General features: G+C 46.2%; 6 protein-coding genes and 1 pseudogene across 11 annotated transcripts; 6 read left to right on the top strand and 1 right to left on the bottom strand.

Moving 5' to 3' along the window:
- Positions 1-1,942: 1,942 nt before the first annotated feature.
- LOC127461662 (ubiquitin carboxyl-terminal hydrolase 42-like) lies at positions 1,943-23,023 on the top strand. Of its 5 annotated transcripts, none has more exons than XM_051769672.1 (12): positions 1,943-2,418; positions 3,002-3,202; positions 3,589-3,699; positions 3,775-3,877; positions 4,004-4,071; positions 4,232-4,302; positions 4,842-4,924; positions 5,229-5,340; positions 20,032-20,172; positions 20,381-20,481; positions 21,241-21,379; positions 21,682-23,023. In XM_051769672.1, the coding sequence occupies exons 1-12, from the start codon at positions 2,394-2,396 to the stop codon at positions 22,525-22,527; spliced, it is 2,001 nt and encodes a 666-aa protein (XP_051625632.1). In that variant the 5' UTR covers positions 1,943-2,393; the 3' UTR covers positions 22,528-23,023. The 5 variants fall into 5 exon arrangements, with proteins under 5 accessions (XP_051625632.1, XP_051625635.1, XP_051625631.1 ...); XM_051769675.1 differs by lacking the exon at positions 20,032-20,172 and adding an exon at positions 5,674-5,814; XM_051769671.1 differs by lacking the exons at positions 20,032-20,172; positions 20,381-20,481 and adding exons at positions 5,674-5,814; positions 6,023-6,123.
- Positions 23,024-30,369: 7,346 nt separating this feature from the next.
- LOC127461774 (ubiquitin carboxyl-terminal hydrolase 42-like) lies at positions 30,370-36,876 on the top strand. Its single transcript, XM_051769815.1, has 13 exons — positions 30,370-30,436; positions 31,016-31,125; positions 31,709-31,909; positions 32,296-32,406; positions 32,482-32,584; positions 32,711-32,778; positions 32,939-33,009; positions 33,549-33,631; positions 33,936-34,047; positions 34,381-34,521; positions 34,730-34,830; positions 35,590-35,728; positions 36,031-36,876. The coding sequence occupies exons 2-13, from the start codon at positions 31,101-31,103 to the stop codon at positions 36,874-36,876; spliced, it is 2,001 nt and encodes a 666-aa protein (XP_051625775.1). The 5' UTR covers positions 30,370-30,436; positions 31,016-31,100.
- A 7,849-nt stretch (positions 36,877-44,725) lies between these two features.
- LOC127461773 (ubiquitin carboxyl-terminal hydrolase 42-like) lies at positions 44,726-63,260 on the top strand. The gene is made up of 11 exons (XM_051769814.1): positions 44,726-44,792; positions 45,372-45,481; positions 46,065-46,265; positions 46,652-46,762; positions 46,838-46,940; positions 47,067-47,134; positions 47,295-47,365; positions 47,905-47,987; positions 48,292-48,403; positions 62,807-62,947; positions 63,156-63,260. Exons 2-11 carry the CDS (start codon positions 45,457-45,459, stop codon positions 63,258-63,260), a joined length of 1,020 nt encoding a protein of 339 aa, XP_051625774.1. The 5' UTR covers positions 44,726-44,792; positions 45,372-45,456.
- Positions 63,261-73,049: 9,789 nt separating this feature from the next.
- On the top strand, positions 73,050-79,608 carry LOC127461663 (ubiquitin carboxyl-terminal hydrolase 42-like). Of its 2 annotated transcripts, XM_051769678.1 has the most exons (13): positions 73,050-73,211; positions 73,791-73,900; positions 74,484-74,684; positions 75,071-75,181; positions 75,257-75,359; positions 75,486-75,553; positions 75,714-75,784; positions 76,333-76,415; positions 76,732-76,843; positions 77,177-77,317; positions 77,526-77,626; positions 78,386-78,524; positions 78,827-79,608. In XM_051769678.1, the coding sequence occupies exons 2-13, from the start codon at positions 73,876-73,878 to the stop codon at positions 79,532-79,534; spliced, it is 1,863 nt and encodes a 620-aa protein (XP_051625638.1). In that variant the 5' UTR covers positions 73,050-73,211; positions 73,791-73,875; the 3' UTR covers positions 79,535-79,608. The 2 variants fall into 2 exon arrangements, with proteins under 2 accessions (XP_051625638.1, XP_051625637.1); XM_051769677.1 differs by lacking the exon at positions 73,050-73,211 and having other exon boundaries at positions 73,423-73,900.
- A 2,285-nt stretch (positions 79,609-81,893) lies between these two features.
- Positions 81,894-87,712, bottom strand: LOC127461772 (olfactory receptor 4N5-like; annotated as a pseudogene).
- A 1,739-nt stretch (positions 87,713-89,451) lies between these two features.
- On the top strand, positions 89,452-92,800 carry LOC127461771 (olfactory receptor 10C1-like). The gene is made up of 2 exons (XM_051769812.1): positions 89,452-89,478; positions 91,874-92,800. Exons 1-2 carry the CDS (start codon positions 89,452-89,454, stop codon positions 92,798-92,800), a joined length of 954 nt encoding a protein of 317 aa, XP_051625772.1.
- Positions 92,801-121,411: 28,611 nt separating this feature from the next.
- Positions 121,412-124,954, top strand: LOC127461666 (uncharacterized). The gene is made up of 2 exons (XM_051769681.1): positions 121,412-122,658; positions 123,424-124,954. Exon 2 carries the CDS (start codon positions 123,552-123,554, stop codon positions 124,626-124,628), a length of 1,077 nt encoding a protein of 358 aa, XP_051625641.1. The 5' UTR covers positions 121,412-122,658; positions 123,424-123,551; the 3' UTR covers positions 124,629-124,954.
- The last annotated feature ends 16,390 nt before the right edge of the window (positions 124,955-141,344 follow it).

Genomic DNA, 141,344 nt, shown 5'->3' with positions numbered 1-141,344 from the left:
AGAAGGTCCTTGTAGTCCATAAATCTTGTGTTCCAGATCTCCTCCTTCAACAGGACATCTTTCTCTGGCAGGCTTTCTCCACTGAAGCATAACAGGGTTAACTTCAACAAAACTTACAGTTTTAGTACTTTTCCCAGGCTGTGTTCTCACAAAGGAGCTTATGACAATTTTTACTCCATGCTGGCTAAAGTTGATTTAAGGCTGAACGCACCGCCTATGATGTGTGTTAAAAACAACTAATCAAAAAGTTAATCAGGAACACTAAAAAAATTAGAAAAGTTTTATGATTTCCAACAAGCCCAAAACAACATAGGCCAAGTGCAGCACGGACAAAACTGTCTCTATCCATTGATGCCAGGAAAAGGCAACAGCAGTAAAACTCAATAGCCACAGGTGCTATTAAGCTGGTATTTGTTTATTTCGGCGCCGGACGTGCGGGGGATAGCTCCGCCTAACACGCGCGTGCCCTCGCCCATCATAGCTTCCGTTTTATACAATTAGGTCATACAGATTCATTGCACATTTTTACATCTTCATGAACTACCCGAGAGTGGACAGTGTTCTATGTAAATCTCGGGACACGCCTCCTGGAGCCTGCGCGCTTCTCTCTGGTGGTTGTCTCGGGTGGTCGTAAGGGATGAAGGCTCAAAGTCTTCCTCTCTCTGAACTTCTCACCTCACTCAGTCCCTCAGCATCTTCCCCTGGCAACGGTTCCTCATGGGCTGCCCGTCCACTCGGTGTCCCATTGGTTGTCTACGGGTTACCCTTTGCTACACTGCACACTTTCCCACTGGCTGCCCCTTCGCACCATCACACAGCTTTCCCATTGGCTGCCTCTGGGTAACTCCCCATTGGCTGCTCACCAGCACATGGCTGCTGTCTTAGCGACAGCACACGAACCTTAAAATTTCACTTATTGGACTGTGCAGCTTAAAATTTTCCCTTATCAATAGCAGCGTAACATTTTCTCAATAGCAACTTAACATTTTCCCTTATCACCATCCAGAGTGGGAGTCTGGCTAAAGTTGCGGCTGATCAAAACCTAACCAACCCGAGCGGCAGGAGTAAATGTGAAGCTGCTAAAAAGCCATCCAGGAACGTTTTCAGAGCTTGAGGACAAGACAGCAGCTGGGTGGGGGCCAGCAGCCAGCCAAGGTCCTCCCAGTGCAGCCTCTGAAGGGTTCCTTTGGCAGTCCCAGTTCAGGGTCAGCCCACGGTTGTACCCTGGGGGCAGATGAAATTAATTGGAAATGAACCCATAAGAGTCCAGGTGCTTTGCTAAGAGTCTCACTGATAGAAGTGGAAGTGAAACCCTCAGCGTCTTGGGGGCCAGGAAAGCTGTGACCTGGCTCAGTTACAGCCCTGAGCAGGCTTTTACTCATCAGGCCGTGTGGCTCAGGGAAGGTGTGGGAGCTCTGTCAGAGGATGACTAGCCCTTTGCCACCAGCATGGGGGGAGGTCCAGTGGCTTGCACCTGGCAGACGTGCCATGTGGGCTCCTGTGCCCAAGAACCATGTGGTTCCATGTGGTTCCATGGGACCCCATGTCACAAAGGGGCAGAGATGTGGCACCCATCCGGTATCCTGAGGAGCGCACCAACGAAAATCAGTTGGACAGAGTTGGCCTTCGGGATAACTCAGCTCCTTCCTTTGCTACTTGTGTGCCTGCCTTTTTTGGGTGGTTTATTGTTTACTGACCATTTCTCCTCAACTTTCATCCTCTTTCAAAGGTAATGCTTTGACTTTTGGCACAGATCATAGAGCAGGGTATATGGGATAAAAGTATAGGCTGATTTATACCTTCCTAGCTGTAGGTTGAGCTATAAACGACTTTTATAGGCTGGCCAGGTATGACCTAGGTTAGAATTCCAGTTTGCTGATTCTTGGTTTTTTCCATAGCCTAGGATAGGTAAACAGGGAGGTGACTGTAGTCTGAGGGGATGGGCTCAGCCCACCTTGATTGCTGTGGGAGGGAGGGAGGCAGAAAAAGGAGAGCAGCAAAGGCAGCAGTTAAAGTAGTGGCTGAAAGATGGTCACTCCTAGGAGGTGGGAAAGCCAGAGGGCTCTGCTGCTGAAGCAGTGTCAGGAGAGCAGCAGGGCCTCTTCAGAGAAGGTAACATACATTGGAGCATTTCAAAAGGGCCTTTGAACCTGCTGTGAGTTGGTGCCCCGCGACTGATCATAAGGGCGTGAGCTGCAGCTCAGCAGCAGTTACAGGCACCACTGAAAGACTTGGTGGTGGATGCCGTTCTGCGTTTATTTAGAGTTTTTATACTTTCGGTGAGCTACAGTAATTTCTTTGCAATTAGGTGACGGGATTGGTGCTGTTCTCTTTCTGGAGAGAAAGACATCCTTGGTCATCTAAAGCATTGCACTCTCTTCCTGAGAGAGGCAATGGCCACAGCAGGGAACGACTCCTGTGAGTAATAGCTTCACCAGCAGGTTTGGACTTTGTGAACTGCCACAGACAAGTGACATGGCTGGTGGTCAAATCCCAGAATGATGTGCTCACAACCTAGAGTGATCTCTGGGATGTTTCCTGAGAGCAGTCAAACTGACCCCCGTGTTTACAATTAGACCCAGGAAAACACCTTTTGTCACTCCTCTGACACTAGGTACAAGACTTTGAAAGCTGCCATTGCTCGTAGAGAGGTCTGCCATCCTTTGGGTTACCTTCCGTGCTCAGTATTTACTTGTTTTCAACAAGTTACAATCAGGAAAAGGGATGGCTTCACTGATAATCCACTCTAGAACTCTACTGAGAAAGGAAGGTAGCCTGCGGCCCAGAAATCAGATTGCGGGTTTGTTGGACTCTCAGCAACGTAAACAGGGGAATGGATTTTTCCAAAACAGTAAATTTAAATGGCACAGTTTAAGCTTCCCCCGATGTTGTTGGGTTGGCAGTTAAAGCAGATGGTCCTGAGTGCTCCTGTAGAGACCTCACTGTTTAAATATGCCTTTGTGCCTCATTTCATCTCTTTTCAAATGGAATTTCCCTGCAGTCATTGCCGAGGGAATGACTCCGCCACAAAGGATCCTCTTTCCCCCAGAGAAGATTTGCATGGTCTGGCAGCAAAGACAGAGTGCTGGAGCAGGACTCCGCAATGTGGGCAACACATGCTTCCTTAATGCTGTCCTGCAATGCCTGACATACACCCCGCCGCTGGCCAACTATCTGCTCTCCCGGGAGCACAGCCAGGCCTGTGAGTACTCTTAGGGACATCTCCTTGTAAATCTGTTAATCAAATCCCAAGGATTCCCAGAACCTGAAATTTGATTTAGGAGAAAAGCAGCCTTTTGCCAGCCCCAGAACTTGTGTTCTTTGTACACTCTGGAGCCACCTGTCCTATCCAGCTGTCTTATTCTTCATGAAGGCACATCTTTCTAGCTCTGGGTCTCTATTCCTGCAAGTTAAAACCTCAGTTTAGCATTCCTCTGAAGAACATTTTCTATGCACTAAAACGTCCCGTGCTTGTTGAAACACTGGGAGGAGTGGCATATTGCACTGGAGTGGGAGTGGAAGAAGAGGAGTATTCCACCACTAGGGATATTTTGCTCACCAGAGGACCTTCTCTCCCTCCCTCCTCAGGTCGCCAACAAGGCTTCTGCATGATGTGCATCATGGAAGCGCATGTTAACAAGGTCCTGCATTCCTCAGTCAGTACCATCCTGCCTTTGGCTGTTCTCCGGGGTTTCAGATGTATGTGATTTCAGGTTCTTTGACAGGTTTTCTTCCCTTCCTGTATGAGACAACTACTAACTTCCTGTTTCTTAGTCATAGGAGAACATTTTCAGCTTGGCAGGGAGGAAGATGCCCATGACTTCTTATGCTGTACTGTCAATGCCATGCAGAGAGCTTGTCTGAGTGCAAGCAACGAGTAAGCACAAGCAAGTTACCTTTACAAAGTTCTGAGCCCTTTGGACTCCTTGATGTGGCCTCATCAAGGAAAACCTACAGCCGGGGCTTGGAGGAAGTAATGCTCTGTCTTACTACTTGTTTCCAGCTTGGACATATCATCTCAATCTACTACCATTGTCCATCAAATATTTGGAGGCTTTCTGAGATCCAGAGGTATGTTTCTACAACTACTGCTCTCCTTGGCACTGCCTGTGCCCTTCTGTCTGCCTGTGCCCAACAGCTGGTCCTGGGACTAGCAGGACAGGTACAATGAACACAGAGCAGTACCATCGTTCAACTCACCATTGCTCGGCATTTTGATTTTTCCTTCCAGTCATCTGCTTCAGCTGCAAAGCCATTTCTGATTCCTATGAGGCCTTCCTGGATGTCCCTTTGGATATCAAAGTAAGAGGTTTTGCAGTTGTGCTTCAAGACATCGCAAGGCTTTTCACATTTGCCCCGAAAGCATATACTGCGAACACCAGAGGTCTTGGTCGTGGATGGGAAGGGGAACGGATGTTGTCCTCCTGCAGAGGCCATGGCACTGGTCTCTCTGTAGGTGCTGGCTTGAAGCTGGACAAGCACCCATTATGCGCTCTGCACCCTTGACATATCCTCATCCTTCTTCCCTTTGCCCTCCTTCAACACCTGTCTGGCTTCCAGGCTGATGGGTTGGATTGTTTTCGCTGCTGGTGACCCTACATAACATCAGTAGCTCAATGGGAGGTGGTACAGAGAGGGAGCTCTTGATTGTCCCTGAGAACCTCTGGGACAGGGGAAATGTTCAGCACCACACTCTCTTTCTGGCTCCTTCTGGATACAGCTTGCAGATTCATGGCGGGTCTCCTCAGCATCAGCTACAGGGGTTTTCTTGTCAGCTCCTGGAAAATGTTTGGGCGAGGGCATTTCCTGTAGCTCAGTGCACCGGTTTCTCAATTCTCCAGGCAGCCTCATCCCTCACTGCAGCTCTGGAGGACTTTGTAAGACCTGAGCGCCTGGATGGTGAAAACTGCTTTAAATGTAGCAAGTAAGATGATTACTATCAACATATTAACACTAGACTCTGTGTGAGGGGGCTACAAGTCATTGAGCAGAAGTCATCTTCTCGTGGAAGTTTACTGCACACTGATGAGACACAGTTTTGTTTGTCTGGGTTTTTTTTTGGGGGGGGGGGGGGTTGGGGTGGGGTTTTTTGTTTGTTTGTTTGTTTTAAATATGGCACCAAATTGCCTTAAAATAGCATAAGGATGCACGAGACAAGAAAGGTTGTCTGACTGCCTTGGTGGAAGATAGGGTGCATTTCAGCGCTGTGCTCTGTGCTTGGTTTCAAGGTGTGAGAAGAATGTTGCCGCCACTAAGAGGTTCACTGTCCACTGTGCACCCAAGGTTCTCACTGTGTGTCTGAAGAGGTTTGACTGCTTCACTGGTGGGAAGATCAGCAAGGTTTGTACACTATTGGTGTGCAGCTTTCTCTTCAAGAAGCAGATTTCCTAAAGCAGGATGCTTGTCACAAGCTGCTTGTGTTGGGTTTTTTGTGGTCCCTTCTGGGGAGTGGAAAGTTCCTGTGGGAAGACAGGCAAGCACTGTGCTCTGATAGGGCTGCTTTGACTGAGAACGGTTTCCTGCCACCCAAACGATTATATGCTGCTTTATGGAAAACCAAGTGCTCATGAGCCCCAGAGATGTATTGATACACCTGGACTGGCCCCCGCACTTGGTAGGCTATTTCATGTCACAGACCAGGGTCATTTCTGAGCCCTCTTGGTCTCTCCATAGGTTGTAGAGTATCCGGAGTACTTGGATCTTCGCCCATACATGTCTCAGGCAGATGGAGAACCCCTCCTCTACTCCTTATATGCTGTCCTGGTGCACAGTGGTGTCAGCTGTCATGGAGGACACTATTTCTGCTACACAAAGGTAAAAGAGCAACTTCCTTCCCAATGGGGAAAAATGTGTGCTGGGGAAGATAAACTTTCCTGTCAGTGTTACTGACAGCCAAAGTTTTGGGGCAGAAGGCCTCCTTAGTGGCTGGACTGCATTTGTTTTGACATGCTCTCGGTTTGGCAGTTTTCTACCTGTGTTTTTGGAGAGAAACCATGGAGAGATCCTTGCCTTTTTTTTACAGGCCAGCAATGGATTGTGGTACCGGATGGACGATGAATCTGTGGAGCTGCGTTCCATTGACACAGTTCTCAGGCAGCAAGCCTACCTGCTGTTCTATGCCAGGTAATAACCAGGATTCAAATATGTTCAGAATACATTTCCTTTTCCTCATTTGCAGTTGTGCTTCTCACCTTCCTGAGTGTTTTTCTCATCAAATGAAATTACTACCTGCATCATTCAGTGCTGTCAAATCTGAACTACTCCGTGTCTGTCCTTTACTGGGCTTCAGGCTGCGGCCCGGATGTAATCTGCTACTTGCCTGGTCTCTGATGTTGACTCTTGTAGATAAGAGGACTTAAAGAGGACCTCCAGGAAAGATGGGGAGGCACCATTTGTCAGGGAATGTAGTGACAGGATGAAGGCTATCAGTTTTCAGCTAACAGAGGGCAGGTTTACATTAGATATTGGGAAGGAATTCTTTGCTGTAAGGGTGCTGAGACACTGGCACAGGTTGCCACAGCATCTGTGGGTGCCCCACCCCTGGAAGTGTTCAAGGTCAGGTTGGACAGGGCTTGGAGAAACCTTGGAATAGTGGAGGGTGTTCCTGCCCACCACAGCGGGGTGGAACAAGATAAAGATAAAGGTCCCTTGCAACCCAAACAAATCTGTGAATTTATGAAATGGAGGCTGTGGGAGGTATAGAGATGAGGTTTTTGTTGGGACAGAGGCAAACTTGGTGGGAAGACCCTAGCTGAGTTTCCCATTAGTGTCCTTGGTTAAGTCTTCTCTCTGTCATAGAAACCTCTCTGAGAAAATGACTGAACCCCAGAGGAGGTTGCAACAACAGCTCTAAACTGAGATCACTCTTTTGTTTTTCTCCAGATGCTCTGATCTGAGAATTGGAGAAAGGGCTTCTTCCTCACTGGCACCATCACATGCCCCTTCCTTCCTCAGTCAGTGTGTGGCCAGCAGCAAGCAGGCGGGCTCTGTTGGACCACAGGGTCTGACTGGTAGGACTAAGGTAACTTTGGGGTCGTGGGTCAGGGCATCAGAGGAATAGTGGATTTCTTTCTGGGATCTCAGCATTTCTCTTTTGTCCCTCACACACCGCACCTTTCTTCACAGCCACAACGCTGCTCCCTCTCAAAGCATCCCACCTGGATCCATCCCTTTTGTGCGCCTCTGGCCTTTTGGTCTTAGTAGCCCTCCAAAAGAGCCTTTTGGAGGCCCCAAACTGTCCCGTCCCAGAACTTGTAGGGGTTCCCCACTGCTCTGATCCTTTCAGGAGAAAAGGGCAGGAACTCTCCACAGCTCTCTTTGCAGGGCATGAAGTACACTGGCCGGAAGCGGTGCCGGAGCAGATCCCCTCTGTGGGGCAGGGATCTGCGCAGCTGGTCTGTGGACACCACAGACTATGATGACTCTTCAGAGAGAAGAACTGGTCCTCCAAGTCGTGACCGTGGTCCTAGGGATAGCACAGCTGCAAGGCCTTCCAAGAGGATCTGCCGGTGGGCTCCCGCTCCCGGGGCTGTTCAGGAGCAAACCTTGCTGAGGCAGAGGGAGCCAAGCAGATCTGTGCGGGGAACTTACAACCTTCGCATGAAGTACACTGGCCGGGAGCGGTCCCGGAGCAGATCCCCTCTGTGGGGCAGGGATCTGCGCAGCTGGTCTGTGGACACCACAGACTATGATGACTATAATGACTCTTCAGAGAGAAGAACTGGTCCTCCAAGTCGTGACCGTGGTCCTAGGGATAGCACAGCTGCAAGGCCTTCCAAGAGGATCTGCCGGTGGGCTCCCGCTCCCGGGGCTGCTCAGGAGCAAACCTTGTTGAGGCAGAGGGAGCCAAGCAGATCTGTGCGGGGAACTTACAACCTTCGCAGCCGGTTTGTGCAGGACACAGACTATGACGGCTCACTGAGGAAGAGAAAGAGGGAGAGAACAAGTCCTCCACGTTGTGACCAAGTCTTAGTGAATACTGCAGTTCCAGGGCCCTCCAAAGCCAGCTCCAAGCAGGCTCTCATGCTCCAGGCTGCTCGGGAGCAAACCCGACAGAGGCAGAGAGAGCAGAGAAGATCAACATGGCGGGGCTATGATTGCCACAGCCGGTTTGTGCAGTACACAGACTACCACCCTTCAGAGAAGAAGAGGAGGGTTTCCATGCCCTAGAGATTCACGTCAGACAAGCATTCAGGGCACTCTGGCAATGATGGCGTTGGATTATGGCCCTGGCTCAAGCAGAACGGAAGACTAGCACTGCGTTTATTAGCGAAGGCATCCTTGTTTTCGACACGCCTTCTCAGACCTGAGTGAATGATTTATCTAAGTAGATGATAGTTATAATAATATAGAAATATTATTAGAAATATAGAAATATATATGGAAATATAGAATATATATAGAGAGAAGTATATATAGAAATATAGAAGTATATATAGAAATATAGAATATATAGAGAGAGAAATATATATAGAAATATAGAAATATATATAGAAATATAATATAGAAATATATATAGAAGTAATATTTTATAATACATTATTACATGTTATATATATTCAGCAATAGATAGTAATGTTATAATAAATGTTATTAAAATAATAAAATAATAAATACTAAAATACTGTAATCAGAATTATTTATTCCACGTTGTAGACAATTATAGCTACAAACATCTCAGCCTCGGCCATATCAATCAACATAACTGGTCTACTCTGGCCTCAAATCGGGAGGCCTGGAGACACACCATCTATAACGCTGCTGTTTCCTTTGAGAACGCACGCAGAATCACTCTCGAGGAGAAAAGACAAGGGAGAAAGAATCACGTCTTGCAGAATATACCACCTAGGGAGTCTTTCTGCTGTGCCTTTTGCAATCGGATATGTCTATCTCGCATTGGCCTCATAAGCCACCAGCCTGCTTGTAACAAATGTGGATAGAGCCTTCTTAAATCTTCGTTTGCGAAGCCTAGCCACGATGATGTGTTTAAGACGGGTGTTCCATAATTTAGTGTTCTCACTGAAACCATGCAAATCGTGCGCCACTCGCTCACTTCCCACTCCTCCTTCCCTTCCCACTCCCCCTCCATCCTGAGGCAGGCTGGACAGGAGAATTGCAGGCACAAAAGGTAAAGATCGCAGGCTGAGATAAGAACAATTTACTGGAAACGGCAATGAAAAAAGAAAACAGTACAGCAACAGAACAGTAACAGAAACAATACTAATAACAGAGTGTACAAGGGAGGCAAATGACTCACACATGATTGCTCACCAGTTGGTGCCCAACTTTGCCCCCACGCACACAACCTGGAAGAGACCCCTTCCCCCATCCTTGACAAAATGAGGAATAACCTCTATGTCCTGGCTGTGCCCCCTCCTGGATACTGCAAAAATTAACACTGTCCTGACCAGAAGCAGGACAATCACCTTCAGGATCTGCAGCACAGCTTTCGGGTCTGCACCGGAGGCACTGGATCCCTCCATGCCAGGGAGGGGAGACATCAGAGATGAGCAGACTTTGGAAATCCCTCACCTCTCACTCCGGCCCATTTTTGCGCATTTTATGGGATGGAAGAATACATACCCAAGAATACATACCCCTCCCAGTGTCCTTCTCACTGGAAATCCCCTGAGCTTTGATTCCTTTGCTGACATGCTGCTTCCTCTGGGAAAAGCAGCCAGAAAACCCAAGGCCATTGCTTTGAGTGAAGGTCTTTCTTAGAACACTTTTCCTGAAGTGCACCCAGGAAGGCTGGGCTGCAGCAGCACGTGGCCCCCATGGCTTTGCTTCATCTCATCCAGAACACCTGGAAGCCCTTCTCTCACCATCCAGCCGCTCCCCTGCCGTCTTCCCCACCCCACAGGGATGCTGCAGAGGAGTTAACAAACTTCACAGTTCAATCCTGATATCCCACTGCTGACTGGGATGGGGTGAGACCAGGGGCAGTTTTGGCCCCCATCAGCACCAGCTCTTGGGACAGCCAGGCTCTCTCCTGACATGGGGGCTCATCTCTGCAGCTTTGCTGTCCTCCACAGGGCGTTTGCTGAAAAAAACCGTCTTCTAGAAAAGATATAGACACGAGCCCGGGGGTCAGCAGCACCACACGAGAGCTTGGCAAGATGCCCTGAGGACAGCCAGGCCAGGCAGAGAGAGGTGGAAGGACCACAGGGGCTCTCTGAAGCAGCCACATTGTACAACATAGACAATGAGGCTAAATGAACACTGGGATGAAAGATGATAGTGCTCTTACAAGGGAAATTTACAGCTGCTGTATAGGCCTGGGGCTCTTGCCGGAAAGCTTCAGTCTCTGGGCTCCCGGTGCCCAAAGGTATTGCAGATAACTCCTTCACAAGCAATAGCAGGGAGCAGGGTGGAGAAGTCAAGGATGAGGCAGATCAGAAAGACTGGGGCAGCACAGAGAGATCTACAAGGGAGAGAGGCAGCATCTGAAAGGCACTCCTTGCTGACCTATGAGCTGGTGCCGTGGGCTCTACAACTGCTGCCTGCAGTCAGCTTGGAAGCTCTGGCAGTTTTAACAGGAGGTTTGTCTGCAAACAAGATGGAGAGACATTACGATGATGGATGCGGGTATATTCCTGACCTAGGCTCTCCAGAGGGAGATTTGCTGTCTCCTCATGGGCCATAGAGGCTTTTAATATGGGATGAACCTCACTTTGTCTCCCCAAGCTCATGTCCAACCTGTTCCATGGCCTCTGACTGCGATCTGCTGTCCACCTAGCTTCATCCCCCCTCACAACCCTGGGGACTCCCTGGAGATAAATGGCTGCTGTGCCAGCACCTACTGCTCCAGGAAGGGAGTGCAAGGTGAAGATGCTACACTCGCAGGTGCAAAGAAGGTTCGTTTTGCCATGGGATCCCAGGAGGTCACCATGCACATCGTCAATGGGGTCTGAAAAAAGAAAACTTACAGATGTTGAGGCAGCTGAGCTCATCAAGCACATGTAGAAAAGCTCCTGATTTCAGTATGGCTGGCTCTTTTGAAATGCCCCAGGAAGGAAGATTTGGTTTCAGGCCTCATCAGCCTCATTGGCCAGTCTAGAGAGAACTGCCTGGACTTGAATCAGAAGTTTGTGGATAAGAGATTTAGCTTCATTTAGCTAGAAATCTCTCTCCAGTGAGCCAGCTGCTTGCCATTCCGTTAGTCCCTGACCACAAGCAGCACTGAATCTGTGATCTCTCCCCCTCCAGTTTCTCAGAGTCACTGGGTAACCCTGAAAGCACTGCTTCAGTATCAGGTTCTGCAAGAGGCCTTCAAAAAAGCAGCTAGGGGATTAGGTGAGGGGAAGAACCAGAAGGTCGCACACATTCTTCCCTGGATTCGTGAAAGACAATAAGAAAGGAATACAAGACCCCCAAAAGCAAGTCCACTTGATGGGAGCGGCAGGTGAGCATCTCTGGTTCAGTAGTGATACGATGCACTCAACTGCAGCTTGCAGACAAGAATCCTGAAACATTCCTGTAGCCAAGATTGCCACCTGATCCCAAGGTCCCCTGTCCTCTGCCCCATGCATTTCCACGGGACCAAAGCCCCTATGCACAGCAAAAGGAAAGTATGTGAATGTACACACATGGTAACTTGCTCCTGGCTTTTTCAGCCTATGGAGGAAGACAACTTCCCTCATTAGAAAATGAAGCAGGTCTGACCTGGACTTTCTCAAAACACTCTAAAGCCAGAGGCCGGTTTCTCCCATAAGCGACAGCAAAGCCCTCCTCCTGCCCATGTTGTTTGGGAAATGGCACAAGAACCAGGAGAATCACAGAGAGATTCACACCTTCAGAGACACCAGTGAGTGCAGCCCCTCCTGACATCATCTGGGCAGAAGCCTCCAGCCCTTGGGATGACTTTGCCTCCTAACAGAGGTGCCAGAGCATCTGATCTGGATTTACCAGGCCTGCCTTAGTACCATGCCACAATAATTGTTGCAGCATCCCAGCCTTTCCTTGCTCGAGCCAGCCTGTTTATAGGTTGTTTGGATCTCCACCTCCACATTGCAGGGGGATTGAACACCACTGATCACATCCACTTCTACCTCTGACCTGAAGGGAGAGGAAGATTTCCCCGTTTGCTGTTGTGGCAAGTGGCGCCTCTCTGCAAGAGATTTCATCTCCTGCTCGGGGCCCCTCTGCACTGGCCAGGCTCACTCCATGCTGCTGGACCTCTCCCAGCCCCTCTAAGCAGGGCTCTGGTCAAGTCTTTGTAACAACTCCCCATTCCTCAAAACAGCTTGGCACTCCTGCAGCAGTTTGGGTGGGGAATGCCAAACTCACACCAACGAATGGCTCTGTCCAATCCCCTGAGGAGTAGCAGGTACCACCCAGTGCGGAGGTCGGCGCTTGAATAAAGACCTCCACAACTTTTCTGGGTGCAGCTGGTAAGGCGATTTTATTATAAAAGTAGCAGGGCAACTGAACTGCTTAAAGGGAGGAACAAAAGGGCACAAAAAGCACTGCGCAAAATGGCTCCAGCCTTAAATGAGGTGCAGAAAGCATACCTTCCTCCCCCATAGACACAGTTTCCCCTCAGATCAGGGGGATCACACCAAATCTCTGGTGGGAGCTGTTTTATTAAGCTTGTCAGACCTTGAACATCAGGGGAGCTGTGTACAGCTCGTGGCAGCAGGTGCTGGGGCCTTGGTCAGTGTCACCCGGAAGGGGAAAGGAGGAAAGGGGACCAGCACGGATCCCTGCTGCCCTGCATATCCCCTGAGCCAAGGGACACTTATGGACAGTTGTTCTGCACCTCCCCCTGTCCCCTTTTGGTCAGGGCTATCACCTGACACTGCGGTGACAGACGGGTTCATGAGGATAGCCTTGGCAGAATGATGATGGCACTGAGTCATAGTTACAATTAAAGCTTCATTTTTTTTAACGTCATGTTATGATCACTATAGCCCAGAATACCATGATTGGAGTAGCACAAGATTTCTATAAGCAGCACCAGCATAGCAAGATTTTGTAAGCCCTTTAGCACCGAATTGTAGAGCACAGCTCAGCTTATGATGCCTGATCACCTGGACCTGATCACTCTGCAGGCCAGGGCACATCCTAATCCTTGGTTTGTCATGTCAATATAACAATCTTAATCTAGCCTTGAAACACGTTAACAGAACATGAGTGGCCCTTTCAGGGGAGAAGAGTCTGTTTGGTATTAAGATGGGGCTCTGTGTGCTGCTGTGCTGCCCTGTGCTGCTGTGAGGCCATCACAACCTGGCAGGCAGGTGCCTGTGACCTGCAAGGCCTGTGAGGAGCAAAGGAGTCGGCCTGGTGCCTGGAAATGTGAAGGCTGATAGGGAGGGGGAGAAGGGGTCTTCCCGGCGCACTGGACCTTCAGGGACTGACGATGAGGGCAAAGGGGACTCATGTAGGACCCGCTTGGTCACAGAGCACAGCTGTTTACGTCCTAAAATGCCCCCATATGAGCAGGAGGCAGGAGCAGAGGCACTGTTCACGAGTGCCATTGTTGACTGTCTTCATCAGAGAGCTCCTGAAGTGCTGCTGGGAGGACGGTAACACAGGACCTAGACATCAGGTTAGGGCAGGGGCATAAAACGTCACCTGAGAGGTGTAATGCAGGAGTAAATGCAGATACTTTGTCTGGGTAAGGGATACAAGGAGCCTCCCCAAGGATGACAGGGATAAAACCAGCGGCTGCAAGACGTGATGAAAAAAGCCATCCAAGCAAAGTCATGCCCTAGCTGGATGCCCCAAGTAGAAAAGAAGAAACACCTCGGAGTGCAGCAGGAGCCATATGAACTGTGCTGAGCTGGGCAGGAGTAAAACCACCTGTCCTGAGAAGAACTGAGTAAAACTGGATGCCCCATTCCAGGCAGGGGCCAAACCAGCCAGTTCAAGTGGTGTTAAATAACAACCAGCTGCATCCTTGGAGCATGAGAAACACTATCTGCCTGCTGAGCAGAGGTTACACCAGGTGTCCAGAGGACTGCCTGTTGCTAAACACCTCTGAAACTGTCAGGATAAATAGGACCCTCTAACAAATTGGCTTTTTAGTGTTAGAAAGCAAGTGATTACTTTTATTTGCAGCCCTGGGTGTGCATGTGGCTGACAAAAATCCTGCCTCCATACTGACAGCAAGACACTGCTTTTCACCTATTTATACAGATTTGGCAAACAAAGAAATTAATGTTCATTGCTTCCAAATTACATCACTCACTCCCTTTCATTAATTAGTATTCTATGTGGTATTGGTTATTAATTTCTCACTTTCTACTGTAATAACTTCATATCTTTAATCTTTTTTGTATATTTTCCCTCCCCTAGGCATTTTCTGACACAAATGCTGAGCCTTTGTTAGTCTTCTTCTTTATCTGCTGGCTTCTGCAGAAGGTCCTTGTAGTCCATAAATCTTGTGTTCCAGATCTCCTCCTTCAACAGGACATCTTTCTCTGGCAGGCTTTCTCCACTGAAGCATAACAGGGTTAACTTCAACAAAACTTACAGTTTTAGTACTTTTCCCAGGCTGTGTTCTCACAAAGGAGCTTATGACAATTTTTACTCCATGCTGGCTAAAGTTGATTTAAGGCTGAACGCACCGCCTATGATGTGTGTTAAAAACAACTAATCAAAAAGTTAATCAGGAACACTAAAAAAATTAGAAAAGTTTTATGATTTCCAACAAGCCCAAAACAACATAGGCCAAGTGCAGCACGGACAAAACTGTCTCTATCCATTGATGCCAGGAAAAGGCAACAGCAGTAAAACTCAATAGCCACAGGTGCTATTAAGCTGGTATTTGTTTATTTCGGCGCCGGACGTGCGGGGGATAGCTCCGCCTAACACGCGCGTGCCCTCGCCCATCATAGCTTCCGTTTTATACAATTAGGTCATACAGATTCATTGCACATTTTTACATCTTCATGAACTACCCGAGAGTGGACAGTGTTCTATGTAAATCTCGGGACACGCCTCCTGGAGCCTGCGCGCTTCTCTCTGGTGGTTGTCTCGGGTGGTCGTAAGGGATGAAGGCTCAAAGTCTTCCTCTCTCTGAACTTCTCACCTCACTCAGTCCCTCAGCATCTTCCCCTGGCAACGGTTCCTCATGGGCTGCCCGTCCACTCGGTGTCCCATTGGTTGTCTACGGGTTACCCTTTGCTACACTGCACACTTTCCCACTGGCTGCCCCTTCGCACCATCACACAGCTTTCCCATTGGCTGCCTCTGGGTAACTCCCCATTGGCTGCTCACCAGCACATGGCTGCTGTCTTAGCGACAGCACACGAACCTTAAAATTTCACTTATTGGACTGTGCAGCTTAAAATTTTCCCTTATCAATAGCAGCGTAACATTTTCTCAATAGCAACTTAACATTTTCCCTTATCACCATCCAGAGTGGGAGTCTGGCTAAAGTTGCGGCTGATCAAAACCTAACCAACCCGAGCGGCAGGAGTAAATGTGAAGCTGCTAAAAAGCCATCCAGGAACGTTTTCAGAGCTTGAGGACAAGACAGCAGCTGGGTGGGGGCCAGCAGCCAGCCAAGGTCCTCCCAGTGCAGCCTCTGAAGGGTTCCTTTGGCAGTCCCAGTTCAGGGTCAGCCCACGGTTGTACCCTGGGGGCAGATGAAATTAATTGGAAATGAACCCATAAGAGTCCAGGTGCTTTGCTAAGAGTCTCACTGATAGAAGTGGAAGTGAAACCCTCAGCGTCTTGGGGGCCAGGAAAGCTGTGACCTGGCTCAGTTACAACCCTGAGCAGGCTTTTACTCATCAGGCCGTGTGGCTCAGGGAAGGTGTGGGAGCTCTGTCAGAGGATGACTAGCCCTTTGCCACCAGCATGGGGGGAGGTCCAGTGGCTTGCACCTGGCAGACGTGCCATGTGGGCTCCTGTGCCCAAGAACCATGTGGTTCCATGTGGTTCCATGGGACCCCATGTCACAAAGGGGCAGAGATGTGGCACCCATCCGGTATCCTGAGGAGCGCACCAACGAAAATCAGTTGGACAGAGTTGGCCTTCGGGATAACTCAGCTCCTTTCTTTGCTACTTGTGTGCCTGCCTTTTTTGGGTGGTTTATTGTTTACTGACCATTTCTCCTCAACTTTCATCCTCTTTCAAAGGTAATGCTTTGACTTTTGGCACAGATCATAGAGCAGGGTATATGGGATAAAAGTATAGGCTGATTTATACCTTCCTAGCTGTAGGTTGAGCTATAAACGACTTTTATAGGCTGGCCAGGTATGACCTAGGTTAGAATTCCAGTTTGCTGATTCTTGGTTTTTTCCATAGCCTAGGATAGGTAAACAGGGAGGTGACTGTAGTCTGAGGGGATGGGCTCAGCCCACCTTGATTGCTGTGGGAGGGAGGGAGGCAGAAAAAGGAGAGCAGCAAAGGCAGCAGTTAAAGTAGTGGCTGAAAGATGGTCACTCCTAGGAGGTGGGAAAGCCAGAGGGCTCTGCTGCTGAAGCAGTGTCAGGAGAGCAGCAGGGCCTCTTCAGAGAAGGTAACATACATTGGAGCATTTCAAAAGGGCCTTTGAACCTGCTGTGAGTTGGTGCCCCGCGACTGATCATAAGGGCGTGAGCTGCAGCTCAGCAGCAGTTACAGGCACCACTGAAAGACTTGGTGGTGGATGCCGTTCTGCGTTTATTTAGAGTTTTTATACTTTCGGTGAGCTACAGTAATTTCTTTGCAATTAGGTGACGGGATTGGTGCTGTTCTCTTTCTGGAGAGAAAGACATCCTTGGTCATCTAAAGCATTGCACTCTCTTCCTGAGAGAGGCAATGGCCACAGCAGGGAACGACTCCTGTGAGTAATAGCTTCACCAGCAGGTTTGGACTTTGTGAACTGCCACAGACAAGTGACATGGCTGGTGGTCAAATCCCAGAATGATGTGCTCACAACCTAGAGTGATCTCTGGGATGTTTCCTGAGAGCAGTCAAACTGACCCCCGTGTTTACAATTAGACCCAGGAAAACACCTTTTGTCACTCCTCTGACACTAGGTACAAGACTTTGAAAGCTGCCATTGCTCGTAGAGAGGTCTGCCATCCTTTGGGTTACCTTCCGTGCTCAGTATTTACTTGTTTTCAACAAGTTACAATCAGGAAAAGGGATGGCTTCACTGATAATCCACTCTAGAACTCTACTGAGAAAGGAAGGTAGCCTGCGGCCCAGAAATCAGATTGCGGGTTTGTTGGACTCTCAGCAACGTAAACAGGGGAATGGATTTTTCCAAAACAGTAAATTTAAATGGCACAGTTTAAGCTTCCCCCGATGTTGTTGGGTTGGCAGTTAAAGCAGATGGTCCTGAGTGCTCCTGTAGAGACCTCACTGTTTAAATATGCCTTTGTGCCTCATTTCATCTCTTTTCAAATGGAATTTCCCTGCAGTCATTGCCGAGGGAATGACTCCGCCACAAAGGATCCTCTTTCCCCCAGAGAAGATTTGCATGGTCTGGCAGCAAAGACAGAGTGCTGGAGCAGGACTCCGCAATGTGGGCAACACATGCTTCCTTAATGCTGTCCTGCAATGCCTGACATACACCCCGCCGCTGGCCAACTATCTGCTCTCCCGGGAGCACAGCCAGGCCTGTGAGTACTCTTAGGGACATCTCCTTGTAAATCTGTTAATCAAATCCCAAGGATTCCCAGAACCTGAAATTTGATTTAGGAGAAAAGCAGCCTTTTGCCAGCCCCAGAACTTGTGTTCTTTGTACACTCTGGAGCCACCTGTCCTATCCAGCTGTCTTATTCTTCATGAAGGCACATCTTTCTAGCTCTGGGTCTCTATTCCTGCAAGTTAAAACCTCAGTTTAGCATTCCTCTGAAGAACATTTTCTATGCACTAAAACGTCCCGTGCTTGTTGAAACACTGGGAGGAGTGGCATATTGCACTGGAGTGGGAGTGGAAGAAGAGGAGTATTCCACCACTAGGGATATTTTGCTCACCAGAGGACCTTCTCTCCCTCCCTCCTCAGGTCGCCAACAAGGCTTCTGCATGATGTGCATCATGGAAGCGCATGTTAACAAGGTCCTGCATTCCTCAGTCAGTACCATCCTGCCTTTGGCTGTTCTCCGGGGTTTCAGATGTATGTGATTTCAGGTTCTTTGACAGGTTTTCTTCCCTTCCTGTATGAGACAACTACTAACTTCCTGTTTCTTAGTCATAGGAGAACATTTTCAGCTTGGCAGGGAGGAAGATGCCCATGACTTCTTATGCTGTACTGTCAATGCCATGCAGAGAGCTTGTCTGAGTGCAAGCAACGAGTAAGCACAAGCAAGTTACCTTTACAAAGTTCTGAGCCCTTTGGACTCCTTGATGTGGCCTCATCAAGGAAAACCTACAGCCGGGGCTTGGAGGAAGTAATGCTCTGTCTTACTACTTGTTTCCAGCTTGGACATATCATCTCAATCTACTACCATTGTCCATCAAATATTTGGAGGCTTTCTGAGATCCAGAGGTATGTTTCTACAACTACTGCTCTCCTTGGCACTGCCTGTGCCCTTCTGTCTGCCTGTGCCCAACAGCTGGTCCTGGGACTAGCAGGACAGGTACAATGAACACAGAGCAGTACCATCGTTCAACTCACCATTGCTCGGCATTTTGATTTTTCCTTCCAGTCATCTGCTTCAGCTGCAAAGCCATTTCTGATTCCTATGAGGCCTTCCTGGATGTCCCTTTGGATATCAAAGTAAGAGGTTTTGCAGTTGTGCTTCAAGACATCGCAAGGCTTTTCACATTTGCCCCGAAAGCATATACTGCGAACACCAGAGGTCTTGGTCGTGGATGGGAAGGGGAACGGATGTTGTCCTCCTGCAGAGGCCATGGCACTGGTCTCTCTGTAGGTGCTGGCTTGAAGCTGGACAAGCACCCATTATGTGCTCTGCACCCTTGACATATCCTCATCCTTCTTCCCTTTGCCCTCCTTCAACACCTGTCTGGCTTCCAGGCTGATGGGTTGGATTGTTTTCGCTGCTGGTGACCCTACATAACATCAGTAGCTCAATGGGAGGTGGTACAGAGAGGGAGCTCTTGATTGTCCCTGAGAACCTCTGGGACAGGGGAAATGTTCAGCACCACACTCTCTTTCTGGCTCCTTCTGGATACAGCTTGCAGATTCATGGCGGGTCTCCTCAGCATCAGCTACAGGGGTTTTCTTGTCAGCTCCTGGAAAATGTTTGGGCGAGGGCATTTCCTGTAGCTCAGTGCACCGGTTTCTCAATTCTCCAGGCAGCCTCATCCCTCACTGCAGCTCTGGAGGACTTTGTAAGACCTGAGCGCCTGGATGGTGAAAACTGCTTTAAATGTAGCAAGTAAGATGATTACTATCAACATATTAACACTAGACTCTGTGTGAGGGGGCTACAAGTCATTGAGCAGAAGTCATCTTCTCGTGGAAGTTTACTGCACACTGATGAGACACAGTTTTGTTTGTCTGGGTTTTTTTGGGGGGGGGGGGGGGTTGGGGTGGGGTTTTTTGTTTGTTTGTTTGTTTTAAATATGGCACCAAATTGCCTTAAAATAGCATAAGGATGCACGAGACAAGAAAGGTTGTCTGACTGCCTTGGTGGAAGATAGGGTGCATTTCAGCGCTGTGCTCTGTGCTTGGTTTCAAGGTGCGAGAAGAATGTTGCCGCCACTAAGAGGTTCACTGTCCACTGTGCACCCAAGGTTCTCACTGTGTGTCTGAAGAGGTTTGACTGCTTCACTGGTGGGAAGATCAGCAAGGTTTGTACACTATTGGTGTGCAGCTTTCTCTTCAAGAAGCAGATTTCCTAAAGCAGGATGCTTGTCACAAGCTGCTTGTGTTGGGTTTTTTGTGGTCCCTTCTGGGGAGTGGAAAGTTCCTGTGGGAAGACAGGCAAGCACTGTGCTCTGATAGGGCTGCTTTGACTGAGAACGGTTTCCTGCCACCCAAACGATTATATGTTGCTTTATGAAAAACCAAGTGCTCATGAGCCCCAGAGATGTATTGATACACCTGGACTGGCCCCCGCACTTGGTAGGCTATTTCATGTCACAGACCAGGGTCATTTCTGAGCCCTCTTGGTCTCTCCATAGGTTGTAGAGTATCCGGAGTACTTGGATCTTCGCCCATACATGTCTCAGGCAGATGGAGAACCCCTCCTCTACTCCTTATATGCTGTCCTGGTGCACAGTGGTGTCAGCTGTCATGGAGGACACTATTTCTGCTACACAAAGGTAAAAGAGCAACTTCCTTCCCAATGGGGAAAAATGTGTGCTGGGGAAGATAAACTTTCCTGTCAGTGTTACTGACAGCCAAAGTTTTGGGGCAGAAGGCCTCCTTAGTGGCTGGACTGCATTTGTTTTGACATGCTCTCGGTTTGGCAGTTTTCTACCTGTGTTTTTGGAGAGAAACCATGGAGAGATCCTTGCCTTTTTTTTACAGGCCAGCAATGGATTGTGGTACCGGATGGACGATGAATCTGTGGAGCTGCGTTCCATTGACACAGTTCTCAGGCAGCAAGCCTACCTGCTGTTCTATGCCAGGTAATAACCAGGATTCAAATATGTTCAGAATACATTTCCTTTTCCTCATTTGCAGTTGTGCTTCTCACCTTCCTGAGTGTTTTTCTCATCAAATGAAATTACTACCTGCATCATTCAGTGCTGTCAAATCTGAACTACTCCGTGTCTGTCCTTTACTGGGCTTCAGGCTGCGGCCCGGATGTAATCTGCTACTTGCCTGGTCTCTGATGTTGACTCTTGTAGATAAGAGGACTTAAAGAGGACCTCCAGGAAAGATGGGGAGGCACCATTTGTCAGGGAATGTAGTGACAGGATGAAGGCTATCAGTTTTCAGCTAACAGAGGGCAGGTTTACATTAGATATTGGGAAGGAATTCTTTGCTGTAAGGGTGCTGAGACACTGGCACAGGTTGCCACAGCATCTGTGGGTGCCCCACCCCTGGAAGTGTTCAAGGTCAGGTTGGACAGGGCTTGGAGAAACCTTGGAATAGTGGAGGGTGTTCCTGCCCACCACAGCGGGGTGGAACAAGATAAAGATAAAGGTCCCTTGCAACCCAAACAAATCTGTGAATTTATGAAATGGAGGCTGTGGGAGGTATAGAGATGAGGTTTTTGTTGGGACAGAGGCAAACTTGGTGGGAAGACCCTAGCTGAGTTTCCCATTAGTGTCCTTGGTTAAGTCTTCTCTCTGTCATAGAAACCTCTCTGAGAAAATGACTGAACCCCAGAGGAGGTTGCAACAACAGCTCTAAACTGAGATCACTCTTTTGTTTTTCTCCAGATGCTCTGATCTGAGAATTGGAGAAAGGGCTTCTTCCTCACTGGCACCATCACATGCCCCTTCCTTCCTCAGTCAGTGTGTGGCCAGCAGCAAGCAGGCGGGCTCTGTTGGACCACAGGGTCTGACTGGTAGGACTAAGGTAACTTTGGGGTCGTGGGTCAGGGCATCAGAGGAATAGTGGATTTCTTTCTGGGATCTCAGCATTTCTCTTTTGTCCCTCACACACCGCACCTTTCTTCACAGCCACAACGCTGCTCCCTCTCAAAGCATCCCACCTGGATCCATCCCTTTTGTGCGCCTCTGGCCTTTTGGTCTTAGTAGCCCTCCAAAAGAGCCTTTTGGAGGCCCCAAACTGTCCCGTCCCAGAACTTGTAGGGGTTCCCCACTGCTCTGATCCTTTCAGGAGAAAAGGGCAGGAACTCTCCACAGCTCTCTTTGCAGGGCATGAAGTACACTGGCCGGAAGCGGTGCCGGAGCAGATCCCCTCTGTGGGGCAGGGATCTGCGCAGCTGGTCTGTGGACACCACAGACTATGATGACTCTTCAGAGAGAAGAACTGGTCCTCCAAGTCGTGACCGTGGTCCTAGGGATAGCACAGCTGCAAGGCCTTCCAAGAGGATCTGCCGGTGGGCTCCCGCTCCCGGGGCTGTTCAGGAGCAAACCTTGCTGAGGCAGAGGGAGCCAAGCAGATCTGTGCGGGGAACTTACAACCTTCGCATGAAGTACACTGGCCGGGAGCGGTCCCGGAGCAGATCCCCTCTGTGGGGCAGGGATCTGCGCAGCTGGTCTGTGGACACCACAGACTATGATGACTATAATGACTCTTCAGAGAGAAGAACTGGTCCTCCAAGTCGTGACCGTGGTCCTAGGGATAGCACAGCTGCAAGGCCTTCCAAGAGGATCTGCCGGTGGGCTCCCGCTCCCGGGGCTGCTCAGGAGCAAACCTTGTTGAGGCAGAGGGAGCCAAGCAGATCTGTGCGGGGAACTTACAACCTTCGCAGCCGGTTTGTGCAGGACACAGACTATGACCGCTCACTGAGGAAGAGAAAGAGGGAGAGAACAAGTCCTCCACGTTGTGACCAAGTCTTAGTGAATACTGCAGTTCCAGGGCCCTCCAAAGCCAGCTCCAAGCAGGCTCTCCTGCTCCAGGCTGCTCGGGAGCAAACCCGACAGAGGCAGAGAGAGCAGAGAAGATCAACATGGCGGGGCTATGATTGCCACAGCCGGTTTGTGCAGTACACAGACTACCACCCTTCAGAGAAGAAGAGGAGGGTTTCCATGCCCTAGAGATTCACGTCAGACAAGCATTCAGGGCACTCTGGCAATGATGGCGTTGGATTATGGCCCTGGCTCAAGCAGAACGGAAGACTAGCACTGCGTTTATTAGCGAAGGCATCCTTGTTTTCGACACGCCTTCTCAGACCTGAGTGAATGATTTATCTAAGTAGATGATAGTTATAATAATATAGAAATATTATTAGAAATATAGAAATATATATGGAAATATAGAATATATATAGAGAGAAGTATATATAGAAATATAGAAGTATATATAGAAATATAGAATATATAGAGAGAGAAATATATATAGAAATATAGAAATATATATAGAAATATAATATAGAAATATATATAGAAGTAATATTTTATAATACATTATTACATGTTATATATATTCAGCAATAGATAGTAATGTTATAATAAATATTATTAAAATAAAAAAATAAATACTAAAATACTGTAATCAGAATTATTTATTCCACGTTGTAGACAATTATAGCTACAAACATCTCAGCCTCGGCCATATCAATCAACATAACTGGTCTACTCTGGCCTCAAATCGGGAGGCCTGGAGACACACCATCTATAACGCTGCTGTTTCCTTTGAGAACGCACGCAGAATCACTCTCGAGGAGAAAAGACAAGGGAGAAAGAATCACGTCTTGCAGAATATACCACCTAGGGAGTCTTTCTGCTGTGCCTTTTGCAATCGGATATGTCTATCTCGCATTGGCCTCATAAGCCACCAGCCTGCTTGTAACAAATGTGGATAGAGCCTTCTTAAATCTTCGTTTGCGAAGCCTAGCCACGATGATGTGTTTAAGACGGGTGTTCCATAATTTAGTGTTCTCACTGAAACCATGCAAATCGTGCGCCACTCGCTCACTTCCCACTCCTCCTTCCCTTCCCACTCCCCCTCCATCCTGAGGCAGGCTGGACAGGAGAATTGCAGGCACAAAAGGTAAAGATCGCAGGCTGAGATAAGAACAATTTACTGGAAACGGCAATGAAAAAAGAAAACAGTACAGCAACAGAACAGTAACAGAAACAATACTAATAACAGAGTGTACAAGGGAGGCAAATGACTCACACATGATTGCTCACCAGTTGGTGCCCAACTTTGCCCCCACGCACACAACCTGGAAGAGACCCCTTCCCCCATCCTTGACAAAATGAGGAATAACCTCTATGTCCTGGCTGTGCCCCCTCCTGGATACTGCAAAAATTAACACTGTCCTGACCAGAAGCAGGACAATCACCTTCAGGATCTGCAGCACAGCTTTCGGGTCTGCACCGGAGGCACTGGATCCCTCCATGCCAGGGAGGGGAGACATCAGAGATGAGCAGACTTTGGAAATCCCTCACCTCTCACTCCGGCCCATTTTTGCGCATTTTATGGGATGGAAGAATACATACCCAAGAATACATACCCCTCCCAGTGTCCTTCTCACTGGAAATCCCCTGAGCTTTGATTCCTTTGCTGACATGCTGCTTCCTCTGGGAAAAGCAGCCAGAAAACCCAAGGCCATTGCTTTGAGTGAAGGTCTTTCTTAGAACACTTTTCCTGAAGTGCACCCAGGAAGGCTGGGCTGCAGCAGCACGTGGCCCCCATGGCTTTGCTTCATCTCATCCAGAACACCTGGAAGCCCTTCTCTCACCATCCAGCCGCTCCCCTGCCGTCTTCCCCACCCCACAGGGATGCTGCAGAGGAGTTAACAAACTTCACAGTTCAATCCTGATATCCCACTGCTGACTGGGATGGGGTGAGACCAGGGGCAGTTTTGGCCCCCATCAGCACCAGCTCTTGGGACAGCCAGGCTCTCTCCTGACATGGGGGCTCATCTCTGCAGCTTTGCTGTCCTCCACAGGGCGTTTGCTGAAAAAAACCGTCTTCTAGAAAAGATATAGACACGAGCCCGGGGGTCAGCAGCACCACACGAGAGCTTGGCAAGATGCCCTGAGGACAGCCAGGCCAGGCAGAGAGAGGTGGAAGGACCACAGGGGCTCTCTGAAGCAGCCACATTGTACAACATAGACAATGAGGCTAAATGAACACTGGGATGAAAGATGATAGTGCTCTTACAAGGGAAATTTACAGCTGCTGTATAGGCCTGGGGCTCTTGCCGGAAAGCTTCAGTCTCTGGGCTCCCGGTGCCCAAAGGTATTGCAGATAACTCCTTCACAAGCAATAGCAGGGAGCAGGGTGGAGAAGTCAAGGATGAGGCAGATCAGAAAGACTGGGGCAGCACAGAGAGATCTACAAGGGAGAGAGGCAGCATCTGAAAGGCACTCCTTGCTGACCTATGAGCTGGTGCCGTGGGCTCTACAACTGCTGCCTGCAGTCAGCTTGGAAGCTCTGGCAGTTTTAACAGGAGGTTTGTCTGCAAACAAGATGGAGAGACATTACGATGATGGATGCGGGTATATTCCTGACCTAGGCTCTCCAGAGGGAGATTTGCTGTCTCCTCATGGGCCATAGAGGCTTTTAATATGGGATGAACCTCACTTTGTCTCCCCAAGCTCATGTCCAACCTGTTCCATGGCCTCTGACTGCGATCTGCTGTCCACCTAGCTTCATCCCCCCTCACAACCCTGGGGACTCCCTGGAGATGAATGGCTGCTGTGCCAGCACCTACTGCTCCAGGAAGGGAGTGCAAGGTGAAGATGCTACACTCGCAGGTGCAAAGAAGGTTCGTTTTGCCATGGGATCCCAGGAGGTCACCATGCACATCGTCAATGGGGTCTGAAAAAAGAAAACTTACAGATGTTGAGGCAGCTGAGCTCATCAAGCACATGTAGAAAAGCTCCTGATTTCAGTATGGCTGGCTCTTTTGAAATGCCCCAGGAAGGAAGATTTGGTTTCAGGCCTCATCAGCCTCATTGGCCAGTCTAGAGAGAACTGCCTGGACTTGAATCAGAAGTTTGTGGATAAGAGATTTAGCTTCATTTAGCTAGAAATCTCTCTCCAGTGAGCCAGCTGCTTGCCATTCCGTTAGTCCCTGACCACAAGCAGCACTGAATCTGTGATCTCTCCCCCTCCAGTTTCTCAGAGTCACTGGGTAACCCTGAAAGCACTGCTTCAGTATCAGGTTCTGCAAGAGGCCTTCAAAAAAGCAGCTAGGGGATTAGGTGAGGGGAAGAACCAGAAGGTCGCACACATTCTTCCCTGGATTTGTGAAAGACAATAAGAAAGGAATACAAGACCCCCAAAAGCAAGTCCACTTGATGGGAGCGGCAGGTGAGCATCTCTGGTTCAGTAGTGATACGATGCACTCAACTGCAGCTTGCAGACAAGAATCCTGAAACATTCCTGTAGCCAAGATTGCCACCTGATCCCAAGGTCCCCTGTCCTCTGCCCCATGCATTTCCACGGGACCAAAGCCCCTATGCACAGCAAAAGGAAAGTATGTGAATGTACACACATGGTAACTTGCTTTTTCAGCCTATGGAGGAAGACAACTTCCCTCATTAGAAAATGAAGCAGGTCTGACCTGGACTTTCTCAAAACACTCTAAAGCCAGAGGCCGGTTTCTCCCATAAGCGACAGCAAAGCCCTCCTCCTGCCCATGTTGTTTGGGAAATGGCACAAGAACCAGGAGAATCACAGAGAGATTCACACCTTCAGAGACACCAGTGAGTGCAGCCCCTCCTGACATCATCTGGGCAGAAGCCTCCAGCCCTTGGGATGACTTTGCCTCCTAACAGAGGTGCCAGAGCATCTGATCTGGATTTACCAGGCCTGCCTTAGTACCATGCCACAATAATTGTTGCAGCATCCCAGCCTTTCCTTGCTCGAGCCAGCCTGTTTATAGGTTGTTTGGATCTCCACCTCCACATTGCAGGGGGATTGAACACCACTGATCACATCCACTTCTACCTCTGACCTGAAGGGAGAGGAAGATTTCCCCGTTTGCTGTTGTGGCAAGTGGCGCCTCTCTGCAAGAGATTTCATCTCCTGCTCGGGGCCCCTCTGCACTGGCCAGGCTCACTCCATGCTGCTGGACCTCTCCCAGCCCCTCTAAGCAGGGCTCTGGTCAAGTCTTTGTAACAACTCCCCATTCCTCAAAATAGCTTGGCACTCCTGCAGCAGTTTGGGTGGGGAATGCCAAACTCACACCAACGAATGGCTCTGTCCAATCCCCTGAGGAGTAGCAGGTACCACCCAGTGCGGAGGTCGGCGCTTGAATAAAGACCTCCACAACTTTTCTGGGTGCAGCTGGTAAGGCGATTTTATTATAAAAGTAGCGGGGCAACTGAACTGCTTAAAGGGAGGAACAAAAGGGCACAAAAAGCACTGCGCAAAATGGCTCCAGCCTTAAATGAGGTGCAGAAAGCATACCTTCCTCCCCCATAGACACAGTTTCCCCTCAGATCAGGGGGATCACACCAAATCTCTGGTGGGAGCTGTTTTATTAAGCTTGTCAGACCTTGAACATCAGGGGAGCTGTGTACAGCTCGTGGCAGCAGGTGCTGGGGCCTTGGTCAGTGTCACCCGGAAGGGGAAAGGAGGAAAGGGGACCAGCACGGATCCCTGCTGCCCTGCATATCCCCTGAGCCAAGGGACACTTATGGACAGTTGTTCTGCACCTCCCCCTGTCCCCTTTTGGTCAGGGCTATCACCTGACACTGCGGTGACAGACGGGTTCATGAGGATAGCCTTGGCAGAATGATGATGGCACTGAGTCATAGTTACAATTAAAGCTTCATTTTTTTTAACGTCATGTTATGATCACTATAGCCCAGAATACCATGATTGGAGTAGCACAAGATTTCTATAAGCAGCACCAGCATAGCAAGATTTTGTAAGCCCTTTAGCACCGAATTGTAGAGCACAGCTCAGCTTATGATGCCTGATCACCTGGACCTGATCACTCTGCAGGCCAGGGCACATCCTAATCCTTGGTTTGTCATGTCAATATAACAATCTTAATCTAGCCTTGAAACACGTTAACAGAACATGAGTGGCCCTTTCAGGGGAGAAGAGTCTGTTTGGTATTAAGATGGGGCTCTGTGTGCTGCTGTGCTGCCCTGTGCTGCTGTGAGGCCATCACAACCTGGCAGGCAGGTGCCTGTGACCTGCAAGGCCTGTGAGGAGCAAAGGAGTCGGCCTGGTGCCTGGAAATGTGAAGGCTGATAGGGAGGGGGAGAAGGGGTCTTCCCGGCGCACTGGACCTTCAGGGACTGACGATGAGGGCAAAGGGGACTCATGTAGGACCCGCTTGGTCACAGAGCACAGCTGTTTACGTCCTAAAATGCCCCCATATGAGCAGGAGGCAGGAGCAGAGGCACTGTTCACGAGTGCCATTGTTGACTGTCTTCATCAGAGAGCTCCTGAAGTGCTGCTGGGAGGACGGTAACACAGGACCTAGACATCAGGTTAGGGCAGGGGCATAAAACGTCACCTGAGAGGTGTAATGCAGGAGTAAATGCAGATACTTTGTCTGGGTAAGGGATACAAGGAGCCTCCCCAAGGATGACAGGGATAAAACCAGCGGCTGCAAGACGTGATGAAAAAAGCCATCCAAGCAAAGTCATGCCCTAGCTGGATGCCCCAAGTAGAAAAGAAGAAACACCTCGGAGTGCAGCAGGAGCCATATGAACTGTGCTGAGCTGGGCAGGAGTAAAACCACCTGTCCTGAGAAGAACTGAGTAAAACTGGATGCCCCATTCCAGGCAGGGGCCAAACCAGCCAGTTCAAGTGGTGTTAAATAACAACCAGCTGCATCCTTGGAGCATGAGAAACACTATCTGCCTGCTGAGCAGAGGTTACACCAGGTGTCCAGAGGACTGCCTGTTGCTAAACACCTCTGAAACTGTCAGGATAAATAGGACCCTCTAACAAATTGGCTTTTTAGTGTTAGAAAGCAAGTGATTACTTTTATTTGCAGCCCTGGGTGTGCATGTGGCTGACAAAAATCCTGCCTCCATACTGACAGCAAGACACTGCTTTTCACCTATTTATACAGATTTGGCAAACAAAGAAATTAATGTTCATTGCTTCCAAATTACATCACTCACTCCCTTTCATTAATTAGTATTCTATGTGGTATTGGTTATTAATTTCTCACTTTCTACTGTAATAACTTCATATCTTTAATCTTTTTTGTATATTTTCCCTCCCCTAGGCATTTTCTGACACAAATGCTGAGCCTTTGTTAGTCTTCTTCTTTATCTGCTGGCTTCTGCAGAAGGTCCTTGTAGTCCATAAATCTTGTGTTCCAGATCTCCTCCTTCAACAGGACATCTTTCTCTGGCAGGCTTTCTCCACTGAAGCATAACAGGGTTAACTTCAACAAAACTTACAGTTTTAGTACTTTTCCCAGGCTGTGTTCTCACAAAGGAGCTTATGACAATTTTTACTCCATGCTGGCTAAAGTTGATTTAAGGCTGAACGCACCGCCTATGATGTGTGTTAAAAACAACTAATCAAAAAGTTAATCAGGAACACTAAAAAAATTAGAAAAGTTTTATGATTTCCAACAAGCCCAAAACAACATAGGCCAAGTGCAGCACGGACAAAACTGTCTCTATCCATTGATGCCAGGAAAAGGCAACAGCAGTAAAACTCAATAGCCACAGGTGCTATTAAGCTGGTATTTGTTTATTTCGGCGCCGGACGTGCGGGGGATAGCTCCACCTAACACGCGCGTGCCCTCGCCCATCATAGCTTCCGTTTTATACAATTAGGTCATACAGATTCATTGCACATTTTTACATCTTCATGAACTACCCGAGAGTGGACAGTGTTCTATGTAAATCTCGGGACACGCCTCCTGGAGCCTGCGCGCTTCTCTCTGGTGGTTGTCTCGGGTGGTCGTAAGGGATGAAGGCTCAAAGTCTTCCTCTCTCTGAACTTCTCACCTCACTCAGTCCCTCAGCATCTTCCCCTGGCAACGGTTCCTCATGGGCTGCCCGTCCACTCGGTGTCCCATTGGTTGTCTACGGGTTACCCTTTGCTACACTGCACACTTTCCCACTGGCTGCCCCTTCGCACCATCACACAGCTTTCCCATTGGCTGCCTCTGGGTAACTCCCCATTGGCTGCTCACCAGCACATGGCTGCTGTCTTAGCGACAGCACACGAACCTTAAAATTTCACTTATTGGACTGTGCAGCTTAAAATTTTCCCTTATCAATAGCAGCGTAACATTTTCTCAATAGCAACTTAACATTTTCCCTTATCACCATCCAGAGTGGGAGTCTGGCTAAAGTTGCGGCTGATCAAAACCTAACCAACCCGAGCGGCAGGAGTAAATGTGAAGCTGCTAAAAAGCCATCCAGGAACGTTTTCAGAGCTTGAGGACAAGACAGCAGCTGGGTGGGGGCCAGCAGCCAGTCAAGGTCCTCCCAGTGCAGCCTCTGAAGGGTTCCTTTGGCAGTCCCAGTTCAGGGTCAGCCCACGGTTGTACCCTGGGGGCAGATGAAATTAATTGGAAATGAACCCATAAGAGTCCAGGTGTTTTGCTAAGAGTCTCACTGATAGAAGTGGAAGTGAAACCCTCAGCGTCTTGGGGGCCAGGAAAGCTGTGACCTGGCTCAGTTACAACCCTGAGCAGGCTTTTACTCATCAGGCCGTGTGGCTCAGGGAAGGTGTGGGAGCTCTGTCAGAGGATGACTAGCCCTTTGCCACCAGCATGGGGGGAGGTCCAGTGGCTTGCACCTGGCGGACGTGCCATGTGGGCTCCTGTGCCCAAGAACCATGTGGTTCCATGTGGTTCCATGGGACCCCATGTCACAAAGGGGCAGAGATGTGGCACCCATCCGGTATCCTGAGGAGCGCACCAACGAAAATCAGTTGGACAGAGTTGGCCTTCGGGATAACTCAGCTCCTTCCTTTGCTACTTGTGTGCCTGCCTTTTTTGGGTGGTTTATTGTTTACTGACCATTTCTCCTCAACTTTCATCCTCTTTCAAAGGTAATGCTTTGACTTTTGGCACAGATCATAGAGCAGGGTATATGGGATAAAAGTATAGGCTGATTTATACCTTCCTAGCTGTAGGTTGAGCTATAAACGACTTTTATAGGCTGGCCAGGTATGACCTAGGTTAGAATTCCAGTTTGCTGATTCTTGGTTTTTTCCATAGCCTAGGATAGGTAAACAGGGAGGTGACTGTAGTCTGAGGGGATGGGCTCAGCCCACCTTGATTGCTGTGGGAGGGAGGGAGGCAGAAAAAGGAGAGCAGCAAAGGCAGCAGTTAAAGTAGTGGCTGAAAGATGGTCACTCCTAGGAGGTGGGAAAGCCAGAGGGCTCTGCTGCTGAAGCAGTGTCAGGAGAGCAGCAGGGCCTCTTCAGAGAAGGTAACATACATTGGAGCATTTCAAAAGGGCCTTTGAACCTGCTGTGAGTTGGTGCCCCGCGACTGATCATAAGGGCGTGAGCTGCAGCTCAGCAGCAGTTACAGGCACCACTGAAAGACTTGGTGGTGGATGCCGTTCTGCGTTTATTTAGAGTTTTTATACTTTCGGTGAGCTACAGTAATTTCTTTGCAATTAGGTGACGGGATTGGTGCTGTTCTCTTTCTGGAGAGAAAGACATCCTTGGTCATCTAAAGCATTGCACTCTCTTCCTGAGAGAGGCAATGGCCACAGCAGGGAACGACTCCTGTGAGTAATAGCTTCACCAGCAGGTTTGGACTTTGTGAACTGCCACAGACAAGTGACATGGCTGGTGGTCAAATCCCAGAATGATGTGCTCACAACCTAGAGTGATCTCTTGGATGTTTCCTGAGAGCAGTCAAACTGACCCCCGTGTTTACAATTAGACCCAGGAAAACACCTTTTGTCACTCCTCTGACACTAGGTACAAGACTTTGAAAGCTGCCATTGCTCGTAGAGAGGTCTGCCATCCTTTGGGTTACCTTCCGTGCTCAGTATTTACTTGTTTTCAACAAGTTACAATCAGGAAAAGGGATGGCTTCACTGATAATCCAGGTTAGAACTCTACTGAGAAAGGAAGGTAGCCTGCGGCCCAGAAATCAGATTGCGGGTTTCTTGGACTCTCAGCAACGTAAACAGGGGAATGGATTTTTCCAAAACAGTAAATTTAAATGGCACAGTTTAAGCTTCCCCCGATGTTGTTGGGTTGGCAGTTAAAGCAGATGGTCCTGAGTGCTCCTGTAGAGACCTCACTGTTTAAATATGCCTTTGTGCCTCATTTCATCTCTTTTCAAATGGAATTTCCCTGCAGTCATTGCCGAGGGAATGACTCCGCCACAAAGGATCCTCTTTCCCCCAGAGAAGATTTGCATGGTCTGGCAGCAAAGACAGAGTGCTGGAGCAGGACTCCGCAATGTGGGCAACACATGCTTCCTTAATGCTGTCCTGCAATGCCTGACATACACCCCGCCGCTGGCCAACTATCTGCTCTCCCGGGAGCACAGCCAGGCCTGTGAGTACTCTTAGGGACATCTCCTTGTAAATCTGTTAATCAAATCCCAAGGATTCCCAGAACCTGAAATTTGATTTAGGAGAAAAGCAGCCTTTTGCCAGCCCCAGAACTTGTGTTCTTTGTACACTCTGGAGCCACCTGTCCTATCCAGCTGTCTTATTCTTCATGAAGGCACATCTTTCTAGCTCTGGGTCTCTATTCCTGCAAGTTAAAACCTCAGTTTAGCATTCCTCTGAAGAACATTTTCTATGCACTAAAACGTCCCGTGCTTGTTGAAACACTGGGAGGAGTGGCATATTGCACTGGAGTGGGAGTGGAAGAAGAGGAGTATTCCACCACTAGGGATATTTTGCTCACCAGAGGACCTTCTCTCCCTCCCTCCTCAGGTCGCCAACAAGGCTTCTGCATGATGTGCATCATGGAAGCGCATGTTAACAAGGTCCTGCATTCCTCAGTCAGTACCATCCTGCCTTTGGCTGTTCTCCGGGGTTTCAGATGTATGTGATTTCAGGTTCTTTGACAGGTTTTCTTCCCTTCCTGTATGAGACAACTACTAACTTCCTGTTTCTTAGTCATAGGAGAACATTTTCAGCTTGGCAGGGAGGAAGATGCCCATGACTTCTTATGCTGTACTGTCAATGCCATGCAGAGAGCTTGTCTGAGTGCAAGCAACGAGTAAGCACAAGCAAGTTACCTTTACAAAGTTCTGAGCCCTTTGGACTCCTTGATGTGGCCTCATCAAGGAAAACCTACAGCCGGGGCTTGGAGGAAGTAATGCTCTGTCTTACTACTTGTTTCCAGCTTGGACATATCATCTCAATCTACTACCATTGTCCATCAAATATTTGGAGGCTTTCTGAGATCCAGAGGTATGTTTCTACAACTACTGCTCTCCTTGGCACTGCCTGTGCCCTTCTGTCTGCCTGTGCCCAACAGCTGGTCCTGGGACTAGCAGGACAGGTACAATGAACACAGAGCAGTACCATCGTTCAACTCACCATTGCTCGGCATTTTGATTTTTCCTTCCAGTCATCTGCTTCAGCTGCAAAGCCATTTCTGATTCCTATGAGGCCTTCCTGGATGTCCCTTTGGATATCAAAGTAAGAGGTTTTGCAGTTGTGCTTCAAGACATCGCAAGGCTTTTCACATTTGCCCCGAAAGCATATACTGCGAACACCAGAGGTCTTGGTCGTGGATGGGAAGGGGAACGGATGTTGTCCTCCTGCAGAGGCCATGGCACTGGTCTCTCTGTAGGTGCTGGCTTGAAGCTGGACAAGCACCCATTATGCGCTCTGCACCCTTGACATATCCTCATCCTTCTTCCCTTTGCCCTCCTTCAACACCTGTCTGGCTTCCAGGCTGATGGGTTGGATTGTTTTCGCTGCTGGTGACCCTACATAACATCAGTAGCTCAATGGGAGGTGGTACAGAGAGGGAGCTCTTGATTGTCCCTGAGAACCTCTGGGACAGGGGAAATGTTCAGCACCACACTCTCTTTCTGGCTCCTTCTGGATACAGCTTGCAGATTCATGGCGGGTCTCCTCAGCATCAGCTACAGGGGTTTTCTTGTCAGCTCCTGGAAAATGTTTGGGCGAGGGCATTTCCTGTAGCTCAGTGCACCGGTTTCTCAATTCTCCAGGCAGCCTCATCCCTCACTGCAGCTCTGGAGGACTTTGTAAGACCTGAGCGCCTGGATGGTGAAAACTGCTTTAAATGTAGCAAGTAAGATGATTACTATCAACATATTAACACTAGACTCTGTGTGAGGGGGCTACAAGTCATTGAGCAGAAGTCATCTTCTCGTGGAAGTTTACTGCACACTGATGAGACACGGTTTTGTTTGTCTGGGTTTTTTTTTTTGGGGGGGGGTTGGGGTTTTTCCTTTGTTTGTTTGTTTGTTTGTTTTAAATATGGCACCAAATTGCCTTAAAATAGCATAAGGATGCACGAGACAAGAAAGGTTGTCTGACTGCCTTGGTGGAAGATAGGGTGCATTTCAGCGCTGTGCTCTGTGCTTGGTTTCAAGGTGTGAGAAGAATGTTGCCGCCACTAAGAGGTTCACTGTCCACTGTGCACCCAAGGTTCTCACTGTGTGTCTGAAGAGGTTTGACTGCTTCACTGGTGGGAAGATCAGCAAGGTTTGTACACTATTGGTGTGCAGCTTTCTCTTCAAGAAGCAGATTTCCTAAAGCAGGATGCTTGTCACAAGCTGCTTGTGTTGGGTTTTTTGTGGTCCCTTCTGGGGAGTGGAAAGTTCCTGTGGGAAGACAGGCAAGCACTGTGCTCTGATAGGGCTGCTTTGACTGAGAACGGTTTCCTGCCACCCAAACGATTATATGCTGCTTTATGGAAAACCAAGTGCTCATGAGCCCCAGAGATGTATTGATACACCTGGACTGGCCCCCGCACTTGGTAGGCTATTTCATGTCACAGACCAGGGTCATTTCTGAGCCCTCTTGGTCTCTCCATAGGTTGTAGAGTATCCGGAGTACTTGGATCTTTGCCCATACATGTCTCAGGCAGATGGAGAACCCCTCCTCTACTCCTTATATGCTGTCCTGGTGCACAGTGGTGTCAGCTGTCATGGAGGACACTATTTCTGCTACACAAAGGTAAAAGAGCAACTTCCTTCCCAATGGGGAAAAATGTGTGCTGGGGAAGATAAACTTTCCTGTCAGTGTTACTGACAGCCAAAGTTTTGGGGCAGAAGGCCTCCTTAGTGGCTGGACTGCATTTGTTTTGACATGCTCTCGGTTTGGCAGTTTTCTACCTGTGTTTTTGGAGAGAAACCATGGAGAGATCCTTGCCTTTTTTTTACAGGCCAGCAATGGATTGTGGTACCGGATGGACGATGAATCTGTGGAGCTGCGTTCCATTGACACAGTTCTCAGGCAGCAAGCCTACCTGCTGTTCTATGCCAGGTAATAACCAGGATTCAAATATGTTCAGAATACATTTCCTTTTCCTCATTTGCAGTTGTGCTTCTCACCTTCCTGAGTGTTTTTCTCATCAAATGAAATTACTACCTGCATCATTCAGTGCTGTCAAATCTGAACTACTCCGTGTCTGTCCTTTACTGGGCTTCAGGCTGCGGCCCGGATGTAATCTGCTACTTGCCTGGTCTCTGATGTTGACTCTTGTAGATAAGAGGACTTAAAGAGGACCTCCAGGAAAGATGGGGAGGCACCATTTGTCAGGGAATGTAGTGACAGGATGAAGGCTATCAGTTTTCAGCTAACAGAGGGCAGGTTTACATTAGATATTGGGAAGGAATTCTTTGCTGTAAGGGTGCTGAGACACTGGCACAGGTTGCCACAGCATCTGTGGGTGCCCCACCCCTGGAAGTGTTCAAGGTCAGGTTGGACAGGGCTTGGAGAAACCTTGGAATAGTGGAGGGTGTTCCTGCCCACCACAGCGGGGTGGAACAAGATAAAGATAAAGGTCCCTTGCAACCCAAACAAATCTGTGAATTTATGAAATGGAGGCTGTGGGAGGTATAGAGATGAGGTTTTTGTTGGGACAGAGGCAAACTTGGTGGGAAGACCCTAGCTGAGTTTCCCATTAGTGTCCTTGGTTAAGTCTTCTCTCTGTCATAGAAACCTCTCTGAGAAAATGACTGAACCCCAGAGGAGGTTGCAACAACAGCTCTAAACTGAGATCACTCTTTTGTTTTTCTCCAGATGCTCTGATCTGAGAATTGGAGAAAGGGCTTCTTCCTCACTGGCACCATCACATGCCCCTTCCTTCCTCAGTCAGTGTGTGGCCAGCAGCAAGCAGGCGGGCTCTGTTGGACCACAGGGTCTGACTGGTAGGACTAAGGTAACTTTGGGGTCGTGGGTCAGGGCATCAGAGGAATAGTGGATTTCTTTCTGGGATCTCAGCATTTCTCTTTTGTCCCTCACACACCGCACCTTTCTTCACAGCCACAACGCTGCTCCCTCTCAAAGCATCCCACCTGGATCCATCCCTTTTGTGCGCCTCTGGCCTTTTGGTCTTAGTAGCCCTCCAAAAGAGCCTTTTGGAGGCCCCAAACTGTCCCGTCCCAGAACTTGTAGGGGTTCCCCACTGCTCTGATCCTTTCAGGAGAAAAGGGCAGGAACTCTCCACAGCTCTCTTTGCAGGGCATGAAGTACACTGGCCGGAAGCGGTGCCGGAGCAGATCCCCTCTGTGGGGCAGGGATCTGCGCAGCTGGTCTGTGGACACCACAGACTATGATGACTCTTCAGAGAGAAGAACTGGTCCTCCAAGTCGTGACCGTGGTCCTAGGGATAGCACAGCTGCAAGGCCTTCCAAGAGGATCTGCCGGTGGGCTCCCGCTCCCGGGGCTGTTCAGGAGCAAACCTTGCTGAGGCAGAGGGAGCCAAGCAGATCTGTGCGGGGAACTTACAACCTTCGCATGAAGTACACTGGCCGGGAGCGGTCCCGGAGCAGATCCCCTCTGTGGGGCAGGGATCTGCGCAGCTGGTCTGTGGACACCACAGACTATGATGACTATAATGACTCTTCAGAGAGAAGAACTGGTCCTCCAAGTCGTGACCGTGGTCCTAGGGATAGCACAGCTGCAAGGCCTTCCAAGAGGATCTGCCGGTGGGCTCCCGCTCCCGGGGCTGCTCAGGAGCAAACCTTGTTGAGGCAGAGGGAGCCAAGCAGATCTGTGCGGGGAACTTACAACCTTCGCAGCCGGTTTGTGCAGGACACAGACTATGACCGCTCACTGAGGAAGAGAAAGAGGGAGAGAACAAGTCCTCCACGTTGTGACCAAGTCTTAGTGAATACTGCAGTTCCAGGGCCCTCCAAAGCCAGCTCCAAGCAGGCTCTCCTGCTCCAGGCTGCTCGGGAGCAAACCCGACAGAGGCAGAGAGAGCAGAGAAGATCAACATGGCGGGGCTATGATTGCCACAGCCGGTTTGTGCAGTACACAGACTACCACCCTTCAGAGAAGAAGAGGAGGGTTTCCATGCCCTAGAGATTCACGTCAGACAAGCATTCAGGGCACTCTGGCAATGATGGCGTTGGATTATGGCCCTGGCTCAAGCAGAACGGAAGACTAGCACTGCGTTTATTAGCGAAGGCATCCTTGTTTTCGACACGCCTTCTCAGACCTGAGTGAATGATTTATCTAAGTAGATGATAGTTATAATAATATAGAAATATTATTAGAAATATAGAAATATATATGGAAATATAGAATATATATAGAGAGAAGTATATATAGAAATATAGAAGTATATATAGAAATATAGAATATATAGAGAGAGAAATATATATAGAAATATAGAAATATATATAGAAATATAATATAGAAATATATATAGAAGTAATATTTTATAATACATTATTACATGTTATATATATTCAGCAATAGATAGTAATGTTATAATAAATATTATTAAAATAAAAAAATAAATACTAAAATACTGTAATCAGAATTATTTATTCCACGTTGTAGACAATTATAGCTACAAACATCTCAGCCTCGGCCATATCAATCAACATAACTGGTCTACTCTGGCCTCAAATCGGGAGGCCTGGAGACACACCATCTATAACGCTGCTGTTTCCTTTGAGAACGCACGCAGAATCACTCTCGAGGAGAAAAGACAAGGGAGAAAGAATCACGTCTTGCAGAATATACCACCTAGGGAGTCTTTCTGCTGTGCCTTTTGCAATCGGATATGTCTATCTCGCATTGGCCTCATAAGCCACCAGCCTGCTTGTAACAAATGTGGATAGAGCCTTCTTAAATCTTCGTTTGCGAAGCCTAGCCACGATGATGTGTTTAAGACGGGTGTTCCATAATTTAGTGTTCTCACTGAAACCATGCAAATCGTGCGCCACTCGCTCACTTCCCACTCCTCCTTCCCTTCCCACTCCCCCTCCATCCTGAGGCAGGCTGGACAGGAGAATTGCAGGCACAAAAGGTAAAGATCGCAGGCTGAGATAAGAACAATTTACTGGAAACGGCAATGAAAAAAGAAAACAGTACAGCAACAGAACAGTAACAGAAACAATACTAATAACAGAGTGTACAAGGGAGGCAAATGACTCACACATGATTGCTCACCAGTTGGTGCCCAACTTTGCCCCCACGCACACAACCTGGAAGAGACCCCTTCCCCCATCCTTGACAAAATGAGGAATAACCTCTATGTCCTGGCTGTGCCCCCTCCTGGATACTGCAAAAATTAACACTGTCCTGACCAGAAGCAGGACAATCACCTTCAGGATCTGCAGCACAGCTTTCGGGTCTGCACCGGAGGCACTGGATCCCTCCATGCCAGGGAGGGGAGACATCAGAGATGAGCAGACTTTGGAAATCCCTCACCTCTCACTCCGGCCCATTTTTGCGCATTTTATGGGATGGAAGAATACATACCCAAGAATACATACCCCTCCCAGTGTCCTTCTCACTGGAAATCCCCTGAGCTTTGATTCCTTTGCTGACATGCTGCTTCCTCTGGGAAAAGCAGCCAGAAAACCCAAGGCCATTGCTTTGAGTGAAGGTCTTTCTTAGAACACTTTTCCTGAAGTGCACCCAGGAAGGCTGGGCTGCAGCAGCACGTGGCCCCCATGGCTTTGCTTCATCTCATCCAGAACACCTGGAAGCCCTTCTCTCACCATCCAGCCGCTCCCCTGCCGTCTTCCCCACCCCACAGGGATGCTGCAGAGGAGTTAACAAACTTCACAGTTCAATCCTGATATCCCACTGCTGACTGGGATGGGGTGAGACCAGGGGCAGTTTTGGCCCCCATCAGCACCAGCTCTTGGGACAGCCAGGCTCTCTCCTGACATGGGGGCTCATCTCTGCAGCTTTGCTGTCCTCCACAGGGCGTTTGCTGAAAAAAACCGTCTTCTAGAAAAGATATAGACACGAGCCCGGGGGTCAGCAGCACCACACGAGAGCTTGGCAAGATGCCCTGAGGACAGCCAGGCCAGGCAGAGAGAGGTGGAAGGACCACAGGGGCTCTCTGAAGCAGCCACATTGTACAACATAGACAATGAGGCTAAATGAACACTGGGATGAAAGATGATAGTGCTCTTACAAGGGAAATTTACAGCTGCTGTATAGGCCTGGGGCTCTTGCCGGAAAGCTTCAGTCTCTGGGCTCCCGGTGCCCAAAGGTATTGCAGATAACTCCTTCACAAGCAATAGCAGGGAGCAGGGTGGAGAAGTCAAGGATGAGGCAGATCAGAAAGACTGGGGCAGCACAGAGAGATCTACAAGGGAGAGAGGCAGCATCTGAAAGGCACTCCTTGCTGACCTATGAGCTGGTGCCGTGGGCTCTACAACTGCTGCCTGCAGTCAGCTTGGAAGCTCTGGCAGTTTTAACAGGAGGTTTGTCTGCAAACAAGATGGAGAGACATTACGATGATGGATGCGGGTATATTCCTGACCTAGGCTCTCCAGAGGGAGATTTGCTGTCTCCTCATGGGCCATAGAGGCTTTTAATATGGGATGAACCTCACTTTGTCTCCCCAAGCTCATGTCCAACCTGTTCCATGGCCTCTGACTGCGATCTGCTGTCCACCTAGCTTCATCCCCCCTCACAACCCTGGGGACTCCCTGGAGATAAATGGCTGCTGTGCCAGCACCTACTGCTCCAGGAAGGGAGTGCAAGGTGAAGATGCTACACTCGCAGGTGCAAAGAAGGTTCGTTTTGCCATGGGATCCCAGGAGGTCACCATGCACATCGTCAATGGGGTCTGAAAAAAGAAAACTTACAGATGTTGAGGCAGCTGAGCTCATCAAGCACATGTAGAAAAGCTCCTGATTTCAGTATGGCTGGCTCTTTTGAAATGCCCCAGGAAGGAAGATTTGGTTTCAGGCCTCATCAGCCTCATTGGCCAGTCTAGAGAGAACTGCCTGGACTTGAATCAGAAGTTTGTGGATAAGAGATTTAGCTTCATTTAGCTAGAAATCTCTCTCCAGTGAGCCAGCTGCTTGCCATTCCGTTAGTCCCTGACCACAAGCAGCACTGAATCTGTGATCTCTCCCCCTCCAGTTTCTCAGAGTCACTGGGTAACCCTGAAAGCACTGCTTCAGTATCAGGTTCTGCAAGAGGCCTTCAAAAAAGCAGCTAGGGGATTAGGTGAGGGGAAGAACCAGAAGGTCGCACACATTCTTCCCTGGATTCGTGAAAGACAATAAGAAAGGAATACAAGACCCCCAAAAGCAAGTCCACTTGATGGGAGCGGCAGGTGAGCATCTCTGGTTCAGTAGTGATACGATGCACTCAACTGCAGCTTGCAGACAAGAATCCTGAAACATTCCTGTAGCCAAGATTGCCACCTGATCCCAAGGTCCCCTGTCCTCTGCCCCATGCATTTCCACGGGACCAAAGCCCCTATGCACAGCAAAAGGAAAGTATGTGAATGTACACACATGGTAACTTGCTCCTGGCTTTTTCAGCCTATGGAGGAAGACAACTTCCCTCATTAGAAAATGAAGCAGGTCTGACCTGGACTTTCTCAAAACACTCTAAAGCCAGAGGCCGGTTTCTCCCATAAGCGACAGCAAAGCCCTCCTCCTGCCCATGTTGTTTGGGAAATGGCACAAGAACCAGGAGAATCACAGAGAGATTCACACCTTCAGAGACACCAGTGAGTGCAGCCCCTCCTGACATCATCTGGGCAGAAGCCTCCAGCCCTTGGGATGACTTTGCCTCCTAACAGAGGTGCCAGAGCATCTGATCTGGATTTACCAGGCCTGCCTTAGTACCATGCCACAATAATTGTTGCAGCATCCCAGCCTTTCCTTGCTCGAGCCAGCCTGTTTATAGGTTGTTTGGATCTCCACCTCCACATTGCAGGGGGATTGAACACCACTGATCACATCCACTTCTACCTCTGACCTGAAGGGAGAGGAAGATTTCCCCGTTTGCTGTTGTGGCAAGTGGCGCCTCTCTGCAAGAGATTTCATCTCCTGCTCGGGGCCCCTCTGCACTGGCCAGGCTCACTCCATGCTGCTGGACCTCTCCCAGCCCCTCTAAGCAGGGCTCTGGTCAAGTCTTTGTAACAACTCCCCATTCCTCAAAATAGCTTGGCACTCCTGCAGCAGTTTGGGTGGGGAATGCCAAACTCACACCAACGAATGGCTCTGTCCAATCCCCTGAGGAGTAGCAGGTACCACCCAGTGCGGAGGTCGGCGCTTGAATAAAGACCTCCACAACTTTTCTGGGTGCAGCTGGTAAGGCGATTTTATTATAAAAGTAGCAGGGCAACTGAACTGCTTAAAGGGAGGAACAAAAGGGCACAAAAAGCACTGCGCAAAATGGCTCCAGCCTTAAATGAGGTGCAGAAAGCATACCTTCCTCCCCCATAGACACAGTTTCCCCTCAGATCAGGGGGATCACACCAAATCTCTGGTGGGAGCTGTTTTATTAAGCTTGTCAGACCTTGAACATCAGGGGAGCTGTGTACAGCTCGTGGCAGCAGGTGCTGGGGCCTTGGTCAGTGTCACCCGGAAGGGGAAAGGAGGAAAGGGGACCAGCACGGATCCCTGCTGCCCTGCATATCCCCTGAGCCAAGGGACACTTATGGACAGTTGTTCTGCACCTCCCCCTGTCCCCTTTTGGTCAGGGCTATCACCTGACACTGCGGTGACAGACGGGTTCATGAGGATAGCCTTGGCAGAATGATGATGGCACTGAGTCATAGTTACAATTAAAGCTTCATTTTTTTTAACGTCATGTTATGATCACTATAGCCCAGAATACCATGATTGGAGTAGCACAAGATTTCTATAAGCAGCACCAGCATAGCAAGATTTTGTAAGCCCTTTAGCACCGAATTGTAGAGCACAGCTCAGCTTATGATGCCTGATCACCTGGACCTGATCACTCTGCAGGCCAGGGCACATCCTAATCCTTGGTTTGTCATGTCAATATAACAATCTTAATCTAGCCTTGAAACACGTTAACAGAACATGAGTGGCCCTTTCAGGGGAGAAGAGTCTGTTTGGTATTAAGATGGGGCTCTGTGTGCTGCTGTGCTGCCCTGTGCTGCTGTGAGGCCATCACAACCTGGCAGGCAGGTGCCTGTGACCTGCAAGGCCTGTGAGGAGCAAAGGAGTCGGCCTGGTGCCTGGAAATGTGAAGGCTGATAGGGAGGGGGAGAAGGGGTCTTCCCGGCGCACTGGACCTTCAGGGACTGACGATGAGGGCAAAGGGGACTCATGTAGGACCCGCTTGGTCACAGAGCACAGCTGTTTACGTCCTAAAATGCCCCCATATGAGCAGGAGGCAGGAGCAGAGGCACTGTTCACGAGTGCCATTGTTGACTGTCTTCATCAGAGAGCTCCTGAAGTGCTGCTGGGAGGACGGTAACACAGGACCTAGACATCAGGTTAGGGCAGGGGCATAAAACGTCACCTGAGAGGTGTAATGCAGGAGTAAATGCAGATACTTTGTCTGGGTAAGGGATACAAGGAGCCTCCCCAAGGATGACAGGGATAAAACCAGCGGCTGCAAGACGTGATGAAAAAAGCCATCCAAGCAAAGTCATGCCCTAGCTGGATGCCCCAAGTAGAAAAGAAGAAACACCTCGGAGTGCAGCAGGAGCCATATGAACTGTGCTGAGCTGGGCAGGAGTAAAACCACCTGTCCTGAGAAGAACTGAGTAAAACTGGATGCCCCATTCCAGGCAGGGGCCAAACCAGCCAGTTCAAGTGGTGTTAAATAACAACCAGCTGCATCCTTGGAGCATGAGAAACACTATCTGCCTGCTGAGCAGAGGTTACACCAGGTGTCCAGAGGACTGCCTGTTGCTAAACACCTCTGAAACTGTCAGGATAAATAGGACCCTCTAACAAATTGGCTTTTTAGTGTTAGAAAGCAAGTGATTACTTTTATTTGCAGCCCTGGGTGTGCATGTGGCTGACAAAAATCCTGCCTCCATACTGACAGCAAGACACTGCTTTTCACCTATTTATACAGATTTGGCAAACAAAGAAATTAATGTTCATTGCTTCCAAATTACATCACTCACTCCCTTTCATTAATTAGTATTCTATGTGGTATTGGTTATTAATTTCTCACTTTCTACTGTAATAACTTCATATCTTTAATCTTTTTTGTATATTTTCCCTCCCCTAGGCATTTTCTGACACAAATGCTGAGCCTTTGTTAGTCTTCTTCTTTATCTGCTGGCTTCTGCAGAAGGTCCTTGTAGTCCATAAATCTTGTGTTCCAGATCTCCTCCTTCAACAGGACATCTTTCTCTGGCAGGCTTTCTCCACTGAAGCATAACAGGGTTAACTTCAACAAAACTTACAGTTTTAGTACTTTTCCCAGGCTGTGTTCTCACAAAGGAGCTTATGACAATTTTTACTCCATGCTGGCTAAAGTTGATTTAAGGCTGAACGCACCGCCTATGATGTGTGTTAAAAACAACTAATCAAAAAGTTAATCAGGAACACTAAAAAAATTAGAAAAGTTTTATGATTTCCAACAAGCCCAAAACAACATAGGCCAAGTGCAGCACGGACAAAACTGTCTCTATCCATTGATGCCAGGAAAAGGCAACAGCAGTAAAACTCAATAGCCACAGGTGCTATTAAGCTGGTATTTGTTTATTTCGGCGCCGGACGTGCGGGGGATAGCTCCGCCTAACACGCGCGTGCCCTCGCCCATCATAGCTTCCGTTTTATACAATTAGGTCATACAGATTCATTGCACATTTTTACATCTTCATGAACTACCCGAGAGTGGACAGTGTTCTATGTAAATCTCGGGACACGCCTCCTGGAGCCTGCGCGCTTCTCTCTGGTGGTTGTCTCGGGTGGTCGTAAGGGATGAAGGCTCAAAGTCTTCCTCTCTCTGAACTTCTCACCTCACTCAGTCCCTCAGCATCTTCCCCTGGCAACGGTTCCTCATGGGCTGCCCGTCCACTCGGTGTCCCATTGGTTGTCTACGGGTTACCCTTTGCTACACTGCACACTTTCCCACTGGCTGCCCCTTCGCACCATCACACAGCTTTCCCATTGGCTGCCTCTGGGTAACTCCCCATTGGCTGCTCACCAGCACATGGCTGCTGTCTTAGCGACAGCACACGAACCTTAAAATTTCACTTATTGGACTGTGCAGCTTAAAATTTTCCCTTATCAATAGCAGCGTAACATTTTCTCAATAGCAACTTAACATTTTCCCTTATCACCATCCAGAGTGGGAGTCTGGCTAAAGTTGCGGCTGATCAAAACCTAACCAACCCGAGCGGCAGGAGTAAATGTGAAGCTGCTAAAAAGCCATCCAGGAACGTTTTCAGAGCTTGAGGACAAGACAGCAGCTGGGTGGGGGCCAGCAGCCAGTCAAGGTCCTCCCAGTGCAGCCTCTGAAGGGTTCCTTTGGCAGTCCCAGTTCAGGGTCAGCCCACGGTTGTACCCTGGGGGCAGATGAAATTAATTGGAAATGAACCCATAAGAGTCCAGGTGTTTTGCTAAGAGTCTCACTGATAGAAGTGGAAGTGAAACCCTCAGCGTCTTGGGGGCCAGGAAAGCTGTGACCTGGCTCAGTTACAACCCTGAGCAGGCTTTTACTCATCAGGCCGTGTGGCTCAGGGAAGGTGTGGGAGCTCTGTCAGAGGATGACTAGCCCTTTGCCACCAGCATGGGGGGAGGTCCAGTGGCTTGCACCTGGCGGACGTGCCATGTGGGCTCCTGTGCCCAAGAACCATGTGGTTCCATGTGGTTCCATGGGACCCCATGTCACAAAGGGGCAGAGATGTGGCACCCATCCGGTATCCTGAGGAGCGCACCAACGAAAATCAGTTGGACAGAGTTGGCCTTCGGGATAACTCAGCTCCTTCCTTTGCTACTTGTGTGCCTGCCTTTTTTGGGTGGTTTATTGTTTACTGACCATTTCTCCTCAACTTTCATCCTCTTTCAAAGGTAATGCTTTGACTTTTGGCACAGATCATAGAGCAGGGTATATGGGATAAAAGTATAGGCTGATTTATACCTTCCTAGCTGTAGGTTGAGCTATAAACGACTTTTATAGGCTGGCCAGGTATGACCTAGGTTAGAATTCCAGTTTGCTGATTCTTGGTTTTTTCCATAGCCTAGGATAGGTAAACAGGGAGGTGACTGTAGTCTGAGGGGATGGGCTCAGCCCACCTTGATTGCTGTGGGAGGGAGGGAGGCAGAAAAAGGAGAGCAGCAAAGGCAGCAGTTAAAGTAGTGGCTGAAAGATGGTCACTCCTAGGAGGTGGGAAAGCCAGAGGGCTCTGCTGCTGAAGCAGTGTCAGGAGAGCAGCAGGGCCTCTTCAGAGAAGGTAACATACATTGGAGCATTTCAAAAGGGCCTTTGAACCTGCTGTGAGTTGGTGCCCCGCGACTGATCATAAGGGCGTGAGCTGCAGCTCAGCAGCAGTTACAGGCACCACTGAAAGACTTGGTGGTGGATGCCGTTCTGCGTTTATTTAGAGTTTTTATACTTTCGGTGAGCTACAGTAATTTCTTTGCAATTAGGTGACGGGATTGGTGCTGTTCTCTTTCTGGAGAGAAAGACATCCTTGGTCATCTAAAGCATTGCACTCTCTTCCTGAGAGAGGCAATGGCCACAGCAGGGAACGACTCCTGTGAGTAATAGCTTCACCAGCAGGTTTGGACTTTGTGAACTGCCACAGACAAGTGACATGGCTGGTGGTCAAATCCCAGAATGATGTGCTCACAACCTAGAGTGATCTCTTGGATGTTTCCTGAGAGCAGTCAAACTGACCCCCGTGTTTACAATTAGACCCAGGAAAACACCTTTTGTCACTCCTCTGACACTAGGTACAAGACTTTGAAAGCTGCCATTGCTCGTAGAGAGGTCTGCCATCCTTTGGGTTACCTTCCGTGCTCAGTATTTACTTGTTTTCAACAAGTTACAATCAGGAAAAGGGATGGCTTCACTGATAATCCAGGTTAGAACTCTACTGAGAAAGGAAGGTAGCCTGCGGCCCAGAAATCAGATTGCGGGTTTCTTGGACTCTCAGCAACGTAAACAGGGGAATGGATTTTTCCAAAACAGTAAATTTAAATGGCACAGTTTAAGCTTCCCCCGATGTTGTTGGGTTGGCAGTTAAAGCAGATGGTCCTGAGTGCTCCTGTAGAGACCTCACTGTTTAAATATGCCTTTGTGCCTCATTTCATCTCTTTTCAAATGGAATTTCCCTGCAGTCATTGCCGAGGGAATGACTCCGCCACAAAGGATCCTCTTTCCCCCAGAGAAGATTTGCATGGTCTGGCAGCAAAGACAGAGTGCTGGAGCAGGACTCCGCAATGTGGGCAACACATGCTTCCTTAATGCTGTCCTGCAATGCCTGACATACACCCCGCCGCTGGCCAACTATCTGCTCTCCCGGGAGCACAGCCAGGCCTGTGAGTACTCTTAGGGACATCTCCTTGTAAATCTGTTAATCAAATCCCAAGGATTCCCAGAACCTGAAATTTGATTTAGGAGAAAAGCAGCCTTTTGCCAGCCCCAGAACTTGTGTTCTTTGTACACTCTGGAGCCACCTGTCCTATCCAGCTGTCTTATTCTTCATGAAGGCACATCTTTCTAGCTCTGGGTCTCTATTCCTGCAAGTTAAAACCTCAGTTTAGCATTCCTCTGAAGAACATTTTCTATGCACTAAAACGTCCCGTGCTTGTTGAAACACTGGGAGGAGTGGCATATTGCACTGGAGTGGGAGTGGAAGAAGAGGAGTATTCCACCACTAGGGATATTTTGCTCACCAGAGGACCTTCTCTCCCTCCCTCCTCAGGTCGCCAACAAGGCTTCTGCATGATGTGCATCATGGAAGCGCATGTTAACAAGGTCCTGCATTCCTCAGTCAGTACCATCCTGCCTTTGGCTGTTCTCCGGGGTTTCAGATGTATGTGATTTCAGGTTCTTTGACAGGTTTTCTTCCCTTCCTGTATGAGACAACTACTAACTTCCTGTTTCTTAGTCATAGGAGAACATTTTCAGCTTGGCAGGGAGGAAGATGCCCATGACTTCTTATGCTGTACTGTCAATGCCATGCAGAGAGCTTGTCTGAGTGCAAGCAACGAGTAAGCACAAGCAAGTTACCTTTACAAAGTTCTGAGCCCTTTGGACTCCTTGATGTGGCCTCATCAAGGAAAACCTACAGCCGGGGCTTGGAGGAAGTAATGCTCTGTCTTACTACTTGTTTCCAGCTTGGACATATCATCTCAATCTACTACCATTGTCCATCAAATATTTGGAGGCTTTCTGAGATCCAGAGGTATGTTTCTACAACTACTGCTCTCCTTGGCACTGCCTGTGCCCTTCTGTCTGCCTGTGCCCAACAGCTGGTCCTGGGACTAGCAGGACAGGTACAATGAACACAGAGCAGTACCATCGTTCAACTCACCATTGCTCGGCATTTTGATTTTTCCTTCCAGTCATCTGCTTCAGCTGCAAAGCCATTTCTGATTCCTATGAGGCCTTCCTGGATGTCCCTTTGGATATCAAAGTAAGAGGTTTTGCAGTTGTGCTTCAAGACATCGCAAGGCTTTTCACATTTGCCCCGAAAGCATATACTGCGAACACCAGAGGTCTTGGTCGTGGATGGGAAGGGGAACGGATGTTGTCCTCCTGCAGAGGCCATGGCACTGGTCTCTCTGTAGGTGCTGGCTTGAAGCTGGACAAGCACCCATTATGCGCTCTGCACCCTTGACATATCCTCATCCTTCTTCCCTTTGCCCTCCTTCAACACCTGTCTGGCTTCCAGGCTGATGGGTTGGATTGTTTTCGCTGCTGGTGACCCTACATAACATCAGTAGCTCAATGGGAGGTGGTACAGAGAGGGAGCTCTTGATTGTCCCTGAGAACCTCTGGGACAGGGGAAATGTTCAGCACCACACTCTCTTTCTGGCTCCTTCTGGATACAGCTTGCAGATTCATGGCGGGTCTCCTCAGCATCAGCTACAGGGGTTTTCTTGTCAGCTCCTGGAAAATGTTTGGGCGAGGGCATTTCCTGTAGCTCAGTGCACCGGTTTCTCAATTCTCCAGGCAGCCTCATCCCTCACTGCAGCTCTGGAGGACTTTGTAAGACCTGAGCGCCTGGATGGTGAAAACTGCTTTAAATGTAGCAAGTAAGATGATTACTATCAACATATTAACACTAGACTCTGTGTGAGGGGGCTACAAGTCATTGAGCAGAAGTCATCTTCTCGTGGAAGTTTACTGCACACTGATGAGACACGGTTTTGTTTGTCTGGGTTTTTTTTTTTGGGGGGGGGTTGGGGTTTTTCCTTTGTTTGTTTGTTTGTTTGTTTTAAATATGGCACCAAATTGCCTTAAAATAGCATAAGGATGCACGAGACAAGAAAGGTTGTCTGACTGCCTTGGTGGAAGATAGGGTGCATTTCAGCGCTGTGCTCTGTGCTTGGTTTCAAGGTGTGAGAAGAATGTTGCCGCCACTAAGAGGTTCACTGTCCACTGTGCACCCAAGGTTCTCACTGTGTGTCTGAAGAGGTTTGACTGCTTCACTGGTGGGAAGATCAGCAAGGTTTGTACACTATTGGTGTGCAGCTTTCTCTTCAAGAAGCAGATTTCCTAAAGCAGGATGCTTGTCACAAGCTGCTTGTGTTGGGTTTTTTGTGGTCCCTTCTGGGGAGTGGAAAGTTCCTGTGGGAAGACAGGCAAGCACTGTGCTCTGATAGGGCTGCTTTGACTGAGAACGGTTTCCTGCCACCCAAACGATTATATGCTGCTTTATGGAAAACCAAGTGCTCATGAGCCCCAGAGATGTATTGATACACCTGGACTGGCCCCCGCACTTGGTAGGCTATTTCATGTCACAGACCAGGGTCATTTCTGAGCCCTCTTGGTCTCTCCATAGGTTGTAGAGTATCCGGAGTACTTGGATCTTTGCCCATACATGTCTCAGGCAGATGGAGAACCCCTCCTCTACTCCTTATATGCTGTCCTGGTGCACAGTGGTGTCAGCTGTCATGGAGGACACTATTTCTGCTACACAAAGGTAAAAGAGCAACTTCCTTCCCAATGGGGAAAAATGTGTGCTGGGGAAGATAAACTTTCCTGTCAGTGTTACTGACAGCCAAAGTTTTGGGGCAGAAGGCCTCCTTAGTGGCTGGACTGCATTTGTTTTGACATGCTCTCGGTTTGGCAGTTTTCTACCTGTGTTTTTGGAGAGAAACCATGGAGAGATCCTTGCCTTTTTTTTACAGGCCAGCAATGGATTGTGGTACCGGATGGACGATGAATCTGTGGAGCTGCGTTCCATTGACACAGTTCTCAGGCAGCAAGCCTACCTGCTGTTCTATGCCAGGTAATAACCAGGATTCAAATATGTTCAGAATACATTTCCTTTTCCTCATTTGCAGTTGTGCTTCTCACCTTCCTGAGTGTTTTTCTCATCAAATGAAATTACTACCTGCATCATTCAGTGCTGTCAAATCTGAACTACTCCGTGTCTGTCCTTTACTGGGCTTCAGGCTGCGGCCCGGATGTAATCTGCTACTTGCCTGGTCTCTGATGTTGACTCTTGTAGATAAGAGGACTTAAAGAGGACCTCCAGGAAAGATGGGGAGGCACCATTTGTCAGGGAATGTAGTGACAGGATGAAGGCTATCAGTTTTCAGCTAACAGAGGGCAGGTTTACATTAGATATTGGGAAGGAATTCTTTGCTGTAAGGGTGCTGAGACACTGGCACAGGTTGCCACAGCATCTGTGGGTGCCCCACCCCTGGAAGTGTTCAAGGTCAGGTTGGACAGGGCTTGGAGAAACCTTGGAATAGTGGAGGGTGTTCCTGCCCACCACAGCGGGGTGGAACAAGATAAAGATAAAGGTCCCTTGCAACCCAAACAAATCTGTGAATTTATGAAATGGAGGCTGTGGGAGGTATAGAGATGAGGTTTTTGTTGGGACAGAGGCAAACTTGGTGGGAAGACCCTAGCTGAGTTTCCCATTAGTGTCCTTGGTTAAGTCTTCTCTCTGTCATAGAAACCTCTCTGAGAAAATGACTGAACCCCAGAGGAGGTTGCAACAACAGCTCTAAACTGAGATCACTCTTTTGTTTTTCTCCAGATGCTCTGATCTGAGAATTGGAGAAAGGGCTTCTTCCTCACTGGCACCATCACATGCCCCTTCCTTCCTCAGTCAGTGTGTGGCCAGCAGCAAGCAGGCGGGCTCTGTTGGACCACAGGGTCTGACTGGTAGGACTAAGGTAACTTTGGGGTCGTGGGTCAGGGCATCAGAGGAATAGTGGATTTCTTTCTGGGATCTCAGCATTTCTCTTTTGTCCCTCACACACCGCACCTTTCTTCACAGCCACAACGCTGCTCCCTCTCAAAGCATCCCACCTGGATCCATCCCTTTTGTGCGCCTCTGGCCTTTTGGTCTTAGTAGCCCTCCAAAAGAGCCTTTTGGAGGCCCCAAACTGTCCCGTCCCAGAACTTGTAGGGGTTCCCCACTGCTCTGATCCTTTCAGGAGAAAAGGGCAGGAACTCTCCACAGCTCTCTTTGCAGGGCATGAAGTACACTGGCCGGAAGCGGTGCCGGAGCAGATCCCCTCTGTGGGGCAGGGATCTGCGCAGCTGGTCTGTGGACACCACAGACTATGATGACTCTTCAGAGAGAAGAACTGGTCCTCCAAGTCGTGACCGTGGTCCTAGGGATAGCACAGCTGCAAGGCCTTCCAAGAGGATCTGCCGGTGGGCTCCCGCTCCCGGGGCTGCTCAGGAGCAAACCTTGTTGAGGCAGAGGGAGCCAAGCAGATCTGTGCGGGGAACTTACAACCTTCGCAGCCGGTTTGTGCAGGACACAGACTATGACCGCTCACTGAGGAAGAGAAAGAGGGAGAGAACAAGTCCTCCACGTTGTGACCAAGTCTTAGTGAATACTGCAGTTCCAGGGCCCTCCAAAGCCAGCTCCAAGCAGGCTCTCATGCTCCAGGCTGCTCGGGAGCAAACCCGACAGAGGCAGAGAGAGCAGAGAAGATCAACATGGCGGGGCTATGATTGCCACAGCCGGTTTGTGCAGTACACAGACTACCACCCTTCAGAGAAGAAGAGGAGGGTTTCCATGCCCTAGAGATTCACGTCAGACAAGCATTCAGGGCACTCTGGCAATGATGGCGTTGGATTATGGCCCTGGCTCAAGCAGAACGGAAGACTAGCACTGCGTTTATTAGCGAAGGCATCCTTGTTTTCGACACGCCTTCTCAGACCTGAGTGAATGATTTATCTAAGTAGATGATAGTTATAATAATATAGAAATATTATTAGAAATATAGAAATATATATGGAAATATAGAATATATATAGAGAGAAGTATATATAGAAATATAGAAGTATATATAGAAATATAGAATATATAGAGAGAGAAATATATATAGAAATATAGAAATATATATAGAAATATAATATAGAAATATATATAGAAGTAATATTTTATAATACATTATTACATGTTATATATATTCAGCAATAGATAGTAATGTTATAATAAATGTTATTAAAATAATAAAATAATAAATACTAAAATACTGTAATCAGAATTATTTATTCCACGTTGTAGACAATTATAGCTACAAACATCTCAGCCTCGGCCATATCAATCAACATAACTGGTCTACTCTGGCCTCAAATCGGGAGGCCTGGAGACACACCATCTATAACGCTGCTGTTTCCTTTGAGAACGCACGCAGAATCACTCTCGAGGAGAAAAGACAAGGGAGAAAGAATCACGTCTTGCAGAATATACCACCTAGGGAGTCTTTCTGCTGTGCCTTTTGCAATCGGATATGTCTATCTCGCATTGGCCTCATAAGCCACCAGCCTGCTTGTAACAAATGTGGATAGAGCCTTCTTAAATCTTCGTTTGCGAAGCCTAGCCACGATGATGTGTTTAAGACGGGTGTTCCATAATTTAGTGTTCTCACTGAAACCATGCAAATCGTGCGCCACTCGCTCACTTCCCACTCCTCCTTCCCTTCCCACTCCCCCTCCATCCTGAGGCAGGCTGGACAGGAGAATTGCAGGCACAAAAGGTAAAGATCGCAGGCTGAGATAAGAACAATTTACTGGAAACGGCAATGAAAAAAGAAAACAGTACAGCAACAGAACAGTAACAGAAACAATACTAATAACAGAGTGTACAAGGGAGGCAAATGACTCACACATGATTGCTCACCAGTTGGTGCCCAACTTTGCCCCCACGCACACAACCTGGAAGAGACCCCTTCCCCCATCCTTGACAAAATGAGGAATAACCTCTATGTCCTGGCTGTGCCCCCTCCTGGATACTGCAAAAATTAACACTGTCCTGACCAGAAGCAGGACAATCACCTTCAGGATCTGCAGCACAGCTTTCGGGTCTGCACCGGAGGCACTGGATCCCTCCATGCCAGGGAGGGGAGACATCAGAGATGAGCAGACTTTGGAAATCCCTCACCTCTCACTCCGGCCCATTTTTGCGCATTTTATGGGATGGAAGAATACATACCCAAGAATACATACCCCTCCCAGTGTCCTTCTCACTGGAAATCCCCTGAGCTTTGATTCCTTTGCTGACATGCTGCTTCCTCTGGGAAAAGCAGCCAGAAAACCCAAGGCCATTGCTTTGAGTGAAGGTCTTTCTTAGAACACTTTTCCTGAAGTGCACCCAGGAAGGCTGGGCTGCAGCAGCACGTGGCCCCCATGGCTTTGCTTCATCTCATCCAGAACACCTGGAAGCCCTTCTCTCACCATCCAGCCGCTCCCCTGCCGTCTTCCCCACCCCACAGGGATGCTGCAGAGGAGTTAACAAACTTCACAGTTCAATCCTGATATCCCACTGCTGACTGGGATGGGGTGAGACCAGGGGCAGTTTTGGCCCCCATCAGCACCAGCTCTTGGGACAGCCAGGCTCTCTCCTGACATGGGGGCTCATCTCTGCAGCTTTGCTGTCCTCCACAGGGCGTTTGCTGAAAAAAACCGTCTTCTAGAAAAGATATAGACACGAGCCCGGGGGTCAGCAGCACCACACGAGAGCTTGGCAAGATGCCCTGAGGACAGCCAGGCCAGGCAGAGAGAGGTGGAAGGACCACAGGGGCTCTCTGAAGCAGCCACATTGTACAACATAGACAATGAGGCTAAATGAACACTGGGATGAAAGATGATAGTGCTCTTACAAGGGAAATTTACAGCTGCTGTATAGGCCTGGGGCTCTTGCCGGAAAGCTTCAGTCTCTGGGCTCCCGGTGCCCAAAGGTATTGCAGATAACTCCTTCACAAGCAATAGCAGGGAGCAGGGTGGAGAAGTCAAGGATGAGGCAGATCAGAAAGACTGGGGCAGCACAGAGAGATCTACAAGGGAGAGAGGCAGCATCTGAAAGGCACTCCTTGCTGACCTATGAGCTGGTGCCGTGGGCTCTACAACTGCTGCCTGCAGTCAGCTTGGAAGCTCTGGCAGTTTTAACAGGAGGTTTGTCTGCAAACAAGATGGAGAGACATTACGATGATGGATGCGGGTATATTCCTGACCTAGGCTCTCCAGAGGGAGATTTGCTGTCTCCTCATGGGCCATAGAGGCTTTTAATATGGGATGAACCTCACTTTGTCTCCCCAAGCTCATGTCCAACCTGTTCCATGGCCTCTGACTGCGATCTGCTGTCCACCTAGCTTCATCCCCCCTCACAACCCTGGGGACTCCCTGGAGATAAATGGCTGCTGTGCCAGCACCTACTGCTCCAGGAAGGGAGTGCAAGGTGAAGATGCTACACTCGCAGGTGCAAAGAAGGTTCGTTTTGCCATGGGATCCCAGGAGGTCACCATGCACATCGTCAATGGGGTCTGAAAAAAGAAAACTTACAGATGTTGAGGCAGCTGAGCTCATCAAGCACATGTAGAAAAGCTCCTGATTTCAGTATGGCTGGCTCTTTTGAAATGCCCCAGGAAGGAAGATTTGGTTTCAGGCCTCATCAGCCTCATTGGCCAGTCTAGAGAGAACTGCCTGGACTTGAATCAGAAGTTTGTGGATAAGAGATTTAGCTTCATTTAGCTAGAAATCTCTCTCCAGTGAGCCAGCTGCTTGCCATTCCGTTAGTCCCTGACCACAAGCAGCACTGAATCTGTGATCTCTCCCCCTCCAGTTTCTCAGAGTCACTGGGTAACCCTGAAAGCACTGCTTCAGTATCAGGTTCTGCAAGAGGCCTTCAAAAAAGCAGCTAGGGGATTAGGTGAGGGGAAGAACCAGAAGGTCGCACACATTCTTCCCTGGATTCGTGAAAGACAATAAGAAAGGAATACAAGACCCCCAAAAGCAAGTCCACTTGATGGGAGCGGCAGGTGAGCATCTCTGGTTCAGTAGTGATACGATGCACTCAACTGCAGCTTGCAGACAAGAATCCTGAAACATTCCTGTAGCCAAGATTGCCACCTGATCCCAAGGTCCCCTGTCCTCTGCCCCATGCATTTCCACGGGACCAAAGCCCCTATGCACAGCAAAAGGAAAGTATGTGAATGTACACACATGGTAACTTGCTTTTTCAGCCTATGGAGGAAGACAACTTCCCTCATTAGAAAATGAAGCAGGTCTGACCTGGACTTTCTCAAAACACTCTAAAGCCAGAGGCCGGTTTCTCCCATAAGCGACAGCAAAGCCCTCCTCCTGCCCATGTTGTTTGGGAAATGGCACAAGAACCAGGAGAATCACAGAGAGATTCACACCTTCAGAGACACCAGTGAGTGCAGCCCCTCCTGACATCATCTGGGCAGAAGCCTCCAGCCCTTGGGATGACTTTGCCTCCTAACAGAGGTGCCAGAGCATCTGATCTGGATTTACCAGGCCTGCCTTAGTACCATGCCACAATAATTGTTGCAGCATCCCAGCCTTTCCTTGCTCGAGCCAGCCTGTTTATAGGTTGTTTGGATCTCCACCTCCACATTGCAGGGGGATTGAACACCACTGATCACATCCACTTCTACCTCTGACCTGAAGGGAGAGGAAGATTTCCCCGTTTGCTGTTGTGGCAAGTGGCGCCTCTCTGCAAGAGATTTCATCTCCTGCTCGGGGCCCCTCTGCACTGGCCAGGCTCACTCCATGCTGCTGGACCTCTCCCAGCCCCTCTAAGCAGGGCTCTGGTCAAGTCTTTGTAACAACTCCCCATTCCTCAAAATAGCTTGGCACTCCTGCAGCAGTTTGGGTGGGGAATGCCAAACTCACACCAACGAATGGCTCTGTCCAATCCCCTGAGGAGTAGCAGGTACCACCCAGTGCGGAGGTCGGCGCTTGAATAAAGACCTCCACAACTTTTCTGGGTGCAGCTGGTAAGGCGATTTTATTATAAAAGTAGCAGGGCAACTGAACTGCTTAAAGGGAGGAACAAAAGGGCACAAAAAGCACTGCGCAAAATGGCTCCAGCCTTAAATGAGGTGCAGAAAGCATACCTTCCTCCCCCATAGACACAGTTTCCCCTCAGATCAGGGGGATCACACCAAATCTCTGGTGGGAGCTGTTTTATTAAGCTTGTCAGACCTTGAACATCAGGGGAGCTGTGTACAGCTCGTGGCAGCAGGTGCTGGGGCCTTGGTCAGTGTCACCCGGAAGGGGAAAGGAGGAAAGGGGACCAGCACGGATCCCTGCTGCCCTGCATATCCCCTGAGCCAAGGGACACTTATGGACAGTTGTTCTGCACCTCCCCCTGTCCCCTTTTGGTCAGGGCTATCACCTGACACTGCGGTGACAGACGGGTTCATGAGGATAGCCTTGGCAGAATGATGATGGCACTGAGTCATAGTTACAATTAAAGCTTCATTTTTTTTAACGTCATGTTATGATCACTATAGCCCAGAATACCATGATTGGAGTAGCACAAGATTTCTATAAGCAGCACCAGCATAGCAAGATTTTGTAAGCCCTTTAGCACCGAATTGTAGAGCACAGCTCAGCTTATGATGCCTGATCACCTGGACCTGATCACTCTGCAGGCCAGGGCACATCCTAATCCTTGGTTTGTCATGTCAATATAACAATCTTAATCTAGCCTTGAAACACGTTAACAGAACATGAGTGGCCCTTTCAGGGGAGAAGAGTCTGTTTGGTATTAAGATGGGGCTCTGTGTGCTGCTGTGCTGCCCTGTGCTGCTGTGAGGCCATCACAACCTGGCAGGCAGGTGCCTGTGACCTGCAAGGCCTGTGAGGAGCAAAGGAGTCGGCCTGGTGCCTGGAAATGTGAAGGCTGATAGGGAGGGGGAGAAGGGGTCTTCCCGGCGCACTGGACCTTCAGGGACTGACGATGAGGGCAAAGGGGACTCATGTAGGACCCGCTTGGTCACAGAGCACAGCTGTTTACGTCCTAAAATGCCCCCATATGAGCAGGAGGCAGGAGCAGAGGCACTGTTCACGAGTGCCATTGTTGACTGTCTTCATCAGAGAGCTCCTGAAGTGCTGCTGGGAGGACGGTAACACAGGACCTAGACATCAGGTTAGGGCAGGGGCATAAAACGTCACCTGAGAGGTGTAATGCAGGAGTAAATGCAGATACTTTGTCTGGGTAAGGGATACAAGGAGCCTCCCCAAGGATGACAGGGATAAAACCAGCGGCTGCAAGACGTGATGAAAAAAGCCATCCAAGCAAAGTCATGCCCTAGCTGGATGCCCCAAGTAGAAAAGAAGAAACACCTCGGAGTGCAGCAGGAGCCATATGAACTGTGCTGAGCTGGGCAGGAGTAAAACCACCTGTCCTGAGAAGAACTGAGTAAAACTGGATGCCCCATTCCAGGCAGGGGCCAAACCAGCCAGTTCAAGTGGTGTTAAATAACAACCAGCTGCATCCTTGGAGCATGAGAAACACTATCTGCCTGCTGAGCAGAGGTTACACCAGGTGTCCAGAGGACTGCCTGTTGCTAAACACCTCTGAAACTGTCAGGATAAATAGGACCCTCTAACAAATTGGCTTTTTAGTGTTAGAAAGCAAGTGATTACTTTTATTTGCAGCCCTGGGTGTGCATGTGGCTGACAAAAATCCTGCCTCCATACTGACAGCAAGACACTGCTTTTCACCTATTTATACAGATTTGGCAAACAAAGAAATTAATGTTCATTGCTTCCAAATTACATCACTCACTCCCTTTCATTAATTAGTATTCTATGTGGTATTGGTTATTAATTTCTCACTTTCTACTGTAATAACTTCATATCTTTAATCTTTTTTGTATATTTTCCCTCCCCTAGGCATTTTCTGACACAAATGCTGAGCCTTTGTTAGTCTTCTTCTTTATCTGCTGGCTTCTGCAGAAGGTCCTTGTAGTCCATAAATCTTGTGTTCCAGATCTCCTCCTTCAACAGGACATCTTTCTCTGGCAGGCTTTCTCCACTGAAGCATAACAGGGTTAACTTCAACAAAACTTACAGTTTTAGTACTTTTCCCAGGCTGTGTTCTCACAAAGGAGCTTATGACAATTTTTACTCCATGCTGGCTAAAGTTGATTTAAGGCTGAACGCACCGCCTATGATGTGTGTTAAAAACAACTAATCAAAAAGTTAATCAGGAACACTAAAAAAATTAGAAAAGTTTTATGATTTCCAACAAGCCCAAAACAACATAGGCCAAGTGCAGCACGGACAAAACTGTCTCTATCCATTGATGCCAGGAAAAGGCAACAGCAGTAAAACTCAATAGCCACAGGTGCTATTAAGCTGGTATTTGTTTATTTCGGCGCCGGACGTGCGGGGGATAGCTCCGCCTAACACGCGCGTGCCCTCGCCCATCATAGCTTCCGTTTTATACAATTAGGTCATACAGATTCATTGCACATTTTTACATCTTCATGAACTACCCGAGAGTGGACAGTGTTCTATGTAAATCTCGGGACACGCCTCCTGGAGCCTGCGCGCTTCTCTCTGGTGGTTGTCTCGGGTGGTCGTAAGGGATGAAGGCTCAAAGTCTTCCTCTCTCTGAACTTCTCACCTCACTCAGTCCCTCAGCATCTTCCCCTGGCAACGGTTCCTCATGGGCTGCCCGTCCACTCGGTGTCCCATTGGTTGTCTACGGGTTACCCTTTGCTACACTGCACACTTTCCCACTGGCTGCCCCTTCGCACCATCACACAGCTTTCCCATTGGCTGCCTCTGGGTAACTCCCCATTGGCTGCTCACCAGCACATGGCTGCTGTCTTAGCGACAGCACACGAACCTTAAAATTTCACTTATTGGACTGTGCAGCTTAAAATTTTCCCTTATCAATAGCAGCGTAACATTTTCTCAATAGCAACTTAACATTTTCCCTTATCACCATCCAGAGTGGGAGTCTGGCTAAAGTTGCGGCTGATCAAAACCTAACCAACCCGAGCGGCAGGAGTAAATGTGAAGCTGCTAAAAAGCCATCCAGGAACGTTTTCAGAGCTTGAGGACAAGACAGCAGCTGGGTGGGGGCCAGCAGCCAGTCAAGGTCCTCCCAGTGCAGCCTCTGAAGGGTTCCTTTGGCAGTCCCAGTTCAGGGTCAGCCCACGGTTGTACCCTGGGGGCAGATGAAATTAATTGGAAATGAACCCATAAGAGTCCAGGTGTTTTGCTAAGAGTCTCACTGATAGAAGTGGAAGTGAAACCCTCAGCGTCTTGGGGGCCAGGAAAGCTGTGACCTGGCTCAGTTACAACCCTGAGCAGGCTTTTACTCATCAGGCCGTGTGGCTCAGGGAAGGTGTGGGAGCTCTGTCAGAGGATGACTAGCCCTTTGCCACCAGCATGGGGGGAGGTCCAGTGGCTTGCACCTGGCGGACGTGCCATGTGGGCTCCTGTGCCCAAGAACCATGTGGTTCCATGTGGTTCCATGGGACCCCATGTCACAAAGGGGCAGAGATGTGGCACCCATCCGGTATCCTGAGGAGCGCACCAACGAAAATCAGTTGGACAGAGTTGGCCTTCGGGATAACTCAGCTCCTTCCTTTGCTACTTGTGTGCCTGCCTTTTTTGGGTGGTTTATTGTTTACTGACCATTTCTCCTCAACTTTCATCCTCTTTCAAAGGTAATGCTTTGACTTTTGGCACAGATCATAGAGCAGGGTATATGGGATAAAAGTATAGGCTGATTTATACCTTCCTAGCTGTAGGTTGAGCTATAAACGACTTTTATAGGCTGGCCAGGTATGACCTAGGTTAGAATTCCAGTTTGCTGATTCTTGGTTTTTTCCATAGCCTAGGATAGGTAAACAGGGAGGTGACTGTAGTCTGAGGGGATGGGCTCAGCCCACCTTGATTGCTGTGGGAGGGAGGGAGGCAGAAAAAGGAGAGCAGCAAAGGCAGCAGTTAAAGTAGTGGCTGAAAGATGGTCACTCCTAGGAGGTGGGAAAGCCAGAGGGCTCTGCTGCTGAAGCAGTGTCAGGAGAGCAGCAGGGCCTCTTCAGAGAAGGTAACATACATTGGAGCATTTCAAAAGGGCCTTTGAACCTGCTGTGAGTTGGTGCCCCGCGACTGATCATAAGGGCGTGAGCTGCAGCTCAGCAGCAGTTACAGGCACCACTGAAAGACTTGGTGGTGGATGCCGTTCTGCGTTTATTTAGAGTTTTTATACTTTCGGTGAGCTACAGTAATTTCTTTGCAATTAGGTGACGGGATTGGTGCTGTTCTCTTTCTGGAGAGAAAGACATCCTTGGTCATCTAAAGCATTGCACTCTCTTCCTGAGAGAGGCAATGGCCACAGCAGGGAACGACTCCTGTGAGTAATAGCTTCACCAGCAGGTTTGGACTTTGTGAACTGCCACAGACAAGTGACATGGCTGGTGGTCAAATCCCAGAATGATGTGCTCACAACCTAGAGTGATCTCTTGGATGTTTCCTGAGAGCAGTCAAACTGACCCCCGTGTTTACAATTAGACCCAGGAAAACACCTTTTGTCACTCCTCTGACACTAGGTACAAGACTTTGAAAGCTGCCATTGCTCGTAGAGAGGTCTGCCATCCTTTGGGTTACCTTCCGTGCTCAGTATTTACTTGTTTTCAACAAGTTACAATCAGGAAAAGGGATGGCTTCACTGATAATCCAGGTTAGAACTCTACTGAGAAAGGAAGGTAGCCTGCGGCCCAGAAATCAGATTGCGGGTTTCTTGGACTCTCAGCAACGTAAACAGGGGAATGGATTTTTCCAAAACAGTAAATTTAAATGGCACAGTTTAAGCTTCCCCCGATGTTGTTGGGTTGGCAGTTAAAGCAGATGGTCCTGAGTGCTCCTGTAGAGACCTCACTGTTTAAATATGCCTTTGTGCCTCATTTCATCTCTTTTCAAATGGAATTTCCCTGCAGTCATTGCCGAGGGAATGACTCCGCCACAAAGGATCCTCTTTCCCCCAGAGAAGATTTGCATGGTCTGGCAGCAAAGACAGAGTGCTGGAGCAGGACTCCGCAATGTGGGCAACACATGCTTCCTTAATGCTGTCCTGCAATGCCTGACATACACCCCGCCGCTGGCCAACTATCTGCTCTCCCGGGAGCACAGCCAGGCCTGTGAGTACTCTTAGGGACATCTCCTTGTAAATCTGTTAATCAAATCCCAAGGATTCCCAGAACCTGAAATTTGATTTAGGAGAAAAGCAGCCTTTTGCCAGCCCCAGAACTTGTGTTCTTTGTACACTCTGGAGCCACCTGTCCTATCCAGCTGTCTTATTCTTCATGAAGGCACATCTTTCTAGCTCTGGGTCTCTATTCCTGCAAGTTAAAACCTCAGTTTAGCATTCCTCTGAAGAACATTTTCTATGCACTAAAACGTCCCGTGCTTGTTGAAACACTGGGAGGAGTGGCATATTGCACTGGAGTGGGAGTGGAAGAAGAGGAGTATTCCACCACTAGGGATATTTTGCTCACCAGAGGACCTTCTCTCCCTCCCTCCTCAGGTCGCCAACAAGGCTTCTGCATGATGTGCATCATGGAAGCGCATGTTAACAAGGTCCTGCATTCCTCAGTCAGTACCATCCTGCCTTTGGCTGTTCTCCGGGGTTTCAGATGTATGTGATTTCAGGTTCTTTGACAGGTTTTCTTCCCTTCCTGTATGAGACAACTACTAACTTCCTGTTTCTTAGTCATAGGAGAACATTTTCAGCTTGGCAGGGAGGAAGATGCCCATGACTTCTTATGCTGTACTGTCAATGCCATGCAGAGAGCTTGTCTGAGTGCAAGCAACGAGTAAGCACAAGCAAGTTACCTTTACAAAGTTCTGAGCCCTTTGGACTCCTTGATGTGGCCTCATCAAGGAAAACCTACAGCCGGGGCTTGGAGGAAGTAATGCTCTGTCTTACTACTTGTTTCCAGCTTGGACATATCATCTCAATCTACTACCATTGTCCATCAAATATTTGGAGGCTTTCTGAGATCCAGAGGTATGTTTCTACAACTACTGCTCTCCTTGGCACTGCCTGTGCCCTTCTGTCTGCCTGTGCCCAACAGCTGGTCCTGGGACTAGCAGGACAGGTACAATGAACACAGAGCAGTACCATCGTTCAACTCACCATTGCTCGGCATTTTGATTTTTCCTTCCAGTCATCTGCTTCAGCTGCAAAGCCATTTCTGATTCCTATGAGGCCTTCCTGGATGTCCCTTTGGATATCAAAGTAAGAGGTTTTGCAGTTGTGCTTCAAGACATCGCAAGGCTTTTCACATTTGCCCCGAAAGCATATACTGCGAACACCAGAGGTCTTGGTCGTGGATGGGAAGGGGAACGGATGTTGTCCTCCTGCAGAGGCCATGGCACTGGTCTCTCTGTAGGTGCTGGCTTGAAGCTGGACAAGCACCCATTATGCGCTCTGCACCCTTGACATATCCTCATCCTTCTTCCCTTTGCCCTCCTTCAACACCTGTCTGGCTTCCAGGCTGATGGGTTGGATTGTTTTCGCTGCTGGTGACCCTACATAACATCAGTAGCTCAATGGGAGGTGGTACAGAGAGGGAGCTCTTGATTGTCCCTGAGAACCTCTGGGACAGGGGAAATGTTCAGCACCACACTCTCTTTCTGGCTCCTTCTGGATACAGCTTGCAGATTCATGGCGGGTCTCCTCAGCATCAGCTACAGGGGTTTTCTTGTCAGCTCCTGGAAAATGTTTGGGCGAGGGCATTTCCTGTAGCTCAGTGCACCGGTTTCTCAATTCTCCAGGCAGCCTCATCCCTCACTGCAGCTCTGGAGGACTTTGTAAGACCTGAGCGCCTGGATGGTGAAAACTGCTTTAAATGTAGCAAGTAAGATGATTACTATCAACATATTAACACTAGACTCTGTGTGAGGGGGCTACAAGTCATTGAGCAGAAGTCATCTTCTCGTGGAAGTTTACTGCACACTGATGAGACACGGTTTTGTTTGTCTGGGTTTTTTTTTTTGGGGGGGGGTTGGGGTTTTTCCTTTGTTTGTTTGTTTGTTTGTTTTAAATATGGCACCAAATTGCCTTAAAATAGCATAAGGATGCACGAGACAAGAAAGGTTGTCTGACTGCCTTGGTGGAAGATAGGGTGCATTTCAGCGCTGTGCTCTGTGCTTGGTTTCAAGGTGTGAGAAGAATGTTGCCGCCACTAAGAGGTTCACTGTCCACTGTGCACCCAAGGTTCTCACTGTGTGTCTGAAGAGGTTTGACTGCTTCACTGGTGGGAAGATCAGCAAGGTTTGTACACTATTGGTGTGCAGCTTTCTCTTCAAGAAGCAGATTTCCTAAAGCAGGATGCTTGTCACAAGCTGCTTGTGTTGGGTTTTTTGTGGTCCCTTCTGGGGAGTGGAAAGTTCCTGTGGGAAGACAGGCAAGCACTGTGCTCTGATAGGGCTGCTTTGACTGAGAACGGTTTCCTGCCACCCAAACGATTATATGCTGCTTTATGGAAAACCAAGTGCTCATGAGCCCCAGAGATGTATTGATACACCTGGACTGGCCCCCGCACTTGGTAGGCTATTTCATGTCACAGACCAGGGTCATTTCTGAGCCCTCTTGGTCTCTCCATAGGTTGTAGAGTATCCGGAGTACTTGGATCTTTGCCCATACATGTCTCAGGCAGATGGAGAACCCCTCCTCTACTCCTTATATGCTGTCCTGGTGCACAGTGGTGTCAGCTGTCATGGAGGACACTATTTCTGCTACACAAAGGTAAAAGAGCAACTTCCTTCCCAATGGGGAAAAATGTGTGCTGGGGAAGATAAACTTTCCTGTCAGTGTTACTGACAGCCAAAGTTTTGGGGCAGAAGGCCTCCTTAGTGGCTGGACTGCATTTGTTTTGACATGCTCTCGGTTTGGCAGTTTTCTACCTGTGTTTTTGGAGAGAAACCATGGAGAGATCCTTGCCTTTTTTTTACAGGCCAGCAATGGATTGTGGTACCGGATGGACGATGAATCTGTGGAGCTGCGTTCCATTGACACAGTTCTCAGGCAGCAAGCCTACCTGCTGTTCTATGCCAGGTAATAACCAGGATTCAAATATGTTCAGAATACATTTCCTTTTCCTCATTTGCAGTTGTGCTTCTCACCTTCCTGAGTGTTTTTCTCATCAAATGAAATTACTACCTGCATCATTCAGTGCTGTCAAATCTGAACTACTCCGTGTCTGTCCTTTACTGGGCTTCAGGCTGCGGCCCGGATGTAATCTGCTACTTGCCTGGTCTCTGATGTTGACTCTTGTAGATAAGAGGACTTAAAGAGGACCTCCAGGAAAGATGGGGAGGCACCATTTGTCAGGGAATGTAGTGACAGGATGAAGGCTATCAGTTTTCAGCTAACAGAGGGCAGGTTTACATTAGATATTGGGAAGGAATTCTTTGCTGTAAGGGTGCTGAGACACTGGCACAGGTTGCCACAGCATCTGTGGGTGCCCCACCCCTGGAAGTGTTCAAGGTCAGGTTGGACAGGGCTTGGAGAAACCTTGGAATAGTGGAGGGTGTTCCTGCCCACCACAGCGGGGTGGAACAAGATAAAGATAAAGGTCCCTTGCAACCCAAACAAATCTGTGAATTTATGAAATGGAGGCTGTGGGAGGTATAGAGATGAGGTTTTTGTTGGGACAGAGGCAAACTTGGTGGGAAGACCCTAGCTGAGTTTCCCATTAGTGTCCTTGGTTAAGTCTTCTCTCTGTCATAGAAACCTCTCTGAGAAAATGACTGAACCCCAGAGGAGGTTGCAACAACAGCTCTAAACTGAGATCACTCTTTTGTTTTTCTCCAGATGCTCTGATCTGAGAATTGGAGAAAGGGCTTCTTCCTCACTGGCACCATCACATGCCCCTTCCTTCCTCAGTCAGTGTGTGGCCAGCAGCAAGCAGGCGGGCTCTGTTGGACCACAGGGTCTGACTGGTAGGACTAAGGTAACTTTGGGGTCGTGGGTCAGGGCATCAGAGGAATAGTGGATTTCTTTCTGGGATCTCAGCATTTCTCTTTTGTCCCTCACACACCGCACCTTTCTTCACAGCCACAACGCTGCTCCCTCTCAAAGCATCCCACCTGGATCCATCCCTTTTGTGCGCCTCTGGCCTTTTGGTCTTAGTAGCCCTCCAAAAGAGCCTTTTGGAGGCCCCAAACTGTCCCGTCCCAGAACTTGTAGGGGTTCCCCACTGCTCTGATCCTTTCAGGAGAAAAGGGCAGGAACTCTCCACAGCTCTCTTTGCAGGGCATGAAGTACACTGGCCGGAAGCGGTGCCGGAGCAGATCCCCTCTGTGGGGCAGGGATCTGCGCAGCTGGTCTGTGGACACCACAGACTATGATGACTCTTCAGAGAGAAGAACTGGTCCTCCAAGTCGTGACCGTGGTCCTAGGGATAGCACAGCTGCAAGGCCTTCCAAGAGGATCTGCCGGTGGGCTCCCGCTCCCGGGGCTGTTCAGGAGCAAACCTTGCTGAGGCAGAGGGAGCCAAGCAGATCTGTGCGGGGAACTTACAACCTTCGCATGAAGTACACTGGCCGGGAGCGGTCCCGGAGCAGATCCCCTCTGTGGGGCAGGGATCTGCGCAGCTGGTCTGTGGACACCACAGACTATGATGACTATAATGACTCTTCAGAGAGAAGAACTGGTCCTCCAAGTCGTGACCGTGGTCCTAGGGATAGCACAGCTGCAAGGCCTTCCAAGAGGATCTGCCGGTGGGCTCCCGCTCCCGGGGCTGCTCAGGAGCAAACCTTGTTGAGGCAGAGGGAGCCAAGCAGATCTGTGCGGGGAACTTACAACCTTCGCAGCCGGTTTGTGCAGGACACAGACTATGACCGCTCACTGAGGAAGAGAAAGAGGGAGAGAACAAGTCCTCCACGTTGTGACCAAGTCTTAGTGAATACTGCAGTTCCAGGGCCCTCCAAAGCCAGCTCCAAGCAGGCTCTCATGCTCCAGGCTGCTCGGGAGCAAACCCGACAGAGGCAGAGAGAGCAGAGAAGATCAACATGGCGGGGCTATGATTGCCACAGCCGGTTTGTGCAGTACACAGACTACCACCCTTCAGAGAAGAAGAGGAGGGTTTCCATGCCCTAGAGATTCACGTCAGACAAGCATTCAGGGCACTCTGGCAATGATGGCGTTGGATTATGGCCCTGGCTCAAGCAGAACGGAAGACTAGCACTGCGTTTATTAGCGAAGGCATCCTTGTTTTCGACACGCCTTCTCAGACCTGAGTGAATGATTTATCTAAGTAGATGATAGTTATAATAATATAGAAATATTATTAGAAATATAGAAATATATATGGAAATATAGAATATATATAGAGAGAAGTATATATAGAAATATAGAAGTATATATAGAAATATAGAATATATAGAGAGAGAAATATATATAGAAATATAGAAATATATATAGAAATATAATATAGAAATATATATAGAAGTAATATTTTATAATACATTATTACATGTTATATATATTCAGCAATAGATAGTAATGTTATAATAAATATTATTAAAATAAAAAAATAAATACTAAAATACTGTAATCAGAATTATTTATTCCACGTTGTAGACAATTATAGCTACAAACATCTCAGCCTCGGCCATATCAATCAACATAACTGGTCTACTCTGGCCTCAAATCGGGAGGCCTGGAGACACACCATCTATAACGCTGCTGTTTCCTTTGAGAACGCACGCAGAATCACTCTCGAGGAGAAAAGACAAGGGAGAAAGAATCACGTCTTGCAGAATATACCACCTAGGGAGTCTTTCTGCTGTGCCTTTTGCAATCGGATATGTCTATCTCGCATTGGCCTCATAAGCCACCAGCCTGCTTGTAACAAATGTGGATAGAGCCTTCTTAAATCTTCGTTTGCGAAGCCTAGCCACGATGATGTGTTTAAGACGGGTGTTCCATAATTTAGTGTTCTCACTGAAACCATGCAAATCGTGCGCCACTCGCTCACTTCCCACTCCTCCTTCCCTTCCCACTCCCCCTCCATCCTGAGGCAGGCTGGACAGGAGAATTGCAGGCACAAAAGGTAAAGATCGCAGGCTGAGATAAGAACAATTTACTGGAAACGGCAATGAAAAAAGAAAACAGTACAGCAACAGAACAGTAACAGAAACAATACTAATAACAGAGTGTACAAGGGAGGCAAATGACTCACACATGATTGCTCACCAGTTGGTGCCCAACTTTGCCCCCACGCACACAACCTGGAAGAGACCCCTTCCCCCATCCTTGACAAAATGAGGAATAACCTCTATGTCCTGGCTGTGCCCCCTCCTGGATACTGCAAAAATTAACACTGTCCTGACCAGAAGCAGGACAATCACCTTCAGGATCTGCAGCACAGCTTTCGGGTCTGCACCGGAGGCACTGGATCCCTCCATGCCAGGGAGGGGAGACATCAGAGATGAGCAGACTTTGGAAATCCCTCACCTCTCACTCCGGCCCATTTTTGCGCATTTTATGGGATGGAAGAATACATACCCAAGAATACATACCCCTCCCAGTGTCCTTCTCACTGGAAATCCCCTGAGCTTTGATTCCTTTGCTGACATGCTGCTTCCTCTGGGAAAAGCAGCCAGAAAACCCAAGGCCATTGCTTTGAGTGAAGGTCTTTCTTAGAACACTTTTCCTGAAGTGCACCCAGGAAGGCTGGGCTGCAGCAGCACGTGGCCCCCATGGCTTTGCTTCATCTCATCCAGAACACCTGGAAGCCCTTCTCTCACCATCCAGCCGCTCCCCTGCCGTCTTCCCCACCCCACAGGGATGCTGCAGAGGAGTTAACAAACTTCACAGTTCAATCCTGATATCCCACTGCTGACTGGGATGGGGTGAGACCAGGGGCAGTTTTGGCCCCCATCAGCACCAGCTCTTGGGACAGCCAGGCTCTCTCCTGACATGGGGGCTCATCTCTGCAGCTTTGCTGTCCTCCACAGGGCGTTTGCTGAAAAAAACCGTCTTCTAGAAAAGATATAGACACGAGCCCGGGGGTCAGCAGCACCACACGAGAGCTTGGCAAGATGCCCTGAGGACAGCCAGGCCAGGCAGAGAGAGGTGGAAGGACCACAGGGGCTCTCTGAAGCAGCCACATTGTACAACATAGACAATGAGGCTAAATGAACACTGGGATGAAAGATGATAGTGCTCTTACAAGGGAAATTTACAGCTGCTGTATAGGCCTGGGGCTCTTGCCGGAAAGCTTCAGTCTCTGGGCTCCCGGTGCCCAAAGGTATTGCAGATAACTCCTTCACAAGCAATAGCAGGGAGCAGGGTGGAGAAGTCAAGGATGAGGCAGATCAGAAAGACTGGGGCAGCACAGAGAGATCTACAAGGGAGAGAGGCAGCATCTGAAAGGCACTCCTTGCTGACCTATGAGCTGGTGCCGTGGGCTCTACAACTGCTGCCTGCAGTCAGCTTGGAAGCTCTGGCAGTTTTAACAGGAGGTTTGTCTGCAAACAAGATGGAGAGACATTACGATGATGGATGCGGGTATATTCCTGACCTAGGCTCTCCAGAGGGAGATTTGCTGTCTCCTCATGGGCCATAGAGGCTTTTAATATGGGATGAACCTCACTTTGTCTCCCCAAGCTCATGTCCAACCTGTTCCATGGCCTCTGACTGCGATCTGCTGTCCACCTAGCTTCATCCCCCCTCACAACCCTGGGGACTCCCTGGAGATAAATGGCTGCTGTGCCAGCACCTACTGCTCCAGGAAGGGAGTGCAAGGTGAAGATGCTACACTCGCAGGTGCAAAGAAGGTTCGTTTTGCCATGGGATCCCAGGAGGTCACCATGCACATCGTCAATGGGGTCTGAAAAAAGAAAACTTACAGATGTTGAGGCAGCTGAGCTCATCAAGCACATGTAGAAAAGCTCCTGATTTCAGTATGGCTGGCTCTTTTGAAATGCCCCAGGAAGGAAGATTTGGTTTCAGGCCTCATCAGCCTCATTGGCCAGTCTAGAGAGAACTGCCTGGACTTGAATCAGAAGTTTGTGGATAAGAGATTTAGCTTCATTTAGCTAGAAATCTCTCTCCAGTGAGCCAGCTGCTTGCCATTCCGTTAGTCCCTGACCACAAGCAGCACTGAATCTGTGATCTCTCCCCCTCCAGTTTCTCAGAGTCACTGGGTAACCCTGAAAGCACTGCTTCAGTATCAGGTTCTGCAAGAGGCCTTCAAAAAAGCAGCTAGGGGATTAGGTGAGGGGAAGAACCAGAAGGTCGCACACATTCTTCCCTGGATTCGTGAAAGACAATAAGAAAGGAATACAAGACCCCCAAAAGCAAGTCCACTTGATGGGAGCGGCAGGTGAGCATCTCTGGTTCAGTAGTGATACGATGCACTCAACTGCAGCTTGCAGACAAGAATCCTGAAACATTCCTGTAGCCAAGATTGCCACCTGATCCCAAGGTCCCCTGTCCTCTGCCCCATGCATTTCCACGGGACCAAAGCCCCTATGCACAGCAAAAGGAAAGTATGTGAATGTACACACATGGTAACTTGCTTTTTCAGCCTATGGAGGAAGACAACTTCCCTCATTAGAAAATGAAGCAGGTCTGACCTGGACTTTCTCAAAACACTCTAAAGCCAGAGGCCGGTTTCTCCCATAAGCGACAGCAAAGCCCTCCTCCTGCCCATGTTGTTTGGGAAATGGCACAAGAACCAGGAGAATCACAGAGAGATTCACACCTTCAGAGACACCAGTGAGTGCAGCCCCTCCTGACATCATCTGGGCAGAAGCCTCCAGCCCTTGGGATGACTTTGCCTCCTAACAGAGGTGCCAGAGCATCTGATCTGGATTTACCAGGCCTGCCTTAGTACCATGCCACAATAATTGTTGCAGCATCCCAGCCTTTCCTTGCTCGAGCCAGCCTGTTTATAGGTTGTTTGGATCTCCACCTCCACATTGCAGGGGGATTGAACACCACTGATCACATCCACTTCTACCTCTGACCTGAAGGGAGAGGAAGATTTCCCCGTTTGCTGTTGTGGCAAGTGGCGCCTCTCTGCAAGAGATTTCATCTCCTGCTCGGGGCCCCTCTGCACTGGCCAGGCTCACTCCATGCTGCTGGACCTCTCCCAGCCCCTCTAAGCAGGGCTCTGGTCAAGTCTTTGTAACAACTCCCCATTCCTCAAAATAGCTTGGCACTCCTGCAGCAGTTTGGGTGGGGAATGCCAAACTCACACCAACGAATGGCTCTGTCCAATCCCCTGAGGAGTAGCAGGTACCACCCAGTGCGGAGGTCGGCGCTTGAATAAAGACCTCCACAACTTTTCTGGGTGCAGCTGGTAAGGCGATTTTATTATAAAAGTAGCAGGGCAACTGAACTGCTTAAAGGGAGGAACAAAAGGGCACAAAAAGCACTGCGCAAAATGGCTCCAGCCTTAAATGAGGTGCAGAAAGCATACCTTCCTCCCCCATAGACACAGTTTCCCCTCAGATCAGGGGGATCACACCAAATCTCTGGTGGGAGCTGTTTTATTAAGCTTGTCAGACCTTGAACATCAGGGGAGCTGTGTACAGCTCGTGGCAGCAGGTGCTGGGGCCTTGGTCAGTGTCACCCGGAAGGGGAAAGGAGGAAAGGGGACCAGCACGGATCCCTGCTGCCCTGCATATCCCCTGAGCCAAGGGACACTTATGGACAGTTGTTCTGCACCTCCCCCTGTCCCCTTTTGGTCAGGGCTATCACCTGACACTGCGGTGACAGACGGGTTCATGAGGATAGCCTTGGCAGAATGATGATGGCACTGAGTCATAGTTACAATTAAAGCTTCATTTTTTTTAACGTCATGTTATGATCACTATAGCCCAGAATACCATGATTGGAGTAGCACAAGATTTCTATAAGCAGCACCAGCATAGCAAGATTTTGTAAGCCCTTTAGCACCGAATTGTAGAGCACAGCTCAGCTTATGATGCCTGATCACCTGGACCTGATCACTCTGCAGGCCAGGGCACATCCTAATCCTTGGTTTGTCATGTCAATATAACAATCTTAATCTAGCCTTGAAACACGTTAACAGAACATGAGTGGCCCTTTCAGGGGAGAAGAGTCTGTTTGGTATTAAGATGGGGCTCTGTGTGCTGCTGTGCTGCCCTGTGCTGCTGTGAGGCCATCACAACCTGGCAGGCAGGTGCCTGTGACCTGCAAGGCCTGTGAGGAGCAAAGGAGTCGGCCTGGTGCCTGGAAATGTGAAGGCTGATAGGGAGGGGGAGAAGGGGTCTTCCCGGCGCACTGGACCTTCAGGGACTGACGATGAGGGCAAAGGGGACTCATGTAGGACCCGCTTGGTCACAGAGCACAGCTGTTTACGTCCTAAAATGCCCCCATATGAGCAGGAGGCAGGAGCAGAGGCACTGTTCACGAGTGCCATTGTTGACTGTCTTCATCAGAGAGCTCCTGAAGTGCTGCTGGGAGGACGGTAACACAGGACCTAGACATCAGGTTAGGGCAGGGGCATAAAACGTCACCTGAGAGGTGTAATGCAGGAGTAAATGCAGATACTTTGTCTGGGTAAGGGATACAAGGAGCCTCCCCAAGGATGACAGGGATAAAACCAGCGGCTGCAAGACGTGATGAAAAAAGCCATCCAAGCAAAGTCATGCCCTAGCTGGATGCCCCAAGTAGAAAAGAAGAAACACCTCGGAGTGCAGCAGGAGCCATATGAACTGTGCTGAGCTGGGCAGGAGTAAAACCACCTGTCCTGAGAAGAACTGAGTAAAACTGGATGCCCCATTCCAGGCAGGGGCCAAACCAGCCAGTTCAAGTGGTGTTAAATAACAACCAGCTGCATCCTTGGAGCATGAGAAACACTATCTGCCTGCTGAGCAGAGGTTACACCAGGTGTCCAGAGGACTGCCTGTTGCTAAACACCTCTGAAACTGTCAGGATAAATAGGACCCTCTAACAAATTGGCTTTTTAGTGTTAGAAAGCAAGTGATTACTTTTATTTGCAGCCCTGGGTGTGCATGTGGCTGACAAAAATCCTGCCTCCATACTGACAGCAAGACACTGCTTTTCACCTATTTATACAGATTTGGCAAACAAAGAAATTAATGTTCATTGCTTCCAAATTACATCACTCACTCCCTTTCATTAATTAGTATTCTATGTGGTATTGGTTATTAATTTCTCACTTTCTACTGTAATAACTTCATATCTTTAATCTTTTTTGTATATTTTCCCTCCCCTAGGCATTTTCTGACACAAATGCTGAGCCTTTGTTAGTCTTCTTCTTTATCTGCTGGCTTCTGCAGAAGGTCCTTGTAGTCCATAAATCTTGTGTTCCAGATCTCCTCCTTCAACAGGACATCTTTCTCTGGCAGGCTTTCTCCACTGAAGCATAACAGGGTTAACTTCAACAAAACTTACAGTTTTAGTACTTTTCCCAGGCTGTGTTCTCACAAAGGAGCTTATGACAATTTTTACTCCATGCTGGCTAAAGTTGATTTAAGGCTGAACGCACCGCCTATGATGTGTGTTAAAAACAACTAATCAAAAAGTTAATCAGGAACACTAAAAAAATTAGAAAAGTTTTATGATTTCCAACAAGCCCAAAACAACATAGGCCAAGTGCAGCACGGACAAAACTGTCTCTATCCATTGATGCCAGGAAAAGGCAACAGCAGTAAAACTCAATAGCCACAGGTGCTATTAAGCTGGTATTTGTTTATTTCGGCGCCGGACGTGCGGGGGATAGCTCCGCCTAACACGCGCGTGCCCTCGCCCATCATAGCTTCCGTTTTATACAATTAGGTCATACAGATTCATTGCACATTTTTACATCTTCATGAACTACCCGAGAGTGGACAGTGTTCTATGTAAATCTCGGGACACGCCTCCTGGAGCCTGCGCGCTTCTCTCTGGTGGTTGTCTCGGGTGGTCGTAAGGGATGAAGGCTCAAAGTCTTCCTCTCTCTGAACTTCTCACCTCACTCAGTCCCTCAGCATCTTCCCCTGGCAACGGTTCCTCATGGGCTGCCCGTCCACTCGGTGTCCCATTGGTTGTCTACGGGTTACCCTTTGCTACACTGCACACTTTCCCACTGGCTGCCCCTTCGCACCATCACACAGCTTTCCCATTGGCTGCCTCTGGGTAACTCCCCATTGGCTGCTCACCAGCACATGGCTGCTGTCTTAGCGACAGCACACGAACCTTAAAATTTCACTTATTGGACTGTGCAGCTTAAAATTTTCCCTTATCAATAGCAGCGTAACATTTTCTCAATAGCAACTTAACATTTTCCCTTATCACCATCCAGAGTGGGAGTCTGGCTAAAGTTGCGGCTGATCAAAACCTAACCAACCCGAGCGGCAGGAGTAAATGTGAAGCTGCTAAAAAGCCATCCAGGAACGTTTTCAGAGCTTGAGGACAAGACAGCAGCTGGGTGGGGGCCAGCAGCCAGTCAAGGTCCTCCCAGTGCAGCCTCTGAAGGGTTCCTTTGGCAGTCCCAGTTCAGGGTCAGCCCACGGTTGTACCCTGGGGGCAGATGAAATTAATTGGAAATGAACCCATAAGAGTCCAGGTGTTTTGCTAAGAGTCTCACTGATAGAAGTGGAAGTGAAACCCTCAGCGTCTTGGGGGCCAGGAAAGCTGTGACCTGGCTCAGTTACAGCCCTGAGCAGGCTTTTACTCATCAGGCCGTGTGGCTCAGGGAAGGTGTGGGAGCTCTGTCAGAGGATGACTAGCCCTTTGCCACCAGCATGGGGGGAGGTCCAGTGGCTTGCACCTGGCGGACGTGCCATGTGGGCTCCTGTGCCCAAGAACCATGTGGTTCCATGTGGTTCCATGGGACCCCATGTCACAAAGGGGCAGAGATGTGGCACCCATCCGGTATCCTGAGGAGCGCGCCAACGAAAATCAGTTGGACAGAGTTGGCCTTCGGGATAACTCAGCTCCTTCCTTTGCTACTTGTGTGCCTGCCTTTTTTGGGTGGTTTATTGTTTACTGACCATTTCTCCTCAACTTTCATCCTCTTTCAAAGGTAATGCTTTGACTTTTGGCACAGATCATAGAGCAGGGTATATGGGATAAAAGTATAGGCTGATTTATACCTTCCTAGCTGTAGGTTGAGCTATAAACGACTTTTATAGGCTGGCCAGGTATGACCTAGGTTAGAATTCCAGTTTGCTGATTCTTGGTTTTTTCCATAGCCTAGGATAGGTAAGCAGGGAGGTGACTGTAGTCTGAGGGGATGGGCTCAGCCCACCTTGATTGCTGTGGGAGGGAGGGAGGCAGAAAAAGGAGAGCAGCAAAGGCAGCAGTTAAAGTAGTGGCTGAAAGATGGTCACTCCTAGGAGGTGGGAAAGCCAGAGGGCTCTGCTGCTGAAGCAGTGTCAGGAGAGCAGCAGGGCCTCTTCAGAGAAGGTAACATACATTGGAGCATTTCAAAAGGGCCTTTGAACCTGCTGTGAGTTGGTGCCCCGCGACTGATCATAAGGGCGTGAGCTGCAGCTCAGCAGCAGTTACAGGCACCACTGAAAGACTTGGTGGTGGATGCCGTTCTGCGTTTATTTAGAGTTTTTATACTTTCGGTGAGCTACAGTAATTTCTTTGCAATTAGGTGACGGGATTGGTGCTGTTCTCTTTCTGGAGAGAAAGACATCCTTGGTCATCTAAAGCATTGCACTCTCTTCCTGAGAGAGGCAATGGCCACAGCAGGGAACGACTCCTGTGAGTAATAGCTTCACCAGCAGGTTTGGACTTTGTGAACTGCCACAGACAAGTGACATGGCTGGTGGTCAAATCCCAGAATGATGTGCTCACAACCTAGAGTGATCTCTGGGATGTTTCCTGAGAGCAGTCAAACTGACCCCCGTGTTTACAATTAGACCCAGGAAAACACCTTTTGTCACTCCTCTGACACTAGGTACAAGACTTTGAAAGCTGCCATTGCTCGTAGAGAGGTCTGCCATCCTTTGGGTTACCTTCCGTGCTCAGTATTTACTTGTTTTCAACAAGTTACAATCAGGAAAAGGGATGGCTTCACTGATAATCCAGGTTAGAACTCTACTGAGAAAGGAAGGTAGCCTGCGGCCCAGAAATCAGATTGCAGGTTTGTTGGACTCTCAGCAACGTAAACAGGGGAATGGATTTTTCCAAAACAGTAAATTTAAATGGCACAGTTTAAGCTTCCCCCGATGTTGTTGGGTTGGCAGTTAAAGCAGATGGTCCTGAGTGCTCCTGTAGAGACCTCACTGTTTAAATATGCCTTTGTGCCTCATTTCATCTCTTTTCAAATGGAATTTCCCTGCAGTCATTGCCGAGGGAATGACTCCGCCACAAAGGATCCTCTTTCCCCCAGAGAAGATTTGCATGGTCTGGCAGCAAAGACAGAGTGCTGGAGCAGGACTCCGCAATGTGGGCAACACATGCTTCCTTAATGCTGTCCTGCAATGCCTGACATACACCCCGCCGCTGGCCAACTATCTGCTCTCCCGGGAGCACAGCCAGGCCTGTGAGTACTCTTAGGGACATCTCCTTGTAAATCTGTTAATCAAATCCCAAGGATTCCCAGAACCTGAAATTTGATTTAGGAGAAAAGCAGCCTTTTGCCAGCCCCAGAACTTGTGTTCTTTGTACACTCTGGAGCCACCTGTCCTATCCAGCTGTCTTATTCTTCATGAAGGCACATCTTTCTAGCTCTGGGTCTCTATTCCTGCAAGTTAAAACCTCAGTTTAGCATTCCTCTGAAGAACATTTTCTATGCACTAAAACGTCCCGTGCTTGTTGAAACACTGGGAGGAGTGGCATATTGCACTGGAGTGGGAGTGGAAGAAGAGGAGTATTCCACCACTAGGGATATTTTGCTCACCAGAGGACCTTCTCTCCCTCCCTCCTCAGGTCGCCAACAAGGCTTCTGCATGATGTGCATCATGGAAGCGCATGTTAACAAGGTCCTGCATTCCTCAGTCAGTACCATCCTGCCTTTGGCTGTTCTCCGGGGTTTCAGATGTATGTGATTTCAGGTTCTTTGACAGGTTTTCTTCCCTTCCTGTATGAGACAACTACTAACTTCCTGTTTCTTAGTCATAGGAGAACATTTTCAGCTTGGCAGGGAGGAAGATGCCCATGACTTCTTATGCTGTACTGTCAATGCCATGCAGAGAGCTTGTCTGAGTGCAAGCAACGAGTAAGCACAAGCAAGTTACCTTTACAAAGTTCTGAGCCCTTTGGACTCCTTGATGTGGCCTCATCAAGGAAAACCTACAGCCGGGGCTTGGAGGAAGTAATGCTCTGTCTTACTACTTGTTTCCAGCTTGGACATATCATCTCAATCTACTACCATTGTCCATCAAATATTTGGAGGCTTTCTGAGATCCAGAGGTATGTTTCTACAACTACTGCTCTCCTTGGCACTGCCTGTGCCCTTCTGTCTGCCTGTGCCCAACAGCTGGTCCTGGGACTAGCAGGACAGGTACAATGAACACAGAGCAGTACCATCGTTCAACTCACCATTGCTCGGCATTTTGATTTTTCCTTCCAGTCATCTGCTTCAGCTGCAAAGCCATTTCTGATTCCTATGAGGCCTTCCTGGATGTCCCTTTGGATATCAAAGTAAGAGGTTTTGCCGTTGTGCTTCAAGACATCGCAAGGCTTTTCAGAGTCAACACATTTGCCCCGAAAGCATATACTGCGAACACCAGAGGTCTTGGTCGTGGATGGGAAGGGGAACGGATGTTGTCCTCCTGCAGAGGCCATGGCACTGGTCTCTCTGTAGGTGCTGGCTTGAAGCTGGACAAGCACCCATTATGCGCTCTGCACCCTTGACATATCCTCATCCTTCTTCCCTTTGCCCTCCTTCAACACCTGTCTGGCTTCCAGGCTGATGGGTTGGATTGTTTTCGCTGCTGGTGACCCTACATAACATCAGTAGCTCAATGGGAGGTGGTACAGAGAGGGAGCTCTTGATTGCCCCTGAGAACCTCTGGGACAGGGGAAATGTTCAGCACCACACTCTCTTTCTGGCTCCTTCTGGATACAGCTTGCAGATTCATGGCGGGTCTCCTCAGCATCAGCTACAGGGGTTTTCTTGTCAGCTCCTGGAAAATGTTTGGGCGAGGGCATTTCCTGTAGCTCAGTGCACCGGTTTCTCAATTCTCCAGGCAGCCTCATCCCTCACTGCAGCTCTGGAGGACTTTGTAAGACCTGAGCGCCTGGATGGTGAAAACTGCTTTAAATGTAGCAAGTAAGATGATTACTATCAACATATTAACACTAGACTCTGTGTGAGGGGGCTACAAGTCATTGAGCAGAAGTCATCTTCTCGTGGAAGTTTACTGCACACTGATGAGACACAGTTTTGTTTGTCTGGGTTGTTTTTTTTTTGGGGGGGGGGGTTGGGGTTTTTCCTTTGTTTGTTTGTTTGTTTGTTTGTTTGTTTTAAATATGGCACCAAATTGCCTTAAAATAGCATAAGGATGCACGAGACAAGAAAGGTTGTCTGACTGCCTTGGTGGAAGATAGGGTGCATTTCAGCGCTGTGCTCTGTGCTTGGTTTCAAGGTGTGAGAAGAATGTTGCCGCCACTAAGAGGTTCACTGTCCACTGTGCACCCAAGGTTCTCACTGTGTGTCTGAAGAGGTTTGACTGCTTCACTGGTGGGAAGATCAGCAAGGTTTGTACACTATTGGTGTGCAGCTTTCTCTTCAAGAAGCAGATTTCCTAAAGCAGGATGCTTGTCACAAGCTGCTTGTGTTGGGTTTTTTGTGGTCCCTTCTGGGGAGTGGAAAGTTCCTGTGGGAAGACAGGCAAGCACTGTGCTCTGATAGGGCTGCTTTGACTGAGAACGGTTTCCTGCCACCCAAACGATTATATGCTGCTTTATGGAAAACCAAGTGCTCATGAGCCCCAGAGATGTATTGATACACCTGGACTGGCCCCCGCACTTGGTAGGCTATTTCATGTCACAGACCAGGGTCATTTCTGAGCCCTCTTGGTCTCTCCATAGGTTGTAGAGTATCCGGAGTACTTGGATCTTCGCCCATACATGTCTCAGGCAGATGGAGAACCCCTCCTCTACTCCTTATATGCTGTCCTGGTGCACAGTGGTGTCAGCTGTCATGGAGGACACTATTTCTGCTACACAAAGGTAAAAGAGCAACTTCCTTCCCAATGGGGAAAAATGTGTGCTGGGGAAGATAAACTTTCCTGTCAGTGTTACTGACAGCCAAAGTTTTGGGGCAGAAGGCCTCCTTAGTGGCTGGACTGCATTTGTTTTGACATGCTCTCGGTTTGGCAGTTTTCTACCTGTGTTTTTGGAGAGAAACCATGGAGAGATCCTTGCCTTTTTTTTACAGGCCAGCAATGGATTGTGGTACCGGATGGACGATGAATCTGTGGAGCTGCGTTCCATTGACACAGTTCTCAGGCAGCAAGCCTACCTGCTGTTCTATGCCAGGTAATAACCAGGATTCAAATATGTTCAGAATACATTTCCTTTTCCTCATTTGCAGTTGTGCTTCTCACCTTCCTGAGTGTTTTTCTCATCAAATGAAATTACTACCTGCATCATTCAGTGCTGTCAAATCTGAACTACTCCGTGTCTGTCCTTTACTGGGCTTCAGGCTGCGGCCCGGATGTAATCTGCTACTTGCCTGGTCTCTGATGTTGACTCTTGTAGATAAGAGGACTTAAAGAGGACCTCCAGGAAAGATGGGGAGGCACCATTTGTCAGGGAATGTAGTGACAGGATGAAGGCTATCAGTTTTCAGCTAACAGAGGGCAGGTTTACATTAGATATTGGGAAGGAATTCTTTGCTGTAAGGGTGCTGAGACACTGGCACAGGTTGCCACAGCATCTGTGGGTGCCCCACCCCTGGAAGTGTTCAAGGCCAGGTTGGACAGGGCTTGGAGAAACCTTGGAATAGTGGAGGGTGTTCCTGCCCACCACAGCGGGGTGGAACAAGATAAAGTTAAAGGTCCCTTGCAACCCAAACAAATCTGTGAATTTATGAAATGGAGGCTGTGGGAGGTATAGAGATGAGGTTTTTGTTGGGACAGAGGCAAACTTGGTGGGAAGACCCTAGCTGAGTTTCCCATTAGTGTCCTTGGTTAAGTCTTCTCTCTGTCATAGAAACCTCTCTGAGAAAATGACTGAACCCCAGAGGAGGTTGCAACAACAGCTCTAAACTGAGATCACTCTTTTGTTTTTCTCCAGATGCTCTGATCTGAGAATTGGAGAAAGGACTTCTTCCTCACTGGCACCATCACATGCCCCTTCCTTCCTCAGTCAGTGTGTGGCCAGCAGCAAGCAGGCGGGCTCTGTTGGACCACAGGGTCTGACTGGTAGGACTAAGGTAACTTTGGGGTCGTGGGTCAGGGCATCAGAGGAATAGTGGATTTCTTTCTGGGATCTCAGCATTTCTCTTTTGTCCCTCACACACCGCACCTTTCTTCACAGCCACAACGCTGCTCCCTCTCAAAGCATCCCACCTGGATCCATCCCTTTTGTGCGCCTCTGGCCTTTTGGTCTTAGTAGCCCTCCAAAAGAGCCTTTTGGAGGCCCCAAACCGTCCTGTCCCAGAACTTGTAGGGGTTCCCCACTGCTCTGATCCTTTCAGGAGAAAAGGGCAGGAACTCTCCACAGCTCTCTTTGCAGGGCATGAAGTACACTGGCCGGAAGCGGTGCCGGAGCAGATCCCCTCTGTGGGGCAGGGATCTGCGCAGCTGGTCTGTGGACACCACAGACTATGATGACTCTTCAGAGAGAAGAACTGGTCCTCCAAGTCGTGACCGTGGTCCTAGGGATAGCACAGCTGCAAGGCCTTCCAAGAGGATCTGCCGGTGGGCTCCCGCTCCCAGGGCTGCTCAGGAGCAAACCTTGCTGAGGCAGAGGGAGCCAAGCAGATCTGTGCGGGGAACTTACAACCTTCGCAGCCGTTTTGTGCAGGACACAGACTATGACCGCTCACTGAGGAAGAGAAAGAGGGAGAGAACAAGTCCTCCACGTTGTGACCAAGTCTTAGTGAATACTGCAGTTCCAGGGCCCTCCAAAGCCAGCTCCAAGCAGGCTCTCATGCTCCAGGCTGCTCGGGAGCAAACCCGACAGAGGCAGAGAGAGCAGAGAAGATCAACATGGCGGGGCTATGATTGCCACAGCCGGTTTGTGCAGTACACAGACTACCACCCTTCAGAGAAGAAGAGGAGGGTTTCCATGCCCCAGAGATTCACGTCAGACAAGCATTCAGGGCACTCTGGCAATGATGGCGTTGGATTATGGCCCTGGCTCAAGCAGAACGGAAGACTAGCACTGCGTTTATTAGCGAAGGCATCCTTGTTTTCGATACGCCTTCTCAAACATGAGTGAATGATTTATCTAAGTAGATGATAGTTATAATAATATAGAAATATTATTAGAAATATAGAAATATATATAGAAATATAGAATATATATATATAGAAATATGGAAATATATATAGAAATATATAGAGAAATATATAGAGAAATATAATATAGAAATATATAGAGAAGTAATATTTTATAATACATTATTACATGTTTTATATATTCAGCAATAGATAGTAATGTTATAATAAATATTATTAAAATAATAAAATAGTAGATACTAACATAGTTTAATCAGTTATCTATTCCACGTTGTAGATAATTATAGCTAGAAAACATAGTGCAGTATTTGGAAGCAGTGTTGAAGCAATTATATTAAAGCTAACAAAACAAATATTAAGTAGAGATTGTGCAGTACACAGACTACCGCCCTTCAGAGAAGAAGAGGAGGGTTTCCATGCCCCAGAGATTCACATCAGACAAGCATTCAGGGCACTCTGGCAATGATGGCGTTGGATTATGGCCCTGGCTCAAGCAGAACGGAAGACTAGCACTGCGTTTATTAGCGAAGGCATCCTTGTTTTTGACACGCCTTCTCAGACCTGAGTGAATGATTTATCTTAGATGATAGTTATAATAGTATAGAAATATTATTAGAAATATAGAAATATATATGGAAATATAGAATATATATAGAGAGAAATATATATAGAAATATAGAAATATATATAGAAATATAGAATATATATAGAGAGAAATATATATAGAAGTATAGAAATATATATAGAAATATAATATAGAAATATATATAGAAGTAATATTTTATAATACATTATTACATGTTATATATATTCAGCAATAGATAGTAATGTTATAATAAATGTTATTAAAATAATAATTTAATAATACTAAAATACTTTAGTCAGAATTATTTATTCCACGTTGTAGAGAATTATAGCTACAAACATAGTGCAGTATTTGGAAGCAGTGTTGAAACAATTATATTAAAGCGAACAAAACAAATATTAAGTAGAGATTGATGGTACCCCTGCCAAGGGCCATGGGCAAATCGCTTTCTCTCAGGCTCAAGGAGTAACCTTGATGGCTGTCCTCACTCAAGGGAGGAATCCCCACACACACTCCAAGACGGAGCTGTTAGAAGTCACTCCCATTAAAATCTGGGAACAGGGCTTTTCTAGTGTAGTGACGGAGTGCCAGTCAAGTGTTGCTCGGGGAGCTGTGCCAGCTGGAGCTGGATGCTCTGCCTAAGCAGGGATATAGCAGCTCCAGCTGTGTCTTGTTTATGACTTGTCAGTGATGGCTTGAGCAAGGATCGTCTGCTGATCACTGATAGGAGTGAGCAAGGAGGGTCTGCTGTTTTTAGTGTTGAAGAATGCTGAGACCAGCTTGGCCAAACTATCAGACCCACTACTGGAGCCCAAAATGTCAGGCAGGATAAATCAAACTCTCAAATACTATTTTTAGTACTAGGAAGCAGGTAATACTTTATTTCATGGGGGATCACTCCTCTAAAGATGCGCGTGCAAGTTCAAAACTTTTCACAATTTACACATTTTATCAAACAAAGAAATTAATGTTCATGGGCTATAAATTGCATAGTTCAGTTCATTAATTAGTATTCTATCTTAGTTATTGATTTCTTGCTTCTCATGCTATTAGTCCATGTTTTAGGTGCTTTCATTATTTCTCCCAGATAGACAGGGTTTCAGTACAATTGCCAAATTGTCTTTGTTAGTTCCTTCTTTGTCTCGGGGTTCTGCAAAATTTATGTCCTTTTGGTACATAAATTCTGCATTCCTTGTGTCCCATTTCAGCAATATCTCTCTTCCCCAGGTCTGAGACCATTGAAGCATATCAAGGTTGATTATAGTTTTTTTAACAAAACTCAAAGTTTCAGTAATTTTCCCAAGCTGCATTCCCACTATAGAAGCTTATGATAAAACCTTACTAAATGCTGGCTATAGTGGGGTATCACAGGGTGGAAAATAAGAGTACTTAAAAAAATTAATTAGGAAAGTTAAGTAAAATTACTGAGTAAGCCTGAAACACATAATCTAAAGATGTATATGACTGATAGTCAATCACTTTATACGATAAAAGTCCAGTCCCACTTTTGCATACCGAGGACTTCTAGCATACCTCCCTAAGGTGTTTGAAGATCCTTCCTTTGAGTGGGGAAGCCCCTCAAGGTCACTCCTCAAGGCTGAGCAAAATAGATTTGCCCACGGTTGTTGGTAGGAGTGAGTAACATCGATCTGTAATAAGATCTAATCTCTTAATAACTGTTTTGCTAGCTTTAATATAATTGCTTCAATATAATTGTTCACTGACAAAGCTCCCCAAGAATGGGCTATGCCTTCTACTGGCAACATTCCATCATGGGGCTCCAGGACTCCCTGGGCAGGCTGAAGGCCCGGATGCAGCCCAGTGCTGTGCTCAGCTCGGGCACCGCTATGGTGCGTGCTGCCCTCAGGAAGGCCCCATTCACTGTAGAAACAGGATCCCCATAGTCCCTCATCCTGGGCCCCCCCATCCCTGGCCTTACACCTTTGTGTCCAGGGCAGGCCCTGCTATGGAGAGCAGAGAGGCTCTGCTGCCACTCTGGGAGTGCCCATGAGCTGTGGAACAGCTCTAGTGGCCAAGTGCAGGGCTGAGCTCTCCATGGGACTGTGGCCTCAGGCAGATCCATTTTCCTTTCCTTGTCTCTTTTCCACTCATGTCCCAAGAGTGCAATTCAGGTATTAGTCAAGATATGATTTTCAAAGATCTTTAAAATCTGCTACCTGTCCTTACTTTATCGTTAGTAAGTTTATTATAAGGAAATTTCTACTGAAGAATCAAACCTAACTTTCTCACTACATGGGACAAGAATTAGATTTCCCATTTTATACTAATGCCCAGTACTTGGAAGAAAAAGGTTTCCTGGTTCTTATTTGCTCTGATGTTGATTTGGTTATCCACTAGTAGAAAGGAACAAACAGGCTGTCTACCTACTGTACTGCAGTAACTTATTTTACACCCCGGATATTTATGTCTATTTATTTATAAAAATCTGATGATACTCACTGCACTGGAAATATTTAGACCTGACAAAGCAAGGCAATGACATTCAATATTTATCTATAAGAAATATCTCTAATATTCTGGGCCATTGATAAGACCTATGAATCTCTCCTGTAAACTGTTCCAAACCAAAAGAATACTGCAATTCTGTGCTTTATGAATGCATTTCCTTTCTGTTTCCTTCTCTCCAGAAGGTAGTGCAACAACAAACATTTCATGGCACTGAAGATCTCCCTGTTCCTCAGGGTGTAGATCATGGGGGTGATAAGGGGAAAAACCATGGTGTGGAACACAGCCACTACCTTGCCCAGAGGGAACGTGTAGAAAGGCCAGCAGTAAATATATATACAGCTAGTACAAGCATAACAAAGACAATAATGATGTGGGTAGCGCAGGTAGTTGCTGCTTTGCTCTCCCCTCTGGAGATCGAGTGTTTTCAGACAGATTAGTAGGACATTGTAGCAAATCAGCAGAAAAATGAAACATATAAAGATGACTAGGTCATTGTTGACAAACATAATAAACTCCAATATGTAAGTGTTGGTACATTCTAACTTAATCACTTGTGTAACATCACAAAAGAAATTGTTGAGTTCATTTGGGCCACAGAAGGGAAGATGAACAACAAATACAACCTGGATGAATTTGTGAATCCAACAGCCCATGCTGTCCCCACCAAGACCCAAAAGAGTGTTTTCCTCATTAAGGTTGCGTAATGAAGATAGCCACAAGTAGAATAGCAATGGAACAGGCTAAGGTCTCACTGGTTAGGAGAGAATTTTGCAGAAAAACATCTGGGGGCATCCAAGTGGACAAAGTGAATGAACAAAATGCCTTTGCAGAAAAGGGCAGCTGTATCCTGGGCCATGCTAGCAGCAGTGATGCCACCATGACAAGTGAAGGGATTCTTTCCTTTTATTCAATACTTCTGAGATCTCATCTGAAGCATGGTGTCCTGTTTTTCTGCTCCCTAGAACAAAGAAGATACGCCTATACTTGAGTGAGTCCAGAGGAAGGCCATAAAGATGGTGAGGAGCTGGTGCACAAAATGCACAAGGGAAGACTGAGAAAGGTGTGTTTTGCAGGTTTGAAAGGAAAAGGGTCAGGGAGATTTTATCACAGAATCACAGAATATGCTGAGTTGGAAGGGACCCACAAGAATTATTGATTGAGTCCAGCTCCTGGCCATGCACAGGACCATCCTGAAGAGTTGGACCATGTGTCTGAGAGTATCATCTAAATGCTTCTTGAGCTCTCTCAGGCTTAGGGCTGTGACCACTGCCCTGAGGAGCCTATTCCAGCATCCAACCACCCTCTGGGTAAAGAACCTCTTTCTGGTATCCAATCTAAACTTTCCCTGACACAACTTCAGGCCACTCCCTAGGCTCCCGTTACTAGTCCTCACAGAGAAGAGATCAGTGTCTAGTCCTCCTCTTCCCCTCCCGAGGAAGTTGTAACTGCAATGACATCTCCCCTCAGTCTCCTCTTCTCCAGCTGAACAGACCAAGTGCCCTCAGCTGCTCCTCACATGGCTTCCCCTCAAGGTCCTTCCCCATACTCGTTGCCCTCCTTTGGATGCTGTCAAATGGCTGGATGTCATTTTTTTATTGTGGTGCCCAAAACTGCCCCAATATTGCAGGTGAGGCCATCCCAGGTCAGAGCAGAGTGGGACAATCCCCTCCCTGGACCAGCCAGTGATACTTGGCCTGATGCCCCCCAGGACACACGGTTGGCCCTCCTGGCTGCCAGAGCACTGTTGGCTCGTATTGAACTTGCCATCAACCAGGACCCTCAGGTCCCTTTCCGCAGCACTGCTTTCTCATTCCCGAGTCTCTCTGTGCATCCTGGGTTGCCCCATCCCTGCTGCAGAATCGATCACTTGCTGTTAAACATCATACAGTTTGTGAAGTCCTCAAGTGAAGTCCCAGCCCTCTAATTTGCCAAGATCTCTCTGCAGGGCCTTTCTGCCTTCGAGGGAGTCAACAGCTCCTTCCAATTTTGTATCATCTGCAAACTTACTTAGTATCCCTTCCAGTCCTGCATCCAAGTTTATGAAGGTGTTTGTGCTGGTTTAAAGGTAAACTGGCAAGGGAAATGAACTCAACTTAAAAGAGATTATGTCAGAATAACAATTTAATAAAAATAATACAATAAATACAATTATACAGATGAACAATTGGTTTTAACCCACAAACCCCCCAGCACCCTGGGGCACGAACGGAGCGGTGTTCGTTGGGCTCCCCTGAGTCCAAAGTAAAAGGAAAGGGAAAAACCTGTTAGTGAGAGTGCTGGTCACAGTCCGGTCAAGGGTGGTGACCGCAGTCTGGTCGAGGTTCTGGTCCTCCTTTGGATCCAACGAATGGTACCAGAAGTCCCAAGACCCCAATATTATATGCACTCAAGTTCAGGTAGGAATGCCCAGTATTTCCCCCAGGGTGGGGAGTTCCACAATGGGTGAGATATTTTTGGAATCCTTGGTGGCCCGTTAGCAGACCTGACCCCTCCGGCTGGGTGTGGAGGTGCTAATGACTCCCTGGAGGGGAGTTAACATCACCCATAACTATAGCCTGAGGAGTCAGGTGTGCTCTGGGCAGCTGCTGCAAATGGTCTATTGTTAACAGTTTCTGGGAAATTACATGGAGGGTATAGAATACACAGTGGATGTTACACCCACACAGTGATGAACTGGTCCTAGCTGTTCTAACGAGGACAGTGTTGAAAAGCACTGGGCCTAAGATGGAGCCCTGTGGAACTCCACTATGGGTAGGTCACCAGTCTGATGTCACCCCGTTCACTATTACCCTCTGTACTTCACCCATGAGCCAATTGCTTACTTATTATATGATGTGTTTATCCAGCTGTCGGCTGGACATTTTGCCCAGAAAGATCCTGTGAGAAACAGTATCAAAAGCTTTAGTGAAATCCAAAAAGATTACATCAGCTGACTTCCCTTGGTCAACTAGGTGACTCCATGCTGGCTGTGACTGATGACTGCATTGTCCTTCAGGTGTTTTTCAATACCTCCTAGTGTCCCAGTGTACAGGTTCCCAGAATCTGAAGTGATGCAATTTTATCTTTATTATCCTCTTCTTTATGGTGTAAACTCTACTAAATCACTTGACACAACCTTTGTGTCTGTCTTATTGGGATCAAAATGAACTGGCAATTCCTGGTGCAAAACACCCTTGCATGCTTCTCCCATTTGAATGACTAATTCCACATCCACTGTCTTAGCTTAGCAAAGAAAAAGTGAAGAGTGAAGAGGTAAACTAGGATCCCATGAATCCTCCAAGTGAGTACATAGTAAAACCAGAAGAAAAAAAAAGGAAAAATAATTAAAGTTTTAGTCTCACTTTTAAAAATTTCATGTCTCAAATCAGCTTCCCTATGACCATCCATTTCCTTGACACTCAAGTAGTTTCTGTCATTCCACAGTCAACCTTTTTTTTACACAAAAAGAGACATTGTTTTCTGTTTTCAATTCAGAAGCCTAAGATATACATATAGAATAGAATCATAGAATCATAGAATCATAGAATCATAGAATCGATTGGGTTGGAAAAGACCTCCAAGATCATCGAGTCCAACCCTTGGTCCAAATCCAGTCCATTTACTAGATCATGGCACTCAGTGCCACGTCCAATCTGCATTTAAAAATCTCCAGGGATGGTGAATCCACCACCTCTCTGGGCAGCCCATTCCAATGCCTGATCACTCCCTCTGTTAAGAATTTTCTCCTGATATCCAACTTAAATTTCCCCTGGCGGAGCTTAAGCCCATACCCCCTTGTCCTATTGCTGAGTGCCTGAGAGAAGAGACCAACCCCCACCTGGCTAGAACTTCCCTTCAGGTAGTTATAGACGGTGATGAGGTCACCTCTGAGCCTCCTCTTCTCCAGGTTAAACAACCCCAGCTCCCTCAGCCTCTCCCCATAGGACTTATGCTCCAGTCCCTTCACCAGCCTTGTTGCTCTTCTCTGGACCCGCTCCAGCACCTCAATATCCTTTCTGAACTGAGGGGCCCAGAACTGAACACAATACTCAAGGTGTGGCCTCACCAACGCAGAGTACAGGGGAAGGATCACTTCCCTGGTCCTGCTGGCCACGTTATTTTTGATACAGGACAAGATCCCATTGGCCTTCTTGGCCACCTGGGCACACTGTTGGCTCATGTTGAGCTTCCTGTCAATCAGCACTCCCAGGTCCCTTTCTGCCTGGCTGCTTTCCAGTCACTCTGTGCCCAGCCTGTAGCGCTGCATGGGGTTGTTGTGGCCAAAGTGCAGGACCCAGTACTTGGCTTTATTGAACTTCATCCCATTGGAATCAGCCCATCTCTCAAGTCTATCCAGATCTCTCTGCAGAGCCCTCCTGCCTTCCAGCAGGTCGACACTCCCTCCCAATTTGGTGTCATCAGCAAATTTGCTGATGATGGACTCAATCCCCTCATCTAAATCATCAATAAAGATGTTAAACAGGACTGGACCCAACCCAGACCCCCGGGGAACACCACTAGTGACCGGCCGCCAGCTGGATGCAGCTCCATTCACCAGCACTCTCTGGGCCCGACCCTCCAGCCAGCTCCTAATCCAGGAGAGGATACACTTGCCCAAGCCATGGGCTACCAGCTTTTCCAGGAGTATATTATGGGAGACAGTGTCAAAGGCCTTGCTGAAGTCTAGATAGACCACATCCACAGCCTTCCCCTCATCCACCAGGTGGGTCACCTGATCGTAAAAAGAGATCAGGTTGGTCAGACAGGACCTGCCCCTCCTAAACCCATGCTGGTTGGGTCTAATCCCTTGTCCATCCTGAAGGTGCTGTGTGATTGCACTGAGGATGATCTGCTCCATAACCCTGCCAGGCACCGAGGTCAGGTTGACAGGCATATGGCCACATAGCGGTCGTAGGCCATGGCAGCCAGCAAACAGCATTCTGTCATCCCGAGGAGGGAGAAAGCATACATCTGTGTGGCACAGCCCCGAAAGGATATGTTCTTCCTCTTTGTGAGAAAGTTCACTAGCATCTTGGGGATGGTGGATGCGGTATAGCTAACCTCCAGGAAGGAAAAGTTCTTAAGGAAAAAATACGTGGGGGAGTGAAGGGCAGCATCTACCATAGTGATTGTGATGATGAGGATGTTTCCCACCAAAGTACTGAGGTACATGAACAGTAACAGACAAAAGAGAGAGCCTTGGATCTCTGGAGTGCTGGAGAAGGGTAAAAATTGGAGATAGGTCACCACAATGTGATTACTGCTGTCCATGTCCCTCAGGTGTCTTTTAACTGCAGAAGTCATTACATGTCCATTTTCTAGTTAATCTAAAGAAATACAAAATAGTAAATTGAATCTTCATATATGTTACTTTCTAATAGGACAAGATTCCAGAAAAGGAAGTGTTGTGTTTAGGTATTTTTAGTGCTAAGGATTGTTTAGTGGAGAAAAGCAAGGTGGTTTCCTTCACACAGCTTTTAATAAATAAGAACAGCTTTCCCAACCGAGTGTCCTTCACTTCTAGTCAATAAAAAGGAAGATACCTCTTTGTTATGCTAGTAGAATACTTCACTCTTCCTGCCTTTTGGGATGAGGATTATACTGTACTGCCCCACTTTTTGAAGTGGAATTTTGTCCCATTATCCAGTAGAGATCTGCAACTATAAACCCTTTGCCAAGCAAAGAAGGTTGATCATTAAAACCCAGAAATTATTGATTTGTTGACAGAATGGGTGCTTGCCAATGAGTCCCTCTTGCTATCATTCTGTGAGTGGGGTTCATTACAGGAAACAATTACCTACTGAACACAGATAATCCTGTATACTCTGCACAGTACCACACAAAACTACTAAATAATGTGGATTGCACCCCAGAAAATTGCATTTGTTCCAGGCATTCTTCAGGAGGAACAACTTTTTTCAAGAATTAAACATTTCTTGTAATTGATCTTCTATTCCAATAAACCATTCACTTCATAGGCAGATAAGTCTCCCTTAAAGAGAAGTCCTGTGTAGGTGGCAGAGAACAATAAGACGGGGAAGAAGAGACAGAAGAATGAATAAAATAAAGTAGCTCACCTGCCAATAGGAGAAGGCTGTGGTTAATATTTTTGGAAAAACCACACTACAAACCTTAAGTATTTCTATCTGTCTATGTCCCCACCGAAAAATAATCTTTTGGATATTGACTGTTAGCAATTGTAGGAGTCAGTTATTTTTTTCTCATTGTTTAGGTGTGACAGAGCCCTCTCTCTGCTTTTCCTGTTAGGTCCTGGAACAAACTAAAGAAAAACCTATGGAACACTTGCATATCTATTTTAATCTGTTATTTTTTTTACCATTCATGGCATTAGACCTGATCCTGCCTAAATTAAGGGATAAAAAATTGGTATGGAAACAAACCACATAGACTAAGCACAGGAAAAAAACTTTAAAGGTTTTACAGGAGGAAAGAACTTATGCATTGCTCATGTCTAACTCTGGCTTTATACTCTTTAATTAATGGTATGGGAAAGGCGTCCCCTGAGAGAACACATCATGCCAACTCAGATAGATCCTTCAGATTTCTCAGAAATTTTCCTCTCTGGATATTTCTGTCCTCTATGGATATTTCTGTCTTTATTTTGGTGAATCATGCTATGCTTCTGTTTAATTAAACAAAGATATAGCACTTTGTAGTTGTCACTTACTATGTCCAGAAGACACCTACATCACATTAGGTGGTTCTTCCCTGAAAAATCACTTTCCCTTTGTTGCTTACAGAAGATGATTGTAATGCAGAGGTCACTCTACAATCAATGACTAAAGATAAGAGTGGACAAAGACAGTTCTAAGGCCAGGTGAAATAGGATCAGTTTGAATGAGATGTCGACGCTGTCAGTGTGGATATCCGTCAGTAATTCCACTTTTAATCAAATATAAACACCAGATTTCTCTAACTGGCTGAACTTTGGCCAAAAATTTCTGAACATTACGAGTGGAACTTTTCTGTACTCATTCAAATGCACAACATCTATTAAAAAAAAATCTAAGTTCATCACCTGGGCCCTGTTCTGATCAGGGGGCTGGGAAGGGGTCAGGAGGAACAGGGGGAGCTGTTCTCCATCATGCAATTTATCTGAAAAGCTACAGCACGTGTCTGTCAGAGTCAGACCTGGGGATAGTCAAATCTCGATGCAGATTTACTCTGATCCAAGTTTAACTGGAGCCTGTTTCAATGATAATGTCTGATTGAAATGACATCCAGCCAGTTAACAGGCTAAGTGCACACTGCTTTACCTCTGACTATGGAAGATGGACATTGTCTCTTTGGCATTTAAAGGGACATTGTGCTGAGATAGCCAATGCAGGGTTGCTAATGGATCTAAATAAGAAACCACATCATAAGACCACAACAAATGGCTAAATAATAAAAAAAAAATTAATAAGATATAATAAAAATCAAGATGAGTAACGAACAAATCTTGTCCCTTACAGTCCTGGAAACCCTGCTCTCATGCAGAAGGGAATGAATTTTCCCACGGCGTGCTGCATAGATCCTGTCCATAGAGGTAGCTCTCCCATTTGATCATTCAATCTATTATATAATTCCATCATAATGAAACAACTTTATTCTTAAAGGCTGTTCTCATGAGAACTTGTTTCACTTCTGGACACAGGCCAGGTCACGCAGGTAGTGGTGTCACCAGTAAGAGTGGAAGCTGCCTGCTTACCATGAGCTGCTGAGTTTAACCTGTGGCCAAGAGATGAGCACAGCCCAGACCTGAGTGTCATCCTGGATGTTCAGCACAGCGAAGCTGAGGCCTTTTCAGGTGAACTGCTACATGCATCACTATTCCTAAACACACAATGGTCTCCTGCTCAGGGTCAATATAAGCTGAAGTGATTTTAAATGAAGATCATGGGTCTGTGGACAGAGAGTATGGCTGGAGACCATAGGGCAGGGTCGTTAAGGCCTTTTTGTGCACTCATGGTCTTCATATGTTGCTTTGCAATTTATCATCTCCCTGCAGATACCTACAAAGTTGTCATAAGGTGCAGGTCCTCTAGGTTTAGATGACAAAGATGATGATAATTCTGTGTCTGCATTCTTGGTTTGGGGGTCTGAATATCTTTTATAGTCAATGGAGAAAAACAGGCACTTCTATGGCTTGTTTCGCCTGATTCTGATATACTGTAAAGATTAAGAGGATCTCTCTCCCCAGAGGCTATAAAGGTACTCTAGATGACTGACTCTGGCCAAGACCTTTACAAAGTTGACAGTTTGATTGAAGTGATTTGTGATCACTTGTAACTTGCAGCCTTCCATTCCTATCTCAGTAGGATTTACAGTCCCATATGAATGTGGACTGTGCCTCTGCTTCACCTTCAAATTTTGTTGAGAAAGCATAAATATGACAAGCTTACGTGACTACTGTCTCACTAATTTGGTGATAATTATGAAGTAATAGTAATTGCTTCAAAGTCAAAGACAGCTCTTGATGTTGCATGAGAACATCTAGATTTATATAGAAGTGTATTCCAAATTATCTAAAACTGGAGAGACCAAAAAGAGTGTCTGTGAATCAACTAATACACGTACACCATAGTTAGTAACCAACCTGTGAGTAACAACTATGCTTTACTGCTGTAATCAGCATTAGCAAGTCTCAGTGGACTTCATAGATATATATATATATAGGATACAGTACTGGGAAAAAACACCTCTCCTTATTCACTGCAGAATGCTCAGAGTGGAATGTTTTTCTAGAGACCTCATGATTTAGGACTTTTTTCTTCCTCTCTCTTGTAAGGGCCCTTTAACCCTTTTCATGCTGTATAGCCTAGCCATGAGTACAGTCACAAGATGCTTTGGACCAATTGACCTTGCATGCATCCCCAGAGTAGATCACTTAAATAACAGAGAAATTATCTTTGTTATATTCAAATGTTGCTACTGATGCTGTTGGAACTTGAACTGATTAGTCCATAAAAAATATTTGCTTTTTTTTTCCCCCTTGTTCTGCGGGGTAAAAACTGTAGCTGAGCATTGAAGAGACTAGTAAATATGCAAACTTTGAAGGCAGTGCTATGAAAAGACGCCTCAGTCAAAAATAGAGACAAAAACATTTGCAGAAGACCACTTAATCTCTTCAGAAGACCTTTTCAAAATCTTGATAATTTCTAAATTCTACTCATCCTTTTACCTATTCAATCAGGCAGTGGTATTTGGATTGCCAATTTGCCTGTCTGTTTACTACGTCATCAACTACTGAGTGCAAAAACGAAGAGAGAATAGTTCTACTAGGTACCAGTTCTTGGGAACTTCAGTGAAGTGAGTGAATTCAGACTCCTGGGTTTTTCTGAAATCTCTCATTTGCATCCTTTGCTCTTTGTAGTTTTATTATCTCTTTATATTCTCACCTTGATGGCTAACACAGTGATAGCTTTGACAATGAATGGTGATAACACCCTTCATTCCCCCATGTATTTCTTCCTCACTCAGCTGTCCTGTTTGGATATCTGCTATTTGTCAGTCATAATACCAAATATTCTTGAGAATCTGATGGTGGGAACAATAGGTATCTCCAAGGCAAGATGTGCAACGCAAATGTTTTTCTTCCTTTTCTTTGGAGTTACTGAATGTTTTCTCTTGGTTGCCATGTCACTGGACCGTTATGTGGCAATATGTTGCCCCTTGCATTACACTATTGTCATGAACAGTAGAGTCTGCAAAAGTCTGGTTGCTGGAACTTACATTTGTGGAACTGCTGTAGGCTTGGTACACACCATCATAACATTCAACTTACCCTTCTATGGTTTTGCCATCAATCACTTTTTCTGTGAGATTCAACCCCTCTTGGACCTGCTTTGTGGTAACACTTTCCCAAGTGAAATTCAAGTCATTGTGGTGGCTGTCTTTGCTATTTTGTGTCCTTTCTTGTTGATCATTTATTCATATAGTCGCATAATTTCCACAATTCTTCTGATGTCATCAGCTGAAAACCAGCAGAAAGCATTTTCCACTTGCTCCTCACATCTTTTAGTTGTGATTCTTTTTTATGGTACAGCAAGCTCCATGTATTTGCGGTCAAAATACACCTATTCTGCATCTGTTGATAAATTCCTCTCGCTTTCTTATTCTGTGGTGACTCTTTTATTGAATCCTACTATTTATAGTTTGAGGAATGAGGAGGTGAAAAGAGCCCTGAGAAAAAAAATGGAGAAATATTAATTTAGTGTGGAAATGCAACAGAATATTTGCATTGTTTCAGATGGTTGTAGTGGTATTTTTCACTGTAAATTCTTGTTCAGTAAAAGGAATTTCCAGATAATTCCCAAGAACACTTCAACTTTAGGGGAGGAAAGAAAGAGTGGAGATGTTGAACTGTAAGAAAGAGTGTTAGATGCTATGTTAGGATTTTGAAAGGAAACTTCTTCCACATACTGAAGAAATTCTTAAATAAATAAACTTTTTTTCTTTTTCTTTTCCTTACTATCTGCAGAAAATTGTGTTTTACCTGTTTCTGACTTTTTGAACAAAAGAGTAATGTTCAGGATCCTGATTTTACTGAAAGAGTTGAGAACAATAAATTTTCATCAATTTACATTTATTTCCTAAAAATGTTTAGTAAATTTCTTTTGGAAAAGAAGACATAATTCAAGTTATAATACAGAGCCCAGGAAATTACTGAGCACTGGTTATGAGTTCTGAGACTGTTATCGGAAAAAAAAAGGTGTGCAAAATTGCATATCTGCCTCAAAGACCTTTCTTTAATTTTAGAGTCATTGTTATAAATATTTTATACCAAGTCTTGGCTAAATCTTTTTATATATGAAGAGCAGACTATTTTGTATAGAATTTTTATCAAAAACCGTTATTTCATATATGGTTTTTGCCTTTAATATTTCTATTATAGACTATTATGATATGTTATTAGGACATATATATTATATATTAACTAGAAAGCTTTGCACTCCATGACTGAAAAGGTAGGATTTGTGTGACCTAATTTAAGGATATAAAGGTCACTCATTGAAGTCTGGGAGAATAAATCTAATATTTCATTGGAAATGGAGGCAAATAACTTCCTCCAGAAAGAAATATTTCTACATTTCATAAGTATCTCTTTTAGAAGATGAATGATCTTCTGCAGCTATGAATTTGGAGACTATAGAGGTGAGATTCACTGGTTTAAGGATGAGCTTTCCATTTCTTCTCATATACCTTAAGTAATCAAAGGCATTTTTCAGATATGACTCAGGATCTATAGGAGACCCAAACCGTTCTGCAGTGATGATCAGAAGATAGCAAGGAAATTCTAAACTATGTAAAATGTACCCAAGCAGTGTTTTTTATAAGCAATGAATTCTTATCATGAATTGAACCTGGAGTCCTGTTCAAATATGCCTAGCGAAGGTAAATGAATTCCACACTGAATACAAAAATCCACAAATTAGAGAAGCCAAATGAACACAATTCATAACAGCAAGAAGAAAGGAAGCTGTCTTCCATATATTTGAAGAGAAGGCAAGTTAGTTGCCTCACCAAAACACCAAACAGCTCTCATAGTTGCTCCCATAGCTGCTGGAGGTCATTTGCAGGCACCAGATTCTTTTTTCCCCACATATTCCATTACCGTGTTGCCAAAAGTCCTGAGATGAATGGAAAGCAAAACTTACTACAGACTACGAAATCCACCAGCTTACTTCACCAGTGGCTTCTTTCTTTTAAAGGATACGCTTCTACTATCCAGGCTTTTTCAAGATGTGTATCTGGTGCTCCTCAGCCTTTGTTCTGTGAATGTTTTGTGAAGATTACTTATGAAAGGCAAAATTTTAAAAAAATAGAAATATCTTAAAAGTGATGAAGTATTTGAAGCTGCTGAAGTTCCCCTTGAGATACTTGCAGTTCTTCATCCATACTCTTGGGTCACTTAAAAAAGATTCTTCTGTAGCTCTCCAGTTCATCCAAGGGCGTGATATTTGCAATTATAGACAGATTTCTCAGTGTCTAATTTTTTTTATAATGGAGAGGGTGGACTGTTGTTTTAATTGTATCTTTCACTATACAAAAGGTAAATAGGAGTGATTTAGTGGTAGTCATTAAAGGTTGGATAGATAGAGATTTTAAAATAAATTTAGAAATTCTGTTCTTCAGGAACAATTGATTTAATCTTGGGCTTATAGTCTATGAATGATGGTTCAATATCTATCAAGTGATTATAAGCGTGGATTCCTAATAGATTAGATATGACATTTCTGGGAGTTACAATCATTATAAAAGGCTCATATTGTTTTGGAATGGCATTTGTAGAGCAGATGCAATATCTGGACATGTAAAATTACACTAAACATTTTTATTTAGTCATTAGAATATCCAAATATCTACACTTCAAGTTGGTGTCTAAGCTGTCACTATGGACTATAGATGCCAGATACACTTTTGCAGTAAATTTGGTCACCAGGTTCCACTCATGGATTGATTCATTTTGACTCTGTTGGGAATTCAGACATCCAGTGGGCTTGTACACACCTGCAAATAGACGTCTGTATCTGAAGTCAGATTACATTCCAAATGATTAGTGTTTATGTGCCCAAAACATCATGAGATAAAGACAAACCACACCCATAAAGCTTGAGATCTCCTTCTCCAGGTTTGACTTGATAGCCTGAAGGGACATTTCTATTAATATGCATCCTAGGAAGTTCTTCCTCATTTTCAGGTGGAATATTCACATTCAGGTGGATTCAATGCATCAGTTTCTGCCTGTTACTGCTTGTCCTATTGCAGGGCACCACTGAGCAGAGTCTGGTCCATCCTCTGACACCCTCCCTGAAGATACTTATATACATTGATGAGATCCCCTCTCTGTCTTCTTGAGGCTGACCAGACCCAACTCCCTCAGCCGTAGAGAGATGCTCCGGTCCCTTCATCATCTTTGAAGCCCTCCACCGGACAATGACATGATTTGTCATCACATGTATCATGTATGTTACTCCTATGAAGAAATATGTTTGAAACTGTAGACCTCTTAGACTTCTAGGGGTTTAATCGTTAAAGAAAATTTATGGAACTCACAGTTTCCATATATCAGTGGACCTTACACTTGGTTTTTTGGTGCTTTTTTTAGACATTTTAGACCCTATGGTAAGGTAAAGAGATAGAAGGGTATTCATGGACTTGCTTCCTAGTATCAGTACTCCAATTATTATTAAAATATGGGATTTCAGGAGAAAAAGAGTCATGTAAGTAGCTTTAGAAATGCAAGATTTAGACAACTGAAACAATCGTCCTAGACTTCTTAAACAGTCAGTGGAGAACAATAGGCAATTTTAGAGCAATTGAATTAGAGCGATAGTTTATTGAATTGTTTCAGATGTTTAGTCTGATTAGATTTTTTAGGATGTTGAATTGCACAGCAGTTGTGCTTCTTCCCCCCAGTAATTGTAAAGGTCGTCCAGCATGAGTAGTTCAGATGGCCATTTCTACATTATTCCTGTTCCTCTTCTGTTCCTCCTGCCTCGCAGTGTAGTCTGTTAATCTCTTTCCACAGCTCCTTCATCTGATTACTCAACACATCAATTCAAACACACATCCTTCACACAAAGGGTGAAGGTCTAGTGGTCTAGTGGTTAGGATGCAGCACTCTCACCGCCGTGGCCCAGGTTTGATTCCCGGTCAGGGAACTCCTCCGGGCAGATGGAACTCGTCAGCCCTGTAAGGCCATCCATCTAAGAGAAGGTCACTCTAAACAAACCTACGTCCTGGGGACCTCACTGCCACCGTCCAAGCTTCGCTCGGCCTCGGCAGATGAACCTTAGGATTAAAGGGTGGGCTCAGTTCAGCGCACACTGTGTCTCACCTAAAAAATCCACTGTGCAGGCTCGAAGGGTAATGACCTTTCCCTTCACACAAAGGTAACATCAGTCCCAGCCTCAGTGAGAAACACCAGGCACACCTTACAGCCAGGGACCTGGATGCTTCTTCCTCAAGAATTCTGGGTAAAGGCCTCTGATGAGGCAACCAATGACGGTTGCCAGAAAGGGTGTCACTAGTTTCTCTAATCTGTTAATTCATGTGCTCTGAATCCTGTACTTGTAGATACTTCCCCCACAGAAATCCCAGCTGATTAAATTTCTTTCTTGCACCATGCACATTTACAAAATACTGCAACTTCAGCTTAATCAAAATAAATTTTCAACCATGAATCTTCCTACAGACGTATGCATTGAACAGGAGGAAAAGGGTTTCTTTCATATAAAGAAACCCCCAGCTAATAATACAAACTAAAACTCTGTTTAACTTAGAAACAACTCATAAGCATTATTCTGGGACCAATCTTTAGCTGGTAAAACTACTACAAACATTTGTAGTGTTACTGCACACAACAAGATTTTTAATGTGTCAAGGCCCCATTGACTCTTACTGGACCTGTCCTGACACGAAAGACAGTGCTATGAAGAAACTTACACATTTTTAAGGACTTTGAAATTCAAAATCTTCATAAGATACTGAAAAAATTATGGAGAAGGCTTTTCTGGGAGTTATTAAAAAACACCTGAAGGTAATCAGTCACAGTCAGCAAAGATTCATGTGGGGAAAGTCCCACTTGTCAAACTTAATGTTCCTTCACAGCAAGGTAACCCATCTAGTTGATCAAGGGATACCGGCTGATGTAATCTTTTTGCATTTCACCAAAGCTTTTGACACTGTCTCTCACAGGATCCTTCAGGACAAACTGTCCAGACCACAGTTGGATAAACATATCATGTGATGTGTGAGCAATTGGCTCATGAGTCAGGCACAAAGAGTAAATGGGGTTATAACAGGCTGGTGACTGGTCATAAGTGGGGTTCTGCAGGATTCCATTTTAGGTCCAGTGCTCTTCAACGTCTTCATAAACAACTTGGACATAGGAGTCAAAAGGATTCTAAGTAGGTTTGCAGATGATACTAAATTGGGAGGAGCTGTTAACTCTCTCCCCAGAAGGCAGAGAGGCCCTGCAGAACCTGGACAAATCAGAGAGAGGAGCAATCACCAACCAACAGGGCACCAATTCTACACCTGGGATGGGTTAGGGTTAGGATTAGGGTTAGAGTTAGGGTTAGGATCAGGATGTACGGACAGGCTGGGGAACGAGGTGTTGGAAAGCAGCATAGTGGAAAGGGAGGTCCCGGCTAATGGCAAATTGAATATGAGTCAGCAGTGCCCTGGCAGCCAGGAGGCCCAACTGTGTTCAGGGGGCATCAGGCCATGCATTGCTGGCTGGTCGAGGCAGGGGATTGTCCCGCTCTGCTCTGCATTGGGGCGGTCTCACCTGGAGTATTGGAGCAGTTTTGGGTGCCACAATATAAGAAGGATCTAAAGCTATTGGAGACACGGCAAAGGAGGGACATGAGAATGGTGACACATGTAGAGGGGAATCCATATGAGGAATGACTGAGGTCACTTGGTCTTTTCAGCCTGGAAGAAACTCAGGGAAGACCTCATTGTGGTCTGCAGCTTCTTTGTGAGGGGCACTGGAGGAGCAGCACTAAATTCTTCTCTCTGGTGACCAGTGACAGAACCAAGGGAATGGCGTGAAGCTGTGTCATGGGAGGTTTAGGTTGGATATTAAAAAAAGATTCTTCACCCAGAGGGTGGTCGAGCACTGGAACATGCTCCCCAGGGCAGTGGTCAAAGCACCAAGGCTGTCTGAGCTCAAGAGTTGTTTGAACAACACTCAGACACATGGTATGATTCTTGAGGCTATCCTGTGCAGGGCCAGGAGTTGTACTCGACGATCCTTGTGAATGACTTCAAACTCAGGATATTCTGTGATTGTATGACCTTGAAGACCCTCCTTTGCAAATGCCTTTCTGACAGCCTATTTGCCGAAGTCCTCGCAGAACTGTCCTTCTCTGTCATCAGAGAGACATGTGAGTCAGCCCTGGAAATAACAGGTCTTACAGCAAATATGCTCTGAAACAAGACAATTATTGTTGTACTAATAAAGCAGACTATTTTGACCTCTAATTGGGACAGATCAGTAACTAATTGTAGCGTGTCAGTGTTCAGTCATTGAGATTAAAAATAGCTTGAATTTGCCTCCGTCTTTCAGTTTCTCCAGTTTTTCCCCTGTGGCCTTGCTCACATCCCTTGCTTCCCTCTTCTCAAGACAATGAAGTTTCTTTCTAAGATGCTGAATGCATATATCCCAAGGCACTAGAGTTTCAACAAGTTTTAAGTAGGCCTTTGTGTTTAGCTGAGTCCCTCCCAAGGGAGGCACTGGGCTGTAGAGGATTGAGGAGAGGACCAGTGAGCAGCTAGGAAAGTTCTTAATCTCAAGAGTGAGTCTAGTCCCAGAAGTCCTTGTTAGCTCCAGTTACTTGCTCTTAGCTTTTTACCAAAGACAAACATTTCACTGTCTGAGGGAATGGCAAGATCACGTCAATACAAAACTAGATGAAACTGAGAACCCTTCTCTCTCTGGTGCTACACCCTTGTAACACCAGAGGTGGAGAGAGTTAGGATTTTTCAAAAACTTCAGAACAGCTCCAAGTGCTGTCATGATGTTGGATTGGGTTCATGGGGCCAACAGGCATCTGCATTATTACTGGCTGGTGTAAGTTCTTTAACCAAAGCTATCACATTCCTATTGAATCAGGCTCAAAAGTTCGAAAACACATGCTGGAAATACCTCTACTAGAAGAAGCAGGGGAGAATGTCCTCCTGTATCTCCCATGTAAAACAGCAATGAGTGTCCTGGAAACCCTCCAACTAAACCTCCTCTTTCTCACCATAAAGAGGTAGATTAAAAATTATTCCTCTCCTATCAATGTGCTGATTCTCTTTTTTAAACCAGAATGTGAACATAAAGAGAGTGATTTTTTTTTTTTTATTGCTGAGCAGTGCTTACACAGAGCAAAGGCCTTTTCTGCTCCTTGTACCACTCTGCTGGCAAGGGAAGCTGGAAGGAAATACAGCTGGGACAGCTGATCCTAGCTGACCCAAGGAATATTCCATACCATATGACATCATGTTAAGCATATGAAGTGGGGGGAAGAAGAAGGAATGGAGGGATGTTTGGAGTGATGGTGTTTGCCTTCCTAAGTCACTGTTTCATGGAATGGGGCCCAGTTCTCTTGGAGGTGGCTGAACACCTGCCTGCCCATGGGGAAAGGGTGAATTAATTCCTTGTTTTGCTTGTGTGGGGGGCTATTGCTTTCCCTATTAAACTGTCTTTGTCTCAACTCATGAGTTTTTCAGCTTTTGCCCTCCCAGTTTTCTGTCCCTGATCCCATTGGTAGGGGAGTGAGTGAGCAGCTGCATGTGGCTTGGTTGCTGGTTAGGGTTAAACCAGGAAAGTTTGGCGTCCCCCCTCCAGCTGCAGTCTGAATTAACGTAGAACCCTTGCCCCATTGCCAGTTACTTAGTCTGAACTAATGCACTCCTAATCCACTGCTGCCCCAGCATGACCATTATGCTCTATCCATTGGCATCAGATATATTCCTCATCCTTTGCTCTCTGTACTGTCCACACTAACTCTACTCTGGTCTTACCTGCTTTTTATTCCTTCACTACTTCAGTTCAGCACATCTGAGTTAACCCATTGATGTGGTCTTTTCCAGCCCTGTCAAAACAGCTTCTTGTCTAGTGAACACATTTGATTCTGGTGTCATTCCTGACCTTTGATCTGAAATCACTGCTCCAAAATTCCCTCTATGTTATTTTGTTGTTCTGACTTGGCCCATCCACTTTAAGGTATGCCTGTATCCTGCTCCAATTATGCTTGCTATACCACTGACAGCTGTTATTTCATCAAGCATTACGGCCTTCTGACTGACACCCTCAGCCTTCAAAGTCATCTCAAACATCTGCCCTTGTGCTGTATATTCCTACTAGCTTTTCCCCCACAAGACACATGAATTTTTGTTGTCCACTGTGGTAGTTTAGTCTAGGCCTTCCTTGGTGACTAGTTTGTAACCAAGGAAGGGCCCATATTTCCCAGTATTCCCTATGATTTTTACGTAATCCAGGGGTATAAGAAGAAAGGAGGAGAGGCCTTCTCTCTCTTTCCTTCCGGTGGCTCCAGAGGTGCGGGTTCCCTGCTGTCGGGTCTGCCGTGTTGGGGAGTGAGGCCTGGTAAGGCCTTGCCGGCCTTGGGAGGTTGAGGTTGCCAGCGGTCATTCCAGCACAATTTCTGTTTTGTCCCAAGGAGAGTAGTAAGATATTCCTTTGCTAATTCTTTAGTTGCTAGATCTTGTGTTATTGTTCATGTATATTTTATTTTGGTTTTGTTCCTTTCCCCTTCCCTGTTCCCTTTCCCTTTTCCTCTTGGAAACTGTATATAGTATTTCATCTGTAATATACGTAAATACATTTATTTTCACGTAAGTTTAGCTAGTTCAGATCTTTCATGTTTTTTTTTTTTTCTTAGTTCTTTGCCAGAGTTCTTTTTCGTTGGGTTTGGGGACTTGGAGGGGAGTCAAGTAAAACTTTGACAGGGCTGCAAGCATCATCTTGACAGACAGAAGTACCAACTGCTAGAGCTGCTACTGTAGAAGCAAGACTTGGAGGGAGGCGGGATGGGGAGGAAATTCACCAGACTTTCAGAACTGTGTCAGAAGCACTGCTGGAGGCATTTCTGAAGATGCTTTGGTGTATCACTAGGAAATTCATTGTCAGGGGAGAATAATGAGGCCACAAGATTGACCTTTGTCCCCTTCCTTAGTTCGATTTACTTCTGCATCACAGCTAATCCACTCTGGCTTCATATTTTGCCCACTACCCCAGTCTTTATGAATGTTACCCTATTCTGGTACATCCACTTCCCTTCATTACTTAGCTTTGTACATATATATTTTCTTAGAAGCTTGGGTATGCTGTGCCCTATCAAACCTTACTCACAGCATGGTATATCTGTTTAGAGGCCATAACTTCCATGTTAAACCATTGATTTATCACTCTAGAGGCTAGTCCTTAGGTCATAACAGACTGCTCCATTCTGATTTGTACTAGTCACTGTCTTTCTGGTCTTCTCCACCTTATTAGCCTGGCACTCAGTCTGTTCCATCTGTGGCAATTCCTTGACATAGCCAGTCCTTCTACATTCACCAATTGTCTGGTCTTTTAGTATTGCACTGCCCTGCACAGGTTCAGCTGTTCAGGGCAGTTCAACTTGCCTTTTCCTCCCCCTGGTGCCAATGAAAATGCAAAACCCTCTCTTCTCTCAGTTTCCCTTGTGAGAAAACTGATTTATGCCTGGAAATTCTTATAACCTTACATATGCAAAAAGCAGTTAATGCCCCAACTGTAAGATTTATTTTTTCCATGAAGAGGAGTTTACATAGGAGTCTTCATTCTCCTGTAAAAGGTTCTGAGTCTTCGCAAGCCTTTGTCTTACAGGGCCAACACTCCCTTTAACACAGGTATTAAAAGTCAAAGATTTCGGAAGGTGGCATAACATTTAAGGAGAGAAACAAGCGGAAAATAATTGATTTCCCCTGAGAGCATAGATGATAGCTTATACTTTTGCCTTGCTCTAGTTCATTCAGTTTAACGAAATAATGAAACTGACCTACAGTGGCCCTTTGATTTGGTGTGTTGAATCCTAATGCAATTCCTGACCTTGACAAATCTTACTAGGACATTACATTTAAACTTGATTCAAAAAATCAATCAGTTGCCTGAATTCATTCAAAACAAAAGAAAAAAGGAAAACAAAATTAAAATATTACTATTATAGATTTGTCCACTCCTAGTAACACAGTACCTTGTCATGATACGTGGAACTTACTGTGATGATCTGAGTTAGCCCACGGTACACTATTGCCTAACCTATTTGTCTGTGGTCAACACTACTCTCTGGGGAAGATGATTATGTTTAGATAGAGGATTAATTGATTAATTGATTAGATAGTTAATTAAAAGGTTATGAAACAGATTTCTGATATCTGTTATTATCTGGGACTTCTTTGCTCTGAAATTTTACCCTTGCCTTTTCGGAATAGATTCTTTGCCCTAGAACAGATGAACTTGGATCCACTCATGAGGAATAATCTGTCTAGTCATGTTTGAAAGTACTCCAAGGTAATCATGGGTGACCTAGGACAAAGGTTTTCTGAGAAAAAACTCTTAGTAAGGATATTGTAGCCCTATTTCAGTCTAATTAGAAGGCAGAGTGAATATCATAGCACTTTTATCATAGTAATTGATATTGATGCCAAATTTATGCCCCAAAGAAGGCGTAGAGGAACTGCTCAGAGACAGAGTTTTCAGTCTATAAGCAGGAGGTATTTATTTTCATGGCCGGGAAGCAACCCTGGACAAAACTGCTTCAGTGAGAAACTTACAATTTTGAGCTTTTATACACTTTTTGCCAAGCAATCGCATCACATATTATGAATATTCATTACATTGCAACATCTACTTTTAATACTCATAACAGGCAGAGTTGAGGTGGAGTTAGGGGCGTGGTCTTCAATTTGGGGAGAACTTCGGTGGTAGTTCCTGTCTTCCTTCATCATGAACCCAGTGTCCTTTCATCATCCTCCTCATAAACTTTTGAACCTTCCCTAATTTGGGTAGTTTCCTTGTGCATTTGGCAGGGATTTCCAATGTCTGGCAGAAGTTCCTGGTTTCTTGGCTTGTCTCTTTTCTTATCTGCCTTTGTTTTCTTCCATATGTCCTTTTTTGTGTGTGCTAGCATTTCTAGTTCTCCCCGTTCATGCCCATGTTCCCTCATGTTAGAGTGTCCTGTATTCCAGTGAATTTATTGCCTCCGCTATTTCTTAATACTAAGTTCTATGTGCTTTGCTGAAAGCTTGCAATTTGTGCTTAACTCTCTCTAACTCTTACATTGCTTTACTAAAGTCACTTTTCAGGTGTCACCTGGCTTCAATATCAGTGCAGAGAAAGCAATGGACTATCTTGATTACATAGACATGACATTTTACTTCATTAGAGTAAAGACAATAAGATCTTGTCATGGTTTGAGATAGCCCCAAAATCCAATTCCCTAGCTCCATTCCCCCTCCCACATCTCAACCTAATGTGAGATGGGTTTTTCCAGACAAAACACACCAGACTCAAAGTGGGGGAAAGGGAATATATTACAATGACTGTACAAATAAATACCACATCACATTATACACATGATCACAACTATCTCTACCATGACATATGTATTTACAATGATCAGATCTCTTCTCCCCTCCAAATAAAAGTCCAGGAGGGAAAGAAGGACAGATCCCTTCCAGTCCTTAAGCAGCAGCGTCTTCTGAGGCAGCAGTCTGTCTGTCTTCTCCACATGCAGCAGCTGATAGCTGGCTTTCTGCCAGCATCCACGAGGGAGGTATCCAACCTCTCTCGGCCCCATCGCCTCCAACCGAGGGGTCTTCCGTGGGCTTCGTAACCCCAGACAAGGTCGTATCACCACATCATATCACGAAGACACAGGGGGGTCTTCGTGACGGTCTGGTATCTCCAGGAGACTCAGCTCCTTGCAGGGCCTCTGTGCCCTGTCTCTCAGGCTGCCACCGTGGCAGCAGTGCAAGGGGGGGGAGCCAAGGTCAACTCCCTCCGCATTCCATCTGGCTGTCCCGGTCCAGCTCCAGGACGCTCTGAGCTTCTTAGCTCCTCTCACTCCGGTGCTGCATGTCTAAAACTCTTCTCCTTAATAGGAGTCCATCTCCCTCTTTTCTCAGAGGGATCTCAAAGGAGTTTTGGGGGGCTGGTACAGTCTTACCCCCAGAACTCTGTCTCTCAGGCTGCTGGCTCTCTCTTCTCCTCGTCTCTCTTTCCAGGAGTCTCCTTTCTCTGGTGCTGCATGTTGCTTCTGCTGCTCCCCCGGTTCAGGTTCTTATCTCTGGCTCTCTGCCACTGTTTCTCTGGTCAGTGCCTGCTGCTGCTCTGCGCCCATGGAGAAAACATCTCCTGGCATAACCACAGGCACCTAGCCCAGCTTTATGCTGTTCCAGGTCCCTGCAGCCCCTCAGCCAGGGGCTGGGAGGCCCCAGAGGGCCCAAGGGGCTCAGAGCCCCTTCCTCGTGGCTCTACAACATGGCCACCTCTCCTCAACAACCAAAACTACAACTCATCTCTTCCGGTGAGCTTGTGATATGTTTACATTTTTGCAGGAGCGCCTATTGGACAGAACTCCAAAACTTCCAGGGGTTTCCACCCCTTGGGGTCTACCACTTTCCTTAGCCTCTGGGGAAAACAAGATCCAAACCACTACAGATCTGGATATCTTGTGCCTATTTTTTGCCCTAGAATCAAAATTATTTACTTGTTTGAGTACTGATGGGAGGAAGAACTGGGAGATTATCTTAAATCTATGTCCTGGTGTTATCCATAATTTTTTTGTTTTCTGCTCTGGCCTGGTCCTATTTATTACTGTTTGTGCTCAATTTTAATCCATCAGGTTTTGTTCCAAATTTGAAGACCTGAGCCTAATCCAGTACCCTTACGTGTTGGTCAACCACCCTATTGTTTTCTTGCCCATATCCAGAACTCTTAGTTCAGTAGTTTAGCTTGTTCTGTCCATTTTATACCCATTATCTCAATCTCATTCAAAGCTGTTGTTTCACTGACATCTGTCAGCCCCCACAAAACAAAATACAGTCTCCTCTGGGCTGACTTATTCATGTTCAGTTTCTATCCACACTTAAGGAAAACAAGTAGATTTAGTGTGGATGGAGAAAAAGAGTAAGTGTGTTGTGATAGCCGTAAATTATCCATACTATCTGAACCTAAGATTTAACAAGAACATCCTAACATATAAACATGGATGTCTGGCTCTCATTCACTCAAGTGAAATCATCGCTTTTCATCTTACAGGGACCAGAAACTTTGCCATGCATTGAGGTATGGTAGGTTACATCACTAAGATCACAACTCATTCATGCCAAAGAAGTAGCAATACACCTCAGAGATATCACTAACGTGTTTCAAGAGACCTATTCCACCTAGTTCATATCACAGAAGCACTTAAGCACAAAGACACTAAGGGATCAACAGCAATCTACTCCAGCTTCCAGCCTAAGCCATAATATCCTGACACATATTCAAGTTTGTGAAAACCTAGATACAAATTTTTCATTTGCAGAATCAGTGTGGACAAGTACATGGAGCTAAAAAGATCCTAGACATTTGTTTTAGGTGGTGTGGCCTACTAAGGAATATAAGTAAATGACTAGTTTCATTTTTCCTCTTCAATTCTTTTTTAAACTCTGAAAGGCATTCAGGTCAAACCTTTCTCCTAGGTTAGGAGCAATGAAGACTTTCTGCACTAACTAGGATGGGTTCTAACCCATCCATGTTAACGTTCTCTCCTGGGCTCTTTCTCCCACATTATCTTGATGTAAATCACTGGTATATCTCAACTCACTGTCTGGCCTGACATGGTTATGTCAGTTCTTTGTTCCTTCCTGACCTCTGAAGCAAAACTACTCTCTCTCATCTGTATACATCCTCTTTACTAGCTCCTTATAGCTCTTCCTGTATAAGAGGCGGAAAAGACTACAAGAGTGAGTTACAATATCCAGAACCCATTCCATCTCTGATAATGGAACGCTTTGGCCATGTTAACACATCAATCTGTGTGTCAGATTGTCCAGGAGGCTAAACCATTTGCTAGCATTTAATGACTGATTTCTTATTCCCAATGGGATTAGATTTTGGAAGCTAGTGAGGCTAAATCTCACAAGAAATCTTTCTACTGTCTTAAAAGTTAAATTACAACTCAGCATAGAGTCCCTATTATACCGTTCCTTGCAGTCAGGTGTTTGACTGAAAGGAAATAATAGAAAATTACATTATGGCCTTTGCTGACTCTTAGAGGGTCAAACTGATTTGCAAAGAATAGGAGAAAGTTTCACAGATGTGTAGAGCATTTTGCAGCGCCTAAGTCATATCCACCAATGGCTATAAACTGTTTAATCTGTATCCCACAGATATCACCAATTCACTTCTATACACTGTACTTCTCTACATCATATTGAGAGTTGGACACAATGGCTGCAACTAAGTAAATTTAGAAGTGTTAGCCACTGGAACATGGTCATCCATGATGCTACAAGTATCAGACAGAGTGCTAGTGCCAGGACCAGGAGTGCACTAATAGTCCTTAATTGCTCTGACAAACTGAGCTTCAGGTTTCCACCCCCACACTCTGATCAGATTCTCTCTTTGCCTGCCAAGTTCTCTTTCCAAGTTGCTTTCTGGATTTCCTGAGCTGACCTTTGACATGGTTTCTAGTCTGTCTTTTCCCAAGGCACACTGATTGTTGGCTATTTTTGACACCACTCTGCTCTGCTCACCTCTGTCTACGTCCACAGGACTGTATCCTGTCACTGGCCTTGTGTTGAGGCCACACTCAGCTCATGTGTGTCTTCCTTTAGGGAGCAGCACCACACGTGTCACTGTCTGACATGTAGAATAGCTACTATCACCCCGACAACTACAGTCTTGCTGATATAGCTGAAATAAGGTTGATTGCCTTTGTTGTAAGGTAGAACTACTGACATCTGTTTAACCCGCTGTCCACAAGGACCTTCAGATGCTTTTCTAAGGGCAATTTTCTAGTCAATCAGAGCCTAGCCTGTCCTGTTGCATGGCATTACTCTGGCCCAGGTACAGGACTCTGTATTTGTTGACATTTATTCTATTTATACAGATGCAGTACATTTTGCCATGACTCACCTCCATTAACCCTCTCTCCTGGCTGTGTTTAACCCCAGCATAAGGCATTAATTTGTATGGTGCTCTGATTTTTAAAGATCAGCCATATTTTCTTACCTTCCTAAGATGAGGACTGCTAGAGGTAAAGCATTTGGTAGTCGTTATTCATAGTTGACAGCTCAGCTCTTCTCTGTCCACTGTGTTCAATCCTGTCTGTGAGGGTGGTGGGAAACTTGTGTCCAGTTTCCAGAGGCATTGGGCAAGAAAGCTGTATGGAGAGAGAAGGTATGGATAAGAGAGGTCTTCCAGTCTTCAGGATGCTCCAAGGAAGTGGGACTGTAGAACCTGTGGAAGTCTTTGTTCTTCATTGAAAAGTGGGAGTGGGACACTTGCAGTGTCATGCCTCCCAAGGTGTTAAGTTTCACTTGTAAAACCTGTTTGGCAGTGCCAGAGAGTATGGCTGAGAAATCAGACAGCAACAGAGGATTAAGCCTGGCAGAGGGGAAATTCTGCAGAAAGAATATTAAATTACTCCCCTCACTAATTCAACACTATTATTTCATTAAACAGTTATCATCTATGCTTTCTAAAGTGATTCAGAAGGGCTGGTTCATACTGGTGTGAGATCCTGGATCCAAATCTCACTGAATTATTGATACAGGTCAGAACCAACTCACTGTGTGTGTGTGTGCATGTGGGGAAGGGCTGGGCCCAGACCTGCAGGAACGTGGTAAGGCCTGCACATAAGGCCTGTGCTGAGGGCACAGGGCAGAGCTGGAAGGCAAGGCCTGCACCCACGCAAAGCACACGGCAGAGCTGAAGGCCTGCAGCCCATGCAGAGCACATGGCATCACTGAAGGCCTGTAGCTGGGCTGTCGGTAAAGGCAGACCTGCCTGGTAGCCCACCCACACCACACCCCTGTGGCCTGTGACTGGCTACAGCACAACTCACTCTGGCCTGGTCTCTCTCTCTCTCTCTCTCTCTCTCTCTTTTTCTCCCTGTCCAGTTGACACCATGTGAACCATCAAATCCTGGCGGTAACTATTTTTTCCTTTCCTCCCTCTCCTTTTTCTTTCTTTACCCATTTTAATCTGTTTTCTTCTCTTTTCCTTCTCTTGTGGGTAACTTAAAACAAATGAGATGTGTTTTACTAAAGCTGGTGTACTGATTGTTTTCAGTGGGTGTTTCCTGTGGAATGGGTCTTTGTGCTGAATGTTTAAGTGAAATGCTTCTTTCATGTAAAAACCTTTTGCCAAAATACCTTATTTTTCTCACTAAATTAAAAGAATTTCTTTTAGAGAAGAGTGTGTGACTCTTTCTCTGGATGCTAATTAGAGGTTATAATGAACCAAAAGGCTTTTAAAAAGTCTTAAATAAAAATGTAACCACTTTGGGCATCATGTAGCTTAATCCAGAGTGTAACAACTGTGACTGACTCTTTCTGAGTCTTATAACTCAGTCTGTGTCCTGTTCCATTAATCTTAAATTATTTGATTACTTTGGCCAGCATATGCTAACTCAGTTCACCAGAATGCTTCAGCTGAACTTTCACACTAATCTTTATCACAAAACTCTCAATATCACAGAGATTCCTCTTGTCTGGCCCTTTTTCAGTAACCTTTTACTGCCCGGTCCTTGGACAAACCAAGTTTGAGTATGATGTTATCTTCTTGCTCTATTTTCAGATCTTGGAAACCACTCTCAAGGAATACAATTGTGATAAAACAGATAACAACATTAGAGGACCAAACAAAATGTATGGAGTATAGAACAACACATTCATGACAGGTATTATGACAGATATATAATCCAGACAAATGAGAGACAATCTTCATCCTCTGTCACAGCTAGGAATTAATCCTCAAGTGAACAGACTGAGATCTGGAAGATGCTTGAAAATTCGAGATACATGTTAACCCTCTGACTTCCCCTTGCTCCTCTACGTTTATGTCCAGTCTTGGTCCACTATCTTAACTTAGATCACAGTGCTTCAGGTATACTCACACATTGATTTCACTCAGCCCTCACAGAATACTTTCTAGAGTGCTTTGGGTGGAGACACTCAAAGATCCCAGCCGACTTGTAGCTGTTGGTGACAGTCTCCAGGTACATAAGAATAATATGTATCATGCTTCAGATCTTGTCGGGTCTTCTCTTGATCTGAACTTATTTTTAGTTATTTTTAGTTTTATGTGTCAAATTATTTAAGAAACTGACTGAGCCTTTAACTTGGTTTTGGATCAGAGCTGTCCCAGCTGCAACAGCAGAAATACTTCATGATCTTGTGTTTATGACTAGCCAAATGTTTTATGTGTTTTTTTTAGAACAAATTGTCTAGCTACTAATGAACACATTTTTCATTATAATTTTATTTATTTAGGTTTTGCTTTGTACATTTGCATGTTTTCAGTCTAAAAGAAATAAAACCATGACTGGAGAAGGTTTATTAGACTGAAGCAATTGCATAACTAAGTTAGCCAAATAGAAACAAGTGCTGGCAAAAAGGCTATTTGAAACATAAAATAACTCCGAGTATAGACACAAAAATAACAAAAGAGGAAGAAACCCTCCCACTGGTGACACTGTGCTTCTTCTTGGCTATGGAATAAAGGATGTAATAATTCAATATTCCTTTAATTTGCTGTTATTTGATTCAGGAGCAAATGCCACATAGGAAGCTAAGAGTATCCTGGGATGAATTAGGCAAAGTGTGCAAGTTTGGAGTTGGCCTCCTGCTAAATCTCCGAAACTCGACAACAGGGTCTCCTTCCCAGAGAGGGAAGGAAAAAAAAACCGAAAGACCAGGCAGCCAAAGTTCTAGCCAAAATATATATATATATATTATGTATAAAACAGAGATATACAATGAGAATTATATATATGAATCTATGACCCCAAATAGCTTCCCGAAGTCGAAGGGAGGAGGGGGGGGAAGGGAGAAGGGAAAAGGATAAAATAGGGTGAAAAGGGACAAATAATAAAACAGATCTACACAATCTAAAAACCCAGCAAAGCTGAAGGATTGGCAAGAGCTCACCACTTCCCTTGAAAGAAAGCAGTACGTCTGGACACGGCCCAGCACTCCCCCCTCACGCATGGCCGATAACAGCAGTTACTGTAGGCCTCAGCTCCAGATAAGCCAGGCCCAGACAGGGACCACCGTTCTCCAACCTCGCCGGAAGAGAAGAGAGCGAACTCTCTTATCAATACCTTATTTATACCCTAGGTTACGTAAAGGAATAGCATGGAATACTTCCTTGGTCACCTTCCCAGTTCCTTCCTGGTTACAAGCTGGTTTCCAGGAAGGCCTAGACTGAAACCATCACACAAAGTAATACCAAGAGGTCAAGGGCAGGGATCCTTCCCCTCTACTCAACACCGTTGAGCACACCTGGAGTACTGTATCCAGTGCTGTGGCCCTTAGTGCAAGAGAGACATGCACTCTTGCTCTTCATGGAAAAAGAGAGTCAGCATGGGGGAAGGGGCTGAGATCACATTCAGACTCTTCCCCCTGCCAGAGAGATGGATATACCAGGCTTGTCACACCAGTAGGAAATTTATTTTATTTCAAATGTTGCAATGCATAATTGTGGCGGGTTGACCTTGGTTGGATGCTAGGTGCCTACCCAGCCACTCTATCACTCCCCTTCCCAACAGGATAGGGGAGACAGTAAGGGGGAAAACAATCTGTAGCTTGGGATAAGGCAGTTTATTTAAAGAGAAGAGGAAGCTTGTGTGTGCAAAAGCGAAGTGAAAGATAACTCAGTTTATTCTCTACTTCCCATGAGCAGAGATGTCCAGCCACTTCTAAAAAGCAGGGCTTCAGCACGTGTAACAGTTCCTCAGCAGGCAGCCACTGCAGACAATGAATGCCTGCCTTCCTGCTCTGTGCCTCAGCTTTTATATCTGAGCTGGTATCACATGGTCTGGATTATCCCTTTGGTCAGTTTGGGTCAGCTGGCCTACTTAGGTCCCCTCCCAGGATCTTGCCCTCAACTAAGGAAGGAATGTTACAGGGCTGGTGCTGTGCTCAGCAGTGGCCAAAACATTGGTGTGTTCTCAACACCTTCCTAGCTCCCAATTCAAAGCACAGCGTTGTGAGGGCTGCTGTGGGGAAATGAACTCCAGCTCAGCCAGACCCAATACAGTAACGAATGTGGTCTGCATTAAATACCACCACTGATTGAGACTACGTATTTAGGGATGAAGAACATGAGATCCATCAACAGAAAGTGAGATGCCTCCTAACTCCTGCTCGGGAGGGAGAGATGCTCAAGCTCCTGCTGAGTGCCCAGCATCTCTCTCTGGGAGATATATCTGAGAAGACAGTACGGAGACTTTCTTATTGCTTGGAAAACTTCTCTTCCACCACAGTTTCAGATAATAGCTCACTTGATCACTTGACAGTAATTGTACTACCCAAGAGGCAAGAAATACTCAACAGTGAATCTGGTTGAACTGATTTAGAGCTCTGAAAAGTGAGGGTAAAATGTTTCTGGGAGTTGTGACTACTTAACCAAATCAATGGTAGTTTGATTCAGGCTCTAAAGGGGGCGAAGGCCTAAGAACTCCTCTTGCTCCAGTCTGTTCTCTGAAAACCCATGAAGGGGCAGAGTGACCCAGTGAGCATGGATCATGTGAGCTGGGATCATGCAATTAACACATAAATAGCAGATGGCTTTTTCAATAATCATTTATCAAGGAACAAAGGTACAAAGAGTGTAGGTACAAGGAATCTCATGCACACCTTTCCCCTCACAGGTAACTGAACTACAAGGCAGCCACTTTATTCCATGTTTGTCAGCTGAGGCTTCTTTGAACTCCCCTGGCTGGGCAGTGTGGCTGCATGACCCTTGAGTGGGGACACCTCTCAAGATTGTTCCTTGAGGTAGAGAGAACTTTCAACAAAGGTAGATATTTGGTAAACAATCGATATTGTGCATTACCTTGTATTATGGTAACTACCAATTCTGTCTTGGTGACTTTGATTCTGTCTTGGTAGTTTTGAACCACTGTTATATTGTTTGCGCAATAGGTATTAGAGTGAACTTTGCCATCAAACTTTGTTAAGTAGCACTGTTACATTATGTTTCAGCAGAAGCACTTTTGCAGATCCTTTTGACAGCGGTTCTTTAGACAGTCTAAATTACCCATTTGTGACAGGAGTACAGCAAGAATAACAGATAAACTTACTCATATAGCCTATTCAGTGGCCCACAGAAAAAGGTTATGACTGCAGCTATGTGGCAGGATTGGTTTGCCCCAATTTTTTCTTGTTCATATAATTTCCAGTTATTTGTCTATTCTCATTTCTTTGGAATGGGATGAAAGCAATAGAAAGCTTTAATGAAGTCACTCAGCTGATTGTTAAAATCTTGCTGTATCTGAAAATACAGCTAATGCTGAAAAAGGAAAATTGAAAAACTTCAAATATGATTTAATTTTCTTTTGATAGTCCATATACATTTAGGATTTGTAAATTCACACATCTTTTTAATTAATCAGGAAAGGGCTTTAATTTTGTCAGAAACTAAGGAGTAAATGATTGATGCTTGCTAGCAATGTATAGCTCAAATTCTTAAATCAACAGGAGAGGTTTTCAGCTCTGTCAGTATAAGACAGCAGAAGACAAGTATAATTGCATACCTTAAACTGTGGGGACCACTTGTAAATTTGCAAATTGGCTTTATTCAGATGCCTAAACACTGTCATTTTGAGTATGTCCTTATCAATTTTAATATGTGTCCAGTTTGAGTAGAAGTCTGTGCTTGTAAACATGCAGATGAAAGAATTGTCAAAGAACAAAAAGTTGAAAAACAGTTGCTAAGAGAAAAAATTTCTGGGTTTAGTAGTCCCTAACACTAGCTAGAGAGACCCACTTAATGGGATAATAGTGCAGAAATTGTGTGCAGCCCTACAAATTGAAGGAAATTGTTATTTTGCCCATCACCCCCAATGCAATGGGGTTGTAGAGAGGAAAGACTTGCTTTCTTTGTTTCAGAAGCTTGTTTCTAGCTATCCTTGTGCGCAGAGCACATCCTTTTCACCTGGATGATGGGGCTGAGCTTAGCTCTGCATCCCAGTAGTACTCTGGGGAGAGCAGGTGCGTGGGCTTGTGGTACAGGAGACACTTGTTGAGATGACTCTCATCATGCCACCTAGCTTCAATGCCATTTTCTCTGTCTTCCATGATCCCTTTAAAACAGTCTCTTGTCAGTTTGTATACCTCAGACACACTTCCCCCATAGAAGCTTGATGTATAGTAGAAGACCCTTCTCCCTTAGGGATTGCAGCTTGTGACTCAGGGCGCGTCTCAGAGGCTTTGTTCTCATGATGTGTGGTGAACTGCCAAGAGCTGAGGGTTCACACCAGTGTATCAATGATCTCCACACCAATGTGTGCCAATAGCTGGACATCAATATCTATGGAGTAGAGATAGTCAACCTCATACTGGAATTGGCTGTGGATATACGTATTGATGATATCCATACGGCTTGTGAAGACGTCTTGCCACCTTGAGTGATTGTAGACAGGGATGACAAACAGGTGATTCTCAGGGGCCATCTGAGGGTGAGAGATCTTCTCAGGATTGTCTGTAAACAAGTAGAAATTCACCTGGTGCCCAGCAAGGAAGTACTTGTTGGCAGATCTTATGAACCCTTCTATGAACTGGACATATCTGAGAGATATGAAAAGGAAAAGAATGAAGACAGGTTCCTCCTGCTGAAGAATGACAGCTTTTCAAGTTCATTTTGTTTATCTTTTTCTATCCATTGTTCCCTTCTTATGTCAGTGCTCTTTGTTTAACATAGCTACTACCCTTCAACCCTTCCTTACACTCCTGCACATTATACCATTTTTTAGTTTCCACTATATTGTTCTTTCATACTGTCATGGATGTACAGAATACATGCCTTCTACCCCATGCCGCTCTATAAATACTTCTCCTCATCCTTCCTTTTTACATGCTCCCTGGCACTTTTCTGTAGTGTAATATTTTCACTTACTAGAGAGGATCACAGAATCAACAGAGGTTTGAGTTGGAAGGGACTCTAAAGACCATCTCATTTGACCCCTGCCAGGGTAAGTACATCTCTCACTATCCCAGATTGCTCCAAGCCCCGTCCAACCTGGCCTCAAATAGTTTCAGGGATGGGGCAGTCATAGGTTCCCTGGGCAACCTGTGCCGGGGCCTCATCATCCTCGCAGGGAAGAATTTCTTCCTAACATCTAATCTAAATCTACACTCTCAGTTTAAAGCCATTCCCCCTTGTCCTATCACTACCTACCTTTGTAAAAAATCCTTCTCCAACTTTCTTGTAGGCCCCCTTTACGTATGGAAAGGGGCTCTAAGGTCTTCCTGGAGTCTTGCCTTCTCCAGGCTGAACAACCCCAACTCTCTCAGCCTGTTTTTGCAGGAGAGGGTCAAAGTTATCAATTAAATAGTTTAGATTACCTTGAAATAACTGAAGTCTCTGTGTAAATCTAGGATGCTAGTGGAGATGGAGTATAGTTTTTTACTCAGAAACTCAAAGGGAACCAATCCCAGAACTTACAAGCTATAATATCATGATGAATAATTTTACTAGAGCTAATATTTTTAATTTAAACTCTTATAGAAACCCAAAACCCTCCTCAACTTTGCTGAATTTTTCTATTTTTTACCACAGGTTAGAGGGAAATCTTGTTGTTAGAAACATAGCAGGAGCTGGAATTTTTATCACAAGGGATCAAAATTCTAATTGTTTTTCCAAGGGTAGTTTTTGCCTTTTTCAAGGCAATGTCACAGCCAATTGCCCTGCTTTGGAAGGTGACACTCACATATCATATTTCTCCCACTGAGATTTTCTCTCACAGTCAAAAGCTGCTTATACTCAGTCTTTGGAACGTGTCTCACTTCTGCTCCATAAGCAGTATTGCAGCATAGCTGGCAGGTGATAAATTTAACTATTTGACAAGAAATAAATGACAAACCAGTACTTTCTAACAGCAAAAGTGACCACTCCAGTGACCAGGTTCTTCTGCATATATTGAACATTCAGGATGTCTCTACTGAATGTGCCTTCCCAGAAAACTGGAGCCAACCATGGTGTCAACATCAGTACATCCCGCCTCCTGCAAGGAGTTTGAGAATGAAGGTAGTGTTTAGATGGCCAAGGAAATTCATGAAGACAAACATAAGCTTCTTCAGCACAGATGCCTGCCTCTGAGTTAATCATCCCAGACTCCATTTGAAATCAGTAGGAGTCATCTTATCCTGGAGCAGACATCTAAAATAGGTGTTGGTCCTTGATTTTTACCCACAAGCTCTCAACCTGTTTATGTTTGTTACTCAGAGGCAGCTCTTCACAATCCATCCACTTCTTAGCATAGAGCACAACACACCCATCCATCATTCCCAGCCTATCTCTCCTAGAAACCTTGTAGCCCTCAGCTGCAGTGTTCCAGATGTGCAACTCTCCACCATGTTTCTGTGGTAGCAATTATTTAATAGTTTTGTGATTGCACCATGGTTCCTCACTCCTCCTGCTTGTTACCCATGCTGTATGCATTGCTGTGGAGACACTTCATCTGGGCTGTCCATCTCTTCATCTTTTGGAAAGAGCTCTCTCTAATTCCTTTGGCATGATGCACAGATATTTCCCCGCTCCTTCCTAGAGTGTTGTTTCCTGCTTTATCTCTGACACTCAGAAGAACATCCCCTTCCCACGCTGAATGTATTTTAAAGCTCTCCTAGTAAGTCCAGCCAAACTGCTCCCCAGAACAGATAAGAGAGCCTTCTCTCTGTGCTGAACGGTCATAGCTTTCTCAGCCTTACCTCATAGGAGACATGCTCCAGTCCCTTCATCATCCTTGTGGCCCTTTGTCAAACTCTCTCCAGTGTGTCCATATCTCTTCTACTATTTTCCTAGAGCCAATGGCTCTAGAATAGACAATTGCAGAAGATAATTTATCCCAGTGACCTAGAATGTCCCATCTACAGACACACATCATCTACAATTCTGATTGTTACCATTAAAGATAGTATCAGCCAAAACCTCTTCTTTTTCTAACTTCTGAGATGAATGGTGACAAGGGATGGGAAAAAGGAATTAAGGTATAATTAAACCAAAAGACTTTCAACATTCACTATAATTTGTATTTCCTTTCTGAAGGCAAACAAATTAAATATTCTGCATCTGTGTACTTTTTAATGGTTTCTGGAAGAGTATCTTTTCTAAGTAGGCATCTTTTCCTTTTAATTCAATCTTATTCTCGTCTGTCCTGACTTGTATGTGCCAGAAAGACAGTCATGTGTTTCTGAGAACAATGTAATATCATGTTAATGAATCCAGAGAAGTATGCTTACCATGTGTAGTGGTTTGGACTTTGTTTTCCCCCAGAGGCTAAGAAAAGTGGTAGACCCCAAGGGGTGGAAACCCCTGGAAGTTTTGGAGTTCTGTCCAGTGGGCACTCCTGCAAAAAATGTCAACATCCCACAATCTCACCGGAAGAGATGACTTGTAGTTTGGTTGTTGAGGAGAGGTGGCCATGTTGTAGAGCCACGAGGAAGGGGCTCTGAGCCCCTTGGGCCCTCTGGGGCCCCCCAGCCCCTGGTTGGGGGGGGACTGCAAAGAGCTGGAACAGTGCTAGGCTGGACTAAATGTCTGTAGTTAAGCCGGGGGATGTTTTCTCCATGGGCGCAGAGCAGCAGCAGGCACTGACCAGAGAAATGGTGGCAGAGAGCCAGGACAGATAACACCTGAACTGAAGGAGCAGCAGAAGCAACATGCAGCACCAGAGAAAGGACTCCTGGAAGGAGAGCCAGGAAAAAAGAGAGCCAGCAGCCTGAGAGACAGAGTTCTGGGGGTAAGACTGTACCAGCCCCCCAAAACTCCTTTGAGATCCCTCTGAGAAGAGAGGGAGATGGACTCCTATTAAGGAAAAGAGTTTTGGACATGCAGCACCGGAGAGAGAGAGAGGAGCTGAGAAGCTCAAAAGACGTCCCGGAGCTGGACCGGGACGGCCAGAGGAATGCAGAGGGGGTGACCTTGGCTCCCCCCCCCCTTGCACTGCTGCCACGGTGGCAGCCTGAGAGACAGGGCACAGAGGCCCTGCAAGGAGCTGAGTCTCCTGGAGATACCAGACTCTCACGAAGACCCCCCCTGTGTCTTCGTGATATGACGTGGTGAAACGACCTTTGTCTGGGGTTACGAAGTCCACGGAAGACGCCTCGGTTGGAGGCGATGGGGCCAAGAGAGAGGCTTGGATACCTCCCTTGTGAGTGCTGGCAGAAAGCCAGCCACAGCTGCTGCATGCATGAGATGAGGAGAAACCTGCTGCATTAGAAGATCCTGCTCTTTAAAGACTGGAAGGGATCTGTCCTTCTTTCCCTCCTGGACTTCTTATTTGGAGGAGAGAAGAGATCTGATCCATTGTAAATACGTATGTCATGGTAGAGATAGTTGTGATTGTGTTTATAATGTTGTTGCAAAGCAGTTTAAATTTAGTAGTAGAATGGCTAAGGCTTAAGTAAGAGGGTAGGCCTAGAAAGCAACACTTTACAGTAGTGAGTTAAACAGCAGCCTTGTTCGTGGGAATAGAATGTACTGAAGAAGTAGAAACAATAATCAAAAGATTTAGTCAAGCATGTACGTAACGATTTGTACCTTAGATGTGGTAAGGGTCTGTTAAACAGTTTCTAGGGGGGTAAGACAACTTAAGCAGATTTATGATTAGAGTAGATGATTGTTAATTGTTATAAACTACTGCACCTGGTTTGCTATAGAAACTGTAATTGTTTTAGCCGTGAGAATACATGTAAACTTGTTTGTGTATAAAAGCTGAACTGAGAACGAGGGTCGTTGGAACCCTGTCTTGGGGCGTTAGCCCGCAGGCTCCCGGGGCCCCGAATAAAGCACCCATAAACCGGCACTTTGTTGGTTTGTGTCTTTGTTTACGGGCAACAGTTTTGGCGACACCAGATGGAACTCCGGGGGTAGCTGGGCGGCTCACGAGCTGATCCACTCCATGTCGGCAACCAGGTGATTTCTGGGGAGACATCGACCCGTGCCCGACCCGCGCCCGCTGGACGACCCTCTAGGTAAGCCCGAAGGTGCTTTATTCTTTTAGGTTTGTTAGTTGGGAGCCTGCCTATAAGACGGGATAGTGAGTGTCCCGCTGGGTTGGGCTAAAGGTACCTTGGTTGGGAAGCCTAGGCGCTGGTCGTAAGACGCAGCGAAAGCTGCGCTGTACCAGCACTCGCCTCTCAGAGGGAGAATCGGCGAGTTGGTTTTGGTTTTGGTTTTGTTCTGGTTTTGGTTATGTTACTGGTTTATATTGTTGTGTTATCGTGCTGGTCGTTAAAAGTATTGTTTTGTGTTGTTGTGTTATTGTGAATTTGATGAATTTAGATTGTGGTGTGTGTGTGAGCCAGTAGCAAGCATGATGTCATTTAAAACCTTTAGAGCACTATCCTGCACAGAAAAAGATATCCCTAGCGATTCTCCGCTTGGTTGCTTGTTAAAACATTGGAAGGAAGGAAATTTTGGACAAGAGTTAAGCAGGAAACAGTTGATTGATTACTGTAATAATGTATGGCCTCAATATGAAACAGAAGTGGCCTAGAAATGGTTCACTGACTTTGGAAATTATAACCCCCTTGATGCGATATTTACGGGAGAATGAGAAGTGGGATGAAATACCGTATCTGGATTTGTTTTATTATTTAGAACAAAACACTGAATGGCAAAAGGAATGTGGTATCTAAGTGTTGAAAGAACTGGAACTGGAGGATGATAAATGTAAGAAATGTCAAGAGCGGAGTATAAAGATATTGAAAGGATTGGATGATAAACATGAGCGGAAAATACGGTTTTCAGAACCAGAGGAGGATGTGTCTTTGTTAGTTTCCCCCGGAGTAACTCCAAGTGCGCCCCCGAGAAATAGTCTCCCTTCACGTGCAAGGGCACAATCACACACCATGCCCCCGTTAGAATCACCCTCGGATGAGGAAGAAACAGGGGGGCGGGAATGTGACAGAACTCCTCTAGCAGAACGGACTCGGAGAGGGCGAAGGGAGAGGGAAAGAAGACGGGGAGGGGGGAGGGAGACAGACGTTTCGCTCTCACCCCCTAGATTGATGGCTCCCTTGCGAGAAGCGGTCGGAGCAGGCAGGGGAAAAATCATGATAAAAGTTCCTTTTTCGCCTAATGATTTACTAATTTGGAAACAGTCAGCTGGGACATATAGAGAAAATCCTGAGCGGGTGGCTCGTGTTATAAAAATGGTTATAAAAACACAAGACCCGGACTGGAATGATTTACAGGTATTAATAGATACAATTTTAGATTCAACAGAAAAAGAAATGGTATTAAAGGTGATGGTGGAGAGAGCAAAGGAAAGGATTCGTACCCTGCCCCGGGCAGCGCGGGGGACGGTAAACGATTTTGTACCGCGGGAGGACCCCGACTGGGACGCTAATAACCCCGCAGATTATAAAAAGTTAAAAATTTACCAGGAATTATTGGTAGAGGGAATGCGATGTGGCATTCCAAAAACGTTGAACTGGTCTAAGTTATATTCAGTAATGCAAGATAAGACTGAGTCCCCTTCTGCCTTTTTAGAAAGGCTAAAGGAAACAGCTCGAAAGTATACAGATTTAGATGTTGAAGACGAGTCTGGAAAATTACAATTAGCATTGATCTTTATGGGACAATCACAAGAATATATTAGAAAGAAATTTCAAAAACTGGAAGGGAGAGAAACAAGAGATTTAGAGAAATTGTTAGAAGTGGCTTGGAAAGCATATAACAATCGGGAAAAGGAAAGTACTAAGAAACAACAAGCGAGCTTGTTGGCGCTTTTACAAGCTTCAGGAGAGAACAATGGGGTCGGTAGTAGGGGAAGAGGACGTGGCAGAAGGGGAAGGGGAGGAATGGGTAGAGGATTTAACAATCAGTCGGGATTTGGAAATCAATATGGGGGAGGACGTGGTAGAATAGGACCAAATCAGTGTGCTCTTTGTAAAGGACAAGGACATTGGAAAAACGAATGCCCATTAAATGCTGGAAATGGAATGAATCCTTGGAATCCTCAAAGCTTTGTGAATCCACAAAACCCTGTTGGTATGGGCACGCCACAGGGTGTCGCCCAAGCATTTATGTTAGGGAGTTGTGGAAGACAGAACTGGCTAGATTCAGACTAAAAGGTTGTTTTGGAAGTAGAGGGGGAGCCGACGGAATTTAGAATAGATACTGGAGCTAGTTTTTCGGCAATGAATAAATTGATGGGGCCATTAAGTGATTCAACCGTACAAGTAGTGGGAGTTTCAGGACAGATAGAGGAAAGAACATTTCTGCGACCTCTAGATATCAAATTTAAGGGAAGAGAATTAGATCATCAATTTCTGTACATGCCCAACAGTCCTGAATGTTTATTAGGAAGGGATTTGCTTTCAGCCTTGCAAGCTAAAATTATATTTGAAAAAGGGAGAGTCAAGATAGAAATTCCAGAAGAAAATTTAGCAAAAATTTTTGTTGTGAAAGAAGTGGAAAAGGAAGAGATACCTCAGGAGATAGAACAGGCTGTGGTGCCTTGGGTTTGGGAAACAGGGGTCCCTGGAAAATCTAAAGCTGCTACCCCAGTTAGAATAGAATTAAAAGAAGGAGCACAACCCGTTAGAGTGAAGCAATACCCAATTAGTTTAGAAGCTAGGAAAGGGATAGCTCCAATGATCACACAGTTTTTAATTTTAGGGATATTAAAAGAATGTGAGTCAGAATTTAATACCCCCATATTTCCGATAAAAAAAAAACCAAATGGTAAGTATAGGTTAGTGCAAGACTTGAGAGCAGTAAACCGTATCACAAAAGATATCCACCCAGTTGTAGCTAACCCTTACACCTTGTTAACATCTGTTTCTGAGAAATTTCAGTGGTTTACAGTTATTGATCTAAAATATGCCTTCTTCTGCATACCACTGGCACAAGAAAGTTGGAAAATCTTTGCCTTTGAATGGGAGAACCCAGAGACTGGACGAAAGCGACAGCTTACTTGGACTCGATTACCACAAGGATTCAAATGCTCACCCACGATATTTGGTAATCAGTTAGCAAAGGAACTAGAGGAATGGAAGACTACTCAGGTAAAAGAATCTCCTTTTTCATATATAATACTGCAATATGTAGATGACATTTTCTTAGGAGCTATAGAACAGGGACTTTGTCGTCAGTTAACTATTGAACTGTTAAACATGCTGGGCCAAGCAGGCTACCGAGTCTCAAAAGAAAAAGCACAATTAGTAAAACGGAAAGTTATCTATCTGGGATGTGAAATTTCCCAAGGAGTCCGGCGCCTGGGAACAAATAGAATTCAAGCAATATGTGCTATACCTGTGCCTAGAAATAATCAAGAACTGAGATCTTTTCTAGGAATGGTCGGATGGTGCAGGCTGTGGATTCCTAACTTCGGACTGACTGCTCGACCACTGTATGAAGCAGCAAAGGAGTCCAAGCTAACCTGGGGGACAGAGCAAGAAAAAGCATTCCAGGAACTGAAGAAAGCCCTCCAGGAAGCACCTGCCCTGGGACTACCGGACCCAACCAAGGAATTTCAGCTCTATGTTTGTGAGAGACAGCGAATGGCCTTAGGAGTCCTCACTCAGCGTCTAGGATCCTGGAAGAGACCGGTTGGGTACTTCTCCAAACGGCTAGACGCAGTAAGTGGGGGATGGCCGGGGTGTCTCAGAGCTGTGGCAGCGACAGTCATTTTAATACAGGAAGCGCGCAAATTGACTCTGGGAAAACACATGATAGTGTACGTGCCCCACATGGTCATAGCAGTTCTAGAGCAAAAAGGGGGGCATTGGCTCTCCTCCAGCCGCATGTTGCAATACCAGGCTTTGTTGAGAGAACAAGATGATGTTGAACTGAAAATTACTAACCATCTCAACCCAGCAGAATTCCTTAGGTCTACACAGGAAGAAGGCACCCTGGAGCATGACTGTGTAGAGACCATTGAACAAGTCTACGCGAGCAGAAGAGACTTGAAGGACGAACCACTGACAGATCCTGACTGGGAGCTGTACACCGACGGATCTAGTTTTGTGGAAAACGGCACCAGGGGACAACGATTAAACATCGGGAAGAAATTTTACAATTGCTAGAGGCAATACATAAGCCCTCAGCAGTGGCAATAATGCATGTCAGAGGACACCAGGCTGATCCAGGACGAGAGTTTCAGGGAAATCGATACGCTGACCAAGCAGCCAGGAGGGCTGCGAGAGAGGTATGGACTCAAATGGTTCTTTTACCAACCCGGAATAATCCAGCAATAGCATTCATGGAAGAGAAACCGCATTATTCACCTGAAGATGAGAAATTAGCTGTGATGATGGAAGCGAAGAAAAATATCAGGGGGTGGTATATCACTCCTACGAGACAGGTAATTTTACCAGTCAGAATAATGAAAGCAGTGCTTGAAATGGAACACAACAAGTGCCACTGGGGTGCAGAAGCACTAGTGAAATTCTTGAAAAACGAAATTTTCTCAAACCAGATGTTAACACTAGCTAAAAGGGTGAATGCAATGTGTCCTATGTGTATAAAGAATAATCCAGTAGTCAGGAAGCAAGTACAAATGGGAAAACTACAAGTAGGACAGTTACCAGGAGACTATTGGCAAGTAGATTTTTCTGAGTTGCCTAAGGCCCAAACTTTTAAATATCTGCTAGTGTATGTTTGTACCTTCTCAGGGTGGCCAGAAGCTTTTCCATGCAGGACCAATCAGGCAAAAGAAGTAGTGAAAACCCTTCTGAAGGAAATCATCCCAAGATTTGGAGTTCCCCTAGGGTTGTCCTCTGATCGAGGACCGCACTTTACAGCAGGGATAGTCCAAGATGTGTCAGCTGTATTAGGGATAACATGGAATCTCCATACACCATGGAGACCGCAGTCTAGTGGACAAGTAGAAAGAATGAATCAGACATTAAAAGGTCAATTGAAGAAGATCTGTCAGGAAGCCAAAATCCAGTGGCCCCAAGCAGTACCCCTCGCTCTGCTGAGAGTTAGGATTAAACCAAGGGAAAGAATAGGAGTAAGTCCATACGAAATATTGTATGGCAAGCCCTATCATGCGGCTACTTACCAAGGGGATCCTCATGTAGTGGGTGATCAGGCAGTATTTAACTATGTGTTATCTTTGAATAAGACCCTCACAGCCCTCAGAGGAGCGCTGCAGTGGAATCGGCCTCTGCCCCTGGAGAATCCGGTTCATGACATTTCTCCAGGAGACCAAGTCTATGTGAAAAACTGGTCAGTGGAACCATTAAAGGAAACATGGGACGGTCCTCGCCAGGTGATAATGACCACTTATACGGCGGTGAAAGTCGAGGGAATCGACAATTGGATCCATTACACCCGAGTCAAGAAGGTTCCAGTCTCATGGTCGGTAGAACCTCTCTCACCTACAAAGATGGTATTTCGAGCCAACAATTGAAGATTGTGGTATTCCTGGGGTTGATAAGTTTAGCAGAGACCACCGTGAGAATTGAGACCCCAGATCCTTATTTGTTTGCACCAGAACACACTGATGTAAACTTAACTTGTCTGTTTTCAGATGACCAGGGAGCTGAATTAAGAGATGTCCACGTCAAGTGGAGACGGAGGGATCAAGATCGAATCATAACAGAAGGAGTGACAGCAGTTTGGGATGCGACACAACAAAAGGGTTATACCGTCCTGCAGGTACCAGAGGTGTCTAAAACCGTAGAAGGGACATACATGTGTGTAGTTTGGATTCAAAGGAGTTTTGATTATGGGTATGTAGAAATACACATGATAAACACAACTCGGGAAATAATGACTAAGGTACAAGTTATACCCCCTAGGAAAACTCGACATGTGCGAGATCTGCAGATTCCGAATAGAGAAATAGAACAGGAAAATTTAATTGTGGGCCTAATTCGAGATTTTGGGAAAGTACAAAACGTTACTAAAATTACTGCATGTCTCCCTATGCCTCATGCAGCAGGAGACCCAATTCCATGGGGAATAATTCCAGTGCCGGAAATACCCAAAATGTTTAAGAATATTACAAGAAATTGCAAATTTGTAACCATCACATGGAGCGAAACGATAGATGTATGTTTATTAAGTGACAAAATGATGAAGAAGCAATGTGAACAGATGCCGGGATATTTCCGATGGGTAGTAATTGGGACATGGGTAACAAGTGAAACAATTAATGAATTAAAAGGATACTGTTTAGTTACAAATTCAACACACCCATGCTCTAAAGTTCCGGCTTCAGTAAAACGAGAAAAAACAAGAAGAGGTCTGTCAAAATATTACCAGTTCTACAACCATGGAAGAATGGCAAACAATTTGGGGACCCAGCCTGCTAGAGACATATAGTTATATTGGAAAGGTACAGTGGTGCATTCACTGGAAGGGGAAAAAGAATCAAACTTATTCTACAGGAAATAGAGGGAATCATAATTGGAGGACAGAAACGCATACAAAAGAGGATTGGAATTGTACCCGAATATATACATGTGACACTCCAGACGATGAAATAGGGTTAATACCAGTCAGGGCCCTCCTGCAGTTAGGATGTGAGTGTCGAGGATATAACCATACTATTAAAGGACATGTGAAAAACATTGATTGTCACACTACCACAGTTAGAAGTCCCGGAAACCTAGTATGGGTCATGGGACATGGTCAATGGACCACCCACATGCCACTAGACAGTCCGGTTGTACCTGTCACACTAGGGATACCTACTCTTTGTCCACTCTGGAGAAAAGAGAAGTTAGTAATGACATTAATGACCTGGAACTAACAGATTGGCATGAGCCATCAGCAGGAGTTAAATTCGGATGGGCACTAGAATCTTTGTTTGCCCCAATTTCAACATATCAAAATAGAGAAATGTTGTTCAAATTGATGAGCCAGACCGAAAGGTTAGCAGCAGTCACTAAGAAAGGATTCAAAGATCTAAATTTACAATTACAAGCCACCTCTAGAATGACCATACAAAACCGCATGGCATTAGACCTGATATTACTCAAAGAACATGGAGTTTGCGGTTACCTGCATGCAAAGGATGAGCATTGTTGTGTACACATCCCAAATGTCACCCAAGAAGTAGAGAAAGATATTAATCAATTAGAACAAATTGACGAGAATGTTCATAAACTGCAGAAAGAAGCGGAACACAATTGGATAGGATAATTATTCAGCTCCCTAGGTCTCCATGTGTCAGGATGGATATCTTCTGTTATCCAGTACGGAATATTGATTGTAATAATTGTTGTCATAGCCATAACTGTTTACAAGTGTCTTTTAGGAATGATTGTAAAAGAAGGTCAACATACGAGACGCATCATGAAAGCTATAACAAGAAAAGAAGTAATCTCACCGCAAAATGGATCACCTCCTATCCATCAAGAAACTGCAACCTGAAGATTACTGTATTTGAGCATCCTTGCAAGCAAAGCCTGAAGAATGCTCAAAAGGGGGGACTGTTGCAAAGCAGTTTAAATTTAGTAGTAGAATGGCTAAGGCTTAAGTAAGAGGGTAGGCCTAGAAAGCAACACTTTACAGTAGTGAGTTAAGCAGCAGCCTTGTTCGTGGGAATAGAATGTACTGAAGAAGTAGAAACAATAATCAAAAGATTTAGTCAAGCATGTACGTAACGATTTGTACCTTAGATGTGGTAAGGGTCTGTTAAACAGTTTCTAGGGGGGTAAGACAACTTAAGCAGATTTATGATTAGAGTAGATGATTGTTAATTGTTATAAACTACTGCACCTGGTTTGCTATAGAAACTGTAATTGTTTTAGCCGTGAGAATACATGTAAACTTGTTTGTGTATAAAAGCTGAACTGAGAACGAGGGTCGTTGGAATCCTGACTTGGGGCGTTAGCCCGCAGGCTCCCGGGGCCCCGAATAAAGCACCCATAAACCGGCACTTTGTTGGTTTGTGTCTTTGTTTACGGGCAACAATGTGATATGGTATTTATTTGTACAGTCATTGTAATATATTCCCTTTCCCCCACTTTGAGTCTGGTGTGTTTTGTCTGGAAAAACCCATCTCACATTAGGTTGAGATGTGGGAGGGGGAATGGAGCCAGGGAATTGGATTTTAGGGCTATCTCAAACCATGACACCATGAAAGCATTGGAGATGTTTCATTAAAGTCTGTTTCTTTGCAAATGAGAGAAAGATAAAAGATACATAAATACATCATGGCATAGAAGTTTCAGGTTTTCTTTTTCTAGAAAGATAAGCCCCACAGGAGATCTTTATGTCTTTCAGTAGTATTACCCCTTGATTCAATGTCACTGGGTATCCATCATAAATACTGTAATATGATTTATATTACTTTACCTCCATATACAGTGTCAACTACATTTAACAGACTGCTCAGCTGGTGTAACTCAAGCTGAGTGCAAATCAATTTATATTAAAATTATTTTCAACAGGTCCGTTCCTTTGGGAAATTCAATTTTACTTTTACATGGTAAGAGGCTGGTCCAATAAGGCCAAACACCTTCAAAACAGTTGGTGGTTTCCTGATAGGTTTATTTCTGCATGCCTGCACTGTGGAGTTGATAGGACACATCACAGAGCAGATGACACTACTCTCCGTTCTGATTGCTTATGCACGTTTCTGTAGATGAGTCACCAAGTGGGACCCCCGCAGTCTTAATTCCTAGAATTTCCAGTAGGGAAAAGAGGTTTTAAAAAGTGGAAACACATACTAAAAGCATTCTATTAAACAGGATAATAGAGGGAAATTAAAAGGATCACATATAGACAAACACAGAAAGATGTCTAGCCTTATTAACCTTTTTGGGGGCAGAGGGGCGGGAGCTGTGGAAACGCCGTCTCATATTGGAATCTTTTAAATTTTAAATTAATTACAAAAATAATGCATTCTTTTTGTCACATTGCTTTATTGGCATTAACATTTATTTCTTCTTTAGTCACACATGCTAGACTCCTCAAAGAATAGTGTGTGCAACTGTGAATGTATTTAAAGGAGTATTTCTAGGGAGTAACATAATTGTGTATATTATGAGATAGGTGATGAAGAAGAGAAACCTAAGTCAAAAAAGCAGTGGGTGCAAGAAAAGTGTGATTCATAAAACAATATAGGAAAATAATAAAATACGGTTCAGTTAAATGAAATTAAGCACCAAAAAATGCAGGAAATTTCAATCTGGTAAGCCATCAGATTAAAATCTTTCTTGATTCCATATCAAGAATCTGTTACTTATCATCAAGTTTGTGGATAAAATTAACTTGGAGGGAGTGGACAATATGCCAAAGGGTGGGGCTGCCATTCAGAGGATCTGGAAAGGCTTGAGAAATGGGCTGGTGAGAATCACATGAAGTTCAGCAAAGGCAAATGCAACCTGGTCCACAGTAACCCTATGCAACTGGGCAGGCTGGAGGCTGACTGACTAAAATAGGGTCCTGTAGACAAGTGAAGCAGGAGTCAGCAGGAAAGTAGCTGCCTCATGGGCTTTAACCATTAGTAAAAGTGAGATTTTTTCCCTCTGTTTGACACTTGGGAGATACACCTGAAGTGCAGTGTCCTGTCTGGCACTCCTTAGGACAGTAAAGAGATTGATGTATAGGTGGGATCCAGCCGAGGCCACTGGGCCAGTGGGGGATGGAGCATGTGAAACAAGAAGAGGCCAACACAACAGAGTCTCTTTAGGTTGAAAAGGTTAAAGGGAGACCTTTCTGCTATCTTGATGGGAGCAGGCTACAAAGAAGGTAGAGCAAAGCTCTTCTCTGATGTACACAGATGAGAAGGAAATTTCAGTAACAGATGAGGAATTTTAAATCCTTTAAGTGATTGGAGTGGTCAAGTACTAGAATGGGCTATCCACAAACGTTGTGGAAGCTACATCTTTGGAGGTTTTAAGAGATGACTAATTGAATCCTTGAGCAACCTTCTCTAGTTGACCTTGCTTTGAGCAAGGGATTGGACTGGATGAACTACAGAGGTCTCTTTCAAACCCAATTATTCCGTAATTCTGTGAAAGGGTTTCTTCTCTTTGCTTTGCATTTTCTTTGATAGAATGTTCTGATCTTTCAACTGTGCCTGTAATTTCAGAATAGAATAAACGTGATTGGCTACATCTTTTCTTTCTGCTTAAGACACTCCAGGAACGTTGCCCAAATAAGTAGAATGACCCATATCAGCAGGGGTCCAGGCAAATGGCTTGACTGCTGGCTCTGCCTGATCCTGAGGTTAAGCTAACTGAACAAAATGTGGAAAACTACTGTACAAAACATAAGAAATGGCTGGATATTACAAATAAGAATGTGGGAGTCTGACAGAAACAAGAGCTAGAGCTGTGAAAGATGGCTGGATTTCACAGTTCATTAAGAGGGGGATTTTTTTGATAAATGGTCAGGATTCACAGCTAATAGAAAGGATGCTGCGGACTTTTGGGGACCAAGGTCTTGTTAGGTCAATATCATATCAGTAATACTATATAAATCCAAGGTCAGGTAACAATATCAGAAATATCAAATTTAGGTCTGGATGTAGCAAAGCTGTGACCACTGGATAAAAAATAATTAAAGGTGAATTGTTTATTTGAGAGAGGGGAAGAGGGGAGAAATGGAGGTGCACAGTTGGCAAATATGAGAGTCAAGAAATAGGAGAGTAATAAGGTAAATAATGTTATCAAGGCTGACAAATGGTACCAGTTGAGTAGATCTGGGTTTCATCACAGCTACGTGTGTCAGGACAATAAATCAAATCTGTTTTTCTGATGATACCACAAGAGCCAGATCTTCCATGGTCAATAGAACTACTGTGGGAGAGAGGTACCTCCCACAGGATTATAGAAGTATAGAATTATAGAATGGCCTGGGTTGGAAGGGGCCATAAAGATCATCTAGTTCCACCCTCTGTGCAATGGGCTGGGACAGCTTCCACTAGACCAGGTCGCTCAGAGCCCCATCCAACCTGGCCTTGAACACTTCCAGGGATGAAGAAGCCACAGCTTCTCTGGACAACCTGTGCCAAGGCCTCACCACCCTCACAGGGAAGCATTTCTTCCTAATATCTAATCTAAACCTACTCTCTGTCAGTTTGAAGCCATTTTGTCCTATCTGTCACTCCAGGCCCTTGTGAGTAGTCTCTCTCCATCTTTCTTGTCTCTTTCTTCAGGTACTGGAAGGCTGAAATTAGGTCACCCTGAAGCCTTCTCTTCTCCAGGATGAACAATCCCAATTCCCTCAGCTTTTCCTTATAGCAGAGGTACTCCAAGCCTACAATCATCTTGGTGGCTTCCTCTGGACTCGCTCCAACAGGTCAGTATTTTTCCTGTGCTGGGGACTGCAGAGCTGGAGGCAGTACTGCAGGTGGGGTCTCACCAGAGAGGAGCAGGAGGGTCAGAATCTCCCCTTACCTGCTGCCCACACTGCTTTTGATGCAGACCAGGACACAGTGCTTTCTGGGCTGCCAGTGCGCATGGCCGAAGTGTGTCCAGCCCCTCATCCATCAGCACCCCAAAGTTCTTCTCAGCAAGTCTGCTCTCGATCTGTTCATCCTCTAGCCTGAATTGATACCCAGGTTTGCCCCGACACAGACCTTTTATAACCTCATGAGATTCTCATGGGCCCATTTTTCAAGCTTGTCCATATCCCTCTGGATGGCCTCAACCTCCAGGTGTGTCACCTGCACCACTCAGCTTCCTGTCATCTGAAAATTTGGTGAGGGTGCAGTCAATCCCTTCATCTATGTTATTAATGAAGATATTAATTGACAATGACCCTCTGAACCATTGACAATGAACCATTGACAATGACCCTCTGGATGTGACCGTCCTAATCCACCTAACAGTCCACTCATCAAATCCATCTCTCTCCAATTTAGAGAGAAGGATGTTGTGAGGGACCGTGTCAAAGGCTCTACGGAAGTGCAGATAAATGACATCTGTAGCGTTTCCCTTGTCCACTGTTGGAGTCACCCCATCACAGAAGGCCACTGGGTTGTTCAGGCAGGACTAGTCCTTGGTGAAACTGTGCTGGCTGTCCCTGCCCTCCATGTGCCTCAGCAGAGCTTCTAGGAGGGTCTCTTCCATGATCTTCCCTGGCACAGGGGTGAGGCCAACAGGGCAGTAGTTCCCAGGGTCCTTCTTTCTACCCTTTTTAAAAATGGGTGCAATGTTTCCCTTTTTTCCAATCACCTGTGACTTCACTTTACTGCCAGGACTTTTCAAATATCATGGAGAGTGTCTTGGAAACTACATCAGCCAATTCCCTCAGGATTCCAGGACGCAACTCAACAGGTCGCCTATAGAATTATGTACATTCAGGTTTCTCGGATGGTTATGAACCTCATCCTATCTTACAGTGGGAAGCACTTTTTCCCCTAAGTTCTATCGTGCTGTCCATCCACTCGAGAGGTGTGGAAAGAGAGGATGCCATTTAAGACTAAGGTAAAAAAGTTGTTATCTCAGCCTTCTCATCTGTTGTTACCAGTTTTTCAGCATCCTTTTTTGGGGGGTAACACCTTCTTTGACCTTCCTTTTCTGGCCGACATACCCATAGAAGCCCTTTCTGTTATTCTTTGTGTCCATTGCCAGGTTCAGCTCCAACTAACCCTTGGTCTTCCTCACCCCATCCCTCCACAACTGAACTTCATGTCTGGACTCTACCCAGGTGTCATGGTTTGAGATAGTCCCAAAATCCAATCCCCTAGCTCCATTCCCCCTCCCACATCTCAACCTAATGTGAGATGGGTTTTTCCAGACAAAACACACCAGACTCAAAGTGGGGGAAAGGGAATATATTACAATGACTGTACAAATAAATACCATATCACATTATACACATGATCACAACTATCTCTACCATGACATATGTATTTACAGCGGATCAGATCTCTTCTCCCCTCCAAATAAAAGGTCCAGGAGGGAAAGAAGGACAGATCCCTTCCAGTCCTTAAGCAGCAGCATCTTCTGAGGCAGCAGTCTGTCTGTCTTCTCCACATGCAGCAGCTGATAGCTGGCTTTCTGCCAGCACTCACGAGGGAGGTATTCAAGCTCCCTCGGCCCCCTTGACGCAGGCAAAGGGGTCTTCCGTGGGCTTCGTAACCCCAGATAAGGTCGTTTCACCACGTCATATCACGAAGACACAGGGGGGGTCTTCATGACGGTCTGGTATCTCTTGCAGGGCCTCTGTGCCCTGTCTCTCAGGCTGCCACCGTGGCAGCAGTGCAAGGGGGGGGAGCCAAGGTCAACTCCCCCCGCATTCCATCTGGCCGTCCCGGTCCAGCTCCGGGATGTCTTTTGAGCTTCTTAACTCCTCTCTCTCTCCGGTGCTGCATGTCTAAAACTCTTCTCCTTAATAGGAGTCCATCTCCCTCTTTTCTCAGAGGGATCTCAAAGGAGTTTTGGGGGGCTGGTACAGTCTTACCCCCAGAACTCTGTCTCTCAGGCTGCTGGTTCTCTTTTTCCCGGCTCTCCTTCCAGGAGTCCTTTCTCTGGTGCTGCATGTTGCTTCTGCTGCTCCTGCAGTTCAGGTCTTATCTCTGGCTCTCTGCCACCGTTTCTCTGGTCAGTGCCGGCTGCTGCTCTGTGTCCGTGGAGGAAACATCTCCCGGCTTGCTACAAAACATTTAGTCCAGCCTAGCACTGTTCCAGCTCTTTGCAGTCCCCCCCCCAGCCAGGGGCTGGGAGGGTCCAGAGGGCCCAAGGGGCTCAGAGCCCCTTCCTCGTGGCTCTACAACATGGCCACCTCTCCAACAACAACCAAACTACAACTCATCTCTTCCAGTGAGCTTGTGGAATGTTGACATTTTTGCAGGAGTGCCCATTGGACAGAACTTCAAAACTTCCAGGGGTTTCCACCCCTTGGGGTCTACCACTTTCCTTAGCCTCTGGGGGAAAACAAGATCCAAACCACGACACCAGGTTACCTGTCCTAGTTTCCACTGCCTTTGCATTTGCTTCTTTGCCCTCAGTTTGACAAGCAGTTCTCTAAGAGAGGAACACCCAACAGAGATAGATTGAGATTCTAGTATTACCATGCCTACTTTTATTTCAGGGCCAACAGCACTAGCAACTACTCACCACTTCCTCACATATATCTGCTATGCTCTTATCCCTTTCTGCTTAATCAAGCATGTGTAGTGTGAATGGCATATGTCCTAGGTCTCCACTGAGTCTGACATAGTTTCCTTGTTACTTAAGTTGCTCCTAACACATGCACATACAAATGTGTCTGCACACACACACGCACACTCACACACATACACACAGAGTTTAAATAATTAAAAAGGCAGCTGTTTTGATTTAAAAGGATTTATTTCTGGTTTACAGGAAAATAAAAGATCTTGGTGGTCCTATCTTTGTATTTACATTATCTTACAACAGTGACCCCAGATCTAGAAACATAATTAGCTGCCCAGGGTGTTATTTGGGCAAGAACATGACATAGAATAACTATCTCTAAATCTCTAAGTATGGGATTAATAGACTTTGGCAGGGCCCACTTCTTTTTAATGATTACAAAGGAAGCCTGGATGTAGATATGTAGATAATTAGCTTCTAGGTGTCTAAACCAGGTGGGATTAAGCTGTCTTTTCATTGCACGATTTTGGGGGAGCTGCATCACTTGATTTGTATTTCTCCATGTTAAATCTCTGGAATATGAGCCTGTTCATTCAGCTCAAGGCATTCACAGTACAGGTGTCTACAGGTCACTGTAGGATGACGTGTCTCAAAATGGAAATAAGCGCTTCTAGGGCATGGCTCTTCTGCTTAAGATTTAGTCTTTTCAGATGAGTCTTACCCTCACGGCCTAGAATCACAGACATGCCGGATCTTGCAAAACGTGGAGAATGGAATTTACAGTAATGTATCCTCTTCAGAAGAGGCTGTGGGTTCATGCCCTCTGGCTGGGAAGAAAGGGTGATAGTACCTTGGACAGGATAAGAAAGTAATGATTCAACGATTAAAAAAAAAAAATCAACCTGTCCTCCACTCCCTTTATGACTGAAACTATCATCATCATCATGGCTAGGCTTCGCGAACGAAGATTTGGGAAGGTTCTATCCACATTTGTTACAGGCATGCTGGTGGCTTATGAGGCCAATACCTGACAGACATATCCGATTGCACCAATACGTGACAGACATATCCGATTGCAATGACTGAAACTATAAAACAAAGCTAACAGAATACAGATTTGTGGGGTCAATATGATGATGAGTATTTGCAATGCTCAGCTGTTTCAAGACAGCTGTCTAGACTAAAGTTATCTGAAGATATATTAACTTTGAAGATCTGTGGATGATTTAATTTGCCCAAGAACACTCGTGACAAAGGAAATGTGACTGCTTTACAACAGATCTCGGTCACAGGTGCTGCTAGAAACTGACTGTGTAGTTGTCTTTTGAAGCGAGGCGTTTACACCATCACTTTGTCTCTACTCTGGCCAGAGTGTGAGCTAAATTGTGTTGTCAACAAAAACATGAGCATTTGTGATGGATGTTTTCCCTCAGAGAGAATAGTATATGATTGAGAAGCTTGTCCTAATTCCACCAGTTGGAAGAGTTCTCCAGTATTATTCCCGCAAATTCTGCATTCTGAATTACCCCACTTATCTCATTTCAGGGTCCAGAGCACTGTACACATACTACAAAAGCCTCACTGTAGTAGACTACTACAGAGACATGCTAGCCCAGCGAGACACAGGATAATAATTGTGCAGGATAAATATGGCTGACTCCATCACACAGAGGTCTAGCTCTATGCCAGGATCCTTGTGTTGGTCCGGAGTACAGAGGTGTTATTGTGATATTTAAACATGAAAACACACACTTGGGCTCATAGGAATATACAGAACCGAATTCATCACATTTTTAGAATGTCACAAAGAAGATTGGAAGTGTTCACACTCAGTTATTTTCATCTTTTGAATTTAACTTTGTGCAAATGCTTACATTGTACCTATATAAGTACAGTCAGAAGAAACATCTCTCAATCTAGGCAAGAGAAATATATGCTAACTGAGAATAATTATCGAAGTTTAAACACCCACCAGATTGCTCCGGTGATTCCTGCTGTCACTAGAATAGCCAGTCCATGTAATTTTGTGATTCCCATGTTGTTAGTGTTGAAAAAAACAGATTGCAAACTCTGGATTGAGAGTAAAATGAAAACAAATAGGCAGAAAATACTTTAGTTATTAAAACTCTTTTTTGAGTGGCAGGTCTGGACTTAAAACAGAGAAAAAATAGTTTTTCTAGAAAGAAAGTTTTACATTGAGGTATTTATAAGAGGTATTAGGTACTTACAATAGATATTCCACACACTGAACTCTCATTTTAAAATGGTGGTACACTGAACCACTTTAAATTGTACAAACACATAATTCTCATTTCAGATTTTCTCTGAATCAGGGTTTAATTTTTCCTAGCCAGTGCCCTCTCTGCTCTATGTTTTTGTTCCAGTCTTTAATTCTTCCTTTCTTCCTGTCTAGTTCTCCTTTTTGACCCAGATTTTCTGGACTTTCTACTGTGTCTCTTACCTGTGCAGTTCTCTTTCTTTCTAAGCTGGAGGTCACAATGCTTTTCTTTAGGTCAGCCACTCTTCTCCATCGATTCTGGGGCTGTTCACAACTGTTGTTCAGCCACATCTTGTGGGAGGCGTGTCTAAAGGCACAAAGGATGTGCCGAAGTAAGAGAGCCCAAGAGAGCATGCCCCAACGTTAGTAAATTGGTTGGTTAAGAAAGTTACATGGTATGTAGGGATAAAAGGAGTGCGAATTTTGAAATAAAGCCTCTTTGTTCGTACCACCTACGAGGAGCAGATTTATTCCTTGTTACGCAAGGACCCTGCCGTTACACATGGCGACCCGAATTTGGGACTCTTTTAGCTTATATTAAGCCAGATATTTATCCTGAATCAGGAAATCAGCCAGTAGCTCCGATATCGTCTTGATTTTTCGGAGACGGGAGCTTTTACCACAAAAAACTTTGACGTCAGTAAGCCCGTTGTCTCGGTGGCAATTGAGAAACGGAAAGTTAGTTTAGCGAGCTCCAAAATATTAGGAAAAGTGCACGATAGGAGAGAAGAAAGAAGAAGAAACCGAGAAGTCAAGCAGCAACCAGACAGGGCGGAGAGGGTCCACGCAACATCAAAAGTGGTGAGTTCAGCTGGAAGGCACCCCGCACGCCTAGGACTGCTCCCTGAGCGATAGCATGTCTGCAGCTCGGAGATCCGAGCCGCGGAGCACCTTAAGATCGCCAGGGAAAGCCTGTTGGTCCCTGTGCGTCAGCCATCTGGTAAAAGTGGCTTGCCGTTGCCGAGAGCTGCGGTCGGACCATGTGCGAGAAGCAGCTTTGCCACTGCCGCCTCTTAACATCCCCAGCCACCGCCGGGCCCCCGCGGAGCCCCGTTTCAATTTCTGCTCAGCAGAAACTGCCGGGGCTCTCCGCCTACTTGCCGCCTCCGACCAGCTCCGCACCGAGCTTAAAAGCGCCGCTGCGATCCCACCGCCCTTCCCCCCGCACGTGCCGCAGTCTACAACCGCGAGGGAAACGGCCGAGCCACGCCGTTTAACGGAGCACGGCGCCGCCTTAACACCGCCCCCTGCCTCTGCCGAACCCGCGCTGCGCTCAAAGCCGCGTGGAAAAGCAGAACAGCGCCCAACCCCCGCACCGCCCCGCGATCTGCCGGGCTGCCCGCGCACCGCGGATGCCCCGCGCAGAGCCGCCGCTGCAGCCCGCCCCGAGGAACCCAGCCACCCCGCCCGCCAACGTTCATCGCTGAGCCAGCACCTGCCGAACCTGCCCCCGCGTCGAGGGCTGCCGCCCGCCACAGCTGCCCCTCAGCCGTGCGCAGAGCCGCCCACGCCGCTGGAGCAGCGCCGCGCCCCCCCACGCCGCAGCCGAAACAGACCCGGACCCCCGCAGGCACGCCGAAAGAAAAAAAAAAAAACCACAGAGAAAAGACTGCCAGATAAGCCAAAACTGCTACACAAAGAACCCCGAACACTTATGCTCCCAGCCGCTCGGAGATACGGTAAACACAAGACACCCTGTTTCCATAGAAACCTCATGAAACATTGAAACGAAACACAGACACAGGCAATCACCAGCCTTTGCAACACAAAATCAGTCACTCCGTGATAAGTTCTACCCTGCACAAAGTACACAGGGAAGAACGAAACAACCCACCCCCCACCCCCCGCACACACTGCTGATAGCAATACAACACAACATAGTAATACAAATTCACGAGACATACAGGGGAGGGACGGGAGACAGGAGACACGAGTCGCTGGGAAGGAACAGAGATTGCCATGCAAGCTCCTGGCCCACGAGACCAGAGTAGGCGATTCTGTTACAGCGATGAGGTGTATTCGTCCCCCTTCGCTGCAATGAACAGCAACCACATGGCCCACCATGGCAGTAGCCATCCTGCCACCAAAACGTCCCAAGCCCCGACCTTTCTGTTCCGCCCGGGCGCAGCCCCGCCCCACCCACACACGCAAAGGGGAAAACAACCCCACCCCCTACCCACCGCCCACTACTGCCCCGACACAGGGAACCGGTTTCACCGAGGTAACCGGGGAGGGGGAGGAATGGGAGGAATGGGGGGAGGGGGAGAAGGAGGGGGGGAAGGAACCAGAGGTGGTTCCAATGAATGGGAACAAAAAGGTACATGGGGTTGAGGTCAGCTGACATGTGGGAGCAATGTCTAGACAAGGCACTTCGCATGGAAAGTCTGAATAGTAATCAGGCATGCCCAAACGATAAGGCAAGTGTCACAGCACATCAGTTAAGCGGGGATACAAATTATAACTCGTTAGATATACAATCAAAACACCATAGAGAAATATGTGACGTAGTAACAAGGCAAGTCATAAAAGCTATGGAAAACACTCTCACTAGAAACCAAAATAATTACCTGTCTCCATTAAAGGGTTACAAAGTTATACTGAGTCAAATTTAAGATGTGTAGACCAGCTGCGGTCTGCTTTAAACAAGCAAATTGAATACAATGAAGTCAGAGAGATGCTGTACAAGCACTTGGCTTTTGAAAAGGAAAATGCAAGCTGGGAAAGAGCTTTGCAGAGCCCTCCTGCAGAGGAAAACTGTAACTTTATTGAGCTGATACAACCCTACCAAAGAGCTAGCTCTGAGAAGCAGTTACCTGCCTCTTTAGCTGCAGTTTTAGAGGTCCAGATAAGAGTACAGGAAGAAGTCAGACACACAGGAAGTTGTGTTGGTTGTGGAGACGCAGATCACTCTCAGGAAAATTGTCCTTGGAAACCCCTAGAAGCAACATTCCATGAGCACCCTAACACCAGAAAATGGACTGAGTTGTACCAAGGGTGCCATAAGCAAGGCAAAGGACATGCTGCGAGCATCATATTGCTTGTAGGAGCCTTGCTTGCTGTAATCCTTTGTAGTACCACTTTTCATGTGCAAAAGAGGAAACTACTTCAGGCAAGCCACAATATACCAATAACCAGTCCCCAAAATAACCGTGTACTCTGTACCCCAAAGAAAGGTGACAGGTGGAAAACACTGCAAATGTCAACAGCAGAACACGCAGTCAAAAAACATGCAGAAGCCTTGCAGATTAAACTGCCTATACCTATAAGGCTTCCAGCAAATTGGCCACTAGTGGTAATTGGTTCAAAAAATTATTCCTTTACCATCCTCCTTACCCTGAAGGTGCCCAGAAACTTTTCTTTCCCATCATGGTTTTAAAAGATGCACAATTTATGCAAAGCCACTGTTGGGCTGCCCTTCCTCAGGGGATGCAAAATACATCGATAAAGTATCAAACAGCCATAATATATCGTTATGCAGAAGACACATTAATAACCACGGCCACAAGAAATGAACCGCTGTTTGTTCCTGCTGCTTTAACCAAAACCGCCCAAAATGCAGATCTTCAAGTTGTTTCAGGAAAAATCCAGCAACCACAACTCTGGACTTGCCCTAGACAAGAAAACACAGCAAAAAAGTTCTACACAGCTGACACAGCTCGAGGTAAAAAACATTTATATTTACACGAGTTGCAGAAGCCTCAGAGAGCTGCCAATTGCTTAAAACATGTTTTAACCATAACCACAGGGGACCTACACCCTCTCTTTGTGTTGCTAAAGGGGAACTCCAACTTAAAGTCTGACAAATCGCTAGCTACAGAGGCAAACCAAGTGTTAGAAAATTATACCAAGGTGATAAAAAGCAAACAGAACAGGAGAGATTCTGAAAGGCAAATCTGCCTAGTTCTTGTTTCCAGCAGGTGTGAAACATTGCAGTTTTGTTTCAGTGGGATCAAACTGAGAGAAGCCCGCTGTTGGTTCTAGAACAGTTCTTTCTGTCATACCACACCACCTAAAATCTGTGTAAACTGCTAATGAGATGTTTGCAAGCTTGTCATTTAAGGCAGAGCACGACTGCGAGAACTGGACGGAAGAGATCGTGCCTTTACCAACATTCCAACTTCGAAGGACAGTTTAAATAGGATGACAGCTGAGGACGCAGATCCCAAGCTGCCTCGGCAAGTTTTGTAGTAATATTTTAATCCATCTCCCTAAGCACATATTGTGAGCAGACATCAATTTTCCTTAAGAACCTTCACACATGCATCTAGGAAAACACAAAATACTGCAATAGATTAAATAAATCCTGCCACTGAACAGCAGGAAAACTGCAGGCCATGAACCAAGCTTCTGTATGGGTTTTTGAACTGACTGCCATTCATATTGCCTTGGGAAAATTTCTGAACAATCCTATAATGTTATGACTGTGTTTATTTTGCTATAAGGTTAATATCCCATCTTGAAAGTTAATTTCCTTGAGATATTGTTAACCCTTACCTGTTGTTTGAAATGCATTTTGTTTGGTTCCTATGATTTACAGAAGGTATGATTTCTATATATATACACAAATCACATACTGACATGCCACAGACAATAACAGACAGAAACTGAAAGCTGCTAAAGCAGCAATGTTGAACACTATACCCAGAGTTTTAAGGCAAGCAAATTGTCTCGTTCATTTTCCATCAGAATACAAGTTCTCTAAAGAGACCATTCAAAATAACAATTAGTAAAAACTACATTATCAGGGTATACCCACACTGTCAGAAATCACACCCATGCCATCTCAGAAAAGCATTAACCCCAGAGGTTAATGGCAAATGAGACCTGGCGAACAGATATATACATCTTTGAATTGGACATATTGAAAAATGTACATGCAAATAGATATACATCCACAAAACATAACTGCTACTACATCCACTAGACAAAACACAAGAGTGTAAAACACAGTTAGTTGCTTAGCAACCCTGATACACTAAAATGGATTAACATTGATAATAAACAGCTACTTCCTATCAAATAGAAAAATTCTCACGTCACAAGCATTCCACAGCAAAAGCACATCACATATTGAAACACATGATAAATTTAAACAAAAGGGGGGAGAACTGGTGTAACCTGCAAGAACATCTGTAAAAAGCTATGTATGTTATCAATTTTTGAGTTGTGACAGTGCTGAAAGAAGCAGGTCTGAAAAGCAGCACAAACCTCAGGCGTTTGTTTCTCCCAAGCTACTAATCATGGTAAGAATTGATTTCAGGACAATGGATGAGATCCCTAGATTTTGTGACATAGAGAGAAAGTTATGCCTATGCAGTTATAAGAAAAGAACTCAAACAGATTTCTTCCAAGTGTGTAAAACCCTGTTCAAATATGTGACCACAGCAGCAGAGACCAGAGCAACGCAGAAGTTTGAAAAGAGTTATGTTTGTTTCAGGTTTACATTAAGAAAAGACCAACGTGGTGAAAAACAATCTCTGAAATGTGCGTGTGTGTGTGTGTTCATGTGTGTGTTCAGTGTACGGTGACCACCGATGAATGAGAGGAGTGAATGAATAAAAAAGTTGTTTGACTGGTCAATCAATAAAACACAAAACACCTCACAAAATAACATTACCACCACCACAAGGTCAATTTATGAGAATTTAGTTTTGCTAAGATTACCCTGTTTCTTAAATAAAGTTAAATCTCCCAGTTATAAAACCCCTCAGATTAATAAAGTTATAAGTTTATACACAGTTAAGATAAACCCCAAGTTAATAAAGTTATCTCTCCAAGTTACACTACCCTATAGGAATATAAGAAAGTTTTAAAAAGGTTTACAATAGAGTTAAGAAACTAAGCAAGCAGTGTACTGAGTCATTGCGAAGCTTGGTAGTTTATAATGTTCTGATTGTTAAAATTGTTGTTTGCATTGTTGTTTGCACTGTTTTTGTGACTTCTTCATATAATTAAAGGAGGGGATATGTGGGAGGCGTGTCTAAAGGCACAAAGGATGTGCTGAAGTAAGAGAGCCCAAGAGAATATGCCCCAACGTTAGTAAACTGGTTGGTTAAGAAAGTCACATGGTATGTAGGGATAAAAGGAGCACGAATTTTGAAATAAAGCCTCTTTGTTCGTACCACCTATGAGGAGCAGATTTATTCCTTGTTACACAAGGACCCCGCCGTTACACAATCTTCCTTTTTGCTAGCCTTCTGAAAAGACTCTTTGTATCATTCTATATTTGTTTATATTACCATCCTCTTCTCTCAGCTGCTCTTCAGCATCCCTTCCTCCTGTAATCCCCTTTGTCAGCCACTGTGCCCCAGGCCCAATCTGTTACCCCCCAGCCACAGTACTCACCTATGTTGCGTTCAGTCCTTCTAATTCAGCAGCTCCTGTTTTCTTTCTCTTCTGCTTCATCTCTGCTCACGTACCTGCTGAACCAGTATCAGCACAGCAAATCCTTTCTGTATATCAATGGTGTGTCAGTAGCTGGCTCAGGGCCAAAGGATGGGCCTCCACCCAGTTCTTTACCTTCTATGGGAGTCCTGAGTAATAGGAAAACAACAAGAAACTTGCAACAAGCAGTTATTCCCTAACACTGAAACACTGAGATTTCCGATGAGCAAGAAGGTGATTGCCTAGACTTCAGATATGGAGGGTTTTTTTTTTCAGAATGTGAGTAATTTTTTAAGACTTATTTATCCTAGATGTAAATACTGTAGACATTTCTAACTGCACTGAAAGTACTTTTTT

The sequence above is a fragment of the Manacus candei genome, unplaced genomic scaffold (assembly GCF_025592945.1).
Source record: "Manacus candei isolate 608988 ecotype Guabito, Panama unplaced genomic scaffold, ASM2559294v1 h1tg000112l, whole genome shotgun sequence".
Lineage (NCBI taxonomy): Eukaryota > Metazoa > Chordata > Aves > Passeriformes > Pipridae > Manacus > Manacus candei.
This window is presented reverse-complemented; position numbering and strand designations above follow the sequence as displayed.

What these genes read in the sequence shown, in the direction of transcription:
- LOC127461662 (XM_051769672.1), top strand. Translation starts at nt 2,394, where the DNA reads ATGGCCACAGCAGGGAACGACTCCT. An exon ending in TGTTCTCCGGGGTTTCAGAT is followed by an intron (nt 3,700 to 3,774) that starts GTATGTGATTTC and finishes CCTGTTTCTTAG; the next exon opens with TCATAGGAGAACATTTTCAG. An exon ending in CTGGTGGGAAGATCAGCAAG is followed by an intron (nt 5,341 to 20,031) that starts GTTTGTACACTA and finishes GTCTCTCCATAG; the next exon opens with GTTGTAGAGTATCCGGAGTA.
- LOC127461774 (XM_051769815.1), top strand. Translation starts at nt 31,101, where the DNA reads ATGGCCACAGCAGGGAACGACTCCT. An exon ending in TGTCTGAGTGCAAGCAACGA is followed by an intron (nt 32,585 to 32,710) that starts GTAAGCACAAGC and finishes ACTTGTTTCCAG; the next exon opens with CTTGGACATATCATCTCAAT. An exon ending in ACTATTTCTGCTACACAAAG is followed by an intron (nt 34,522 to 34,729) that starts GTAAAAGAGCAA and finishes TTTTTTTTACAG; the next exon opens with GCCAGCAATGGATTGTGGTA.
- LOC127461773 (XM_051769814.1), top strand. Translation starts at nt 45,457, where the DNA reads ATGGCCACAGCAGGGAACGACTCCT. An exon ending in TGTTCTCCGGGGTTTCAGAT is followed by an intron (nt 46,763 to 46,837) that starts GTATGTGATTTC and finishes CCTGTTTCTTAG; the next exon opens with TCATAGGAGAACATTTTCAG. An exon ending in TGTCTGAGTGCAAGCAACGA is followed by an intron (nt 46,941 to 47,066) that starts GTAAGCACAAGC and finishes ACTTGTTTCCAG; the next exon opens with CTTGGACATATCATCTCAAT.
- LOC127461663 (XM_051769678.1), top strand. Translation starts at nt 73,876, where the DNA reads ATGGCCACAGCAGGGAACGACTCCT. An exon ending in TGTTCTCCGGGGTTTCAGAT is followed by an intron (nt 75,182 to 75,256) that starts GTATGTGATTTC and finishes CCTGTTTCTTAG; the next exon opens with TCATAGGAGAACATTTTCAG. An exon ending in TACCTGCTGTTCTATGCCAG is followed by an intron (nt 77,627 to 78,385) that starts GTAATAACCAGG and finishes GTTTTTCTCCAG; the next exon opens with ATGCTCTGATCTGAGAATTG.
- LOC127461771 (XM_051769812.1), top strand. Translation starts at nt 89,452, where the DNA reads ATGTCGACGCTGTCAGTGTGGATATCC. An exon ending in CGCTGTCAGTGTGGATATCC is followed by an intron (nt 89,479 to 91,873) that starts GTCAGTAATTCC and finishes TAGTTCTACTAG; the next exon opens with GTACCAGTTCTTGGGAACTT.
- LOC127461666 (XM_051769681.1), top strand. Translation starts at nt 123,552, where the DNA reads ATGGGACGGTCCTCGCCAGGTGATAATGACCACTTATACGGCGGTGAA.